General features: G+C 38.8%; 1 protein-coding gene across 1 annotated transcript; it reads right to left on the bottom strand.

Moving 5' to 3' along the window:
• Positions 1-70,890: 70,890 nt before the first annotated feature.
• On the bottom strand, positions 70,891-104,413 carry LOC128660187 (protein Wnt-11b). Its single transcript, XM_053713868.1, has 6 exons — positions 104,227-104,413; positions 76,080-76,110; positions 74,635-74,870; positions 73,182-73,459; positions 72,443-72,735; positions 70,891-71,511 (listed from the first exon to the last, which is right to left on the bottom strand). Exons 1-6 carry the CDS (start codon positions 104,411-104,413, stop codon positions 71,337-71,339), a joined length of 1,200 nt encoding a protein of 399 aa, XP_053569843.1. The 3' UTR covers positions 70,891-71,336.
• Positions 104,414-132,500: the final 28,087 nt, after the last annotated feature.

Genomic DNA, 132,500 nt, shown 5'->3' with positions numbered 1-132,500 from the left:
TCCCTTAGATCCACCCCCCAGTCATTCTCTTTGCCTACTCTAAGTACTAGGAAGGGTAGGGTAGGGAAGTGAAAGAGGTGATAAAATATTAGTTTTTAATTTCTTCAAGCAAGAGTTTTTTGTTTTAAATGGTACCCGTGTGTACTATTTACTCTCAGGCAGCAGATGGATGAAGACTTCTGCCTGGAGGATGATGATCTTAGCATTTGTAACTAATATCCAGTGCTGTTCCCACAGAGGCTGAGGAGTACAGGAAACTTCAGTGTGAGGAACGTTTTCATGCTATATAGCAGTGAGGTATGTTCAGTCATTTTTTCTGGAGAGACTGTGTATTTCAGAAATGCTGACAGTATCCCCATGAGGGTAAGGGTAAGCAGTAATCCTAAGAGCTATAGAAAGGCATTACTAAGCTTGCATAAGGGGCTAATTAAAAAATGGTTGACACTTTGTTTTGAATGTTTGTGGACAAACGTTTTTATGAACTGGGAGTGCTGTTAACGTTTTGTGGGCAATAACGTTTTTTGGACAAACTTTATTGAGGGTACACTTGGCTTATGTTTGGGTCTCAGAACCCACATGGCTAGTTTAAAATCGCTCTGGTGCGGTTCTTTGAGGCTGTAGAGACATCGAGTGAGATGGGCGGGGCCTATTTTCGCGCCTCTCGCAGCAAGCTCCAACTCCTGAGGGCCCTTGTAGATGTTTTGGGCCAAATAGAAGCTTTAACCCCATATTTACCATCCCTGAGGGCAGGTAGGGCCACAGCAGAGCTGGGGCAAGGTGCTGGGGGTGTTTTTTTTCCGGATTTAGGCCTTATTTCAATCCGGTTTGCACATTAAATGGTTAAATGTTAAATTTCCTTGTGGGGCAAACTTAACTACACATATTGAGTCTGCTATAAAAAAATTGAAAAATTTGGTGCATTTTAAAGCAGTTTTGCAGAACGTGTATGCTTTTTTTCTCTTAAAGGCGCAGTACCGTTTTTTAAGATTGTTATTTTCTTTCCCACTAAATAAAGTGTTTTCATGCTTGTTTGTAGTCATTACTAGCCTGTTCAACATGTCTGACATTGAGGAAGGTCACTGTTCAATATGTTTAGAAGCCATTGTGGAACCCCCACTTAGAATGTGTCCCTCATGCACTGAAAGGTCAATAAATTGCAAAGAACATATTTTAGCTACTAAAAGTATGTCACAGGATGATTCTCAGTCAGAAGGGAATCAGGTTATGCCATCTAATTCTCCCCAAGTGTCACAACCATTAACGCCCGCACAAGCAACGCCAAGTACTTCTAGTGCTAATTCTTTCACCCTGCAAGATATGGCCGCAGTTATGAATACTACCCTCACTGAGGTTTTATCTATGCTGCCTGGGTTGCAAGGGAAGCGCAGTAGGTCTGGTGTGAGAACAAATGCTGAGCCCTCTGACGCTTTATTAGCCATATCCGATGTACCCTCACAATGTTCTGAGTTGGGGGTGAGGGATTTACTGTCTGAGGGAGAGATTTCTGATTCAGGAAAGATGTTCCCTCAGACAGACTCAGATATGACGGCTTTTAAATTTAAACTAGAACACCTCCGCTTATTGCTCAGGGAGCGTTTAGCGATTCTGGATGATTGTGACCCTATTGTAGTTCCAGAGAAATTGTGTAAAATGGACAGATTTCTAGAGGTTCCTGCCTACACTGATGTTTTTCCGGTCCCTAAGAGGATTTTGGACATTGTTACTAAGGAGTGGGATAGACCAGGTATTCCGTTCGCTCCCCCTCCTACTTTTAAGAAAAAAAATGTTTCCCATATCAGACACCATGCGGGACTCGTGGCAGACAGTCCCTAAGGTGGAGGGAGCTATTTCTACCCTGGCTAAGCGTACAACTATACCTATTGAGGGCCAGTTGTGCTTTCAAAGATCCTATGGATAAAAAATTAGAGGGTCTCCTAAAGAAAATATTTGTTCATCAGGGTTTTCTTCTCCAACCTAAAGCGTGCATTGTTCCTGTAACTACTGCAGCTGCTTTTTGGTTCGAGGCTCTGGAGGAGGCTCTTCAGGTTGAGACCCCATTAGATGATATTCTGGATAGAATTAGGGCTCTCAAGCTAGCTAATTCTTTCATTACAGATGCCGCTTTTCAACTGGCTAAATTAGCGGCAAAGAATTCAGGTTTTGCCATTTTAGCGCGTAGAGCGTTATGGCTTAAGTCCTGGTCTGCTGATGTGTTATCAAAATCTAAGCTTTTAGCCATCCCTTTCAAGGGTAAGACCCTATTCAGGCCTGAACTGAAAGAGATCATTTCAGACATCCACTGGAGGGAAAGGCCATGCCCTTCCTCAGGATAAGACAAATAAGATGAGGACTAAACAAAATAATTTCCGTTCCTTTCGAAACTTCAAAGGTGGTCCCTCTACCTCTTCCCCTGCTGCAAAGCAAGAGAGGAATTTTGCTCAATCCAAGTCAGTCTGGAGACCTAACCAGACTTGGAACAATGGTAAACAGGCCAAGAAGCCCGCTGCTGCCACCAAGACAGCATGAAGGGGTAGCCCCCGATCCGGGACCGGATCTAGTAGGGGGCAGACTTTCTCTCTTTGCTCAGGCTTGGGCAAGTGACGTTCAGGACTCCTGGGTTTTAGAAATCGTAACCCAGGGGTATCTTCTAGATTTCAAAGATTCTCCTCCAAGGGGGAGATTCCATCTTTCTCAATTGTCTGTAAACCAGACAAAAAGAGAGGCGTTCTTATGCTGTGTAGAAGACCTATATACCATGGGAGTAATCTGCCCAGTTCCGAAAACAGAACAGGGGCAGGGGTTCTACTCCAATCTGTTTGTGGCTCCCAAAAATGAGGGAACTTTCAGACCAATTTTAGATCTCAAGATCCTAAACAAATTCCTCAGAGTCCCATCCTTCAAGATGGAGACCATTCAGACTATTTTACCAATGATCCAGGAGGGTCAATATATGACCACCGTGGTCTTAAAGGATTCGTATCTACACATCCCTATCCACAAAGATCATCACCAGTTCCTCAGGTTCGCCTTTCTGGACAAGCATTACCAGTTTGTAGCTCTTCCCTTCGGGTGGGCCACAGCTCCCAGAATTTTCACAAAGGTGCAAGGGTCCCTTCTGGCAGTTCTAAGGCCACGGGGCATAGCAGTGGCACATTATCTGGACGATATCTTAATTCAGGCGTTGACTTACCAACTAGCCAAGTCTCACACGGACATCGTGTTGGCTTTTCTAAGATCTCATGGGTGGAAGGTGAACGTAAAAAAGAGTTCACTTCTCCCTCTCACAGGAGTTCCATTCCTGGGAACTCTGATAGATTCGGTGGACATGAAAAATTTTCTGACGGAGGTCAGGAAATCAAAGATTTTAACCACTTGCCGAGCTCTTCATTCCATTCCTCGGCCATCAGTGGCTCAGTGTATGGAGGTAATCGGACTAATGGTAGCGGCAATGGACATAGTTCCGTTTGCTCGCTTGCATCTCAGACCACTGCAACTATGCATGCTCGAACAGTGGAATGGGGATTATGCAGATTTATCTCCTCAGATAAATCTAGATCAAGAGACCAGAGACTCTCTTCTTTGGTGGTTGTCACAGGATCATCTGTCCCAGGGAATGTGTTTCTGCAGGCCAGCGTGGGTCATAGTGACGACGGACGCCAGCCTATTGGGCTGGCGTGCAGTCTGGAATTCCCTGAAAGCACAGGATTTGTGGACTCAGGAGGAGGCTCTCCTCCCAATAAATATTCTAGAACTAGTATATTAGGTTTTATAAAGATTGCGCTAATATAATGTTATATAGTTCTGCACTATGTGCAGAATTATATAACATTATTTTTGAGGTTTACTGTCCCTTTAAGCCAACGCTGGTATTATGAGTTGTCTGAATGGCTGCGTTAGCCTCAGAAAAGGGAGCGTTGAGCATAATTTAGCTCCACTTCAACCCTCAATACCAGCGTTGCTTACAGTACCGGTAAGCTGGAAAAACGTGCTCGTGCACGATATCCCCATAGGATACAATGGGGCTGAGCTGGCTGGAAAAAAACCTAACACCTGCAAAAAAGCAGCGTTCAGCTCCTAACGCAGCCCCATTGTTTCCCATGGGGAAACACTCTCTAAGTCTACACCTAACACCCTAACATGAACCCCGAGTCTAAACACCCCTAACCTTACACTTATTAACCCCTAATCTGCCGCCCCCGCTATCGCTGACACCTACATTATACTTAACCCCTAATCTGCCGCTCCGGACACCACCGCAACCTACATTATCCCTATGAACCCCTAATCTGCTGTCCCTAACATCGCCGACACCTATATTATATTTATTACAACCTAATCTGCCGCCCCCTATGTCGCCGCCACCTACCTACACTTATTAACCCCTAATCTTCTGACCGTACATCACCGCCACTATAATTAATGTATTAACCCCTAAACCGCCGCCCTCCCACCTCACAAACACTATAATAAATTGTATTAACCCCTAATCTGCCCTCCCTAACATCACTGCCACCTACCTACAATTATTAACCCCTAATCTCCTGCCCCCAACGTCGCCGCTACTGTAATAAAGTTATTAACCCCTAAACCTAAGTCTAACACTAACCCTAACACCCTCCTAACTTAAATATAATTTAAATTAAACTAACTAAATTTACTGTCATTAAATAAATTAATCCTATTTAAAACTAAATACTTACCTATAAAATAAACCCTAATATAGCTACAATATAACTAATAGTTACATTGTAGCTATTTTAGGATTTATATTTATTTTACAGGCAACTTTGTATTTATTTTAACTAGGTACAATAGCTATTAAATAGTTAACTATTTAATAGCTACCTAGTTAAAACAATTACAAAATTACCTGTAAAATAAATCCTAACCTAAGTTACAAATACACCTAACACTACACTATCAATAAATTAATTAAATAAATTACCTACAATTATCTAAACTAAAATACAATTAAATAAACTAAACTATAGTACAAAAACAAACACTAAATTACAAAAAATAAAAAAATATTACAAGAAGTTTAAACTAATTACACCTAATCTAAGCCCCCTAATAAAATAAAAAAGCCCCCCAAAATAATAAAATGCCCTACCCTATCCTAAATTACAAAGTAATCAGCTCTTTTACCAGCCCTTAAAAGGGCTTTTTGCGGGGCATTGCCCCAAAGTAATCCGCTCTTTTACCTATAAATAAAAATACAATACCCCCCCAACATTACAACCCACCACCCACATACCCCTACTCTAAAACCCACCCGATTCCCCCCCTTAAAAAAACCTAACACTACCCCCCTGAAGATCACCCTACCTTGAGCCGTGTTCACCCAGCCAGGCACCGATGGGCCAGAAGTGGACATCCGGAGCAGCAGAAGTCTTCATCCGATCGGGGGAGAAGAGGTCCTCCAAGCGGCAGATGTCTTCATCCAAGCGACATCTTCAATCTTCAATCAACCGGAGCGGAGCCATCTTGAATCCATCCTACGCGGAGCCATCCTCTTCGTACGATGTCCTAAGTCCGAATGAAGGTTCCTTTAAATGACGTCATCCAAGATGGCATCCCTCAAATTCTGATTGGCTGATAGGATTCTATCAGCCAATCGGAATTAAGGTAGGAAAAATCTGATTGGCTGATGCGAGGTCAATCCGATTGGCTGATTGGATCAGCCAATCGGATTGAACTTCAATCTGATTGGCTGATTGCATCAGCCAATAAGATTTTTCCTACCTTAATTCCGATTGGCTGATAGAATTAGGGGTTAAAAAAAATTATTATAGGGTTTGCGATGTGGGGGGGGCCTCTGTTTAGGGGTTCATAGGTAGTTTATGGGTGTTAGTGTACTTTATAGCACTGTAGTTAAGAGCTTTATGTTCCCGCGTTAGCCCATAAAACTCTTAACTACTGACTTTTTTTGGCGGTAGGAGTCTTGTCGGTAGAGGCTCTACCGCTCACTTCTTCCAAGACTCGTAATACCAGCGTTAGGCAAATCCCATAGAAAAGATAGGATACACAATTGACGTAAGGGGATCTGCGGTAGCCTCGAGTCGCGGAAAGAAAGTGAGCGGTAGACCCTTTCCTGCCTGACTCTAAATACCAGCGGGCGTTAAAAAGCAGCGTTAGGACCCCTTAACTCTGCTTTTTAACCCTAACCCAGAACTCTAAATCTAGGCGAGAGTGTTTGTGATAACCACTTTTTATGTTATAAAGATGTTCATATATACGTTTTTTTAAACGGCGAGTTGTACACCCTAAATAAAAAAGTTTATATGTACCTTTTACTAAATAAATAACATATTTTGACTCTCTATTAATGAAGTCGTTTGTATGGAAATCTTTGTTTCCTTTATTCTTAAAAGACAGGCATTTTTTAGAGCAAAAGGTACAGTAATGGCATTTTCCACAAAAAAAAATGGTAGTGTTCAAAAGTAAAATTTTCTAATAATGATAATTCTATTAGTGCTGAAATCCATAGAAATCTATATCAAAACTAAGAAATGATTGTGTTCGAGTACAACTCAATCAAATTAAGGACCAAGTCTCGCACAAATATCTGAAACACATTTGTATTAGGTATGTTATGAAAACCTCAGGATTTCAGAACATCATGGGTAAATACATTTCTGTGTCCTGTATTTCCTTGTTTGCTATTAACAAGGTTAGAACCCTGTGTAAAAAAAAAAAAAAAAAAGTAAACCAAATTATTTTTATTTTCTACATTTGATAAACCATATAAAAGGTGCAATGCAGTCTTCTCACTACAGTGATCTTTAAGGGCCACACTGTCAACAGAGAGTAATAGAAGACTGTTTCTTGTCAAGACACAGCCCTGGGGTTAATTAAAGGTAACTTTACATTATATTTAAAGAGGAGTGTCTTAATATATCATGTCTTAAAGACATTTATTTTTTTAAATAATATTTTATTGAGATTTTGAGCATTAACAAAATATAACATTTTTGTCCATCAGTGACAATAATAAATAAACATGGTATAGACAATCCAATTAGGACTATGAATATACAATAGAAAGTCATTACCAACTATCTTATAGACACAAGTGTAGTAATGTGTACAAATGTAAACTTTGAGTATACGTATCAGGAACCTCATTGTTTTAAAAGCCTTAGTATTATTATTATCAGGTATTTGTAGAGCGCCAACAGATTCCGCAGTGCTGTAAACATAGTCGGTGTGCAGGATAGCTTTTGTAGGGGTCAAGTGGGTAGAGGGCCCTGCCAAGAGTTTCACTGTTGCAGTCGGCTCTTATGAAGCGATCTGTAAACAGCTGGGCCCATAGGCTTACATTCTAAGGCATTCAAGGGGAAAGCAATGGAGTTAGAAAAGGTTAGTGTTGGTTGTATGCATCCCTGAATAGAAGAGTTTTTAGGGAGTGCTTGAAGCTGTTAAAACTAGAGGAGAGTCTTATGGAGCGAGGCAGGGAATTCCACAAGATGGGGGCCAGTCTGGAGAAGTCCTGTAAACGGGAATGTGAGGAAGTAACAAGAGAGGAGGAGATCCTGAGCTGATCGAAGGGGACGGGAGGGAGAGTATCTAGAGACAAGTTCTGAGATGTAGGGGGGAGCAATGCAGGTGAGAGCTTTATATGTCAGGGTGAGGATTTTATGTTTAATCCTAGAGGCAAGAGGAAGCCAGTGAAGGGATTGGCAGAGAGGTGCAGTAGATGAAGAGCGACGAGTAAGGAAGACTAGCCTGGCAGAGGCATTCATAATGGATTGTAAAGGAGCTATGCGGCAGCTAGGTAGACCAGAGAGGACGGAGTTGCAGTAGTCGAGGCGGGAAAGGATAAGAGTGGATTAAAATCTTGGTTGTATCTTGTGTAAGGAAATGTCTAATTTTAGCGATGTTTTTAAGGTGGAAGCGGCAGGCTTTAGCCAAGGACTGAATGTGAGGATTGAAGGAAAGATCTGAGTCAAGTGTGACCCCAAGACATCGGGCGTGCGGGGTAGGGGTAATGATGGAATATCAACAGTTATAGAAATTTTGGGGGTGGAGACATTGGAAGAAGGGGGAAAAATAAGGAGTTCAGTTTTGGCGAGATTTAGCTTAAGGTAGTGAGAGGACATCCAAGATGAGATGTGAGAAAGACAGTTAGTGACATGGGTTAGTAAGGAAGGAGGTAGGTCTGGTGCAGAGAGGTAGATTTGGGTGTCATCGGCATACAAATGGTATTGAAACCCATGGGACTTTATTAAGGAACCTAGTGACGACGTGTAGATTGAAAAGAGAACGGGACCAAGGACAGAGCCTTGAGGTACCCCAACAGAAAGTGGTAACGGGGCAGAGGATGCTCCGGAGAAAGCTACACTAAATGTACGGTTAGTCAGATAGGAAGAGAACCACTAGAGAGCTGTGTCACAGATGCCGAAGGATTGGAGGGTTTGGAGCAGAAGAGGGTGGTCATCAGTGTCAAAGGCTGCAGACAGGTCAAGGAGGATAAGTAGAGAGAAGTGGCTGTTGGATTTTGCTGTAAGTAGGTCATTGGTAACCTTGTCAATTGCTATCTTTGTAGAGTGATGGGAACGAAATCCAGATTGCAGTGGGTCAAGAAGAGAGTTTAGTGTAAGGAAATGGGATAGATGTGCGTAAACTAGCTTTTCGAGGAGCTTTGAGGCAAGAGGGAGTAGGGAAATAGGGCGGTAATTGGAAGGGGAGGGTGGATCGAGGGAAGGTTTTTTGAGGATAGGTGTGACCAGTGCATGTTTTAGAGATGAGGGAAATATACCAGTGCTGAAGGAGAGGTTGAAAATATGTGTGAGTATGGGGGTGAGGGTAGAAGAGAGGGAGGGGAGTAGCTGTGATGGGATGGGGTCGAGGGGACAGGTAGTGAGGTGGGAGGACAGTATAAGGGCAGAAACTGCATCCTCATTAACGGGCAAAAGAGCTGCATTTTTGGGTTTTGGGTGATCGTGAGCTTTTGAGGGGGTGGGAGACTGGAAGTATGTTGAGAGCTGATTTCACTTCTGATGGAGTCAATTTTGTTGTTGAAGTGGCTGGCAAAATCTTGAGCTGAGAAAGAGGTTGTGTTAGGAGGTGGGGGTGGGCGGAGAAGAGTGTTGAACATGGAGAACAGACGTTTAGGGTTAGAGGAAAGAGAAGAGATGAGATTAGAAAAATATTGTTGCTTATAAAGATTAAGGGCAGAATAGTAGGAGTTCAGGATGAACTTGTAGTGAATAAAGTCATCTGAACTCTGAGATTTCCTCCAATGTCGCTCAGCAGTACGGGAGCTTCTGCGTAGGTATCGTGTCAGAGGATTATGCCAGGGCTGAGGATGAGGGTGTGGTTTCTGAGCTAAGGTTGGAGGGGCCATAGTGTCAATGACCGATGTAAGGGTGGAATTATACTGTAAGATAGATTGGTCAGGGCAGGAAAAGGAGGTGATGGATGAGAGGAGAGGTTTAAGAGAGCTAGCGAGCTTATGCAGATCTAGTGACTTAGTGCTTCTGTGAAGTTTGGTGTGAGGGGTAGAGGGAGGGGGAGTTGTAGGTAGGGAAGTGATCTTGCAAGTTAGGAGATGATGGTCAGAGAGAGGAAAAGGGGAGTTTGTTAAATTTGAAAGAGTGCATTGATAGGTGAAAGTCAGATCAAGGGAATGACCCTTGTGACAGGCCGAAAGAGGAAGTCAGTTGAAGAAGTTGTTTTGCAGAGGAGGCAGTGGCATTGTCAAGAGGGATGTTAAAGTCGCCAAGAATGAGGGCAGGGGTGTCTGAGAAAAGGAAATAAGGAAGCCAGGCAGCAAAGTGATCTAAAAATTGAGTTGGGGAGCCAGGGGGACTGTATATGACTGCAACACGTATAGAGAGGGGAGAGAATAACCGAATCATGTGTGCTACAAATTAAGAAAATGTGAGTGAAGAGAAGGGCTGTATTTGTTGGAAGGTGCAACGAGAGAAAAGTAAAATACCAACACCACCTCCTTGTCTATTGCCAGACCTAGGAGTTTGGCTGAAATGGAGACCCCCATGTGACAGTGCAGAAGTGGATGCTGTGTCTGAAGCAGAGAGCCAGGTTTCTGTAAGAGCCAGAAGGTTAAGAGAGTGGGAGATAAAGAGATCATGGATAGAAGTGAGCTTGTTGCAAACAGAGCGAGAGTTCCAGAGTGCACAAGTGAAGGGGGAGGGGTTTTTAGATGTAAGAGGAATGTGATTAATAGATAGAGATTGATATAGGTCAGGGACACAGCAAGGATAGTAATATATAGGAGCAGAGCATGTCAGTTAAACAATTTAATGTAATTCGGTGTTAGAAGAGAAAACCAGAAAGCTATAGGGTAGTTGGGTCCTTTTCCACATAAGTTTGTATCGTAGGGGGGGTGTAGACCTCTGCACTAAAGGTGGTGTTTTATCTATTGAACAATTATATATCACCTAATCTGGATGTGTTGCATAACATAGTTCTATTCGTTTATAAGTAAGTATAGTACATAAATAGAATATAATCAGCACCCCTACTCATATACATACCACTTGCTGATATCTAGTCTCTAAAATGTACTCACTACATCATAAGTCTTAATGATAGGCTATCTGTCTCAAGTGTGAGAACAATAGAACTATAATAGCAGGCTTTTGTACGAGAGGGAATATAAGTAGGTAGGTATGGGGGTTGAAATATACTGTTATTGGTACACCAAGGTCTAAGAAGTAATACGATAAGGTGAATATAGTGTTGTGCTATAGTTAAAGTGTGTGTAGCTCCTCCTACTCCAGAAATACAGTAGTTCAGGTTTAAAATTATATGATCACATTGTATGTCTATAAAGGCGAACACCACTGAAAGATGTTAATAACCTTGAAATAGTCTATTGTGTGAGCCTGTAAATTTACTTATGTAACAACACACTTTAAACAGATATTATACTGTGAAAGGATGATAAATTAATGAAGCCATCTCCTTGGTTGAGAATTTGAGCTGCCAGTTTCGGGACATATGCATTCTCAAGTGAACAGGATCTACACACTTTACCCTCAGTGTTTTAGAACAAGGTATTTAGCAGAGTGGACTAATATTAATCAATACGGCATAGAGTAAAGACTTGGCAAAATAGAGACAAGGAAAAACTGAACTTCCAATTGTGATCTGAATATGAGTAACAGCTTAGGTATAGAAACAGCACTCTAATATGATAGGCTGCAGTAATTCAATGCTTTTAAAGCAATAGTCTTGGGAGGTGAAATAGTAGTGAGTCAACCTCCATGAAGAAATAAATAGTCTCCAGCTAGCCCACACCGCATTTGTCAGGGTTGCACCATTGCAGAGGTACCTGCATCGATTTGGAGAGGTGTTGCGGATCCACCGCTGTGCAGAGAGAGTCCTCTATCCTGGTTTCACATGTGACCCGATACAGTGGGGTTCTAAACGGTAGGGCTGAAACTTCAAGGCAAAGGACTATGAATTTTGCCATTTGCGTTCCTGACAGTTTTCTTGGCTTATGGGAGCAAAAAGCTGCTGACTTACTAGTAGATCCGATGAGAGCCTCTGACTGAGAATGTAAGCTACTCATCTCCTGTTCCGATGGGCCGGCCAAACCCCCGGAGCTCGGGTTAGTGAAGAGTAGCAGGGGCTCCCGATTTCCGGTGTACATGGTAGGCCATTGTCAGAGCGTTTCTCTGTAATTAGTGGATCTGTTGCGCTCCGAGGTTCTTGAGGCAGCTACGCTAGCTTCTCTGTATGAATTAAAGGAAAGTCTGTGTCATTCTTTCTTGCTTCTGGGGAACGTATACAGGATACTAGCTGGTTGAATCTGTCAGCCATAAGTTTTTTTAAATTTGTTAGGAGGGCTTTCACCACAACTAGGTCTTCTACCATATTCCTTTAACAGCAGTCCCCACACTCAAAACTGTGTGTATGAAGTAATATAAAAGGTACCCAGTTTTCTCTTCTGTGAGAATATTAACTGACTTCTACTGCAGATCCGCAGCTGTTCAATTCAGAGTGCCAGGGGGGGTGTTATGTGCTCTGTTGTAGGCCGCCGCCTAGATATATAACGGGCTATGTCTGATCCCAGATGTCCTATGTGATCGAAATGTCAGTAGTTAAGGCAATTAGATTTGGTGGTTGTGATGAAGCAGGATGATAGGAATTAACCAAGATAATCGGCAAGTTGCTAGGATTAGTTTGGGAGCTTCATAAAGCACAACCAGTCATGGCCGCTGGCTAGCCACGCCCCCCCCTTAAAGACATTTTATATGACAGACATGGAATTATTGTTGGCAGCCTCCCAACTGTTTTCTCTGTTGATCAAGTTTTCTTCTCAAGGTAATTGTCTTCCAAAATGGAGGATGGAAAGAAAATGTATTCAAAGTGAGTTGGTATTAAAATACTCTTTCCAAGAAATATTTTATTAAAAGAATAAAAAGAGAACATACAGCAACTTGTTTCTCAACACAAGTTGTTTCATCAAGCTGATCAATCTTTTACAAACAACCAACTTACTATTTAAAGCAAAAAAAAAAACACACCCTGAAATTAGTGCAATATTGAATAATGATGTAGTAGCACAGCTACAAAGCCTCATAGCCAATAAAATGCTCAAACCTCAGTTTTATTTCCCACCAAAAATGAGCAACCAATAAAAGAACTAATAGAAGTCTCTTGATATCTACATCATAATAAAACTGCTATATTTTGGTCATATGATAATCATATGACATTAGCAATATGTTATATCATGGCAAACGACAAAACACTATGGGCCAGACTACAAGTGGATCGCTATATATTGCTGGCGAGCAAGCGATATTAGCGCTCCGCTTTGTAATACCACCTCACGATAATGTGCGCTGGTATTACAAGTTAAAGCAATGTGAACACAAGCTCGCATTCGCATTGCTAGGAAGCATTGCGCTCACAAGAGCATGCTTCCATAGGCTCCTATGGGAGCCTTGTTTAGAACTTCAGCATCAGCAAACAGGGGAAGTCTAGCAGCGATGGCAGCAATCAAATATATATGTATATGCATATATACATATTTATTTGTGTTAATATGTGTATATACACATATTAACACATAAATATATATGTATATAAGCATATACATATAATATTTACATTGCGGTCTACAGGAACACACAGTTCCCATAGACCACAATGTAAAGGCACTTTTCAGTACCATTTTTTTTTCTAACACCCCACTCCCACCAACTTTAAAGCCCCAATTCTGCCTAGTGCAGTTGTTTTTAATTAAAAAAAATTATACATTTTTTAAAAATAAAAAATTACATTGCCCACTATTTTGAGGGCATTTGGGGCAATTTTTGGAGCACTAGCTCACAGTAACAATAACCAGCTATTTTTAATGGCTGGTTAATTATCGTGCTCCCGCAAATGTGCACATTTGCCCATTTGCAGGAGCGCAATAATTTTGCGCTCCACTTGTAGTCTAGCCCCATATATTTTATATACTTGACTTATTTACATATAATTTTCTTATTCTAATAAAAGAAAGGTAACCTTAAATGATAAGTTTACTTAAATAAAAAATTGTGTAATAAATTGTCATATTAATGTAAACAGTACTTGAATCATATTTTGAAATACTTCATATTGATGTGATAATATTAACATGAGCAGTGCATAAATAATTTTTCTGAATGTGACCCTATACTGTTACTTTCCATTTCTTTCCTAAGATATGGTGAGTCCATGGCTTGAGTAATTACTGTTGGGAATATCACTCCTGGCCAGCAGGAGGAGGCTAAGAGCACCACAGTTAAACTGCTAAGTATCACTCCCTTACCCACAACCCCCAGTCATTCTCTTTGTCTTCGGTTCATGGAGGAGGTGTTCATCCTGTTGTATGGGTTACACTGGGGCATGAAGCAGGCACTGTAGCACGTGTGAAACTAACATTTAAACTCAGTCATTCTCTTTGTCTTTGGTTCATGGAGGAGGTGAAGTTTAGGTGTCTGAAGAAAAATTTTGATTTCATCTAAAAGCAAGTTTTGGGGTATAGCTGTATTCCACATCATTCCTTGCAGTTGGGTAGTGGTGGCTTTAAAGAAGTTAGGAAAACTCAGTAAGTAGCTCTTTACAAGTTCCTAACAATTGCTGCCCTAGTTTAGAAAGCCAGAGTTGGCTACTCTGTTCTTTCTTTTTCAAAGGTCTCTGTGAAGAACTGTGTCTTCTCATATCTTGAAACTGTCTACATGCCGGACAGCGGAGCAGGTAAGTGCTTTATCTTCCAGTTGGGGAGACCATGCACTTAACAAATTAAAATACACTACTTTTTTATTGGGACATAGATAATCCTGGTGTATGGGTTACACTGGGGCATGAAGCAGGCACTGAAAGTAAGGCTGAATTTTCTATTTCAGCATCTTATTCATTTCCCCTTTACTTTAAAATAAAACGATGCAACATTTTAAACTGTCAGGTTTGAAAAAACGGTTATTTCTGGTTCTCGGTGTACCAGGAAGCTAGTTTTAGTGCCTCTCTGTGTCCCAGCAGTAATTTGAGCTTGGCAGTTGCGGGCACATGACCGGCTTTACTTCATAACGTTTCTGAGGAAAAGGGTTTTTTTTCTCTCCATTTTTAGGTGATCCGGTCCTAATTGGTAGCGGTAAGGCACCTCAGTAATTGAGGTGTGGGGTATTTTAGAAGTTTATTTGATGTTTATTAAATGTTTTTTTCTTAACTTTTCTCACATAATTTTAGCTAGGGATCGATCCTAATTTAGGATTAAATTTAAAGTTGAATTGTTTCCTTGGCTTATTTTAATTGAATATTAAAATATTTGAAACTTATCTGTACAAGTTTATTTACTGTTTCACAACATGTCTCATATGGAGTAAAAGCCTGCTCTCATGAATTCATGCTTATTATGTTTAGATGCACAAATTGCAGCTCCTATGCATTTTTGTTCTTTATGTGTCAAGAAAACCTTGCAAAATAAAGGTAACATTTTTTAGCCTAATGTCTTTCAGGATCATGCTGTTAAAATAATACCTCAGCTTTCTCCTGCTATGTCCCAAGCCTCAATGGCATCACATGCAGTCCCCTGCGGCTCCTCTCTATAACTGCTAGTGGAGTTTATTTAAAAGCAGAAATTGCTGCCCAGGTATCTTCGGCGGTATGTGCGGCATTAGCTGCCACTCCCAGATTACAGGGAAAACGCAAGAGGAAATCTAGAAATTCAGAAAGTAAGGTACCTGTCCTCAGTTCTACTTCCCAAGTTGCCCTTTCTCATAAGTCTGATGAGGAAGATACATTGGGTTTTTCTGAGGGTGAGATCTCAGATTCGGACAGTATAATTCCTTCTTCTGAGACTGAGGTGGTATCCTTCAGATTTGAGCTTGAATACCTTTGTGTATTGTTAAAGGAGGTTTTAGCTACTTTAGATGACTCCAATACCCCTGTCGTTGTCACTCCTAAGAAATCTAGTAAACAATAGTTTCTTTAAAAAACCTTCCACTTCGGAGGTTTTTCCTGTGCCGGACCGTCCTAGGGAGATTATCTCACAGGAATGGGAGAAACCAGGGGTGTCTTTTTCCCCGTCTCCCATTTTTAAGAAAATGTTTCCTGTCAAGGACTCCATTAAAGACCCTTGGTATACTGTACCCAACGTTGAAGGGGCCATTCCCACTCTGGCTAAGAGAACCACTATTCCTATTGAAAAGCTGCTCTTTTAAGGATCCGATGGACAAGAAGCTGGAGACTTAATTGAAAATGATTTATGTTCATCAAGGTCTCCAATGGCAACCTGCGGTGTGTATTGCCACCGTGACTAGTGCAGCATCTTATTGGTTCGACGCCTTGTCTGATTCTCTTCAAGTAGAGACTTCCTTGGATGAAATTCAAGATAGGATTAAACCTTTTAAGTTGGCCAATTCCTTTATTGCAGAGGCCATTTTACAGGTTGTTAGACTAGGAGCTAAAACTTCTAGTTTCGCTGTCCTAGCCTGCAGGTTGTTATGGTTGAAATCCTGGTCTGCGGATGTTTCCTCTAAAGTCAAGCTTCTGGCGATTCCTTGTTTGGACCCAGTTTGGCAGAAATTATCTCTGATATTACGGGTGGAAAAGAGTCCTTCTACCTCAAGATAAGAAAAATAGGCCTAAAGGACGTCAGAGTCATTTTCGTTCCTTTCGTAACTTCAGAGGAATGCCTTCCCCTTCTTATTCCAAGCAGTAACAATCCAGATCTTTTTGGAAACCCAATCAGTCTTGGAACAAGGGGAAACAATCGGGATCGGATCAGGTGGTGGGTAGACTTTCTCAGTTCTCTCAAGCCTGGATACAAGATGACCCAGATCCCTGGACTGTGGACATAGTATCCCAGGGTTACAAATTGGAATTCAAGACTTTTCCTCCCAGAGGCAGATTCCTTCTCTCAAGATTATCTGCAGACCAGATAAAGAGAGAGGCGTTCTTGAAATGTATACAACATCTTTTCTCCCTGGGAGTGATAGTTCCAGTTTCAGTGCAGGAACAGGGTCTCGGGTTCTACTCCAACCTATTTGTTTTCCCCAAAAAAGAGGGAACTTTCCATCCCATTCTAGACTTCAACTGTCTAAACAAGTTTCTCAAAGTTCCATCCTTCAAGATGGAGACTATACGCTCCATTCTTCCTTTAGTACAAGAGGGTCAGTTCATGACAACCATAGACCTAAAGGATGTGTATCTTTATGTTCCTATTCACAGGGAACATCACAGATTCCGGAGATTTGCCTTTCTGGACAAACATTTCCAGTTCGTGGTCCTTCCATTTGGTCTAGCCACAGCTCCCAGATTTTTTTCAAAGGTTCTGGGGGCTCTTTTGGAAGTGATCTGTTCTTGTGGAATTGCTGTGGCACCCTACCTGGATGACATATTGTTTCAGGCTCCATCTTTTCAACTAGCAAAATCTCACATAGAGATATTGTTGTTTTTTCTTCTTTCTCACGGATGGAATGTGAATCTGGAAAAAAAACTCCCTTTCCCCTGCTTCAAGAGTAGTGTTCTTAGGGACCATAATAGATTCTCTATTGATGAAGATTTTTCTGACAGAGGTCAGGAAAAACAAAATAATTTCCTCTTGCCTCTCTCTTCAGGCTTCTGCTCATTCTTCAGTGGCTTAATGTATGGAGGTAATCGGTCTGATGGAGCCTTCCATGGACATTATTCCTTTTGCTTGATTCCATTTGAGAGCTCTCCAGTTGTGCATGCTCAGACAATGGAATGGCGACCATGTGGATCTATCTCAGAGAATAGAGTTAGATCAGTCGTCAAGGGATTCTCTCCCGTGGTGGATTTCTTAGGAACATCTGTCTCAGGGCACATGCTTTCGGAGACCTTCCTGGGTGATCGTGACCATGGACGCCAGCCTGTCTGGAATTCGTTAAAAGCTCAGAGCCTTTGGACACGGGAGGAGTCTGATCTTCCTATCAACCTCTTGGAGTTGAGGGCGATTTACAATGCTCTATTGGCTTGGCCTCAGTTGTCCTCAGCCCAGTTTATCAGGTTCCAGTCAGACAAAATAACCTCTGTGGCTTACATCAATCACCAGGGATGAACTCAGAGTTCCTTAGCCATGAAGGAGGTTACTCAGAGTCTTCAGTAGGCTGAGACCCATAATTGCTGTCTGCCATCCACATTCCAGGAGTAGAAAACTGGGAAGCGGGTTTTCTGAGCAGACAGATTTTTCATCCCGGGGTGTGGGAACTCCATCCGTAGGTGTTTTCCAGCTTAGTCCTCAAATGGGGGGTGCCGGAGTTAGATCTGATGGTGTCCCGTCAGAACGCTAGCTTCCAGGGTACGGTTCAAGGTTAAGAGATCTGCAGGCCATTCTGATAGATGCTCTGGCGGTTCCTTGGGTTTTCAGGTTGGCATACCTGTTTCCTCCGTTTGCTTTCCTTCCACGAGTCATTGCTCGTATCAAACAGGAGAGGGCATCTGTGATTCTAAAAGCCCCTGCGTGGCCTCGCAGGATCTGGTTTGCAGACCTAGTGGAGATGTCATCTCTCCCACCTTGGAGACTACCTCTGAGGAAGGACCTGCTGATTCAGGGTCCCTTCCTTCATCCAAATCTCGTTTCTCTGAAGCTGACTGCTTGGAAATTGAACGCTTAATTTTGTCTAAGCGTGGTTTTTCTGAGTCGGTCATTGAGACCATGATTCAGGCTCGCAAGCCTGTTACTAGAAAGATTTACCTTAAGATATGGCATAAATATCTTTATTGGTGTGAATCCAAGGGGTACTCTTGGAGTAGAATAAGAATTCCTAGAATTGTATCTTTTCTTCAGGAAGGCCTGAAGAGGGGATTGTCGTTCAGTACCCTGAAGGATCAGATTTCTGCTTTAGCAGTTTTACTACATAAACGTTTGGCGGATGTGCCAGATGTGCAATCTTTTTGTCAGGCCTTGGTCAAAATCAGGCCTGTCTTCAAGTCTGTTGGTCCATTCTTGGAGCCTTAACCTTATTCTTAAATTTGTACAGCTGGCTCTGTTTGAGCCGTTGCATTCCATAGACATTAAGTTGTTATCTTGGAAGGATTTGTTTCTTGTTGCTATCTCTTCTGCTCGAAGAGTCTATGAACTCTCAGCTCTGCAGTGTGATTCCCCTTATCTTATTTTTCATGCCAATAAGGCGGTTCTTCGTACTAAGTTAGATTTCCTTCCTAAGGTTGTTTCTAATAGAAATATCAATTAGGAAATTGTTGTTCCCTCCCTGTGTCCTTATCCTTCTTCTTCCAAACAACGTTTGTTACGCAATTTGGATGTTGTACAGGCTCTTAAATTCTACTTACAGGCGACTAAGGATTTTTCGTCAGTCCTCTGCCCTCTTTGTCTGTTTCTCTGGGAAGCGTAAAGGCCAGAAAGCTACTGCTACTAATCTTTCTTTTTGGTTACAAAGTATAATTTGTTTGGCTTATGAGACTGCTGGACAGCATCCTCCTAAGAAAACTATGGCTCATTCCACAAGAGCTGGTACCTCTTCTTGGGCTTTCAAAAATGAAGCTTCTGTGGAACAAATTTGCAAGGCTGCAACTTGCTCTTCTCTACATACTTTTTTCAAAATTTTACAAATTTTATACTTTTGGGAGAAAGGTTCTTCAAGCGGTGTGGTGCCTTCTGTTTAGGACTGCCTGTCTTGTCCCTCCCTATTTATCCGTGTCCTCTAGCTTGGGTATTGGTTCCCAGCAGTAATTACTCAAGCCGTGGACTCACCATATCTTAGGAAAGAAAATCAAAATTTGTGCTTACCTGATAAATGTATTTATTTACGGATATGGTGAGTTTACGGCCCCACCCTTTACTTTAAGACAGTTGTTATTTTGACTATAACCTCAGGCACCTCTACACCTTGTGTTACTCCTTTTTCTCTGTTTCTCTTCGGTCGAATGACTGGGGGTAGTAAGGGAGTTATACTTAACAGTTTAACTGTGGTGCTCTTTGCCTCCTCCTGCTGGCCAGGAGTGATATTCCCAACAGTAATTACTCAAGTCGTGGGCTCACCATATAAGGAAATAAATAAATTTATCAGGTAAGCATACATTTTGTTTTTTAACATATTAAAACTATATAGTTGATTTAATAATTAGTGTGGGTAACATTAAAGGGGACTTTGTTTTTTTTTTGTTTTTTTTCTGGGTCTAGTCCAGGCTACAGAGGGTTTTCTTAAACCTTGAGCCCACTGAGCTAAGTCACAGACTCACCTGGAGTGGCCTGGCTGTAACGATAAAGGTTAGTTAACCCTCTACATCATTGTTTTTCAACCGCGGTCCTCAAGTACCACCAACAGGAGAGGTTTTCATTATACAGGTGAAACTCGAAAAATTAGAATATCGTGCAAAAGTTCATTTATTTCACTAATGCAACTTAAAAGGTGAAACTAATATATGAGATGGACTCATTACATGCAAAGCAAGATAGTTCAAGCTGTGATTTGTCATAATTGTGATGATTATGGCTTACAGCTCATGAAAACCCCAAATCCACAATCTCAGAAAATTAGAATATTACATGCAATCAATAAAACAAGGATTGTACATACCTGTAGAACAATATTGGACCTCTGAAAAGTATAAGCATGCATACTGTATGTACTCAGTACTTGGTTTGGGCCCCTTTTGCAGCAATTACTACCTCAGTGTGGCGTGGCATGGAAGCTATCAGCCTGTGGCACTGCTGAGGTGTTATGGAAGACCAGGATGTTTCAATAGCGGCCTTCAGCTCTTCTGTATTGTTCGGTCTCATGTCTCTCATCTTTCTCTTGGCAATACCCCATAGATTCTCTATGGGGTTCAGGTCAGGCGAGTTTGCTGGCCAATCAAGCACAGTAATCCCACGGTCATTGAACCAAGTTTTGGTGCTTTTGGCAGTGTGGGCAGGTGCCAAGTCCTGCTGGAAAATGAAGTCAGCATCCCCATAGAGTTCGTCTGCGGAAGGAAACATGAAGTGCTCCAAAATCTCCTGGTAGACGGCTGCATTGACCATGGACTTAATGAAGCACAGTGGACCAACACCAGCAGATGACATGGCTCCCCAAATCAAAACAGACTGTGGAAACTTCACACTGGACTTCAAGCATCTTGCAGTGTGTGCCTCTCCATTCTTCCTCCATACTCTGGGTCCTTGGTTTCCAAATGAGATGCAAAATTTGCTCTCATCAGAAAAGAGGACTTTGGACCACTGAGCAACAGACCAGGTCTGTTTTTATTTAGCCCAGGTAAGACGCTTCTGACATTGTTTGTTGTTCAGGAGTGGCTTGACAAGAGGAATACGACATTTGAAGCCTATATCCAGGATCCGTCTGTGTGTGGTGGCTCTTGTGAAAGTCCCCAACAATTTTGAATGGCCTTTTCCTGACAATCCTCTCCAGGCTGCGGTCATCCCTGCTGCTTGTGCACCTTTTTCTTCCACACTTTTCCCTTCCACATAACTTTCTATTAATGTGCTTTGAGGCACATTTGGGAACATCCAACTTCTTTTGCAATTACTTTTTGAGGCTTTCCCTCCTTATGGAGGGTGTCAATGATGGTTTTCTGCACAACTGTCAGATCAGCAATCTTTCCCATGATTGTGATTCCTACTGAACCAGACTGAGAGACCATTTAATGGTAGTGAAAGGCATATTTGTGCATGTAACGTCTTAAGGGTTATGCTGCCTGACTGAAATGTAAAGCTGTGCAGTGTGTGAGTTTGCAACAATTGTTGCAATATGTGGGGTGGGGACTCTTACCTGTTATAAAAGTGCATGGATGCTGGAACACTTCCTCTTTCTTGTCTGCAACTGCTGGAGAAAGGTTTTTTTCTGTTTTTGCTTGCAAGATGGTGCGGCCCAGGCGTCAGTCGGTTCCTCCAAAGCGGATGAGGGAATCTTCGCCAGTGACACGGCGAGTATCTGTGAGGGGGAGAGGTGGCAGTTTAGTTAGTGAGTTAGTAGGCCCTAGCCCTTCTCAGGGGGTGGGCCTCACCCCTTCCCGGGATTCTGGGGAGCCCTCGGGTGTGTCTTCCTCCCCTTCCCTTTTCCCGGGGTCCCAGGGGGAGGATCTGGAGGATTCGAGGTTGGTTTCAGGGGGTGGCGGAGGTGATGAGGGGGTGGATAGGTCTCCGGTTGGCTCGATCGGCCTCCCGGAGGTGTTTAGGGCCGGGCAGCTTGAGTCGGGCGGGGGGCCTAGTTCGGGGCGGGTAGGCCCGGATCGGGGGCGCGTGGCGCAGGGCCGTGGGCCAGTAAGCGGGCCAGTTTTTGGGCCTACAGGGACGCTAGTCGCCCGGGAACATGAGGGCCTAGTCATGCAGGGTGACTTCGAGCGGGGGGCCTTCGGGCCTACACCGCGTGGTTGCGCCTGGTGGCCCAGTGGTTTCCCCCCCTACCCCGGTGGCTTTAGGTGGCGGAGATTACGGCCTGCAGGGTGCCCCCTCTGTCAGTGGTGGCCCCGGTGGGTCTGCGGCCCCTCCTTGGGACGGGTACTTACCTAACTTACCTGTCCCAGAGGCCGTGGCCTTAATCCAGGCCCTTTCGGCGGGAGCGGGTCCGGGCGTCGCGGTGGGTGTGGAGCAGTCCGGCATCATCTACGGTGGTCCGGCGGGGGTTCCGGCGGTCGGCGGCGTGGTCCAGGCTCGAGCGGCGGGCAGGGCTTCTTCCCTCAGTAGAGGCCTTCGGTCGGTGGTAGGCGCGAGTGACGTCACTTCCGGTAGTCGCGCTAGTGACGTCACTTCCGTGCGCCGCGCGTGTTATGGCATTTCCGGTTTCGGGCGTGGCGGAGTACGGGCGACGTATGGAGGTGCGGGAGGTGAGTCGGGAGCCCGTGGATCCGGGAGGGGCAGCACCGGACAGGCTGCTGCGGTGAGCAGGCATGTGGGGTCAGGCACTTGGCAGTTGGAGACACTTGTGGGGGCGCATGGTAGGCATATGGGTGCTGGCATTAGCGGGCCCGAGCCACGGGCTGGGACTTCCATGGGCCTTGGGGTTTTTGGTACTAGGGGACCTGTTGGTGCGGGGCACTGGGGTGGGGAGGGCCGGGCAGCTATGGCAATGCTGGGTGTGAGTGGAAGTGGTGGGCCGGAGTTTGGCTCTGCTGTGGGCAGTAACCAGGTGTTTGGCGCGCCGCAAGTTGGGCATGAGCCTCTGGGGAGAGGACAACAGGATGTGATGGGGGAAATTTTCAGGCTGGCCTCGATATTGGCCCAAGGGGCGCACACGGGTTCTTCTGGGGTGGGGGGGCAGCAGCATACAGTTCAGGTCAGCGCTGGGGGGGTGGATCCTGGTCATGTGGGAGTTGTGGGCAGAGGGAGGGCAGGTGGACACGGGTCAGTGGTTGGAAACGCAGGGGCTGGTGGAACGGGGCAGTTGGGAGCCGGGGGCCAGGTGGGTGGCCAGCAAGGTAGTTCTGTAGTGGGTGGGGGTGGTGCCCGTTCCTTGATCCCTGGTGCTCCCGATTCTGTTTTGTTTCCGCAGGTTAGCAGGGATGCTGTGGTGGCAGTTTGCCAGGATTCTAGGCGAGAGGTGACTCAGAGGACCGGTCCAAACCAGGAGGCTCTTCCCCCGGCGGCGGCAGGAGCAGGTGAGATTGCATTGTGTGGGGTGCTGGGGGAGGGTGCGGGTGGGTCATCTAGTGACACTGGCTCTGAGAGTGACGACTCCTTAGGGCCAGTGTCTAAACCTCAAAAACGGGTATTGAAATATCTTCGCAGGTTGGTAGCTGGGCAACAGAGACAGGAGTCGAGGCTAGCTCTGGGTGGGGGAACACAGATGGGGGACTCAGTGTGTGTTGGTCAGCAGGTAGGGCCAGGGGCTGTGAGCTTGGCGGTGGCAGACAGGAAAGTGGCGCTGCAAGGAGATGCCTACCCCTGCAATGTGCACTCATTGCATTCTCACCTTAAAGCTAAGACGATCAAAAAAATTAGAGATGGCAAATATGTGCACATTTTCGATCTGTCGCTGGAGGCCCATAAGGCCAAGGAGAGGAGCGAGGACGGCTCATGTCCAATAAAGGTCAAGAGACCAGAGACAATGGACGAGTGGCGCACGTGTTTTAGAGTTTTGGCTTCCTGCCTGGTGGAGGCGAAGCCTGAGCTGCGGGTTGACGTGTTAAAATACATGGAAACTATCGAGTTTATCCATAAGACGTATAAGGAAGGGGTGTGGCGGTCTTATGACACGGATTATAGGCGTAAGATGGTGGGGAACCCTTTGCTGACTTTTGGCACCACGGATGTGCATTTATGGCAGCGTTTGGGTGCGGAGCGCTCTCCCTCCCCCCCTTCAGGTGCAAGGGCCGGGGGGAGTAGGCAGATGGGGGGAGTCAAAAGAAAAGGGCGGGAGTGTTGGAAGTTTAACGACGGGAAGTGTGACCGGGGAGCGAACTGCTCCTTTCGACACTCCTGCATATACTGCGGAGCTGGTCACCCAGGGACCAAATGTGCTAGACGGAAAGAGACGGGGGGCCGCGGAGCCGGCAGAGGGGCTGCTGGGGCGAAGGGCACCAACGCCGTTGAGGGTGGCCGCCCTTGAGCCATGGCTCAGGGCATACCCGGACAGGAGGGCGGGGGAGCTCCTCCTGGCCGGGCTGCGGGAGGGTTTCCCGCGTCAGAAGCGGAACCTCAAGTCAGCATATGACTACCCTGACGTAGTGAGGGATAAACTGGGCAAAGAACTGAGTTTAGGTCGCATGGTGGGCCCCTTTCGGGAGCCACCCATGGAGGGTTTGGTGGTTTCCCCACTGGGGGTTGTGCCGAAGAAGGAAGCGGGGAAATTCCGGTTGATTCAGCATTTATCATACCCGAAAGGTAATTCGGTCAATGATGCAATCAACCCGGAGGTTAGCTCAGTTTTTTATCAGTCGTTTGACTAAGCAATGGTTTTGGTGCAACAGGCTGGTGTTGGGGCACTCTTGGCAAAGCTTGACATTGAGTCGGCCTTCCGCTTGTTGCCTATTCATCCGGCATCCTTTCGGTTGATGGGGTGCTGGTTCGAGGGTGCTTACTATGTGGATCGTTGTCTCCCAATGGGTTGCTCGGTCTCATGCGCCTTTTTCGAGATGTTCAGCACATTCTTGCACTGGGCGGTGTTTTCAGAAGCGCGGGGTGGGCTTATAGCCCATTACTTGGACGATTTTCTGCTGATAGGCAGAGCTGGGTCGCTCGAGTGCGAGCGGCTCATGTCGGTGATGAGAACACTATTTGCGCATTTTGGGGTCCCATTGGCAGAGGACAAGACCCAGGGGCCATGCACTTGCCTGACGTTTCTGGGTATCGAGATCGATACTGTAGAAAGGCAGTGCAGGTTGCCAAACGATAAGGTGGTTCGAATGCTGGCCGCGGTTTCTTTGGCCGCGGCGGCTGACCGGCTCTCGATAAAGGAGTTGCAGTCTTTACTGGGTTTGCTCAATTTCGCGTGCAAAGTTATCCCGATGGGCAGAGTATTCAACAGGAGGTTGGAGGACCCTCTAAAAGGGGATAGCGGGAGCCGCAAGTCATGTGCGGTGTCTCCAGATATGAAGGAGGACTTGAGAATCTGGGAGTTGTTCCTGAAGGATTTCAATGGGGTCTTGTTATGGAGGCAAGTGAGGACATCTAGCCAGGCTCTGCATCTGTTCACGGATGCGGCGGGTGCAAAGGGTTATGAGGCTTACTTCAACGGCGCCTGGAGTGCCGGGGAGTGGCCTGTGGCCTGGATGGAGAGGGGATGGACCAGGAACCTTACCCTCCTGGAATTGTTCCCTATTGTCGTAGCCATTGAGTTATGTGGGCGACAATTAGCAAACCAGAATGTAATATTCTGGTGCGATAATCTGAGCGTCGTGTTTGCTATCAACAATCTTTCAGCCTCTTCCCCTATTGTGGTGCGTTACCTTCGTTGGGTGGTGCTGCGGTGCTTGCAGCACAACATTGACTTTACGGCGCGGCATGTGCCTGGGGTCGATAATGTATTGGCAGACGCGTTGTAGCGAGGCCAATGGGAGGCATTCAGAAAGCTGGCACCAAGGGCAGCAAAGGTTGGTACTCCTTGTCCTTCCTTTCTTTGGCAGGTGGCGGAAGGGGGGACGTGTTGACTTCAGTGGTTCAGGCGTCGCTGGCACTTGCTACCTGGAAGGCCTACGGCAAGTACTGGGCCGAATGGGAAGTTTTCCTCAAGGGTAAGGGCGTTCCGGTGGAATCCGGATCGCCAGCTTTGTTGCTTGAGTGGATGGTGTGTTTGAAGGAAAGTGGTTGTAGAAAAGGATCCATGCAAGGAAGGCTAGCTGCCTTATCCTTTTTTGCTAAATGGAGGGGGATCCAGGATGGGACGAATGCGTTTCTGGTTAGGCAGGTAATGAAAGGTTGGGGTAGGATAGAGGCTAAGTCGGCAGATCGGCGAGAGCCCATTACAATTCAGCGGCTGGGGGCCTTATTGGCAGCGCTGCCAGAAGTGTGCGCAGATGAGTATGAGGTTGCTTTGTTTAGGGCGGCATTTGCGGTTGCTTTCTTTGGGGCCCTGAGAGTAGGTGAGATAGTTAGTCCAACCAGGTCAGCGGTAGGTTGTGGTATCCAAGCGCAGCATGTCAGGTTTGACTTGCAAGCGCTATTGTTATTTATCCCTAGATCTAAGACGGATCAAGAAAGGAAAGGTGTATGGTTATCCATACAGCAGCAGGACTCTGTGGGGTGTTGCCCCGTCCGACTCGCTTCTGAGTTTTTGGCGAAAAGGCCAGGGAGTTCAAGGCAGTTTTTTATTCATGCGGATGGGTCTAACCTGTCCAGATTCCAGTTTCGAAGGGTGTTGGAGGAAGCAGCTAAGAGGGTCGGCTTGGACCCTGGGCTCATCGCTCCCCACTCCTTTCGCATTGGAGCGGCCACCAGCGCAGCTGCGGCTGGGGCGTCGGAGCGAGAAATTAAGAAATTGGGAAGGTGGTGTTCCAAACGGTATAGGACATACATTAGACCCCTTCAGAGTAAAGTGTAGATAGTTGAAAAAGGGGGGGGGGGGTATTAAAAAATGGACGGGGACTTAGTAATGGAAATTTTTGTTGATTTTAGGTGTAAGAGCCCCTCCGTGTAGAGCGTGGATAGTCGGCCACTCGTACGTTCACTGGGCGGCCATTCACGCTTTGAAGCGCCCGGGTGGCCAGCAGCTGGGATTTCGTCCAGATGCGGTTTCAATTAGATGGCTGGGAAAAAGGGGAATGTTGTGGAGTGATTTGCCAGGTCGCCTGGAGGAGGCCTTCCTTCGTTGGGGACGGCCTTCATTGATAGTGCTGCATCTGGGTGGAAATGATGTGGGGAGTTTGCCTGTGCTGGAGTTGGTGAACATCATTCAATCAGATGTACGTTGGTTGAAAGTGCGTTTCCCAGGGGTACGAGTGGCTTGGTCAAATGTGATTGCGCGCTTGCAGTGGCGGCATGTGAGAGTGCACCGTTCAGCCTACCGTATTCGGAAGAAGTTGAACAGAGATGTGGGGAGGTTGATCGTGGAGGAAGGTGGTTTTGTAATCAGGCATGATAACATCTTGGGGGACTGCAAGCGGCTGTACAGGCCGGACGGGGTTCATTTAACAGAAGAGGGGTTAGAGCTATTTTTGGCTAATCTAGCTGGCGCGTTGAGGCGGCATGTCAGTTAGCTATCCCTAGGTGTGGCGGCAAGAGCTCCATTATGGGAGGCAGGTGTGGTATCTCTTGTGGCGGGGTCCCGGCCGAATAATTTTTATGGTTTCCGCGAGGGTGTGGTCGAGCTAATGGGAGGGGCATGATGTTGCAAGTCGCAGCTTGTAACGCCTCTCCCCGCGGGCCTTCTGACCTAGAAACCCCTTGTGGATGATGCCAGCCTCTGAAGGGCAATGCTCGGCAGGAGCATTGCAACAACCAATCCGGGCCGGTGACCTCACTACGCTGGTTGTGTATATATATATATATATATATATATATATATATATATATATATATATATACTAAATTATGGATAGGCTTAGAATGCCGCCACCCGTAGATAAGCCTTAAGCTTCTCAAGTTAATAAGTTTAGAGTTTGGTTTTAATAAACGCGACCTTGCTTCACGGTCTTATACCTCCAAATATGTGTCTGTGTCTTTATTGGGTAAGGTGGGAATGAAGTCATGGCGATTTGACCCTTATGGTAGTGAAAGGCATATTTGTGCATGTAACGTCTTAAGGGTTATGCTGCCTGACTGAAATGTAAAGCTGTGCAGTGTGTGAGTTTGCAACAATTGTTGCAATATGTGGGGTGGGGACTCTTACCTGTTATAAAAGTGCATGGATGCTGGAACACTTCCTCTTTCTTGTCTGCAACTGCTGGAGAAAGGTTTTTTCCCCGCCCATCCCTCCCTTGTTGTTAACATGTTTGATATTTTGTTGCAGGAAAGGGGGGCGGCACTGAGGGAACAGCTGCCATTAGGGTGGTTTTGTTAGGACTTTGGCAGGGGCATGCCTACTCAGGCTAGCTGATCTTAAGTCCAAAGTGTTAATTTTTGGCTTCACATCATGGGCGTTTGTTGTGCTTCTTGCGTCTAAATGATGACCCTTAAGGGTATGGAGCAATTTGCTAGCATAAGAGTAGAAATTATCGGGTGGCGGGGTCCCGGCCGAATAATTTTTATGGTTTCCGCGAGGGTGTGGTCGAGCTAATGGGAGGGGCATGATGTTGCAAGTCGCAGCTTGTAACGCCTCTCCCCGCGGGCCTGCTGACCTAGAAACCCCTTGTGGATGATGCCAGCCTCTGAAGGGCAATGCTAAATTATGGATTAGAATATAGTTTAGCCTCAGATGCCGCCACCCGTAGATAAGCCTTAAGCTTCTCAAGTTAATAAGTTTAGAGTTTGCCTGGTTTGGTTTTAATAAACGCGACCTTGCTTCACGGTCTTATACCTCCAAATATGTGTCTGTGTCTTTATTGGGTAAGGTGGGAATTAAGTCATGGCGATTTGACCCTTAAGGCTCAGGAACCCTTTGCTGGTGTTATGGCTTAATTAGCTGATTAGAGTGGGACACTTTGAGCCTAGAATATTGCACCTTTTCACAATATTCTAATTTTCTGAGATTGTGGATTTGGGGTTTTCATGAGCTGTAAGCCATAATCATCACAATAATGACAAATCACGGCTTGAACTATCTTGCTTTGCATGTAATGAGTCCATCTCATATATTAGTTTCACCTTTTAAGTTGCATTAGTGAAATAAATGAACTTTTGCACAATATTCTAATTTTTCGAGTTTCACCTGTAACTGAACCAGTGCATCAGCTGATGGGTTAGAGCAGGTTAGTAACCATGGTGTTACTGATAAGCTTATTACTTCACCTATACACTGGTTCAGCTATAATGAAAACCTTGCCTGTTGGGGGTACTTGAGGACAGAGGTTGAGAAACACTGCTCTACATCATAAACTGACAGTTGCAAGGTTATTTAAACATTTCCGTCACAAGATGCTAAAGTTCAAAACACTCATGTATCCAAATGAGTAAAAATAAAGTAGTTTAAAACATATTAGTTAAGGCAGTGTTTTTCAACCAGTGTGCCGTGGCACACTAGTGTGCCGTGAGAGATCCTCGGGTGTGCCACGGCAGACTGACAACAGTGTGACATATTTTTTAAACTTTGCTTGTTTTTTACTCCCAGTGCAGGGGTAATTTGTAGGAGGCATGGCATAACAGCACAATACATACAGTATGTGTGTGTTTGTGTGTATGTGTATATATATATATGCTGTATTAGGCTACAATGTGTGATTTTTTTTAAATTTTGGGATGGTGGTGTGCCACAGGATTTTTTAATGTAAAAAAGTGTGCCACGGCAAAAAAAAAGGTTAAAAATCACTGAGTTAAGGTAACCCAATACTGATTCTGGTTTGTATAAGCCTATTTATTAAATAAAAGACTGTTTCTAACATAAGTTTTGTTAAATCATTTAAGAATGTCCACTTGGGGAAACTATATAATTATATGTATTGGATTGTCATTATTTGTTTTTCATTTCGAACCTCAATAACAAAACAAAATACGTATTATTTTAAAGTTAAAAGCCCAAAAAAACATTATACAGAAATCCATTACTGCAAATATAAAAATATAATCTAAATGCACTTCATAACAATAAGATAAATCAGCATACTAGTCAAATATGCTTTATAAACTCTTCACTTCAAAAAAGTATGAGACTTTTTATAGCTTTACCCCTTGTGCCTAATGGACGTAGGAACTACGCCACAGTGTACTTTGCTCAACATTGAGCCCTATTGATGTAGTAGCTACATCCAACCGTCTGCCTCATGCTGCGGTCTCGGCTGTCACTAGAAGTGATCATCTTCTGGATTTAACCAGCCGAAAGCCAAAACAGTGCTGAAACATATCAGCAGAAGATATGGAATATGAGTATATTGATGACCCAACAGAAGGAGGCAAAGGGCAGGTCCCTGTGACACCTGTGGAAGGCTTGTGACTAATTCCCACAAGGTAAAAAAATATCTCACTACCCATATTCCCATTACATCCCTCCATCAAATATAAGAAGAAGAAATGGATATACCTGAGCACTCAAGATAAGCTAATAGAAATTAATTCATAATGTGAGTAGATGTGTAGGACTGGGTTATTTATAAATAAAACATAACTTTTATTATTATTGAATAAAAAATATATATAGGTGATAAACATTCACTCCGTGTATTGTGTATTAAAATCAATTAAAAAGATGAATGCTGCAGTGCCAAACAATGGCCATACAAAGTATGTCAAGTGGGTAACTAACAATCTCAAGCACTATTGAGTGCTTAGTATTAGCAACAATGCCAATTCAATACAAAAAGGGAAGATACACTTCCACAAATTACGATGCTAAGTACAGAGCTCAGCCAATGTGAGCTTGAATTAACATCACACACTCTGTATATAGTTACACACTAGGATTGAACTATAAAGAAGTATACCTGAATTATGAATCAAGATAAGACCCAATAACAATTGAAAGGTGTGAGTGTATAAGCTATACCGCTAGCATGTATATGTTGCTATAGACAATTATTCCCACAAGAAGTGTGTGCGTGGAGGGTATATCTGGCAGGGGTGTACCACAATATGCTCACGGATTGCACATAAAACTAATCTAAAAAGAGGATTGACCTCGCACAAATTATCTAGCTAGTGCAATACTGGAGCGGTACTACACCTTGTCAGATTCCCATACTATATATCATATTGCTTAAGAAATACTGGTGACCTGAGTGAAGTCAGACACATTAGCCAAGTAAAGGGCTAATGAAATAAAGGGGATACTTCGTAATAAGTATATGACAATGCGTCTAAGTGTTTCCCAGATAAGCACACACACACACTATACTACTGTCAGCATTCAAATGGAGCGCCTGATGCGCATTTCGCCACCTCCGTGGCTTTCTCAAAGGCTAACCCGTCCTGCCTCCACTCAAGCGGTTAAATACCGCTCAGAGCCAATCACGGGTGAATAATCATACACACCCTTTAACGGCTGGCCAATCACTTGTCATCTACCCGATAGGGTAGAAGTCTGTCACATGACTTATGATGCTGATGTAGATGGGCGTGATTCATCACGCAACTAGACACCAGCTACAGCAAATAGTATTTAGAGATATAGATTATTCACATTCGTTTGTATGTATTAGTCACCATGTTACCATAGCAATCGGGCATTGTAACTTGGTTCCAATCACGCCATTAATGTTCTGTTAACCTATGTTGGGCAAAGAGGATACTAGCTCATAGATCAGAATAACACCACGGGTATTACGTTGCCTCTATTACTATGATAATAACGGATCTAGAATAATGACATGAGACAGTAATTTGCTTTGTGAGTTATGGTACCACATATAGAGTAGTTACGTTTGTTAGAGAAACTATTTATATACATTTATGCAATTTGTTTCTGATATTACTCCAAATCTTATTAACTAGAGTCTGTTACAACAATATCCAAAATAAAGAATTATATATTGAGTTAGCTATCAAATTTTAGGTGTAGTGAATAAGCCCAAGATAGCTCATGTTTAATCGCAACGCATCTCATATCCATGGACTTATAATGGTACAGCTACAAAATGCAAAGTTAAAACTAAATCAAAAGTATAATCATTTACAAAGCTGTACTAAATAGACTCAGGATATATGACATACATTAATAAAAGCTTTCTTATGTGAATCCTATATAATAGTAGTAGTAATGGTGTATATAGGGCCAACAATTCAGCCAACACCACTTCAATTCGAAGGTGTTGCATAGTGTTCGACCTTATTATGGAGCCTGAGATAAGGAAGTTCACACATATGTCTGCTACCATATGCAATTAATAGATATGTTATGTTTTCACTCAAATTATATATCCAAAGAATCTTTAGTGTTGTGTTCACATTTTATTATTAAAACAGAGTGGGATAGATATCGTGCAAAACGTATCACCAGCCTTAGTTCTAAAGCATAGTACTCTTATGGATATCATACTATACGCTCTATAGGAAGGAATTATAACCATCTTGTTCATTAATACCCACTGGAGCTAAAGTATTTAGCCAGAATATCCAGCGGCACTCTGCTTGTAGCAGCATATTTTCTACATTCCCTGCTCTGATCCCAGGTTTAATTACTTGTAATACTGATATCTTCAGTTCTGGTTTTGTACTATGATTTCTTAAGTAGTGTTTCGCTACTGGGGTTAGATTCTTGCCTTTCTCTTGGTCTTTAAGGCAGTTTTTGATACTACTGATATGCTCACCCAGTCGTATACGTAGCTCCCTAGTAGTAATTCCAATATATCTTTTGCCACATTTGCATAGCAGACAGTACACAACATTTTTGGTTTTGCAATTTGCAAATCCCAGCATCCGTTTTATGCTTCCTGTTCATGTCTTATATTCTCTTTCATTAGAGATGTATTGACAAAAACTGCATGTGCCACATGCATATGTTCCGCATATATATTTGTTCGTTTTCCTTTTTGTAAAGTGGCTTTTGACCAACAAGCTACCTATCGTTGGAGCTCTTCTCCAGCTTGTCTTTATCCTCTCACCTACATATGGTGATAAATCTTTATCAGATTTCAGAATTCCACTATGTCTATTCAAAATATTTGTGATTTTGTCATGATTGTTATTATAGGTAGTTACAAATCTGACTTCCTTTTCAGCAGTTTGTGTCACAAACGTATACGACTGGGTGAGCATATCAGTAGTATCAAAAACTGCCTTAAAGACCAAGAGAAAGGCAAGAATCTAACCCCAGTAGCGAAACACTACTTAAGAAATCATAGTACAAAACCAGAACTGAAGATATCAGTATTACAAGTAATTAAACCTGGGATCAGAGCAGGAAATGTAGAAAATATGTTGCTACAAGCAGAGTGCAGCTGGATATTCTGGCTAAATACTTTAGCCCCAGTGGGTATTAATGAACAAGATGGTTATAATTCCTTCCTATAGAGCGTATAGTATGATATCCATAAGAGTACTATGCTTTAGAACTAAGGCTGGTGATACGTTTTGCACGATATCTATCCCACTCTGTTTTAATAATAAAATGTGAACACAACACTAAAGATTCTTTGGATATATAATTTGAGTGAAAACATAACATATCTATTAATTGCATATGGTAGCAGACATATGTGTGAACTTCCTTATCTCAGGCTCCATAATAAGGTCGAACACTATGCAACACCTTCGAATTGAAGTGGTGTTGGCTGAATTGTTGGCCCTATATACACCATTACTACTACTATTATATAGGATTCACATAATAAAGCTTTTATTAATGTATGTCATATATCCTGAGTCTATTTAGTACAGCTTTGTAAATGATTATACTTTTGATTTAGTTTTAACTTTGCATTTTGTAGCTGTACCATTATAAGTCCATGGATATGAGATGCGTTGCGATTAAACATGAGCTATCTTGGGCTTATTCACTACACCTAAAATTTGATAGCTAACTCAATATATAATTCTTTATTTTGGATATTGTTGTAACAGACTCTAGTTAATAAGATTTGGAGTAATATCAGAAACAAATTGCATAAATGTATATAAATAGTTTCTCTAACAAACGTAACTACTCTATATGTGGTACCATAACTCACAAAGCAAATTACTGTCTCATGTCATTATTCTAGATCCGTTATTATCATAGTAATAGAGGCAACGTAATACCCGTGGTGTTATTCTGATCTATGAGCTAGTATCCTCTTTGCCCAACATAGGTTAACAGAACATTAATGGCGTGATTGGAACCAAGTTACAATGCCCGATTGCTATGGTAACATGGTGACTAATACATACAAACGAATGTGAATAATCTATATCTCTAAATACTATTTGCTGTAGCTGGTGTCTAGTTGCGTGATGAATCACGCCCATCTACATCAGCATCATAAGTCATGTGACAGACTTCTACCCTATCGGGTAGATGACAAGTGATTGGCCAGCCGTTAAAGGGTGTGTATGATTACTCACCCGTGATTGGCTCTGAGCGGTATTTAACCGCTCGAGTGGAGGCAGGACGGGTTAGCCTTTGAGAAAGCCACGGAGGTGGCGAAATGCGCATCAGGCGCTCCATTTGAATGCTGACAGTAGTATAGTGTGTGTGTGTGCTTATCTGGGAAACACTTAGACGCATTGTCATATACTTATTACGAAGTATCCCCTTTATTTCATTAGCCCTTTACTTGGCTAATGTGTCTGACTTCACTCAGGTCACCAGTATTTCTTAAGCAATATGATATATAGTATGGGAATCTGACAAGGTGTAGTACCGCTCCAGTATTGCACTAGCTAGATAATTTGTGCGAGGTCAATCCTCTTTTTAGATTAGTTTTATGTGCAATCCGTGAGCATATTGTGGTACACCCCTGCCAGATATACCCTCCACGCACACACTTCTTGTGGGAATAATTGTTTATAGCAACATATACATGCTAGCGGTATAGCTTATACACTCACACCTTTCAATTGTTATTGGGTCTTATCTTGATTCATAATTCAGGTATACTTCTTTATAGTTCAATCCTAGTGTGTAACTATATACAGAGTGTGTGATGTTAATTCAAGCTCACATTGGCTGAGCTCTGTACTTAGCATCGTAATTTGTGGAAGTGTATCTTCCCTTTTTGTATTGAATTGGCATTGTTGCTAATACTAAGCACTCAATAGTGCTTGAGATTGTTAGTTACCCACTTGACATACTTTGTATGGCCATTGTTTGGCACTGCAGCATTCATCTTTTTAATTGATTTTAATACACAATACACGGAGTGAATGTTTATCACCTATATATATTTTTTATTCAATAATAATAAAAGTTATGTTTTATTTATAAATAACCCAGTCCTACACATCTACTCACATTATGAATTAATTTCTATTAGCTTATCTTGAGTGCTCAGGTATATCCATTTCTTCTTCTTATATTTCTATGTTAATACAGGATATTGAGCACCCCCCTCCTTTACTACTTTGACGAAGGAAAGACGATTTTCCTCCCTATAGATAGGACTTAATTATGTTGGGGAACGTATAAGTACTACAAATACAGTAATATTCCTCTTCCTTAATTTCTTAAACTATCCCTCCATCAACACTGCATTCTGAGGTGAAATGGGCCTCAGCTCAGTCTGAGAACCCCTATCACTGAAGAATAACATGCACATCTTCATTAACATAGTAAAATAGTAAAATAGTAGATGAGGTTGAAAAAAGACAGAAGTCCATCGAGTTCAACCTATACAAATCTCAATATACTTACAAAAAAGCTCCAGCTGAGCTTAAATTCATCCCATTAAAAAAGGTGATCCATTTAACACAATTAATCATATCCCTGAATTATGTTTCTAGCCAGAAATGTATCTAAACCATTTACTACCTCCTTAGGTAATGAATTCCACAATTTGATTGCTCTTACAGTGAAAAAATACTTACTTTGCTGGAGATTAAATCTCCTTTCCTCTAGCCTTAAATTGTTACCTCTTGTCACAAACAATTTTCTTGGATTAAACAGAGCTTCTGCCATATCTTTATATAGGCCTTGAATATATTTATATAAAGTAATCATGTCACCTCTCAAGCGCCTTTTTTCTAGAGAAAACAGACCCAGTATGGCTAATCTCTCCTCATAGCTTAATTTCTCCATTCCACTTTATTAGTTTTGTGGCTCTTCTCTAAACTTTTTCTAAACTTTTTCTAAGTCTGCAATGTCTTTTTTTGAGATTGGTCCCCAGAACTGCACTCCATACTCAAGGTGAGGTCATACCAGGGATTTCTATAATGAAAGAATTATGCTTTCTTCTCTTTCATTAATGCCTCCTTTAATACATGCTATTATTGTATTAGCCTTAGAAGCCGCTGCCCTGCATTGTGCACCCATTTTTAGTTGAAATATTTTACTACTCCCAAATCCCTTTCCTCCTCTATTTTGCTAAATCTAGTCCCATTTAAATAATAGATTGCCTGCTTATTTTATTTTGAAAATGTAGATCCTTGCCTTTTACCAATATTAAATCTTATTTTCCATTTTACTGCCTATTCTTCCAATTTGTGTAGACCCTCTTGTAAAGCAAGTTCACCCTGCACTGCACTTATGACATTACACAACTTTGTATCATCTGCAAAAATATAGGGGCTTGATCATATATGCGGCGTCGGCTATTTTTAGATGGATATAGCGATCACATATACGACGCTGCATACAAATGCCTGTTTTTACTCCCATAAACTAACATAGGACCGGCGTCGCAAGTCGGTATCACATATTTAGCTCAAGGACTTACGCAACGAAAATGGAGAAATTTTACTCCATATTCACCTCGCCACACATAGGCAGACGCAGCAAGCCTTGCACTGAGTATATGAGCACCATAACTCCCTGGAAGTCTTAACAAACACCTAACACATGCTCGAGATCTACCTCTAAACCGCCATCTCCCCCAACGCAATAACTAATAAATGTATTAACCCCTAATCTGCCAACCCCCAAATCGCAAAGTATCTAATTACACTATTAACACATAATTCGCCCACCCCCACAACGCAATCTACCTATTTAACACTATTAACCCCTAATCCGCCAACCTCCCACAACACAATCTACCTATTAACACTATTAACCCCTAATCTGCCACCCCCCCACAATGCAATCTACCTAATTAACCTATTAACCTCTAAACCACTATTCCCCCACAATGCAAAGTATTAATCTAATCACTAAGCCCCCTAACCTAACACCCCCTAAATTAACCCCAATTAACTACAATTACATAAAATAGAAAAGACTACCTTTAAAAATTAATAAAAACTAAATTTACATAAAAAAACCCTAAGATTAAATAAAAATAAAAATCTAAGATTACAGAAAAAAATAAACGAAAGTATCCAAAATAAAAAATGTAAACCTAATCTAATACCCCTATAAAAACAAAAAAGCCACCCCAAAATAAAAACACCCCCTAATCTAACACTAAACTAACAATAGCCCTTAAAAGGGCCTTTTGTAGGGCATTGCCCTGAAGAAATAAGCTATTTTACATTAAAAAAAAATACAAATTAACCTCTAACAGTAACCCCACCCACCCATCCAACCCCTCCCCCAAATAAAAAAGACCTAACTCTAAAAAAATCTTATCTACCCATTGCCCCTAAAGGGGCATTTATATGGGCATTGCCCTTAAAAGGGCAATCAGCTCTTTTGCTGCCCATTAAAAAAATAAAAAAAGCCCTAATCTAAAAAAAACAACCTAATACTATCCCTAAAAAATTTTTACTCACCATTCCTGAAGTCCGGACATCCATCTTCTTCCAGGCGGAGCAAAGTTTTCATCCAGGCAACGAAGATCTTCTTCCACGGTGGGACCATCTTCCATATTCATCCCGGTGGTGTGGAGGCGGAGCAGAGCAGGAACAGTGGCCGCAGAAGACAACCGACGTGGATGGTCCTCGTCATGCGATCATCCGCTGCACACTGAAGATTGAATGCAAGGTACCAATTTTATATTGGAGTACCTTGCATTTCTATTGGCTGAAAATTTCAAATCAGTCAATAGGATGAGAGCTACTTAAATCTTATTGGCTGATTTGAACAATGTGTCGGGTTGATTTTTTGAGGCGGGTAAGACTTTTACGGGCGATTAAACTTTTTTTTTTCTTAGGCACCAATGACTGCCGTAAGTCACTGCCGACTCCAGAAACGTCTATTTCTGCACATTTCTGAATGTTGACAGTTTATCCCACTAACTGCAGTATATGATCTGCCGGCACCGTATATGTGATTCACCCGATGTGAATTTATGGTTGGCGTGGGTTTCAGCAGTTATACTGAAACTTACGCCGTATATGTAATCTCACCCTAGATTTTGCTATTTAATCCTTGCTCCAAGTCATTAACAAAAAACAAAAAAAAGAACAGGGCCCAGTACTGATCCCTGGGGGACTCCACTGATTACCTTTGTCCAATCTGAGTATGTAAGAATATATAACCAATCTGCCTCCACCTTGTCACTTTTGCATTTTGTCTCTTGTCAGCATTTCTAAGCTAACACTGAACTATTGTGTTTCTCAATATATATGCTTTTGTTATTCTCAACCTTAGTCTACTGACATTTGTTCTTGTGGAATAACCATGCCTGTTAGTATCAACATGGTCTTAATATATTTCTTGTTATTGTATACCAAGACCGAATGTCTACAGTCTTCTTGCCTTTTACATAAACAATTATTTGTCTCAAGTGTTGTTATTTTCCACTAAGTATATTGTAATAAGGTGGCGTGTATGAAGCCCCTCTGTGTCAATTGACAATGTATGTGATGTAAACTATATAACCGCATTGTGGGCGGTCAATAAACAGAACAGTTGTTATACTTCATTTGTGTGGACTGACAGTCAGTTCCCGAGATCTTGTATCAGGTGTGAAATTCGGCTCCAGCTGAGGTTAGAATACTTGTTGGTGATATGTTGTATCCAGCCTTGGTAAGTTCGCCTAACAGATCCGTTTACTACTACTCCATGCTCCCTGTCTTTTATCGTTATTTATCCATGAGCAAACATTTTCAGATATTCCCAGTCCCTTAAATTTGTACATTAATTTCTCATGTGGCACTGTATCAAATGTCTTTGCAAAATCCAAGTATATCACATCAACTGATTCCCATTGATCTATATTTTTACTTATTTCCTCGTAGGTGGCAGGGGTTTTAAAGTCCTCTTGGGGTTTGGGAATCTTTGCCTACTCTCACCACCTGTGTGAAAGAAAGCAGATCTTTGATGCAGACACCCTGTCTGCATCGGCTAGTGGTGGTGCCGTAGATGATGTGGTAGAGAAAGATGGAAGTGGTTTGGCGGCCCATCACCAGAGCAGGTGGGAGGAATAGGAAAGGGAGAAATTACATTCCGAATTTTTTTTTACTAGGGGGGATGGATACACTACAGTACGGAAAAGTTTATTATAAAAGGGAAGAGGAGGCCGCTACACTACAGAAACAATCAGCTAGATTACAAGTTTTGTCAGTAAAAACTTGCAGGGCTAGCGCTCCTTTTTTTTCCAGCGCTTACTTTAAACAACGCTGGTATTACAAGTTTTCTGAATGGCTGCGTTAGCCTCAGAAAAGTGAGCGTTGAGCAAAATTTAGCTCCACATCTCACTGTAATACCAGCGTTGCTTACGATAGCGGTAAGATGGCAAAACGTGCTCGTGCATGATTTCCCCATAGGAAACAATGGGGCTGAGCTGGCTGAAAAAAACCTAACACCTGGAAAAAAGCAGCGTTCAGCTCCTAACGCAGCCCCATTGTTTCCTATGGGGAAACACTTTCTAAGTCTACACCTAACACCCTAACATGAACCCCGAGTCTAAACACCCCTAATCTTACACTTATTAACCCCTAATCTGCCGCCCCCGACATCCTTGCCACCTGCATTATATTATTAACCCCTAATCTGCTGCCCCGGACATCGCCGCCACCTACATTATCCCTATGAACCCCTAATCTGCTGCCCCCAACATCGCCGACACCTATATTATATTTATTAACCCCTAATCTGCCGCCCCCAACGTCGCCGCCACCTACCTACACTTATTAACCCCTAATCTGCCGACCAGACATCGCCGCCACTATAATAAATGTATTAACCCCTAAACCGCCGCAATCCCGCCTCGCAAACACTATAATAAATTTTATTAACCCCTAATTTGACCACCCTAACATCGCCGCCACCTACCTACAATTATTAACCCCTAATCTGCAGCCCCCAATGTCGCCGCTACTATAATAGTTATTAATCCCTAAACCTAAGTCTAACCCTAACCCTAACACCCCCTAACTTAAATATAATTTAAATAAAACGAAATACAATTACTATAATTAAATACATTAATCCTATTTAAAACTAAATACTTACCTATAAAATAAACCCTAAGCTAGCTACAATATAACTAATAGTTACATTGTAGCTATTTTAGGATTTATATTTATTTTACAGGTAACTTTGTATTTATTTTAACTAGGTACAATAGTTATTAAATAGTTATTAACTATTTAATAACTACCTAGCGAAAATAAAGACAAAATTACCTGTAAAATAAAACCTAACCTAAGTTACAATTACACCTAACACTACTCTATAAATAAATAACCTAAATTAAATTAAACTAATTACAATTAAATTAAATAAACTAAATTACGAAGAAAAAAAAACACTAAATTACAGAAAATAAAAAAATAATTACAATTTTTTTAAACTAATTACACCTAATCTAATCCCCCTAATAAAATAAAAAAGCCCTCCAAAATAATAAAATTCCCTACCCTATACTAAATTACAAAAGTAATCAGCTCTTTTACCAGCCCTTAAAAGGGCTTTTTGCGGGGCATTGCCCCAAAGTAATCAGCTCTTTTACCAATAAAAATAAATACAAGAACCCCCCAACATTAAAACCCACCACCCACACACCCCTACTCTAAAACCCACCCAATCCCCCTTAAAAAAAACTAACACTAACCCCCTGACGATCACCCTACCTTGAGCCATGTTCACCCAACTGGGCCAAATTCTTCATCCAATTTAGGCGATGTGGTCCTTCATCCGGCAGAAGTCTTCATCCAAGCAGGGCAGAAGAGGTCCTCCATCCGGCAGAAGTCTTCATCCAAGCAGGGCAGAAGAGGTCCTCCATCCGGTAGAAGTCTTCATCCATCCGCGGCTCCATCTTCAAGACCTCCGACGCGGAACATCCTCCTCGGCCGACGGACTAACAACGAATGAAGGTTCCTTTAAATGACGTCATCCAAGATGACGTCCCTCGAATTCCGATTGGCTGATAGGATTCTGTCAGCCAATCGGAATTAAGGTAGGAAAAATCCGATTGGTTGATTTAATCAGCCAATCGGATTGAAGTTCAATCCGATTGGCTGATTGGATCAGCCAATAGAATTGACCTTGCATTCTATTGGCTGATCCAATCAGCCAATCGGATTGGCTGATTTGTAATTTAGTTTAGGATAGGGAATTTTATTATTTTGGGGGTCTTTTTTATTTTAATAGGGGCTTAGATTAGGTGTAATTAGATTAAAATTCTTGCAATATTTTTTTTATTTTTTGTAATTTAGTGTTTGTTTTTTTGTAATATAGTTTAGTTTATTTAATTGTATTTTATGTTAGATAATTGTAGTTAATTTATTTAATTAATTTATTGATAGTGTTGTGTTAGGTGTATTTGTAACTTAGGTTAGGATTTATTTTACAGGTAATTTTGTAATTATTTTAACTAGGTAGCTATTAAATAGTTATAGCTATTGTACCTAGTTAAAATAAATACAAAGTTGCCTGTAAAATAAATATAAATCCTAAAATAGCTACAATGTAACTATTAGTTATATTGTAGCTATATTAGGGTTTATTTTATAGGTAAGTATTTAGTTTAACTCGTAATCTAGGTGAATATTTTTATTAATTTCCAATTTACTTCCATTATCAAATTTTAAACAGTCTTTTTATATTCACACTTTTTGGGGAACAAGGTCCTACTGAGCATGTGCACAAGCACACAGTATACGTATACTAGTCTGTGATTGACTGATTTCTGTCACAAGTGGCCTGGAAAATGGGAGAAAAAATAAATTTGTCAGAAAAAAATCTACTGCTTATATGAAATTCAGAGTAGGGGGCCGATTCATCAATCTCCGAACGGAGCTTGTGGAAACAGGAGTTAAGAAGCAGGGGGACGAGTTAAGGAGCAGCGGTCTTAAGACCGCTGCTCTTTAACTCTTCCACCTGTTCTGAGGCTGCGGACATCAATCCGCCGATCGCATACGATCGGGTTGATTGACACCCCCTGCCGCAAATCTGCAGGGGGCGGCATTGCACAAGCAGTTCAACAGAACTGCTTGTACAATGATAAATGCCGATAGTGTATGTTCTCTATTTCTTTTTAAATGACGTGATAGCAAAAATGCTAAAAAAATTCCGATATTTTGGGTAGGTTTTTTTTCTCTGAAATTCCTGGTCCTTAAAGGGATATGAAACCCTTTTTTTTTTTTTAAATTTCCAGATTCAGATTTTTTTTTCTAATTTACCCCTATTATCAAGCAACCACTACACAGGTGCTGTACCAAAAATAGTTTGGCTCCTAAGCTTACATTCCTGCTTTTTCAAATAAAAATACCAAGAGAAAAAATAAAAAATAATAGTAGAAGTAAATTAGAAAGTTGTTTAAATTTGCAAGCTCTATCTGAATCATGAAAGAAAAACATTGGGTTTCATATCACTTTAAGGGGTTAATAGGCAGAAATTCAAGGCACATTTGATCGAAAAAATAAAATGCACTGCCACTACCAGACCTAAGAACAGTGGACTTTCTGCAAACATAAAAATATCTTCAAAATCATGTTCAATTTTCTTTTTTTTTTTTTTTAAGGCAGCAGAACTGAGAAAAGCCATGAGGGGTGAAGATTCTCTACACCGTTTGGACACTATATTTAAAACTAGAAAACCTACTGATGTCCATATATGAGAAACTACCTTCTAAACAAGATCTACTGTAGATGGGTCTATTGCACCATGCACCACGGGATGAGACAACACCCTCAGTGAAGACACCATAGCAATAGTGAATAATAAGGGTCCTAAATATAAAGAACAATATATCCCTTTAACTCAGAAAATGGCTAGTGAGGACCTGGCAGAATACACTAATAATCTCGGCACTCAAAGAAACATACCACATGATAAGGACAGATAATTGGAATCCAGCTTAAATGAAAATAGCAGGCTTACCTAGACAATGCAGTCCACCACCTGTGGGACATGGGGCCCTTGCATCTACTACAGCTCTGCTTGTCTTCTGCCCGAGGACACTATCTGCCCCCCATACTTCAGTTTCACTCTAACCAGGACTTTGAATGAACCCCCATGCAATGGTTATGGCTGGAAAGAGCCGGATCCAACTAAGGAGATTTTTAGTCTCTTGTTGTCACCATCAGGTGGACATTGGGTGAGAAATGCATATGAAGACACGATACTCACACCAGAAAATGTTCTCACAAACAAAACCTTGAACAGTGGTTCTCTTGTAAAGGGAAACATAGGAGTTGGATATCGCACATTACTTCTCGTTTGTCATGTTTTATGCTAGAAAGCATTTAGTAGCACAGTTTTAAAAGTTAATTAGCAGATGTTATTCTATTATTGTAGAACACAATGGACGCTCTGCAGTCGGCACCAAAGACACCTTTGCCAATATGTAATTGCTATTTATTTATCAGATTACTAGTTATTTTAAGCTGTTTAAAAGCAATTTAAGATAGATCACGTTTTATTGTATTGACCCTGATCACTTTTCCTGTTAATGTTCCTGTTTGTAGTTTCACATTGTATTAATTTGTAATACCTGCTTTATCCTTACTGCGGTGGATAGTACATTATAACAGTATATATCACAGTTTCATAATGTCCTCAAGTTATAAGGGGGATCTTATTTTTAAAGACCGCAGAGACAAGATAATCTTAGAATTTACAGTTATTCCCCAAGAAAAATTAGAATAGCAGGGCTAAACTAACATACACCCACATGAATCCCATTTATATATCTGTTACACCCTCTTAATGGCCCTTACATATTCCTCAGTAATTTGTTCCTGCATTGCGGCTAGCGGCCGAAGCTGCGAGCGGGAGCTTAGACCACTGCTTATTCAAAGAGCCAGAGTATACTCCTAATTTTGGACCTGTTTATAATTTTATAGAAACAAATAGGACTGGGGAATCTACCTCTGTATTTTATTATTTAAGTCCCATACAATATTCTATTTCTTATACTTGCCATTAATGTTAACCCTTGATTTTTAGCAGTTTACTTGAATATTCTGTTAATCTATTAGCAAAGCATTTCCACGCTACAACCACTAGGTGGCCATATTAGCATATCAGGTTAAGCAGAGGAACACACATACCAGAAACTCTCCTTAGTCCAGAGACAATATTTAGCACTTAGATTGATCACTTTTTGTCACAAGTTTGTGATTGTAGCTTGTTGTTTGCAGGTTATAAATGTAAAGCTCTGCTCCATATTAAAAAAATAAAATAAAAAAAATAAAAAGATTTAAGAGAGGAGGAAGTGTAGAAAGATAGAAAACAATTTTTCCTGGTCTGCTATGACCTCACTTTGATGTCAAAACTCTGCTTTCTCTCAGTTCAACAACTTCCTTTTTCTGTCCAGTTGTTGTCTTCCCCAAAACTCTAGTTGATGTTGCTAACTGCTATTCACTTATTTTTGTTAATTTATTACTGTATGTAGCATTATTTAATTTATGGTATAAAACAAAAACAATATTATAAAATTACTGCACAATTAGCTAAACATATGCAAAGGAGTGGGGGTTAGTGGGTGTGGGCAGCTTAGTGTGTGGGATCAAAAGCATCTAGTAACATTTTGGGCTAGCTAGTAGCTTAGGGCTTGAAATTTTGAACCCTGTATGTGTGTGTATATATATATATATACAGTGAGTGCAGAATTATTAGGCAAATGAGTATTTTGACCACATCATCCTCTTTATGCATGTTGTCTTACTCCAAGCTGTATAGGCTCGAAAGCCTACTACCAATTAAGCATATTAGGTGATGTACATCTATGTAATGAGAAGGGGTGTGGTCTAATGACATCAACACCCTATATCAGGTGTGCATAATTATTAGGCAACTTCCTTTCCTTTGGCAAAATGGGTCAAAAGAAGGACTTGACAGGCTCAGAAAAGTCAAAAATAGTGAGATATCTTGCAGAGGGATGCAGCACTCTTAAAATTGCAAAGCTTCTGAAGCGTGATCATCGAACAATCAAGCGTTTCATTCAAAATAGTCAACAGGGTCGCAAGAAGCGTGTGGAAAAACCAAGGCGCAAAATAACTGCCCATGAACTGAGAAAAGTCAAGCGTGCAGCTGCCAAGATGCCACTTGCCACCAGTTTGGCCATATTTCAGAGCTGCAACATCACTGGAGAGCCCAAAAGCACAAGGTGTGCAATACTCAGAGACATGGCCAAGGTAAGAAAGGCTGAAATACGACCACCACTGAACAAGACACACAAGCTGAAACGTCAAGACTGGGCCAAGAAATATCTCAAGACTGATTTTTCTAAGGTTTTATGGACTGATGAAATGAGAGTGAGTCTTGATGGGCCAGATGGATGGGCCCGTGGCTGGATTGGTAAAGGGCAGAGAGCTCCAGTCCGACTCAGATGCCAGCAAGGTGGAGGTGGAGCACTGGTTTGGGCTGGTATCATCAAAGATGAGCTTGTGGGGCCTTTTCGGGTTGAGGATGGAGTCAAGCTCAACTCCCAGTCCTACTGCCAGTTTCTGGAAGACACCTTCTTCAAGCAGTGGTACAGGAAGAAGTCTGCATCCTTCAAGAAAAACATGATTTTCATGCAGGACAATGCTCCATCACACGCGTCCAAGTACTCCACAGCGTGGCTGGCAAGAAAGGGTATAAAAGAAGAAAATCTAATGACATGGCCTCCTTGTTCACCTGATCTGAACCCCATTGAGAACCTGTGGTCCATCATCAAATGTGAGATTTACAAGGAGGGAAAACAGTACACCTCTCTGAACAGTGTCTGGGAGGCTGTGGTTGCTGCTGCACGCAATGTTGATGGTGAACAGATCAAAACACTGACAGAATCCATGGATGGCAGGCTTTTGAGTGTCCTTGCAAAGAAAGGTGGCTATATTGGTCACTGATTTGTTTTTGTTTTGTTTTTGAATGTCAGAAATGTATATTTGTGAATGTTGAGATGTTATATTGGTTTCACTGGTAAAAATAAATAATTGAAATGGGTATATATTTGTTTTTTGTTAAGTTGCCTAATAATTATGCACAGTAATAGTCACCTGCACACACAGATATCCCCCTAAAATAGCTAAAACTAAAAACAAACTAAAAACTACTTCCAAAACTATTCAGCTTTGATATTAATGAGTTTTTTGGGTTCATTGAGAACATGGTTGTTGTTCAATAATAAAATTAATCCTCAAAAATACAACTTGCCTAATAATTCTGCACTCCCTGTATATATATATATATATATATATATATATATATATATATATATATATATATATATATATTTATATATAGGTATAGCTATATACAGAGATATATAGGAATATCTATTTAGAAATACATAGAACATATTCTGCTTTGTGCAGAACAATGGAATGTGAAATATTACAGTAAATGCAAAGTCTAGCACTTTATTAAATATGAATAATGCATAAATATGCTGTTTTCATCTACTTGACAGAAAAGGGCTCCAACGCACTTATATATGTATGTGTACATATGTATTTGTGTATATATGTCTGTAAATACATATAAACACATATAAATACATATGTAGGTATATATATATATATATACTGTATATATATACAGTATATGTATATATATATATATATGTATCTCTATGTTAAAGCCTTTTTTCTGCCTAAAATGTCATATCTTTGAGCCTTTATAACTTTTCTGTGCAATGTTTTTTAAGAATAATTTTTGATTAGATTGTGTTATTATGAGTGTAACTGTATTGCGTAATTTATTTATGTGTTTTGTGACACTTTTTAGTTTCACAAAACAGTTAAATAGAGCTCTAAGGTCATGGTACTCATTCTAGCATAAATCGCGTTTGAGCTCACGCGTTCGCATTTACTTTCAACTTTTTATTTGAGCTTAATTTTACTTGCGTGCAAACAAACAAACGTGAAAACCCAATATCGATTGTGTACAAAAAATAGCGCTCCAATCTTGCCCTATATGTTTTATGGGGGATAAAAGCTTGGAAAATCCTTGTCAAATTAGAGGGGGAAGTGACCTCTTATTTAAAAGTAGAGGGGAAGATAAGGATTATCTAATAACCTGTGTGTCCAGTGGAGCTCCCAGATATCTATTTCTATTAAATAAAGGTCTAAAAGGAATTCTCTCAGTGTATCTTAACTTACAGATGTGACTGAAAGTATTGGTACCCTTCTACATTTTTAAGGAAAACGCACAATTTTCTCTGAACTAAGTACAAATTGACAAAAGTATTTGGTATCCACCATTCTTTATTTCAAATGTAATTGAACAGAAACTTAACTTTTGATTTATGACTTCATATTTTATTTTAAACAGTGAAACAAATGAGAATGGCATGGACAAAAATATTGGTACTCTTAACCTAATATTTCGTAGCACAGCCTTTGGTGACAATAACTGCAATCAAGCATTTTCATTAGCTCTGAAAAAGATTTCAACACTTTTCGACTGGGATTTTGGAGCACTATTCTTGAGTAAATTGTTCCAGTTCTCTCAGGTCTAATTGGTGCCTTTGACCAACTGTGAATTTCAATTATTTTCACAGATGTTTGATGGGATTCAGGTTCTGGACTCATAGAAGGCCACTTCGGAATGGTCCAATGTTCTCTTCTGCTTTTTAAAGGTATGTTAAGGGTCATTATTCTGCAGGAGGAGACACAACTTTTTTACACTGGGCAGTACTTTTCACTCCAGAATGTCTTGATATTCATCTAATTTAGTTGTGTCCTGCACAGATTCTATGCACCCAGTGCCAGAGGCAGCAAAACAACCCCAAAACATCACTGAGGGATGGTGTTAATTTCTTTGAACGCTTCTTTTTTCCTTCTGTAAACATGGAGTTGTTATGATTTGCCAAAATGTTCTACTTTAATTTCATCTGTCTAAAGGACATGGCTTGTCAACATTCATTTTCAAACTCCAGTCAGGCTTTTTTGTGTTTCTCTCCTAAAATGCAAGGGTTACAATTCTTTAAAATGCAAAGGTACCAATACTTTTGGCCATGTCTGTGTAGTGTAAGTATCTCCTACAAAAAAAAGTAAATATTTTATAAGTAGCCTTAAAGGGACAGTCAAGTCAAAATTAATCTTTCATGATTCAGATAGGGCATGCAATTTTAAACAACTTTCCAGTTTACTTTTATCATCAAATTTGCTTTGTTCTCTTGGTATTCTTTCTTAAAAGCTAACACTAGGTAGGCTCATAAACTGATTTAGGCCATTGAGCCTCTTATCTCAGTGCATTTCTACAGTTTCACACAGTTATACAGTTCTATTTCATGTCTGCCATATAGATAACATTCTGCTCACTCCCGTAGAGTTATTTTTGAATCAGCACTGATTGGGTAAAATTAATGTCTGTCAAAATAACTGAGATAAGGGGCAGTCTGCAGAGGCTTACATACAAGTTAATTACAGAGGTAAAAAGTGTATTAATATAACAGTGTTGGTTATGCAAAACTGGGGAATGGATAATAAATAGATTGTCTACCTTTTTAATCAATAAAACATTTCAAGTAGACTGTGCCTTTAAATTAGGAGCACAGATTGTTACACTTACATACTTCCCAATTGTAGACTTTTTTATTTGTTCACTGTAACTTGTCTTCCTTTCAGACTTTATTCCATATAAATATATATACCTGGAATCTAAGCTTGGACACATACCTTTTTAAATTATATTTGGCCTGTTTTTTTACTCAAGTAGTTGTAATCTTACTGTGAATTATATTAAATAATGTTTTTATTCTGCTATTTCTTAAAGAATATAAGACTGTTACATTTACATTTACATTTATTCTACCTTACTTTAACTGTTTAGCTTCCTTTTCCTAGGTGCAGCATAGTTTTCCTTTGTCTCTCCCAGTCCTGCAGCAGCCCCATATATTTCCTCTAGAGGGAGGTAATGCCAGATGAAAGGAAAGAACATTAGGGAACCCACAACATTTTCTAGGTTAGGATTGTTGTTAGTGTTGTAGGATATTTGTTTTATACAATTTGAAGTCTGACTTTTTCATTGTGCTTTATGGCAAGTTCAAAAACAGACCAGCTGAGTTTAGGTAGGTGCTTGTTGTGCAGTCTGGGGCTGCAGTTTGTTTGCTGCTACTGACTAGGTAGTAACTGAAGTGTAGGCCCATGCGGATGGTGCTTTCTTACTCCATAAAAAAGAGAGTACTCTTTAACAATTTAGTCGCAACAAAGGCAGGCCTTGATTTGGGGGGGATAGCTCGGCAGATCAATATTGTGACTAGGCCTGCTGCGACCCAATTGCCATTATGTTGTTAGACTTGTCAAATGGTCTTTTGTTATCATATGAATGTTGTTTTTGCAGAAAACAGGTCCAAAAGATTAAAATGAAGATGAATATGGGCATTTGCATGTATCCATGGCTGTTGGAGGGTTCTTTATCCCTCATGTTAATATAAAGGTAGGGGTCACAGAACTGTTTAAGCTGGACAGTGTGCACCTGTCTAGTATTTGCATTCAGTAATTTGTTTTATAAATGAATGCTGAATATGGTCTCAGGTAGTGGCATTTGGCTCTTTTCGAAGAAGGATTTATTCTTTTGAAAGTGTAAGACACAAAGATCTGGATTTACACAGATCTTTGTGTGTTGCACTTTCACACTAATATCCTGCTTTTTTCGCTACCTGTGACCATATTCAGTATTGGCACGGATATCTGCCTTTAAAATACTGCTGCCCACAAGTTTTTTTGTGTGGCCTCAGTAGGGCTTATCCTATAATATAAAAGGCCAAGTGTGTATGTCCGAAGCTGTCATGCGCAGTAGAGACTGCGCAAGGACAAACGCACCTGGCCTTCTACAGACTGGCATCTGTACCGGGTGTGAGGGGGGGGCGGGCGGGCGGGTCGTGAGAGAACTCAAAAGAGAGGGGATAGAGAGAGAGCAAAAGAGAGTGAGAGAAACAGCAAAAGAGAGAGGGAGAGAGCAAAAGAGAGGGGAAGAGAGAGCGCAAAAGAGAGGGAGGGGGAGAGAGAGCAAAAGAGAGAGGGGAGAGAGAGAACAAAAGAGGGGAGAGAGAGCAAAAGAGAGGGGAGAGAGAGCAAAAGAGAGGGGAGATAAAGCAAAAGAGAGGGAGAGAGACAGCAAAAGAAAGGGGGAGAAAGGGGAAAAGAGAGGGTAGAGAGAGCAAAAGAGAGGGGGGAGAGAGCGCATGCAAAAGAGAGGGGGGAAAGAGAGGGGGAAGAGAGAGCCAAAGAAAGGGGGGGAGAGAGAGAGCAAAAGAGATGGGGGAGAGCAAAAGAGAGGGGGAGAGAGAGTGCAAAAGAGGGGGGAAGAGAGCAAAAGAGGGGAAGAGAGAGCATAAGAGAGGCGGGAGAGAGAGCAAAAGAGGGGGGATAGAGAGAGCAAAAGAGAGGGGGAGAGAGCAAAAGAGGAGGGATAGAGAGAGCAAAAGAGGGGGGATAGAGAGAGCAAAAGAGAGGGAGAGACAGCAAAAGAGAGGAGGAGAGAGAGCAAAAGAGAGGGGGGGAGATAGAGCAAAAGAGAGTGGGAGAGATAGAGCAAAAGAGAGTGGGAGAGATAGAGCAAAAGAGAGTGGGAAAGTGAGCAAAAGAGAGGGGGGAGAGCGTAAAAAGAGAGGGGGAGAGCACAAAAGAGAGGGGAAGAGAGAGCGCAAAAGAGAGGGAGGAAAAGAGAGGGGGCGAGAGAGAGCAAAAGAGAGTGGGGCGAGAGAGCAAAAGAGAGGGGGGGAGAGAGAACAAAATAGAGCGGAGAGAGAACAAAAGAGAGGGGGGAGAGAGCACAAAAGAGAGGGAAGAGAGAGCAAAAGAGAGGGGAGAGAGAGCGAGCAAAAGAGAGGGGAGATAGAGAGAGCAAAAGAGAGGGGGAGAAAGGGGAGAGAGAGAGCAAAAGAGAGGGGAGAGAGCAAAAGAGAGGGGAGAGCGCAAAAGAGGGCAGAGAGTGTGCAAAAGAGAGCAAAAAAGAGGGGAGAGAGAGTGCAAAAGAGAGGGGGAGAGGGATTGCAAAAGAGAGGGGGAAAGAGAGCACAAAAGAGGGAGGAAAAGAGAGGGGGAGAGAGAGAGCAAAAGAGAGGGGGGAGAGAGAGCAAAATAGAGAGAGGGGGAGAGAGAGCAAAAGAGAGGGGAGATAGAGAGAGAGCAAGGGGTGGAACCGCTGTACTGAAAAAAATGGCCCGTGTACACGTGCTTTAGGACTAGTAATAAAATAAAAGGCATATCTATTCATACAAAACGTAAAGTTGAGCCGTATACACAGTTACATTAAATTCAGTAATAGTAACTAGTAAAATATTTAATCTTGAAGTGTTATCTTTAGCATAAGTGTGTGTATAATCATTCAGTCCCAACCTGTATTCTGGGACTTGTCTTCATTTATTGTACCCTTGAATAGCACTGTGGAATCTGTGTTGGCTCATTATACATAAAATTAATAACAATAATAATAATGTTAATAATATAACTGTTGACTGTTATCAAACTTGCCATTAGTGATTTTTGGATACCTCTGCTTTGGAGCTTAGAGACACTTCACTCGAGTTTGTATTGTGAGATTTTTATTTGGTTTGCCTCTTTGTGTAGAAACAGAGTTCTGATTGGTTTCATAGGGAGGACCTGACAAAAGTCAAAATAAGAGTGATACAGGTGTCAAAAATCTTGAGTACAAAGCTTTGAATGGACTTTCTTTCTTGAACTCAGCTTATGATTGTTTCAAAAGTAAATTTATCAGAAGGAAATATAAAAGCTGATTAACTGAAGCCAAGTGACTCAAATGAAATACTAGGGTAGTTAAGGCTGGTATAGGACCTAGTATTGGAGAACTTGTATTGTTAAATCTGATCTACAACAAAAGAGATCTTCCATGGCCCTGTCTGAATAATGCACCTGTTAAATCAAGTTTAAGGGGTTTTATGTAGTATTAAAGGGATACTGTACCCACATTTTTTCTTTCATGATTCAGATTGAGCATAACATTTTAAGCAACTTTCTAATTTACTCCTATTATCAAATTTTCTTCATTCTCCTGGTATCTTTATTTAACCCCTTAATGACCGGTCCATTTTTCAATTTTCTTACCCTTAATGACAATGGCTATTTTTACATTTCTGCAGTGTTTGTGTTTAGCTGTAATTTCCCTCTTACTCATTTACTGTACCCACACATATTATATACCGTTTTTCTCGCCATTAAATGGACTTTCTAAAGATACCATTATTTTCATCATGTCTTCTAATTTACTAAAAAAAAAATAATAAAATATGAGGAAAAAATGGAAAAAACCACACTTTTTCTAACTTTGACCCCCAAAATATGTTACACATCTACAATCACCAAAAAACACCCATGCTAAATAGTTTCTAAATTTTGTCCTGAGTTTAGAAATACCCAATGTTTACACGTTCTTTGCTTTTTTTGCAATTTATGGGGCAATAAATACAAGTAGCACTTCGCTATTTCCAAACCACTTTTTTTCAAAATTAGCGCTAATTACATTGGAACCCTGATATCTGTCAGGAATACCTGAATATCCCATGACATGTATATATTTTTTTTTAGAAGACAACCCAAAGTATTGATCTAGGCCCATTTTGGTATATTTCATGCCACCATTTCACCGCCAAATGCGATAAAAAAAAAAAAAAAGTTCACTTTTTCACAAAATTTGTCACAAACTTTAGGTTTCCCACTGAAATTATTTACAAACAGCTTCTGCAATTATGGCACAAATGGTTGTAAATGCTTCTCTGGGATCCCCTTTTTTCAGAAATAGCAGACTTATATGGCTTTGGGGTTGCTTTTTGGTAATTAGAAGGCCGCTAAATGCCGCTGTGCACCACACGTGTTTTATGCCCAGGAGTGAAGGGGTTAATTAGGGAGCTTGTAGGGAGCTTGTAGGGTTAATTTTAGCTTTAGTGTAGTGTAGTAGACAACCCCAAGTATTGATCTAGGCCCATTTTGGTATATTTTATGCCACCATTTCACCGCCAAATGCGAGCAAATAAAAAAAAAAACTTTACATTTTTCACAATTTTAGGTTTCTCACTGAAATTATTTACAAACAGCTTGTGCAATTATGACAGAAATTGTTGTAAAAGCTTCTCTGGGATCCCCTTTGTTCAGAAATAGCAGACTTATATGGCTTTGGCGTTGCTTTTTGGTAATTAGAAGGCCGCTAAATGCTGCTGCGCACCACACGTTAATTATGCCCAGCAGTGAAGGGGTTAAATTAGGTAGCTTGTAGGGAGCTTGCAGGGTTAATTTTAGAGATCAGCCTCCCACCTGACACATCCCACCCCCTGATCCCTCCCAAACAGCTCTCTTCCCTCCCCCACCCCACAATTGTTCCCGCCATCTTAAGTACTGGCAGAAAGTCTGCCAGTACTAAATAAAAGAGGTTTTTTTTTTTTTTTTTAAATAAAAATAATAAAGTATTTTAGCTGTGATGGACCCCTGCCTTAGCCCCAACCTCCCTGATCCCCCCTCCAGCTCTCTAACCCTCTCCCCTACCTAATTACCGCCATCTTGGGTACTGGCAGCTGTCTGCCAGTACCCAGTTTGGCCCCAAAAACCCCCCAAAAAGTATTTTTATTTTATTTTTTACTTAAAAAACTATTTCTGTAGTGTAGCAGCCCCCCACAATACCCCAACCCCCACCCCCTCCCAGATCCTTTTATATTTTTTTTAAAAAAATTCCCTTTTTTTTCCCCTTTCTGACCTCATTCATTGGTGTCAATGTGGCTAATGGGTGCACGTGCACTCGCGCATCGTGCACGCGCACGCGCACCCTCACACCCGGCACTATCGCTACCACACCCGGCACTATCACTACCGGTGCAGAGAGGGCCACAGAGTGGCTCTCTCTGCATCGGAGGCTTGTAAAGTGGCATTGCAGGATGCCTCCATATCGAGGCATCACTGCAATACCCTCAGAGCTGCTGGAAGCATTGGTGATCGCTTCCAGCACTCTGTTAGACAACTGACGTACCAGGTACGTCCATTGTCATTAACTGCTTGTTAATGCATGACGTACCTGGTACGTCAGTTGTCATTAAGGGGTTAAAATGCAAGAATGTAAGTTTAGATGCCGGCCCATTTTTGGTGAACAACCTGGGTTGTCCTTGCTGATTGGTTGATAAATTCATCCACGAATAAAAAAATTGCTTTCCAGAGTACTGAACTAAAAAAAAGCATAGATGCCTTCTTTTTCAAATAAAGATAGCAAGAGAACAAAGAAAAATTGATAATAGGAGTAAATTAGAAAGTTGCTTAAAATTGCATGCTCTTCAGTGTCCCTTTAAGCTTGCTCTGGGGACAAAAGAAAAAAAAAGGGGGGACATTGATGAATAATGTGATATTACTGATATTGCTGATATAATAATAAGTAAACTAAATAATGGTGGCATAAAGATAATAATTTATTAAGTTGAATTATCTACCATATGCAAAATATATATTGTTGAGAGGTTTAAGTGAATAAGCGGTGTTTTGTACGCCTGATATAAAAAGCTACTGTGTTTCCAATTTGGACTTAAATAGACTCACAGTACATGCCTCATTAATGAATAATGTGATAGTAATGACATATTAATACGTGAATTAAAAAAGGGCGGCCTATAGACCAAGATAACAATTTATTACGTTGAATTATCTAACATCTGTAAACTGTACATTGCTGAGAGATTTTAGTGATTAAGCTGTATTTTGTACTCCTGATATAAAAAGCTACTGTGTTCCCAATCTGTATGAGGAGATAAAAGGTGTATCACACTTAATGGTCAGCTGATAAATAGCAGTAAAAAAAAAGAGGGGAGATTTTATATTTTAGTAAGGTGTATAGCAAGAAGATAATATAAAGTCTATTAATATAAAAAAGTAATAATTCCTTACCTCGGTGGCTATGGTGTAATTAACATTTAGCACATTTATTTTTTATATGTATGTCTAGGCAGATAGGTGCATAGACACTAAATATATCTCACACACATTTCTCACACGTCACATGCAGGTTATCCATCAAGTGTGGATAATATATTTAAAACATTTTCTTTATTCACTATTTAAGGTTATTAGCTGAGTGTATTTTTAATTGAGGTTCACATTGTTCTGCATAGTGAAAGCAAAACAATATTGGTGACAGGTTTTTCGCATGTTTTAAAGGGCAGCGGACATATAGAGTCCGAATACACTAATCACCCAAGTACACTTTTTTCTTAGGCAATGGAAAAATATATCACAAATGTAAAGACAAGATCACCAGCTATGCCACTGAGAAGGGATAAAAAAAACAAAGTAGCACAGGAGGTCTCCCCTGAAATCTCAAATGAAACTAATCAGACCCCTGAGACACAAAATATTATTGACCAACTGGCAGAGTTAATAATGCCACAGTTTGAGGCAATTAAGGGAGAGTTAATGAGCCTCACGGTAGAAGTAAGACAATTTTCTAAACGTTTATCTGAAGTTGAAACGCGAGTCTCAGACCTAGAAGATGGTTTTAATGTACAAGATATAGCAATGAAAAAGTCCCTAGACACAGTAAAACTGTTACAAAGCAAGGTTGATGATCTAGAAGACAGGTCACGATGCAATAATATTTGAATAGTGGGTCTACCAGAAACTACTGATTACAAAGATTTAGTAACTTTTGCATCTACTACCTTACCGAATTTATTAGGTATGTCAACACAAGCAGGGAAACTATAGGTAGAAAGGGCACATAGAACAGGTTCCAACTCCAGATATCAAGATGGTAAGAATAGACCAAGAATGATCATGGTGAAATATTTAAATTTTCAAGAGAAAATCGAGCTAGTTAGAGCATACAGGAAAAGTAGTCCACTTATGATAGGATCCAGTCAAATATTTATATTTCAGGACTACTCTATTGAAACTGCAACTAAAGAAGGAACATGGCCCCCTTCTGTACTGCTCTTATCAAGAATAACTATAAAGCCAGTTTAAGATACCCAGCTAGAATCATTGTAGAACATACAGAGGGTAACATCACATTAAACAATTGTGAAGAGGCTAAAGTATTCATGAGAGAAAAGAATATCCCCATAAAATACGACAATGTAAAAGCAGGGAGGGATAGAAGAGAACTATGATAATAGATAATAGATGGTGCGAGTAAGAAGTATTGCAGGATAGTTATAAATCCTTACTTTATACAGGAAGTTATCAAACAAGAAAGGATAAACCCATGGACAAACAGAAAGGGACCATCAGATATAGTTCAAATCCAATTTGTAATAACAGTCTATAGGTTAGGTTTAAGATGGTATTTGAAGAAGTACATGGCTGGTAATGTACTAAGTATTGTTGTGTTTTTTTTGTGTACTAAAGACCAGAGGGAGACCAAACCTCTGTTCCACAGATTTTATCAATGTAGTAAAAGTAATTGTTATTTTTATATATTTTGTATTGATATGTTTATTTCTCTTCTTCTCCCCTCTTCCTCCCTCTCGCCATTTTTTCCTCCCCTCATACCCTATCACTACACCTAAGTGAGTGCTGCAAAAAGTTAGTATCATGTTTTTTTGGGGGGGGGTGACTTCCCAAATTAAAAGAACAAACATACTCAAACTCTTAAAAAAAACAAAAACCAGACATTATATTTTTGCAAGAATTACACTTAAAAGTAAGGGAAATAGATAAACTTAGAGTAAACTGGATAAAAGAAATTATAGCAACACTGTGTGATAAATGAAGTCGGGGGGTAGCCATATTATTTAATAAAAGTTTAGAGTATGAGATAACAGAACAAGAATTGGACCCAGCAGGCAGATATATTTTGTTGCAGGTACAGATAGCAAAGACCAAATGGTCATTTTGTAATGTTTATGGACCTAATAAATTAAATAAGGAATTTTGGAACAAACTAGAAAAAAAATTATTGCCATTCCGGGGACAAAATTTAGTAATTACGGGGGATTTTAATATGACGATGGACCCGGCTGTAGATAGAGCACGGCAAATCCATAGACAAGTGTATACACAAGAAGCAAACACCTAGATTACAAGTCTTGTGTTAGCCTTAAAAAGCAGCATTGAGAGGTCCCAACGCTGCTTTTTAACGCCCGCTAGTATTACGAGTCTGGCAGGTACAGGTGTACCGCTCACTTTTATTCTGCGACTCGAGCTTACCGCAAATCCCCTTACGTAAATTACGTATCCTATCTTTTCAATGGGACTTGCAGAATGCCGGTATTACGAGTTTTGGAAGAAGTGAGCGGTAGACCCTCTCCTGTCAAGACTGGTACTGCATATAAAAGTCAGTAGTTAAGAGTTTTATGGGCTCACTCCGTAACATAAAACTCTTAACTAAAGTGCTACAAAGTACACTAACACCCATAAACTACCTATTAACCCCTAAACCGAGGCCCCCCCACATCGCAAACACTATAATAAAAATTTTAACACCTAATCTGCCGAACCGGAGATCGCCGCCACTGTAATAAATGTATTAACCCATAAACCGCCGTACTCCCGCCTCGCAAACACTAGTTAAATATTATTAACCCCTAATCTGCCGTCCCTAACATCGCCAACACCTACCTACATTTATTAACCCCTAATCTGCCGCCCCAACGTCTCCGCTACTATATTAACCCCTAAACCTAAGTCTAACCCTAAGTCTAAACCCCCTTAACTTAAATATAATTTAAATAAAACTAAATAAAATTACTACAATTAAATAAATGATTCCTATTTAAAACTAAATACTTACCTATAAAATAAACCCTAAGCTAGCTACAATATAACTAATAGTTACATTGTAACCAGCTTAGGGTTTATTTTTATTTTACAGGCAACTTTGTATTTATTTTAACTAGGTACAATAGTTATTAAATAGTTATTAACTATTTAATAACTACCTAGCTAAAATAAATACAAAAGTACCTGTAAAATAAATCCTAACCTAAATTACAATTACACCTAACACTACACTATAATTAAATTAATTTACTAAATTACCTACAATTGGACTTCCGGTGGGCGGCTCTAGAAGATGGCTGCAAGCTTTTGTTGCTCTGAAGAACTCTTCTTTTAATCTAAACTATATTGCCATCATTCTATGCCATCTGCATCCCCCTTGACAGGAAAGCTGTCCGGGAACCTCAGGCAGATAGAAATATATCACTCTTTTCTTCCACGGAAGTCATTTGACTAAAATAGAACCCACGAGGGACTTTGTATATATTATTTGCAGGACCGTTGTTTCACAGTGTAGCTGAGATTGGAATAGAAACCCTCCCCGCTGAAGCAACACTCCTATACAAGGACATTTGGATTTCATTGCGAGACCTCTTTCTACCAGCTTTGAGTAAGCTGGAATCTACCATGCAACAACTGCTGGCCGACGCTCGGGTGGAGAATTCCGCAGGGCCAACGTCAAGATGGTGCCAACTCCCTTGCGGTGATCGTTACTCATCTCCTGAGACACATCAAACAGGGCTGCAGGAGAGATCGCAGGGGCAACAGATATTGTGGCAGCTACGAGACTCAGCCTAGCACAATCACGGCCCCATGATAAAAATCAGAGAGGAACCTATTAAAGCCACTGAAGTGGCGATATTGACTATCAGTGCTGCTGTTCTTGCACCGCAATGCAGCCCTGACACCTACTTGTCCCCTGGCCAGTCGAGACCTCTGCCAGACTTAAAGAGGGGCTTACAGATGCTTTCAGTGCCTTCTCTGGTGCGTACCCCAGTTCTGGCCACTGAGTCTGGATCGGGATGGGTGAGGAAAGCCACAGACATTACATTCAGCTCGGTGAGGAAGGCAAGCGATCCCTACTGCTCACAAAACTTATATGCCAGCGCGATTGGAGACCTGCATGGCCATTCTAAAAACCACTCTGCTTATGTAATGGCGGACTTAATTTATGAAACGGACTTGAATGTAAACAAGCAGCTAGATTATTACCATCCCTGTGGGATTCATCACGGGTGGAGACAGGGTAAGACCTGGCTAGTGACAGGGGTCGGCTGAGCGGCTCAAGTAAGGAAGCATCTCTGGATACCCCCCTCAGAGATATACATGTTTATCTGCTTTAATTTCCGGACATACTCTACTTTACTTGTCTGGCATTTGTTCCGTTATTGTCTGTTAATGTTTTGATGTTTATGACTGATAACTTGTGCAGGAGTTGGATTCCCCAGCTGAAATAACTCACCCCTGATATCGCTGGGAATTAGAAAATCCTTGGAATATGATTGCAAAGCTAGGGGTACAGTCTGATGGACAGCTGGAGCAGTGTAATAGCGGGCTAGTGTATTGCTCTTGCGACCTGTTATTCTCATTCCCGCACTAGTATGTTGTTTGATTTCTCTTGCTTTTATTTTTATTTTTACAGGGGCACATTTCAAAGTTTGAGCTATTGTGCATTCGCCTGCCATATGCTTACAAATTCTATCTCCTATGCATAACGGTGCTTTGACAGGGCAATGGTATAGTATTTATGTTTTCCTTTTTATTGTCAATAATTGAGCATGAGGTCCCCCCTCCCTTCAGCTACGGTAAAGCTAGGCAAGACTAACTAACAAAATCCACTTTAGAAAGTTTGCTGTTTTGTGCCCTTATTATTTTACTGGCTTTATTGTTTTACATTTACACTGTTCTATCCCACTAATGCCTAATATACTGTAATACTTGAGTCTCTTTTTGATCCTGTGATAAGTGCAGAACCTTGACAAACATTTTTTAATAGCTTCTATGGCAATGGAATATTACTCACCTGACTATTATGCTTGAGGGCTCACCCCAGTTGCACCAGCCTTTTTACTATTGACGATACCAAGCGCAGGCTAAGACGTCACCACTCCACTTTGAGTATATCTATATATTCAAGTTTACTAAAAGATTTCTTATTCACTCAGTGCCTATACAATATCTATACAGTACAGTTCCTAGTCCTAACAAAATTGGCTATAAATATACAGGATTCTGTGTGTTTCAGGCTGACGGAAACCAGCGTAATATTAATACTATCATTCTGCACGGCACTGAAACTCTAATTATGAGGATATATTATTCACTTGCTTCATAGGGTGTTATATGCACCCATGCTCTTAGTGGGAGAAGGTGGGGGATTTTGTTTTGTTTTATTTTAGTTTAGTTGGTTGTTGTGTTAGTTTAGTTTAGTTTGGTTATGTTATAAAATAAAAAACCCCAACGTTGTATGCAATTACCCCGCAAAAGGTAATCACTGAATCTGTAACTGAGAATTGAAGACTCTGCATCAGCATAACTTGCATATTGTTAACATTGGTCTATTTGGGTCTCACCCACCCTTTTGCACATTATACAATACTTCGCCCTGCGTGGCGTTAAGATATGAAATCTATATGATTGTATGCATTGTTGGATATAAATAAAAAAAATTTAAAAAAATTACCTACAATTAACTACAATTAAATTAAATAAACTAAAGTACGGAACCCCCCCCCCCCCCCACACACACACTAAATTACAGAAAAAAATAAAATAATTACAAGTCTTTTAAACTAATTACACCTAATCTAATCCCCCTAATAAAATAAAAAAAGCCCCCCAAAATAATAAAAATCCCTAACCTATACTAAATTACAAATAGCCCTTAAAAGGGCCTTTTGCAGGGCATTGCCCCAAAGTAATCAGCTCTTTTACCTGTAAAAAAAATACAATACCCCCCAACATTAAAACCCACCACCCACACACCCAACCCTACTCTGAAACCCACCAAATCCCCCCTTAATAAAACCTAACACTAACCCCTTGAAGATCACCCTACTGTGAGACGTCTTCACCCAGCCGGGCACAAGTGGTCCTCCAGAGGGGCAGAAGTCTTCATCTAATCCGGGCAGAAGAGGACCTCCAGACAGCCAGAAGTCTTCATCCAGACGGCTTCTTCTATCTTCATCCATCCGGAGCGGGTCCATCTTGAAGCCAGCCGACGCGGAGCATCCATCCAGACCGACGACTACACAACGAATGACGGTTCCTTTAAATGACGTCATCCAAGATGGCGTCCCTTGAATTCCGATTGGCTGATAGGATTCTATCAGCCAATCGGAATTAAGATAGAAAAAATCCTATTGGCTGATCCAGGGGGTGTCTGCGATGCCGGGGGTGGCAGATCAGGGGCTAATAAGTGTAAGATTAGGGGTGTTTAGACTCGGGGTTCATGTTAGGGTGTTAGATGTAGACATAACTTTTTTTTCCCCATAGGAACCAATGGGGCTGCGTTAGAAGCTGAACGCTGCTTTTTTGCAGGTGTTAGGTTTTTTTTTCAGTCAATTCTGACCCATTGATTCCTATGGGGAAATCATGCACGAGCACGTTTTGGCAGCTCACCGCTACCGTAAGCAACGCTGGTATTGAGGTGAGATGTGGAGCTAAATTTTGCTCTACGCTCACCTTTTTGCGGCTAATGCCGGGTTTAAAAAAACCCGTAATATCAGCGTTGTCTTAAGTGAGCGGGGAAAAAAAATGCTTGTTAGCAACACACCCCTGTTACCGCAAAACTCGTAATCTTGGTGAAAGTTTTTTAGAAATTTTGCTAAGATACTACAGGTGAAAGACATCTGGAGACTACAACATCCAGATGAGCAAAATTTCTTATGTGAATCCAGAGCTTATAAAAAAATTTTTAAAATTGATCTGTTTCTAGTAATTAAAGTACTATTGAAGCAAGATATGGACTCCCGAATTAATGAGATCTTACTTTCAGATCATGCGATCATCTCCCTCCAAATTCGGGCAAGGAATGAAATACCTAAAAATAACTTTTGGTTTCCAAAATATATGGGTAATAATATGCAAATTTTTAACTGGATGATCAATGAGTGGAAAGATTTTTTTAAAGAATAAGGTCGCGCATAATGAGAAACCTGAGATCTTATGGGAGACAATGAAAGCGGTAATGAGAGGTGAGATAGTGGCATATATGTGTAAATTAAAAAAGACAAATCTGGCGAGAGAATTACAACTAGCGAGTCAACTAAAAAACGCTTATAATCGATATAAAAATAATCCCCAAGATAACTCCTTGGAAAAATATATGCAAGCAAAGAGTGAAAGAGAAATTTTCTGAAAAGGAAATGGGCTTGGGATGGTCTTAAAGACAGGGCATTTTTTCAAGGACACCAAGGGATATCTGCTAAGTTCCTTTCAAACCTGGTCAAATTTAAAAAAAATAATAATAAAAATGTAATTGCTAGTATAAGAGAAGGAGAGAAGAAGCATAGTCAAGCTTCAGAAATTAGACAAGCTTTTTTCAGGTACTATCAAATTCTTTATACTGCGGAGCAGATAGAGGTTAGAGAGAAGGAGAGATTTTGGCAAAAAGTTAAAGTTCCTAAGATCTCGGCGGAAGCAATGCAAACCATAAATCAAGAAATTACTGAGATAGAAGTCCTGGGGTTAATTAAAAAGATAAAAATGAATAAAGCTGCGGGCCCCGATGGTCTCCCCTCAGAATTTTACTAAATTATTAAACAAGAGGTGGCGGGTACACTTGTTAAACTTTTTAATGAATACTATGTCAAGAGTAGTATGTAATCAAAATATTTCACTGATTCTACAGTTACACTAATCCATAAGAAAGGTAAAGATAGGGAGGAACTAGGATCTTATAGGCCTATCTCACTCCTAAATGTTAATTACAAAATCCTGACGGCAATTATTGCAGAAAGATTAAAAAAAGTACTAGGAGAAATCATACATACAGACCAGGCAGGATTTATGCCAGGAAAAAATGTTGTGAGAAATATTAGAAGGGTTCTGGTAACCCTAGATTATTATCATAGCAGAGAACAGCGAAATATAAATCAAAAAAAGAGTGACATGGCATTATTAGGAATAGATGCGGAGAAAGCATTTGACGTTATTAATTGGGACCATCTATTCACGGCACTATCTATGTTCAGTATTAATAGTAATCTATTTAATATGATTAAACTCATATATAGTAAACCTAGATCACAGTTGTTGATAAATTCTGAACTTTCTCAATACATCACCCTACAGAAGGGAACGAGGCAAGGTTGTCCGTTGTCACCCCTCATGTTTAACATTTCATTGGAACCTCTGGCAATCCACCTGAGACAAGAATTAGAAGGTATTAAAATGGATTATATGCAGATGATATAATCCTGTATTTATATAATACGGCAAAAAGAATCCCAAAATGCTTAGAAATTATAAAGCACTACAGCAAGTTTGCAGAATATAAAATGAATATGAAAAAGTCAGAAATATTATGGATCCATAAAAATCATAATAGCTTCCTTAGGCATGGTTTTAAAGAAAGACAGTTTATAAAATATTTAGGTCTTAATATAAGTAAAAACCCTACTGAATGGTACTCTCTCAACTATAAAGAGATAATTGTCGGGCTGCCGGAGGATCTTGCAAAATGGAAAGGATACAACCTGTCATTAACAGCAAAAACCATGATAATTAAAACAATTATTTTCCCCAAGATACTGTTTGTGCTACAAAATCTTCCTTTGTTTGTAACCAAAGCAGATCTGCATAAATATAATAAAGCTATATCACAATTTTTGTGGAATAATAAGAAACCCCGAATTGCATATGATAAATTAATACAAAGTAGGAGAGAAGGGGGTTTTGCACTTCCATGTCTCAAATATTATAACTGGGTAATGATGGCAAAATTTGCAATAGATTGGTTAATGGAAGGAGAATATGTAACATATTATAATTTAGAATCAGAAATAATTGCTCCATTTAACCTCAAGGCAGTTCTACATTTAGACCGAAAGAAAATTCCTAGTAATATTAATGAGATGGTAAACTATACTAATATTATTATGGCTTGGAAAAAATATTGTACTATAATTAAATGTCAATTTCAAGTATCACAATATTGCCCAATAGTGGGAATGGTAGATTTTATACCAGGGATATATGATCAGGTATTTAAAGAGTGGAAAAAGAAGGGCCTAATCTACTTTGCACAGATTAAACACGAAGGACTACAAGATATACATTCTTATACTGAGATAGCGGAGAATTTTCAGTTACCAAGGAAAAATTTCTATGCATATTTTCAGATCAGGAGCAACGTTAATCAGCAATGTCACATATATGGAAAGGACTGGAATTTACAGGGAATAGAACCAGGTCTTGCATTATATAGAGGTGGGGTAAGATCAATATCAGTATGGTATAATGTATTAATGGCCAATCTGGGGGCTAATCATCTAGATAAAATTAAAGAATATCTGAATAAGTTTTTCCCACAGATTCAGCAACAGAATATACAAATGTGTCTATGTAATATGGAAGCAGCTTCAGGTGTTTGTAGCTGGAAGGAATCCCAAATGAAACTAGTAAACAATTTTTATCTAACTCCTGACAGAATAAATAGATGGGCAAATCCAGCACAGCATCTTAAATGTCCCAAATGTAGGGCAGAAAAGGCTAATATTATACATTGTTTATGGGGGTGCCCAAAAATTAACCAGTTTTGGCGGAAAGTGAATTATTGGCTCAACAGATTTATAAAGGCTAACATTTCTTTGCGACAAGTAAATGTTTTTCTGCTGTTTGAAGAGAAAGGAGATTAACAGCTGATAAATTTGACTATTATGGCTGCACGTAATATAATATTTAGAAACTGGAAAGCCACAGAGGCTCCTAGATTAAGTGAATTGATAAATACTATTAAAACACAGGTGACCATTCAATTGCTTGAGGTCAAACCTTATACAGAGAAACGATTAATGGATTTTTTTTCCAAGTGGATAAATATAATTAAGGAATGGCCCCAAGCAGCTCAGATTCAATTTATCTACCCTATACGAAATATCCCAGAATTTATACTCCTAATACTAAAAATGTTTTGCCTCAACAGTGGGGAGTAGGGGGCAACCCTAATAGGAGGAGGAGAAGAGATGGGAGGAGAAGGGTGGTTTTACAGGATTTTTTTTTTGTTTGTTTTGTTTATTTGTTGTTTGTGTACCTTGTTTAATATTGACTTGTTGTCTTTTCAAATGGAAATGGCATCCATGCAGGGATAGGGTAGAACGTATAAGATAGCTACTTATTAATTAGTATAATTGTGCCCCTTCCTTATTCATTTTTCTTATGTAAAGGGGACATAGGAATATGGCTGGTGTTAAGGGTTTTTTGTGATTTTTTCTTATAAAACTTGATGTACAAATAACCCCCAAATATGTATATAATGTGTTATTATGCTATTTCCGTTTTTTTCTTCTGTATCCTGATTTGGATTATTTCAAAAAAATAATAAAAATAAGGCTTATTGAATGGACTTTCTAGTAGGTTGGCTATGTACATGTGATAGAAGAGAAAAATGTTTTTATGATGATAACATTTTCCTGTGAGCCTCTTTGGAGCCTCTGATTTTTACCACCCATATATTCACAACCCATTGTAAAGAGACTTTAAGCAGCCAGTCAGGATGCTTGTCCCAGGACAAGCTAGGGAGTGTGCATCTGTCAATTGCAGACACAGTCATGTATTTTCCTATTCAGTTTAAGTAAGTTCTATGAAATCACAGCAAAGGCAAAACATTACCTCAGCACTGCGGTTGCTGTGTTCCTTATTCAGAGAGGAATTGCCTGGTATTTCCTGACCGTAATAGGCTGGATCAGACTGATATACTACAGGAAAGTTCTACTCTGTAAAAAACATTACTGGGCTAAAAAGAAGCTGCACCCAGGTGGTAAATCCCCATAAAATAGGCTAACAATGGTATTGAGCTGGTTGTTCGTTCCTGTGAGTTCGCTTCTCTCTGTATGTATTTAGTCTGCTAATGCTGATTGGCTATTTTTCTTTGGGGGGGTTCAACTTGCAGCTGAAGTATAACTGTTTACACAACACTTACTGATGTGAGCTGAATACATTTTGAGGTCAAATATCTTCCTTTTTTAACATAGAGATGTTTAGGTGATATTGTCTTGTCAGCTTTTTACAGTTATGCTACATCACTTTCAAGTGATTTAGCATATGAGTAGTATGTCCCTTTAAACAGTTAATGGGACAGTCTACTCCAAAATTGTTTTTGTTTAAAAATATAGATAATCCCTTTATTACCCATTCCCTAGTTTTGCATAATCAACACAGTTATATTCATATACTTGTAACCTCTGTGATTACTTTGTATCTAAGCCTCTTTTGACAGCCCCCTTATCACATGGCTATTTACTTGCATTTTAGCCAATTAGTGCTGTGTTATGCACAACTCCACTGGAGAGAGCACAATTTTATCTCTATGGCCCACATAAACTATCAGTCTCCTGTTGTGAAAAGCTAATAAAAAGCATGTGAAAAGAGGCTGTCTGTAGTGGCTTAGAAACAAGCAGACATTTAGAGGTTTAAATGTTACAAAGTATATTAATATTACTGTGTTGGTTGTGCAAAGTTGGGGAATGGGTAGTAAAGGAATTATCTATCTTTTTAAACAATAACAGTTTTGGGTATTGATTGTCCATTAAGTAGTTTTATTTTTATAATTTTATTATTTTTATGAGTAGTTATATGGGATGGTTTGGAATGAATTTGGTTTAACAATCTATAAAGTCTGTACTAGTACTTTCTTACATGTCCTATATACAGTATCAAGGTCCCACCCTAGCTGACGTCTAAGCAAGATTTAGCTTACTATGTATAAATCCAACTTATATTTGTATATTTAATTAATCTGTTTCATGGGGATTTTGAAACCATCATGTTTGCTTAGAGCACAATTTTCTACACAGTATTTATAGGTCTGAACAATTATATGAGGTGGGTAAAGACTAGTGTAAAATTCAAACATAAAAATATATATATATTTATAATGCGTCCTTTTATATTTGCAGCCCATTCTATTGTAACTTGTAGTTTTACATTCAGTACAGGAAATGTTGCTTGAATAAGGTGTGGCTGTATTGGCTTGAGTGGCATTACTGTGAGTAACAAAACTATACGTCCCACCCACAGAGCGTGCATTGTGTGTATAGGCATTGTACACAAAAATACAAGACTTGTGCAAAAATAAAGAGATAAGATACTGAAAAGGTATTTTAAAAAGGGTACACACTCAATTTAAATTACAACTCTTGATCTAGATCTTTATTAACACGGGAATCTGTATATGTTATAGCAGCATCTATTGTCTTAAAAGTATTGTCATTTTTATCCTAAAAAAACCATACAGCACATCTAGTTCAATTGAATAATGTTGATGCCAAAACAAATCAGTGCACTGAAAAAGCAATTAAAAGGGCCTCTGTTGTAGTATCACAAATATAAGCATATGAATTCTGGCAATCTACAAAGTAGAACTTCCTCCATGTTGTGTGTAGTCTGGATCTAATCAATTGTAAATTAGTTGGTATGTGAACAGGTTACTCCAATTGTGGATTCAGTCTGCAGTTTATCCAAATTACAATACAACGCGTGCATTATACTATATATGTCTATGTCTGTATGTTGATATCCATATCTGTCTATCTTCCTAAACCTTAAAGTGCCCCAACAAAGGATACACTCTTAGTATTTAATAGTTTTAGTCCAGTAATAAGTCCTAAAAGTGCAGAAATTGTGTTCTTTGTTGGGGACACTTTGTGGTTATTGTTTTTTTTATCCAAAAGCTGGGCATTTTATCTTATGAGTGCTACCTGCCTTGGATATATTTAATTCCTCACACCAATTCTCAAAGGAGAGTATATACAACATAACAAAAAATCTTGTACCCTCAATAGTTCAAAACAATTTTTTTTTTTTTTAATTAGGGAAATTTCAGCACAAGTATTCCCGTCCTCAGGAATCACTAGACTTGCGCAACAGCGAAAGATTAGTTTCTAATGTATTATTCATAACGCCTTTTCTTAAATATGTGTTTTTCAGAATATTTGTTTGCTGCACTTTTCAGTATTTGTTTTATTTAAAAAGAAATGAATACTGAATATTAATTAACATTTACCAACTATTTCCATTAAAACAAATGCAAATTTGCTACAAGTGGCAGAGTGTCACCTGCAGGACTTTTTTTTCCTTTACCAAGCTGGGGAATTGTGCTAATCAGACACACTTCTTCAGAGTCCAGGCCACGCTATTAGGAGGATTAGTGCGGCAGATATCAGAGTCATGCGTAGCACAGCCCTAGACTAATTTAAATTATGAATATATACTAATAGATATTTGTAGTATATATATGTGTTATTCTTTAAAGGGACATTGTACACAAAATTTTTCTTTCATGATTCAGATTGAGCATTAAATTTTAAGCAACTTTCTAATTTACTCCTATTATCAAATTTTCTTCATTCTCTTGGTATCTTTATTTAAAATGCAAGAATGTAAGTTTAGATGCCGGCCCATTTTTGGTGAACAATCTGGGTTGTCCTTGCTGATTGGTGGATAAATGCATCCACCAATAAAAAATTGCTGTCCAGAGTACTGAACCCAAAAAAAGCATAGATGCCTTCTTTTTCAAATAAAGATAGCAAGAGAACAAAGAAAAATTGATAATAGGAGTAAATTAGAAAGTTGCTTAAAATTGCATGCTCTTTCTGAATTACAAAACAAAATTTGTGGGTTCTGTGTCCCTTTAAAATTAGTTAGTGCCTTTGTTCAGATATTAGTTTTCTTGAAATGAAACAAATATTCAATATTTTTTTCACATTCTTAACAAAATTAATGCACACCTCTAGCAATCACTAATAAAAATAAGCATTTTTTTTTTTTTTAAATCGGAGGAAAACAATTGACTTTTCCCTATCTCTAATATTGAGTGAACTTATAAAACTTATTTACCCTGACTTGTACACTTAGTGATATTTTTCTACCCATGTATGTATGTGTAGATAGATAGATAGAAAATAACTCATTGTGTACTTCAGTACCAAATCTAGACAGGCCAGAAAGCTTGTTTTTCCCACAGAAAACCTCTGGAATACATTGTTTCCAATGCAACAAAGGATTCTGGGTAAGATATGCAAATTAAGTTCACGACGCACCTTTTTACTTTTCAGTAGATTCCCTTAACGCCAAAGCATCATTGTGCACACAGATTATAAGTTTAGCTTATAATAAGTAAAAAGGTGTGTCATTGTGAACTTAATTTGCATAGCTTACCTAGAATCCTTTGCTGCATTGGAAACAATGTATTCCAGGGGTTTTCTGTGGGAAAAAACAAGCTTTCTGGCCTGTCTAGATTAGTTAATGAATTACACAATGAGTTATTTTCTCTATAGTCTGCATAGTGGAAGATTTTAAACTCACCTTTTACCTCCCCCCTACCCCTAATTTTAAATCCATTCCCAATGTCATGCTTTTCCAGAGGTTTCCATAAGATTATTTTGGGCACTTTTTCTATCTAAAAGATATCACATATTTGTTTAGTAGTTCTCAAATCTGTGAATTTGTGTCTGCAGAAATAACATTCCTCTTCTTCACACCAAAATGTTATAAAATAAGCATACAGAGTTGAGAAATAGACCTTAAAAGGGACATAATCATGAAAGAAAAACATTTTGTGTTTCAGATAGAGCATACCATTTTCAGATTTACTTCTATTATCAAATTTGCTTCATTATTTTGTTATCCTTTGCTGAAGAAGAGCAATGCACTGCTGGGGCCTAGCTCAACACATTGGGTGAGATCGTGATAAGCAGCTACCTCACAGTAGTGCATTGCTTGTGAATGTATTCTTTTCAACAATGGATACCAATTGAACAAAGTAGATAAGAGAAATAAATTGAAAAATTGTTAAATTATATGTTCTTTCTAAATCACAAAAGTAAATATATGTACACAGAATCAACCCTTATTAAGTTTCAAGAAGCTCACTGAATAGAAGATTGTTTGGAGTAGAATATATCTGCACAAGGACCTAAGTGTGAGGAGGGAGGGGCAAGCATTAAAAATAAAATGTTATTGTTTTAGTTAAATAAAACCATTTACATTCTTATTATTAATTGAATTATTATTTTTCTTTCACTAAATAAAACTAAATTGTTATTATTAAGATAATCATTTTTCTCCTAACAAAGCATAGCTAAAAAGTTGATCAAATAACAATGATTAACCTATTAAACTAGAGATGACGATTTAAAAAAAAAAAAAGAAAGAAAGGGGTCGGGGGGAAATATCGGTTTTACCGACTAGTGATTTAAATCATTTTGATTTAAATCAAATCCACCCTGATATATGAATCAACTATCATTCAAAAGACATAGTAAAATAAAAAGTATTGAATTGTGGAGGACACCCTTTCTAACGGACAATTCGAATTCTATGGATGGCTTACAAAGACATTTTCATTTGAACCTATAAACTAAGGTTTATGTGAAAAATCTTACAAGGATTGAGTGTCTGTATTCATACAGAATTTACACTACATTTGAAAAGTCAGAATACAAAATATTTCCCCGTAAGGAGCAGTTAAAGGTTACAGACAACAGAACAAATTATAGCGGCGTACTTTCTCTTCTTTTACGTTAGTGTCAGTCTTATTGACTAGGACTAGCCGATTAATGACTCCTCTGTGCAGTAGCTTTAAGAACATTTTAAAACACCAAGACCTTTAGATTCCTGAGCATGGACCCCCAGTGAGTACAGCTTGAGGTTATAGAGCAACCATAAATCATTGCCAGCAGATGGGGGGTCTAATTCCAGTCACATTATTGTTGTGCTGCAGTTTGCAAGTATTTGTGAGATATTCCTGGACTGGCCTCTGAACACGAACAGTGGGAGGAAATATCTGACTGGATTTTTTTACCATCCTACACAGCATTATAGCTGCTATAAAGGTAGCCTAGGAATGGGACCAAATAAATATGTGAAGTATTTTGGGCAGTAAAAGTTAGGAATTTGGAGGATTAGAAAGCCCATTTTTATATTCAGAGATGCAAACAAAAGTGTTGTACAAAATACTAAACTGCAGCAGCTGCCCCCTGCAAGAAGCACCTGCCAAACTCACCCAACCCCATATCCCATCTGTCAGACACTGACCCCCACAGGTGCAAGAAAACTATCAATAAGTGACTGATGCAAAAGCAGACATTGTGACATAGTGCAGGCTTGATTTAGATCTCTATAAGCCATCAAAACCCAGTGTACATTTAAACCAGTGGTTTGGGGTGGTGTTAGTGAAAACACATGGCTGCCTCAGCAAAATAGGTTTATTTAAAAAAATATATTATTATTACATTTAAAAAAACAAAGTGTACAATACAACTACCTGTCCTGCAGTCTAAAATTCAGATTAAATAGATATCTATATTATATTTATGTACATTGTATAGACAGTTATGTTTTCTCCCAATGGAAAATAATTTTCATCGATATTCCTTTGCTCTGAAGTTTCAGCATCTTGTGTTGGTGTAGAAGTAAAAGGATGCTTATCACATGCTCGATATCATGCTACAGCGATTCATGAAAACTTAAGGGATCAACCACTTTCAGTCAAGGGGTAGGGCAGACCAGCTGCTTATGTTGCCCCTGCCATTTACTACAGAATTTATAGTAACCATTTATGCAAAATTCTGTGATCTCCCACAATGGGAAAAAAAAAAAAAATGAGGAGTCCGTGTTTCAACATACGTATCCATTACTTGCAAACGTATCGTTCAACTGTCCGCTCACATTTCTTGCACATGACATAACAGCACCAGTGGTATTTGCACTGGCAACGCTCGACAATTGTTTCAGTGTAAGCGTTGTAGCCCCGGCCACAGCACATCAAGTTACAACTGTCACTGCCCACTGAAGTCTTGTTGCAATGCCTAAAAAAAGAAAGGCGGTGAATGGATTAGCACTGGGAAAAATACATCAATACAAGAGAAAAGGTTAGGGAACTATTGTCTGTGTTTGTAGAGATGGTTTTCTAGTGGAGTAGGACTAAAGTGAGTGTGAAGACATTTAGAATCCCTATCATAACTTAATATAAAAAGGACCCAGATCCTAAAGCTGTTATTTAAAAGTACACCAAATGAAAAGACATCAGCACGTCTCCATTAAAGGGATATTAAACAGTATGAGATTTTAATATAAAGTGTTTAATTATGTGTAAATAATAAAAAAACACAACACAACTTTGCAATACACTTTCATTAGTTTGTCCCCTTTTCCTGTAATTTAACTCTGAAAATTGTTGGCTTTCTAAATAACACTACATTTCTATAAAGTAATAATCTAGCACGTATTTACTGTATAAAAAGGACATTAAACCCATAATTTATCTTTCATAATTCAGAAAGAGTGTTTAATTTTAAATAACTTTGCAGTTTAGTTCTATTATCTAATTTGCTTTGTTCTCTTGTTATTCTTTGTTGAAAGCATACCTAGGTTTTGAAGAAAAAGCAATGCACATTACATGCCTCGTTGTTGACTTGCCTGATGTGTTCAGCTAGCTCCCAGTAGTAAATTGCTATTTTTTAACAAAAGATACCAGAAGAATAAAGCAAATTGAAAAGTTTTTTGTATTGTATCAAACATTTGGGTTTTTATGTCCTTTTAATAGACACCCTCACTCGCATGACTTTCTACATTTTAAAAACACCATTTAAAAATAGTTCGAATCAAAATATTTCTAATATTTTGAGATTCATGAAAGGAGTAGTGTGTATATATATATAATATATATATATATATATATATATATATATATATATATATATATGTGTGTGTGTATATTAAGAAGTCAGATTTGTTTACCTGTCTTGTGTTCCATAGGAGCCCAATGCTGGATTCTTGGTGCAGTAGTCAGGAGAACTAATGAGATACACCAACTCAGACTCCCTTACTGGTCTTATGTCCAGTTCCTTGTGGACCAGCTGTTTGCGGATTCCCATTTGTCTGTGAATAACTCTAGTGGCTCCCAAATATTTAGACTTCAGTTCATTAGCAACATGAGATAAATCCTGAAGTCCCTTCCAGCAGGTCTTTACAGAACAGGACCCAGATACTCCATGACACTTGCATTTTGTTTCCAGAGAATCCATGAGAACCTGAAAGAGAGACATCTTTCAATATTTGCACTACCCACAAGAACTGGTTACATAATGGAAAACACCTTGTGTGTAGTATCTATAAAGTCTAATTTTCAATGCTTTTGTAAACTGGTGGGAACATAAAATACCCGGAGTCCATAGACTTTAGTTGAGATACTTCTAACCATCAGTTGACAACAGCAATGGAAACTAGACCATAGATGGCAACCCACCGAGAGAGCCATCTTCCCTTCTACAGTTATATTAGTATTCTACAGGCCGTAGTATTACAGAATACACTGGCATTTTATATTTATCCATTTGTTGTTTGTAATATGCCCTTATTTTAGCGACGCTCCAATGGAAAAGAAAAAACATTTAAGTAATTGGAGAAGGACCAATAAATCGAAATGCCATAAATAAATATGGATCTGTTGCAGTTGGGTTACTTTGTTTTCTCTTACCTGTCTGCCAACGGCATTGTTGTGGAGATTCATCAGTTTGGTGGCCTGTGTGCCTGACTTGCTAGATTTCATAGGTGCATCAACAAAAGCAGATCCCATATGAAGGCCATAATGTAGGTTATCTCCACAACCTCCCCACCGGAAACTGGGTGCGGGCACTTCAGCTGGGGTGGCACCACAGGAGCAAGTTGGCAGCTCCCCTGAAGCACAGGAGCGGGCAATCGAATGACTGAGTGCTGCAGAGGCCAAGGCATAAACTAAGGAAGATTCTCGAGTACCTGAAAGAATAGTAAATATTAACCAGTTATTACAGAAGATACTGTAAGGGACAAAATAACTTCAAAACCTTTGTATGTTGGAATGAAATATTAATGTAAATTAAAAAGGAACCGTAAACATCTCTTACTGACAACATTTTTTTCTGCCGTTTTTCATTAGATTAACATACCAGCAGAGTCTAAAATGTTTTAGAATAGTTTAACACCATGTTTGCTGCAATTGCTTTTTGGTGGTCAAACAACACCCACCATTTTTCTTATTTGGAGGAGCCAATATGGATTTGAGTCTGGAGATGGCAGGGCTCTACACACAAATGCTTATCTATGTTTGTATACCAAATCCCAATTTGAAAGTAAGATTTTATTACTTAGCTCACCTCCCTCCCTCTGGGAAGTCATTTCTTCTGCTGGCTATGTTTACACAGATATAGATATATATCCATCCTATACTTAAGTATAGAAACTTTTATCAGTATAAATAGGAATATACCACAGGCAGATTGAGCTATTTGAATTGCTGATATAAAAAAGGTAAAGGAGCTATTTGTAAACAATGTAATACACTACAGCAAGTAAAATGGAAACTGCCCCTTTAAATTTATGGGGAAGAGGGGCAAAATAACAAAAAGTGTATTTAAAAGTTATTTTACAATCTCAAAGTGTTTAGGGACAGTAAAGTAAAACTTAAACTTTAATGATTTGGATAGAACTTGCAATTTTAAACAACTTTTCAATTTACTTCTGTTATAAAGTTTACTTAGTTCTCATGGTATCCTTTGTTAAAGAGTTATTCTAAGTGAGCTCAGAAACGTGCACTTGTCCTTAGCCATCAGGCAAGTGTTTGCAAAAATGCTTACAACAATGTTATATATAATTACAAAGTCTGCTGATATAAAGTGTCTGTAGCATTCTATGGCAGCAGTGTTTGCAATTATGTATAACATTGCTATAAATATTGTTGCAAACACTGATGATAGATGATTAAAGACACATGCACGCTCCTGAGCTCACCTATGGTTACTCTTAAAGGATACAAAGTGAACTAAGCAACATTGGTAATAGAAGTAAATTGGAAAGCTGTTTAAAATGCCATGCTCTATCCAATCCATATAAGTTTAATTTTGACTTTACTGTATCTTTATTAATAATAATAAATGCCCAATGCCAATAATTACCTTTTTGTAGATCTGGGGTAAAATTTGGAGCATGCTCAATGGACGAACAGTTCCAGCGCATATCTGAGAAAGTCAGCTGACAGGTCAGCTTAGTCTGTTTGGCTGCATTAAGGACACTTTGCATGAGCTCAAGGTTCCGCTTGCAAAGCTGGAACTGATCAGGGACAAGACCATCCAAGAGATGACAATGTTCAGTCTCATTCCATGCTACAGAGCTTCCATTTACAGTCAGACCACTGTGAGAGGAAAAAGGGAAAAAAAAGTCAAAGACAGGAAAGTCTAAAAAGTTAAATATGGAAAAATGAATAGTAAACTGTGTATTGCATGTACTGGACAGGCCATTAGACACACTGTGCCACTGCCAGATCCATCAGTGCAGAAGGTTTTACATTATGGAAGGTAATTAAATTGGTATAAAATATACTTGGATAAAGCACACTAGTGTTTTTTCAAAAATTGGAAAAGAAAACCCTTAGAAGTTCTTCTAAATTAACTAATAAGTTGTTTTGGTGACATCAGCAAATTTAAGAGTATAACAACATATCATTAGTAACACTGCATTTTATATACAGGGGATCAGTGGCAACCATCTGTCTGCAGGTCAGCTGGTTACATCTACCCATGAGCAAGTGTCCTGGATCAGAGTTTTATATGTAAATATATATCAAGTCTGGGGATCAGAGACACTTTCTCACCAGTTCAACTTTGGATCTCTCTTTATCAGCATTTAGGACAATGGTAAATATTTTAAACTAAAACACCACAATGTAAAACAAGAATTGGCTCCCTAGAATAAACATAAAATGTCATCATGCCAGATCAATATATCCCATTATTATAATATAATAATCTCATATCCGGTAAGCCAACCACATAAATAAAGAATTGATAAGATTTGACTTGGGAGTCCCTCTCCATGATTGGTGAATTAAGGCATCCTTGAAAATATAAAACAAAAATCAGAGGGGGTGCAGAAATTATTTCTCAGTTGATCCAAAACTGATAAATTGATAGTTGTCGATAGGGCAGCTTTGATGCTGGTAGGGGCATAATCCAAAATTCCAAACGTATTGTTTTTCTAATCATTAGCTTAACTGTTATCATTCCAAAATAAAAATGTTTGTGTATTGACAACAATTATTAACCTCTTGCTGTCAAGGACAGTAGTACAAATTTTGCAAGAGTTGTGCCACTGTGAGATATATAGACTGCACGTCTATATATCTCACAGTGGCAACAACTCTTGCAAAATTGTGATGGGCTGGCACACTGGGCAAGTCGATTCAACGTCAATATACAATATAATAATAACACACACGTAGCACAATAGATTTCACTGCAAAGAGACAGAAACAAGATCTTCAATAGTATCAGAGCATGCACCTCGTATAGGTAGTGAATACCCAGCCCCATTAAATCATCTAAAGTGATCATAAAATACTCACAGCCACTGGATGCCGCCACAGAATCCGGAAGCTGCACAACAAAAGTAGGGTGATCCAGATAAAGTTTGAAAGCCATTTGGTGGTAGATGAGAGGATGAACCGTGTGAGAGTTTGGGGGTCGTGAGATGTGGGGTTCTTGTGAGGGGTCTCCTCTCTTCTAGGGTAATGTGATTCCTAAACGTGGATTGTGTCCTATAACTTCGCTGTTTCTGGTGGGTTTCAGTGCATATAGATGAGTGGACTATGCAGCCAGTGCCTGTGCTACTCCTGTTTCCAAGGGGCTTCCTTTACTCTGATGTACTCTGGCTCCCTCTGGCATTTAAATGCCTGGTGACGTCACCAGCCCACCCACCCCTGCAGCCGGATCTTCTCAATTCAGGTGCGATCAGAATATTTACACGAGGGTGTGAGATCAGCCACCTCCTGCTACATGGGGGTCGTTTGAAAGTCTCCCCCCAGGAACAGGTACCGAAGCACCACACATATCCACCAAGCATCTTAGTAAGGATTTCTCATAATATTCTAAGCAATCTGTTTAGGAAAAAAGCCTGCAGGGCAGCATTCTACGCTTGGCTAATATCAAGACAAGCGAAAGTTTCAAAGAGACATACCCGATACTTAGATAAAGACTTGCGGCTAAAGGGATTTAATAACTCTTAATTAGCCATAAATCGGATTATAACAGCTTGCCAGAGGAGGCATGACATTAATGAGGGGTAAATAAATTCCACTACAACACATTTTCTATCACTGAAACTAATAATGATCAACACCTCTTTCTTTCTCATGTCCAACTACAGTAGTATCTATCTATCATCAATCAACCCTGGTCATATAGGAAGGGGTACATATTAAGTTTTGTGTTTTGTTTTTTTTAACTATATCTTAACATTTGTCTTTTTCTTGAATAATACAGATAATTCTATTTAGTTTCCCAGAAAGTGATGGTATTTATTACACTAATACAGCATCATCTCTTCTATCTGACAAGTAGCAGGTCCCACATTAGCATTATCCTTTATTCTCCTATAAGGTGCTATATCTACCCTGTTCCACTTCCCTGCAGGCTTTGAAATGAGATCTCAGCTACTTGAGAATTGTTCCAATGTAAATAAGTGTTACTCTACATAGACAATTGTGACTCTTCCTAAAAAACTACAAGCATGTCACAGGGTGTCCAGAACATCCTGCTTTGTATAATAATTATGGGGACTTACTACTGTAATCAAGGATTTTTTCTTAAGGATATTTGTGTCAAGTAAAAGCAACATTGTGCTAAAATATAATAATAAGTGCTTCATTTGTTCAAAAATTGTATTTTCCTCTTTTTTTCAAGTGGGAGTTTCCCCTATCAGCCAATTAAAATGATATCTAGATATTACTTGTTTAATTATTTTAACTATGTAAAGCATTTCCCCCTTAACCCTTACAGTTCCATTCAGTAACTAAATGAGTTGTTTAACTGCTATTTCATATAGACAATAAAAAATAAGTAATGCCCCTTTAACTGCATGTTTTTCTGATTAATATGTTAAAAATATTTTCATACCATACTGTATTTCACTTTTCTGTATGATACTATGATGAATACAGTTTATGTTTCACTCTGTTTCACTGTTTGTTTGCCATGGACATTTTCCTTACCATTTTGTTAATTGTATGTTTTGCCTGAATCAGTAACATTTCATTTTCACTTCCTTGTTCCTTTAAATATTCACACAGAGTTTAGAACACTGGGATTGTTAATATGGCAACAATGTACATGTATCTTATAGTAAAAAAGCATCCCAAGGGAGGAATGTGTCTTGTCTGATTACACTGATCCTGCACTGTTCTTTATGTCCACTGCACTTTTCCAAGACAGTAGTTGTCACTTTTTTTTTTAAACTTCATATATATTTTTTGGTTACTATTAGTTTGGGATGTCATTTTCAGTTATTTTTTTCTGCCTATGTAAACTATGATGCTTTGCAAAACACACTTGCATACATACATACACACACATACACACACATACATACATACTCTACACACACACACACACACACACACAGTCACACATACACACTCACACTCACACACAGGATTATATGTTTACCACTGTTGTTCCCTCTGCCCCTTTCCTCACATATTTCTTTATCGCAGTGATCAGCACTGGACCTGCTCAACAAAGGGGCCCTACACACACACACATTTGGGCCCTAGTGCCACGGCACCTGCTGCATCAATGGTAGTTCCGCCCCTGTCAGTGATGTATATTGCTGTCCCACATGCTCTATATGTGGAATAGTATACACATGCGTAGGTACCAGATGCAATCTTTTCCCTGAGCCCTGGAAAGCGCATGACCTTTATTTTTAATGGGCTGTGCGGAAAAAAAAGTTCAGGCAAGCGGACATGCAGTATAATTCTTTCTTTTTTAAAATACAGGTTGCTGTGCTGCATATTTCTGTGTGTCCTTAGAACTGATTATATATGTGTTTGTGGTAATTACAGCTGTTAAAACACCCCTGTAAAAGGAGAAGTGTGATGTAAACTCATTTATTTGCCTGTTTTTCTTGTAACTTACCTATGAAAATTGTGCTTTTGTTACCCAGGAGGCTGGAGTATGTATAATATAGTGCTGCTTGCATTGTTTTCTCTGTCATTTTGGCCAGCTTAAAATGGACCTTTCACTTAAAAATGTATAGCATGTAGCAGGGTCATGTAAACTACAATGCGCAGGATGCATTTAAACTTCTCAGTGAGATTGAAAAATAAGCTCAAGCACAAATAATGAATGTGTATTACATTTATGAAAGGGGCATGAAACCCAAAATCTCTTATTATTTATGTGATGTTTAAACAACTTTCTTATATATTTCTATTATCAAATGTTCTTCATTCTCTTGGTATCTGTTGTTGAGGAGCAGCAATGCACTTCTGGGAGATAGCTGAAAACATCTGGGAACCAAATGACAAGTGGTATTTATATGTAACCACAAATCAGCAGCTAACTCCCAGTAATGTATTGCTGTTCCTGAGCCTACCTAGGTATTCTTATCAAATAAGGATAGCAAGAGAACTAAGCAAATTAGTAGAAAGTTGTTTAAAAAATCACATTCTCTATCTGAACCATGGAAGAACATTTTTGGGTTCCATATCCCTTTAAGCATGAGGGTTTTGGTCATTTTTGGGACTGACAAGTAAAGCATAAAAGGGGAAAAAATAAAAATTGAGCAAGCAATTAAAAAAAAAAAACACCTTTCCAATTTACTTCTATTTTCAGATTGTGCACAGTGTTTTACATGCACACTTTCTGAGTGCACCGCTTCTACTGAGCTTGTGCAGCAGTTCATTGTCTATAATATATGTGACTGTGATTCGCCTGCTGGCTGTCACATGGTAATAGGAGGTAGGGAAATTAAAGGGATACTAACCCCCAATTTTTTTCTTTCATGATTCAGATAGAGCATACCATTTAAAGCAACTTTCTAATTTACTCCTATTATCAATTTTTCTTTGTTCTCTTGTTATCTTGATTTGAAAAAGCAGTAATGAAAGGTTAGGAGCCGGCCCATTTTTAGTTCAGCATCTGGGTAGCGCTTGCTAATTGGTTTGCTACATTTAGCCACAAATCAGCAAGTGCTACCCAGGTGCTGAACTAAAAATGGGCTGGCTCTAAAGCTTACAGTACTGCTTTTTCAAAATCAAGATAGCATGAGAACAAAGAAAAATTTATAATAGGAGTAAATTAGAAAGTTGCTTAAAATCTCATGCTCTATCTGAATCAGAACAGAAAAAAATGGGTTTAGTATCCCTTTAAGGACATATTTAAATTTGTCAGGAATAAATCTACTGCTCATTTGAAATTCAGAGTAAATTCTATTTCATTGTCTTTTTCATTATGCATTTGATGATTAAGGAACTCTACCTGTATTTAATAATACTGTAGACTTTATTTAAAGGCAACAAACACAAAGTATTTCATCCTCCAAATTGGCAAAAAAAGACATTTATTGGTTACATTGGGTCCAAAGAAAACTGATATTGTTTCTGCCCTCTGCTAGGCCCTTAATCATGTATGTTTGATTTATACACAGGTTTGTGCCATTTATACCTTCACTTGTTACCATGGAGCATTTGTAGCACTATTATTTAAAGGGACAGTGTACTGTAATCCCCCCCCCCCCCCCCTCAATGTTTTTAAAATTACTTGTTATACCAGCTGCAGTGTTTATTGTGTATGAGAAATTGCACCTTTAGCTATGTTGTTCTATGTGAAATAACTGTCTCTGCTAATTAAAACCACAACTCAATGAAAGGGGCTGAGCTCAATGGGAGAGCAGACCTCAGTAGCTCATATTTTTATGCATCCCAACAAATCCTCCATGTCTTATCTCTCTCTACACAATAAGAACAATACTTTTAGAGAGAACAATGGAAAATTAAAAATTTAAGTACCTTTCTCTCCAACCCACTACTGGGCGCGTAGTTTTTTTTCCCCCTCTTAACATTCTTGTTTAAATTTGCTTTTTTTTTTAATCAATACTTAAATGGACACTGAACCCAAATTTTTTTCTTCCGTGATTCAGATAGAGCATGCAATTTTAAGCAACTTTCTAATTTACTCCTATCATCAAATATTATTCATTCTCTTGGTATCTTTATTTGAAAAGCAAGAATGTAAGTTTAGATGCCGGCCCATTTTGGTGAACAACCTGGGTTGTTCTTGCTGATTGGTGGATAAATTCACCCACCAATAAACAAGTGTTGTCCTGGAACTGAACCAAAAAAATAGCTTAGATGCCTTCTTTTTCAAATAAAGATAGCTAGAGAACGAAGAAAATTGATAATAGGAGTAAATCAGAATGTTGCTTAAAATGACATGCTCTATCTGAATTCACAAAAGAAAAAAATTTGGGTTCAGTGTCCCTTTAAGTAATTACATTTTCAGTATAAGTGGAATTACAGCAAGATAAAGTAGGCTTATTCAAATGACAACATCAAGGTAAAGAGCTATCTATAAAAATGTAATACGTTGCAGCAGGTAAAATGGATAATTGGGAACACATTAAAGGAGAAAAAAAAATATAGTACACTGTCCCTTTAGTATAGTTTCTTCATCATATTTAAGTATCGAGTATCTACAGGAATTAGTCTGGTGTCCAGGGGGGTGGGGTGGTAAAAATATCCCTCTGTGATATTAGTGGAGACAAATACATACAATATGTAATCGGTTCCTAACTATGTAACAAGTATCTAGAAAAGTTCTAGAGGGTAAAATAATCATTAATTAAAGAAGAGAATTCTAATGGTTATAATGAGAGGATGTGTTTGATGTATCTGTGACAGAGTGGCACAGTATCTCTGTCCACTTCATTTTATTGCTATAAACTTGCGTGAGGATTAAATATAAACCATGTACCATCTTGAGGGCTATGTTAACTATCATTTTAAAAACAACCCCTTCTCTTTAAATTAAGTGGTTTCATGTAGGTATGAATTCATTTTTGGCTGAGCTAGAAACCCTAGTGTAGCATCAGTTGAAATATATTTGCCTTTTTCACAGTGACAATGGGATATGAGGACATATGACTTTTCAATTAAAAGACAGGATACATTCTATTCCTCCCTGGTCTCACCACTTCATAGTCACTTGTGCTACAATTCATCAAGTACACTGCTTGAATGTATAACTAGATTCTTCTCAATCTTTTCTCCATATTAAAGGGACCATAACCAGGGAAAAATCTTTACACTTTGAAACATGCCCTCTGTAGTACTTTTAAACAATGTTATTAATTTGAGGTTAAAAACTTTTTTTTTTTTTAGATATAAAGAGAAATGAAGTGTTGCGCATGCTCTATGTATCTGTCGCGCCGCAGGTGTGTGAGCTTAGGTGGGAGGTGAGATTATGTCATCATGTGGCCACATAATTCTTTGGAGAACACGCCCTGATATAGTGCACTTAGAGGGTGTGAGAACGGATGATAGATGCCTAATGGTTCTGAGATTGCACTGCAAGTTAAATAATTAATATAATACTATATATATATATATATTTATTGCATGATATAATTATTAAATTAACAACAAATCTCTGCTGTTACATTTGTCAAAGTTTACTGACCCCTTAAAATAATTTTTTCCTTTCTTTGCTACAACCCGAGTTCAGACCTTGTTATCTGACTGCTGCAATCTGTTACTCTCATTTCTTCTGGCTTCTCAATTCTCTGCAAACTATTCAAAGTGTCACTGCTTAATCCATCTCCTCTCTTTCAAGTTCCTCCCTTCTCTAGTTCCCCCTAAACTGACATCCCAGCCTCACATAAAACTGCAAAATGTCACTTCTTTAGGGCTGCTCATGTTTACATCTTACATTTCACTATATCTTCTCTCCTCTCTGTTCTACTCTACATGACAATTACAGCCCTGTCACAGGCTCTTGTCCTGCTTATCTGGGATTTATTTCCTTTGGCTACCTGTCAAACTCTTCATCTAACAACCTTTATAATTATGACAATAAATATAATCAATGCCCTGCAAACTCTACCAATTTTTCTCTTAAAGTCCCAGTAAAGTCAAAATTTAACTTTCATGATTCGGCTAGAGAATGCAATTTTAAATGACTTTACAATTTACTTCTGTTATCCAAATGTGCTTTGTTTTTTGGTATCTTTTATTGAAGAGTAAAACTAGGTGGCTTATAAGAGCTTAGGGGTGTGCAGTGTCGTTAGTACTCTATGACAGCAGTGTTTTGCTACATTATTTGTAGCTTTTTTATACAATGTTGCAAAACACTGCTGCCATATAATACTAAAGACACGTGCACACCCATGAGCTCTTATGAGCCTACCTAGTTTTACTCTTCAATAAAAGATACAAAAAGAACAAAGCAAATTTAAAACAAGTAAATTGTAAAGTTATTTAAAATGGCATTCTCTATCTGAATCATGAAAGTTTAATTTTGACTTTATTGTTCCTCTAAATTTGTTTGTTTTCTCCATGACAAATAGATTGTAAGCTCTTTGGGGAAGGGTCTCTGTAACCATTGTAGTCTGTTTGTCTTTACTTTAGAATACTATTTATATATAATGTAACCACTTATGTGATATGTACTTGGACAGGGCTGTACAAACAGAATTGTGCATAGACCTATGCATTGTTCAATGGCCTTATCTCTCTGTGGCTCCATATACTAATTTGTGACACAATGTGTTAGATTAGTGTAGAATTGGGAATCTAACTATGTGATAACACAAGACTAGATCATTTTTTGACCACCACAGAAACAAATTACTGTATCTCTAGTTTGCATACTAAGCCACACAGAAACGTGTCTAAAGAGTAATCTAGTTTAAAAATAAATGCTAAGGACAATGCAAATCCATGTTTAAGTCAGTTTAACATTGACACCCAAAAATAATAGTTGTTTTATTTTTTACCTTAAAAAAATCAACCGATTTGTCTGATAAGAAATAGGAAATGTTGGAGAATTAAAAGCTTTTATCTTCTGAAAAAAACGTGTTTTTTTTTTTGTGTGTTCTTGGTTGTTTCTTTGTGAATCTGAATAAATTGTGACCAGAGAGGTCGGGGGGATGCAGGATTCCGTTTTCTTTCATTGTCATGGAAACTTTATATAAGAAAATGTATTCCGTTTCTAATTTCATGTATTATATAGGTATAAATCTACCACACTCTCTCTTTCTCTGGGCTCAGTGTTATTTTAATTAGCAACATTGCACCTTATCTCCATGTATGGAGGATGAACACAGTGATTGGTTTTAAAGGGAGAGTCAACACCAAAATAGTTATTACTATTTACTACCCATTCCCCAGCTTTGCACAACCAACATTATTATATTAATATACTTTAGAACATTTTAAACTTCTAAATGTCTGCCTGTTTCTGAACCTCTACAGCCAACCTCTTATCACATGCTTTTTTATTTGCCTTTCACAAAAGGAGACTGCTCGTTCATGTGGGCCATATAGATAAACTTGTGCTCACACCCGTGGGTTGTGCACAACACTGCACTGATTGGCTAAAATGCAAGTCAATAGATAATAAATAAATAGTCATGTGATCAAGGGGCTGTCAGAAGAGGCTTAGATACAAGGTAATTAAAGAGGTAAAAAGTATATTAAAATAACTGTCGGCTGTGCAAAACTGGGGAATGGGTAATAAAGGGATTATCTATCTTTTTAAACAATAACAATTTTGTAGTTGACTCCCCTTTAATTATTTTCTTTAAAAGGATGCGTGTGTGTGTGTGTGTATGTATATATATATATAATTCAAAGAAGGATGTCCTGGCTTTAGTGTTTCCATAAAACGTAAAGGCTGCTATTTATGCACTCTTAGTGCATACATGCTTTTATTGTGGAGTGTTCAATAAATTTCTGTTTTATGGAAACACTGAAGCCAGGACATCCTTCTTTAAATTTCATGTATTTACAGCGTTTAGGACGAAAGCGCTGTGTTGTGGCAAGGGCAACCGTAATTACGATGTGTGACGTCATCCCACGCTCCATAGTGCCGTGAAAACAGGAAGTGGGTAAGGCAGAGCGCATCGCTCAAATCGGTGTGGTATATATATATTTTCAAAAGCACAACATATTTTTTGAACTGCTGCAAAAAATTGCCTGCAAATACATCAAGAGACAACTATTCTTTTTAAATAATATTGGAACTTAGTCACACAATATGGCCATATTTTGCTTAGCCAGTCACTATATCTATATATATATATATATATATATATATATATATATATATATATATTATATATATATATATATATATATATATATATATAAATATATATATATTATATATATAAATATATATATATATTGTTTTGTAGTCCATTATCATACAAATTTTATCTTGTTGCTGAGACCGATAAGGGACTTCAAGGAGCTTGTGACCTGAATCATGCAATCACTATGTATCCTGTATCTTAATGATTATGAAGTCTGCAAGATCCATTCAGGCTCTGTGTTTTTTTTTTTGGTTATGGTATTAATCCATTCCTAACTTGAGATTCATTTATTTTATTTAAATCACTGAATTTTTTTTTAATTTTTTTTTTTTTCCTTGAAAATCCTAGTTGATAAAAAATAAACATTGTGAAGAAACTCAAATAGAAATAAGAAAAACTTTCCTGCAATAACCCCCAAATTATGCAGAATAGAAAAGGCAATACATGTGGATTAAGGAAATCTTATCTTTTGTACTCCTTGTCTGCAGCACAACGTGAATGCTGCTGCCTTTAAAGATACAACGTCTGGTCTCAATACACAGTCCCATTGTTATGAAAAACAAGGAGCCAATGTGCACTGTACACAGTAGCATGAGCCTATTTGCATTGCACATGTAGCTGTAGGTCTGTGGGGAAGTGAGATATTTCACTCTTACATTACTGCTTGAAAGCCTGAAAGCAGAATTGTTTACAAATGATTTTTATTTATGTGCTGCTTCACTTTAAATACAATATCTATGTAAATAAATGAACACAACAGTTTAATTTTATGTCATTTTTATTTAAATCTATAGGTCTATAGCCACTTTTGAAAAGCATTTTTTATTTAATTGATGTTAAAATGCAGGTGTTACATTAATTGAGTGACAATTTGTTCTATTATTGGTCATAAAGATCTGTAATTATGATAAATATTCTTTAAAAAAAACTTGTTAATAAAGATTTATACACACAAAAAACGTACAACATAATGAATCCTATTTTAATCTAGTAAGGAATTCTTAGATTTTGAAGTATTCAAAAAACACAATGACCCACTTACCATAGGGTTTCAAATACATTTATGGCACTATAACACCTCATGTACATTGTAAGGTGACAGGTCTGAAAGTTTCTACTTTACAGGTGGATAGAGAGTTGTTGCCTCCTCTGTACACACCTGTTTAAGATCCCCAGTAGACACTTTATGTAATCAATACTACATACATCATTTCTGATATATTTTTAGAGCTCATTTTGCTTAGCTGGACTTCTAACTCCAGAGCTGCATTGTAGAATTTTGGAGAACACTTGATGTGTGGGGAAGATTTATCAATAATGTGTATTAATGTACCATAAAAGGGCATTAATATTCAAATATTAATAAAAATGTTTATAATGCTATATTAAAAAAGCAAAAAAAAATGACAAATTCAAGTTGTAAAACATTCAATGTAACATGGTTAAAATAGTGCCCCATGTATGGCTTCTAATTTTTTTTTTATTATTAAATTGGTATTTTCACTAGGTGGGTAGACACCAAATATTTTGAAGTATTTTTATGATCATTTTTTTAATTATTACTTTTTAAAGGTAGTTTTTCAGATTTTGTTTATATAAGACTGACTTTTTTTTATTGTAATCATTTTGTATGCAATACTTTTATTTTGAGAATAAATATATATTATTTATAATATAAACAATCAATATTTAAAAAATACTCATAACACTAAACTAAGGCACTGTGATTAAAATATATTTAATTTTAAGGCACATTCCTTTTCAGTGTAATGAAACGAAAAAAGGGCAAGTTATTTAAAGACTCCATCATTAGAAAGCCTAAATATAAGTTAAATTATATTGTCATATGAGCCAAGTTGGTGATCAATATCTGTTTTTTATTTTAAGTCATTGAGTAAAAGGATGGTTTAGCTGCAATTAAACTGAATCTATTTATTTTTATGCTTGCACAAAATGGATTCATTTGTTGCCTACCTAGTTATTTGTTTTATATTTCACTGTATACTGTTATATAGTTCACTTAAAAACTGCCCCCCCCATACCAAAGAGGGTGCTTGTAGAGTAAATTTAAATCTTGACTTTGGAACTCTAGCTCTTTTGTGGCATTTTCCTCTACGCTTCCTGATGTTGCTCTAAATGAACCTGTCTTAGGTTTTATTGTTATGGAAACTAATTCAAGATTTGCTGATGTTGTACCCTCCATCCTTTGAACTTGCACCCTACTGCTCACCACACTTTTGCCAGGCAGGCTAGTCTGTGCTTGACTAAAAGCTACATCGTTTTACTGTACTCTCACTCTTCATTACTGACACTAACTCATTCTGAACTCACTCTGTCTTCATACATAGTATAGATATAGAGGAAAGAAGAAAATATCAACTTCAAAAAAAACAACAACAAAATCCTGGTAACATAAATAAAAAGGACAAATAAAATGTTACAACCTCTGTATAGAGCACTGCATATCTAAACAAGGCACTGCTTAGCAAATTCAGGGAGGCTGGAACTAATGAATTTTAGGGTTGCTACAGTGTTATTCTAATATTGCAATCCCCAGATCCCCTTAAACTACCACTTACGGATTGAGAAAGCTCAGAATTTATATATGACCTATGGTACTAAATTAACTGTAGTGAAGATCTCTTTAAGAAGGTAAGAATATAAGCCATATTTTAATATTATTATTTTGTAGAGTAGCTCCTTAGGAATCATACAGTGATCACTGTGACATGCAGGGGGGCAACTACCATTGGTGCAGCGGTACCAGGGCCCAAATGCTGGGGGGGGGGGGGGGCCATAGTAGCCAGTCTATACATAGGTTTGTTACTATATAGTCATTACCTGTATAGATGTTCATCATCATTATACAGTGCAGTATATTCATCAGTGTATAGATACTCACATCCTTATACATTCCAGTGTGTTTACTGTTAGTGTCTTTATACAGCACAGTATATACATTCTCATAATCCATCATATTTATACAGAGCAGTGTATTCATCAGGGTAAAATAGAAACTCACTGCCAGATAGTATTATATATATATATATATATATATATATATATATATATATATATATATATATATATATATATATATATATATATATATATATACATACATACATACATACATACATACATACATACATACATACATACATACATACATACATACATACATACATACATACACACTCACTCAAAATCATTATATGGAGAAGAATGTCAATTATTACTATTGCATATTACTGAGTTGCCCTTGGGGGGAAACATTTTTTTTGGACCAGGGAGCCCTGTTGAGTATGTCTGCTACTGGCTACACGGTATACTAGTGAGTTGCGCATACTGAGTGGATAAGCGTTGCTCATACTGAGTGGATAAGCTGTATTTGTTGTTAGTAGTAGCAGTTCTAATTATACTAGATGGTTTCGCTAGATAATTAAGAACAAAGGAAAACAAAGACAGACTGTCTCATCAGCTGCTTCTGAGGGTATAAGCATAAGTGTTTGCAGTGTATGACAGAGGTGTATTATTGTGAAATGAAATCTGTATATATGAGCCATACCTAATTATTGATAACAATTTCCCTCAGAGTGTCATAATTGCGTTTGGCACTAAGAGTAGATTGTTGCCAAAAAGAATAGCCACATACTTTGGTTTCACTACTGACAGTGACAGAACTAAGGGACACAAAAGCCTATCTGTTTGCCTCTCTTTTAAAGAGACAGTCTACACAAGAAGTTTTATTGTTTTAAAAGATAGATAATCCCTTTATTACCCATTCCTCAGTTTTGCATAACCAACACAGTTATAGTAATACACTTTTTACCTCTGTGATTACCTTGTATCTAAGCATCTTCTGACAGCCCCCTGATCACATGACTTTTTAAGTTATTATCTATTGACTTGCATTTTAGCTATTTAGTTCAGTGTCTGCCACAAGCCAGTGGCGTGATCACAATGTTATCTATATGGCTTACATGAACCAGCACTCCCCTGTTGTGAAAAACTAATAAAAAAGCATGTGATAAGAGGCTGTCTATAGTGGCTTAGAAATAGGCAGACATTTAGAGGTTTCAATGTTATAAAGTATATTAATATCACAATGTTGGTTGTGCAAAGCTGGGGGATGGGTTGCAAAGGCATTATCTATCTTTTTAAACAATAACAATTTTAGTGTTGACTGTGCCTTTAAGCTTGTAAGGCATGTTCTTGAGCCTGTTTTGTTTAACATGTTCATTACTGATATTGGAAGTGGGCTTCAGGGGAAGGTTTGCTTGTTTGCTGATGATACAACAAATTGTAACAAAGTTGATGTTCCAGGAGGGGTTAATCAAATGAACAGTGATATTATGAAACTGGAGGACTGGGGAAATAAATGAATTCTGACATTGGATATTACCAAGAGCAAAATTGTGCATATTGGGACCAAAAACCCAAAGCCAATTATAGTCTCAATGGTACATTCATGACTGTAATTAAAGAGGAACGGGATCTGGGAATTATTATTTCAGATGATTTTAAAATTTGCTACACAATGCAGCAGTGCAGCCAGTAAGGCCAGTGGAATATTGTGTACAGTTCTGGAGACCACATCTTCAAAAATATATAAATAATCTAAAAACTGTCCAAAGGAGGGCTACTAAAATGGTACACAGTCTAAAATAAACGTACAAAGAAAGACTCTATGACCTAAATATCTATAGTTTAAAGGAGAAGAGGGAAGAAAGAGGTGACATGATAGAAACCTTTAAATATATGAAGGGACATAATAAAGTAGAAGCTGAAAGCATTTTCCACAACAAAACAAATGCAATAACAAGGAGTCATAATCTTAAAGGGACAGTCTACTCCAAAATGTTTATTGTTTAAAAAGATAGATACATTTATTACCCATTCCCACAGTTTTGCTTAACCAACATGGTTATATTAATACACTTTTTACCTCTGTGATTACCTTGTATCTAAGCCTTTTCTGACAGCCCCCTGATCACATGACTTTTTATGTATTATCTATTGACTTGCATTTTATCCAATTAGTGCAGTGTCTGCCAAAAACCACGGGCATTAGCACAATGATATCTATATGGCTCACATGAACTAGTACTCCCCTGTTGTGAAAAGCTAATAAAAAAGCATGTGATAAGAGACTGTCTTTAGTGGCTTAGAAACAGGCAGAAATTTAGAGGTTTAAAGGTTATAAAGTATATTAATAAAACAATGTTGGTGGCAGATTAAGGAATAATGTGAGGAAGCATTGTTTTACAGAAAGGTGGGGGTTGCATTAATGGAATAAACTTCCAATTAAGGTGATTAACACAAAGACTGTTAAAGGAATTAAACAATGCCTGGGACTGCTGACCTGTAAATTCGGGCTACTAGTTAGCCAGTAAGCAATCAGTCCTTAAAGGGACAGTATACACCAATTTTCATATAACTGCATGTAATAGACACTACTATAAAGAATAAAATGCACAGATACTGATATAAAAATCCAGTAAAAAAATGTTTAAAAACTTACTTAGAAGCTCTCAGTTTAGCCCTGTTGAAAAGGTAGCTGGATAAGCAACCACAGCACCGAGACCGCCCTCCTCGCCGCCACAGACGACATCCTCGCCCTACTCGACCGAGGAGAGACCGCCGCCCTCATTCTCCTAGACCTCTCAGCAGCATTCGACACTGTCTCCCACCTCACCCTCTGCAACCGACTACACAATGCCGGCATATGTGACAAAGCCCTGGAATGGATCGCCTCCTTCCTCACCGGCAGAACCCAGAAAGTTAGACTCCCACCCTTCACCTCCAAGCCCACAGAAATCAGCTGCGGTGTACCAAGGCTCTTCGCTGAGCCCCACCCTATTCAACATCTACATGGCCCCTCTCTCCGCCATCGCCCGACGACACAACCTCAACATCGTCTCCTATGCCGACGACACCCAGCTAATCATCTCACTCACCAGTGACCCCACCACCGCCAAGAGAAATGTTCACGAAGGGCTGACAGCAGTCGCCACCTGGATGAGCTACAACTGCCTAAAGCTGAACGCAGACAAGACCAAAGTCGTCCTCCTCCGTCCCACCACATCCGCTTGGAAAAACTCCTGGTGGCCCACAACCCTCGGACACCCTCCAACCCCCACCGACCATTCACGAAATCTAGGCATCATCCTGGACTCATCACTCTCCTTGGACTGGCAAATCAACGCCGTCTCTTCTGCATGCTTCCACACACTTCACCTGCTGCAAAAGATCTTCAAATGGATCCCAACTGAGACCAGGAAGACTGTCACTCACGCCCTCGTCAGCAGCCGACTGGACTATGGTAACGCACTCTACGCCGGCACCACCATCAAGCTCCAAAAGAGACTACAGCGCATCCAGAACTCCTCGGCCAGACTAATCCTTGACATCCCTCGTCAATGCCACATCACCAAACACCTGCGGGACCTGCACTGGCTTCCCATCAATAAAAGAATAACCTTCAAGCTTCTCACCCACGCATTCAAGGCCCTCCACAACATCGGTCCCGAATACTTGAACCACCGCGTTACCTTCTACACCCCTGCCAGACAACATCGATCGGCCAACCAAGCCCTCGCTGTCATCCCCCGCATCAGGAAAACCACAGCGGGAGGCAGATCCTTCTCTCACCTGGCAGCCAAGACTTGGAACACCCTCCCCCTGCACCTCAGACAAGCTACCGCCCTAACTAAGTTCAGAAAGGACCTCAAGACCTGGCTCTTCGACTGAACTGCAACCCTCAGCGCCTTGAGACCCTTACGGGTGAATAGCCGCGCTTTACAAGAACCCAATAGATAGATAGATAGACTCCAAGTGGGAAATAAGACACCCCCCTCCCTCTTCTTTTGCATATGAAAAGACCCTTTACACAAACAGGAGCAAGCTGGAGTAGGTATCTTTAGGTATTCTCCTAAAACTTTGGGGCTACGTTAGGAGTCTGAAAATCGGAGCAATGTTATTTAAAATTAAGCTAAACTATACAGTTTAAAAAAAAATCTTTATGGGCTATATAAATGGATCATCTACAAAACATTTATGCAAAGAAAAAATGAGTGTATAATGTCCCTCTAAGGACCAACAACTATTTAAACATATGTTTAGATAGTGTTCTTTCATATATGCATGCTATATTTTTTTTGGGGTTTACTTTCTCTTTAAGCACATTTCTATTTTGCCATTTTTTTTTTATTTTTTTTTTTTATACACTAAGTTGTGAATTGTCTCACTAGTAAAGTGTTTTGTGCCCTATTCCTTACTCAGTACATAACTCTTCACCTCCTCCCACATTCCTCACTATCTCCTTATCCTGATACAAACACACAGAAGGGTTTATTAGAGTATATCTCCCCCGGTGAGCTCATAAATGATAATCCTGAGTGTAGCAGCTGGACAAAAATCAAGTGGTTGTCAAGCATATCTCACCAATTTATTGAGTAGTGTCCTTACACTTTGGTGCTTTAACTATCCTTAAAATGTATTTGATTAATGCACTGCACATTTAAAGGGACACTCAAGTCAAAATAAACTTTTATGATTCAGATACAGCAGCTGTATTTTACTTCATTATCAAGTTTTGCAGTCTTTTTATATTCACACTTTCTGGGCAAGAAGATCCTACTGAGCATGTGCACAAGCTCACATAGTATATATATATGCATACCAGGGCTGGAAAATGAGAGAAAAATACATTTGTCAGAAAAAAATCTAGTCTATTTACTATGGACTTGTTAATTATGCAATTCTACTGCATTGAGTGGTACTTTAAAGGGACACTGTACCCAAAATGTTTCTTTCGTGATTCAGACAGAGCATGAAATTTTAAGCAACTTTCTAATTTACTTCTATTATCAAATTTTCTTCATTCTCTTGGTATCTTTATTTGAAATGCAAGAATGTAAGTTTAGATGCCGGCCCATTTTTGGTGAACAACCTGGGTTGTCCTTGCTGATTGGTGGATAAATCCATCCACCAATAAAAAAGTGCTGTCCAGAGTACTGAAACCAAAAAAAAGCTTGGATGCCTTCTTTTTCAAATAATGATAGCAAGAGAACGAAGAAAAATTGATAATAGGAGTAAATTAGAAAGTTGCTTAAAATTGCATGCTCTTTCTGAATTACAAAAGAAAAAATTTGGGTACAGTGTCCCTTTAAGTGAGTATTACAAACAAGTGCTTTAGAAAATATTTAGTAAACAGTTTTGATCGAGAACAGATATAAAAAAATTAACATAAAGGCATAAGAGAAAATAATCACACACTGCCATGTTTCAATTTGTTATTTATTCATGAAGGGATCATATATTTAATCACATAACAGCATTTCTATCTATATTCTATGTGTGTGTGTGTGTATGTGTATATGTATGTATGTATATATATATATATATATATATATATATATATATATATATATATATATATATATATATATATATATATAATGTGGGTAAAGTCAGATATTGGGTAATCCTAGGATTACCTGGGTAAAACGGACATTACACATTGGCTGTGGGTAAAGCCTGGTGTATATTCATAAATACCCTCATAGTGCGGAGTAACCGCATCAAACATATATAGCATGCACTGTATTACCCCCATCTTCACCATCTTTTTTGCCTCCGTCGGGGGGGGGGGGTTCAAGGTGGGCAAAGATTCACTTATGGTGGATGACAGAAGATCGGCAGGCACCTTCCTTAACCCCCCCCCCCCCCCAGGCAGAGGAAAAATAAATAGTGTCAATGGGGGAATTACAGTACATTGGGCTTTACCCACAGCCAATTGGGTAATGTCAGTTTTAGGATTACTCAGATTTCATATGTTACCCGTAACATATACACACATACATATCCGTATTTAAACATCCATATGTATGTATCTCTATGTTAAAGCCATTTGCCTGACTTTTTTTACCTGAGATCTCATATCTTTGAGCCTTTATAACTTTTGTGTGCAATATTTTTCTTAATTTTTATTACATAGTGTTATTATGAGTGTGACTATACTTATGTATTTTTAATGTGTTTTGTGCAACTTTTTAGTTTCACAAAACCGTTAACCAGAGTTCTGAAGTTGCGGTTATCATTCTAGCATAAATCGTGATTTGTGCTCAAGCGATCGTGTTTACTTTCAAATCGTAATATGATCGATAAGCCAGACGAGCGCAAACACAATAAACCCCTTATCACTCACGCGCAAATGCTTGCGCTCCATTCTTAGGGTCCAAATTATCAAGCTCTGAATGGAGCTTGATGTCCCTGTTTCCGTGCGAGCCTTTAGGGTCGCCGGAAACAGTAGTTTTTCTAAAGACCGCTGCTCCATAACTTGTCCGCTGCCTCAGAGGCTGTGGTCTTCAATCCGCCCAATCCTATATGATCGGGCTGATTGATTCCCCCTGCTCCCCGATTGGCTGCGAATCTGCAGGGGACAGCATTGCACAAGCAGTTTACCAGAACTGCTTGTGCAATGATAAATGCCGACAGCATATTCTGTCGGCATTTATCGATGTGCGGCGGACATTATACATTACATCATATCATGTCCGTCCGCACTTTAGTAAATCGGCACTTTAATCTGGTCAAACATGTTTTTCATCTATAGTAACTAAACATGATTCAGCACTACAGAATCTGGTGAGTACTTTACACATTTATTATTATTATTATTATTATTATTATTATTAATATTATATTTGTACATATAGATCTTTTAATTGCTTATGATGAAGCTTTTAAACCATATCTCTCTTCACTGCTACACCTATGGATAAATATAAAACTATTTAGCTTACAAGTTCAATAACTGATGTTGCTATCTGCTAGTCTTTGCACTTTATAGTTAAAGGGATATGAAACTCAATTTTTTTCCCCTCATGATTCAGATAGAGCATGCAATTTATAGCAACTCCCATTTTTCCTTCGTTCTCTTGGTATCTTTATTTAAAAAGCAGTAATGTAAGCTTAGGTGCTGTCTGGCTCCTAAGCTTACATTCCTGCCTTTTCAAATAAAGATACCAAGTGAACAAAGAAAAGTTTGATAATAGGAGTAAAAATGCTTATAATTGCATGCTCTATCTGAATCATGAAAGAAAAAAATGTGTGTTTCATATCCCTTTAATTTCTAAAACAGTCCTGTGGTGCACAATGAGATTCACCAATACCTATGTGCTAATTACTGTATATATGTAATTTACTGCATGCCTTTCACCACTGAGATATGCCTTTGTTCTTGGTGGCTGTGATCAAAGCAAAAAAATAATAATTCAGAAGCCAGAGGAAAATATTTAGATGTTAAACAGTTTCCATCTGGTCATTTCAGCTACCTATCCCCCTTTATGTGGGGTTATAAGATTAGCCTAATTAAGGCAATATAAGATGGTTAATGAATTAGGAGTCACTAATAGCTTTGATAAGTGAATGTGGGATGTTCTTTCTCTGGAGCTTATTAGTAGTACCTCTCCTGTAAATGGTGTGATAAAGTAACTTAATATTCAGAGATTCCACATGTCAGGAGTTTGTTTCATAAGAATACACACACAGTAGCAATGCACTCTGACAGTGAGTTATAGCTCTGAAAATTGTTACAAATAAATACATATGTTTAAAATCATTATTCAAAATAAACTGAACAAATAATCATACCAGCAACGTGAAACCTCAAAATATAGAGAATCAATGTTGTATATACAGTCATACAGTTGCTTGGTTTATGGAAAACATGGTTTTGAATGGTAGGATGTTTGTCTTTAAGCAGACTGGAAGAAGAGATAGTTACAGCATTTGGTCAAATGATTATAAGCCCAGGACCATGTCAATGTATTCCCCCCCCCCCCCCCTTGGGTCCCTTACCTACAAAAACATGTGAGCTTCCAACTAAATAAACTGAGATACAAAGAAGGGCTATATATCTATATACACACACACCATACATAATTACAAAATCTAATATATAGATATAAATATAGATAGATACATGTATGGTGGAGATAAAGCATTTGATTAAAACCCCCCATTACATAATAGTAATTATTGTACATAAAATTAACAAATCTAGCCAAGTATCCCCACTTTATTTTCCCCCGGAAGTACTGTGTATATATTACCAATGCACCAGGGAACTCTGGGCAACATATGCAAATTACAATCTCTTACGTTTTTTGCTTCCAAATAAAAAACTTGAAACAGCCGTCAAGAAGTGGCGTCTCATGCTTTGCTTAAAACAGTACTTGGAAGCAGCAAGTGTGATTCTATACCATAATTCTATGTCGTATGCATGTATATATGTGTGTGTGTGTGTGTGTGTGTGTGTGTATATATATATATATATATATACGCACACGCTCTCAGCTAAGATTAAAAGTAAAAATGGAAGGGTTAGTTACCGCATTTGGCCAAATGGGACAAGCCAAAAACCTGGGACCCTAAAACAGCCACACAATGCAAGCTCTCAATCCAACAAACTGGGTACAAGTTAAGGGTGCACAGGCTTATGTAATCACCCCGGACATATACAAAACACAGAAGGGAACTGCAATCTTAGACCGGACCAGGTACACATCCCATGACCCTGCAACATGCTCAGCCCCAGGGAGAGCCATCCCCAGGGAGAGGAGGTAGTCATCCTCCCTCCACTTACACAGAACCCCTTCCTGTGAGAGGAGACAGTCGGTCTCTCTCCCCAGTGGCAGAGCCAGGAGAGGAGACAGTCGGTCTCTCTCCCCAGTGGCAGAGCCAGGAGAGGAGACAGTCGGTCTCTCTCCCCAGTGGCAGAGCCAGGAGAGGAGACACTCGGTCTCTCTCCCCAGTGGCAGAGCCAGGAGAGGAGACAGTCGGTCTCTCTCCCCATAAGCAGAACCCCTTGCAGGGAGAGACGGATGTTGATAACTCTCCCCAGCAGCAGAACCCCTTCCCGGGAGAGGAGACAGTCGGTCTCTCTCCCCAGCGGCAGATCCATCCCTCGGGAGCGGAGGTAGTTGTCCTCCCTCCCCTTACACAGAACCCCTTGCAGGGAGAGACGGGTATCGATATCTCTCTCCAGCGGCAGAATCCTTTTCTGGGAGAGGAGACAGTTGGTCTCTCTCCCCAGCCGCAGAACCCCGTACAGGGAGCAGAGACAGCCGGTCTCCCTCCCCAGTGGCAGCACAGTTTCTCTGGTAGCAGAGGTAGTCTGCCTCCCTCGCCAGCAGCAGATCCACTTCCCAGGAGGAGAGACAGCCCGTCTCTCTCCCCAGTAGCTGGGCATGATCTCTACCCTTTGTACGCCCAGGAGGATTTCTCACCGGGGGAAGGCGTTGCATTGGGCAAGGAAAATAAAAGCTTATGCAGTTGGTGCCACATGTTTGGGCACCCGAGCTTTGCCTGCCCCACCAAGGAGCAACCTCACCCTCCGGTCTGGGGTGGGAATACAGCTGGGAAACTGGCACTGGCTTTGTTTGTGGGTGGGTCAGCTGGTACCCAACAGAGTGTCACAGAGGGAGGCAGAATGGCCATGGAACTTAAAGACACTGGAACTTGTTGGAGAGCAACTGTTTGGGAGCCGGCCTTGGCAAACTTGTTTGGTACTTTGCATCGTGTGACTATCCCTGTGCCCAGGGCGCAGGGGATAAATGCCAGCAGAAACCCCCCAGGGTGCCTCAAGCATCGGACAGCCCCAAGTAGACCCGTGTGGATCTAGCCGAACTGTAGGGGGGAGTTGTCATGGATACCGGGCTGCAAGGGCTAAACCCCTACACCCTACAACCTCACCCCTGTTGTTTCTCAGTGGTTTTGGGCTCCTCAGAGCAACCACAATCTCTGGAAGCTTTTTGTTGGCATGTTTTTGTGTTCTAAACTTGTTAAGAGAAAAGCTGGTCTTTAAGCGGGAAAACCCTCCTAGGCTGGCCGGGCTCCTGGAACTCCCAGTTGGCCGCCTCACAACGGACACCCGCCTAACCCCTCTCAGGCTGGCCGGGCTCCTGGAACTCCCGGTCGGCCACAGGACAGCAGGATACCCGCTAAATTTACCCCTGGTCGCTCCAGCAGCCCTTTGCCGCAGAGCTTCGCTCTTTTGGGGATTAGTAGCCCCTAGAGAGGACAAGAGCTGTGGGAATTATCGGAGGGGAGCTCTTTTAAGAACCAGGGTTTTAGACACCCCTAACCCCATAACTTCAATGGACTGTAACTCCGGTCCCCAGTAACGAATCATGCTATTTTTAATGACACACTGGAAGTGCCACCGCTCCACCGGGATCACCCCGAAACTGCCACGCCTAGGTACTGGGATTCTGTGGGACTGTGGCTGCTATGGAGGTGCCGGTCAGTCTGGAGGGGCGAGAATGGCGGGAAAATTGTGGGATTGTCCAGGGTCTTATCAAGATGAGCTGTGTGTATAAAAGGAGTGTATGTTTTACAATAAAGAGAGTTCCTGTTTCACCTGAATGCTAGAATGTCTAGTTATTTGGGTGGGCTCCTGCTAAAATCACTTTCCTGGGCTACATAGCAGCCTTTTCCAGGCAGAGGAAGGACCCTCTGGCAGAGCTACCTAGTCTGGGTAGCCAGAGTCTGCCACAGGGTGGGACCCTGAGTACTGGTGCTGTCGGGAATCAGGGGTGGCTACAGGCTGTGGTCACTTGCCAGCTACATAGCTGCAGTCGGCAGGGAGGAAGCAGGACCCGTTTGGCAGAGCTACCCAGTCGGGGTAGCCGGAGTATCCGTCACACTCTGTGTGTTGTATTAATTTGTTTTGTAATTTTACCTATGGTTCTTGCACCCAGACCTGTCTGGGGTTAACTGCCTATGACTCTGGGGACAGCACAGTTCCTGTGAGTGCCAGTGAGAACCCAGGGTTGAGCATGTTGCAGGGTCATAGGATGTGTACCCGGTCCGGTCTGATAGTGCAGTTCCTTTCCGTGTTTTAAAATCACTTTCCTGTGAATATTTTGAAATAAATTCATGTTTACAAACTTTGTTATAATTTTGAAAACCTCATATAAAGACATCAATAACTTTATATATATATATATATATATATATATATATATATATATATATATATATATATAATATTCATTATAAAATCAATTAATGGCATAAATACATAAGATATAGATATTCTACTTTATCTGTGTTGTATGAATCATCTGTACAATTTATGTCTCAATGAATACTTCTGTGTACTTAGTATATCTATCAGGCCTCCTTTATCTTCCACAAAACTGTATTTAGCTCATGTCCGTAATAAATCCTGGATTTTGTTGCATGAAACAATCTTCAATCAAATTTTTTAAATGACAGCCAAAATAATTAACTTGGTTAAAAATGACAAAATGAAAGATATAAATAATCAAAATAATCCATTGGATTTTCCTTAGATATAAAATGAAATCTTGAATAACTGGTTAAACATAACAGGATATCACCTATTGTAATTGACTTTTCATCAAATAAGTAAATAACTAAAAAATAGCCAGGGGTTTGGCTATGGATGTGGAGACCAAATTACCCTATTTGTTCAGAATATTGCATAAGAAAAATGGAATCCATATAACCTTTAGAATCAAGATGGAAGGATAATCTAAAATAAATAAATAGATTAAAGCTTAAAAAAAGAAAAGAAAAATGTTTGGAATAGTAATACTCTACATTTGGAAACAAAAATATTTTGATTTAGGATAATATTTCATGTGATATGGAACCCAACGTATCATCTGTTTATTAAGGTTCAACCTATATAGAAACATGTTGAAAATGCATATTGTTATGTTGGTTTCAAATCTAGCAGCCAAAATAACCTATTTATTTATAATAATAGGACAGGAGATAAGACATCAAAATAGATTTCTAAATTCAGATTAGCTGGAAAAGATTGCAAGAAGCCAAAATTTATTGTTTTGATTAAGTATGCAGTCATGACAGTGTTACATAAAATTGGGTTCCCGTTAATGGCTTGCTATACCAGCAGCAAAATATAATATGTATGAGATATTGTTCCTTTAGATGTATTGTTGTATATGAAATAGCTGGTTTTGTTATTTTACACTGCAATCAATTAAAATGGGCTCAGCTTGCAGGGAGTTCAGGTTTCCTTATTGTACCTCTTACTATACACCCAAATGCTTCTTTCTTTCCTCTGTCTGTATATCAAAGCCCAATACTTAAAGGGATAGTAAAGTCCAAATTAAACTTTCATGATTCAGATAGGGCATGTCATTGTAAACAACTTTCTAATTTACTTTTATCGTCAAATTTGCTTTGTACTCTTGGTATTCTTATATTCTTAGTTGAAAGCTAAACCTAGGTAGGCTCATATGCTAATTTCTAAGCCCTTGAAGGCCACCTCTTAGTTAAATGATTTTGACAGTTTTCACAGCTAGAGGGTGTTAGTTCATGTGTTTCATATAAATAACACTGTGCTCATGCACGTGGAGTTATTTAAGAGTCTCCACTTATTGCCTGAATTGCAAGTCTGGTCTAGTAGCGGGAGCGAGCTACATTTATTTTAATGGCGCGACCGGGCACACTGTGACTAGACAGTGTTGCTGCGATGCGCTGTGTAAAAACCAGACCCGCTCTGTAGAGCAAGGTGCAGTGTTCTGGTATATAGGTAGGGGCGACACTAAGAATTTCTAAGTCATTTACTGTTTTTTTATATATAATTTTTATGTTAAATTTGATTTCACATAAAATATATATATATTCTTTTTTTTATGGTTATTAAAAACACATGAAAAGGGAGAACATTTTACAGTACATTGTTCCTTTTAAGCTAAAGATTTTTTTCCAGTTAACATTATTTTCTATGACATATGTTTGTGATGTGTAACTTAGTTTATATTTGGTGAATGGTACTGCATGTAACATCTGGATTTGCATGTGTCTCATTATGATGCTTTGGGGTTTGCTCTTCACGCACAACAGTCATTCCTATCATTTCTTTTATTATTCTTCACCTCATTGAAATCACTGTCTGATTCAGCATTTGCACAGCAGGCTGCTTTTTTATTTTTTTTAAAAAAAAACTTTCTCTTTGTCAACAGCAGATCACAGCATCCACCCCACTCACCTTATTCCAGTGCATGAGTATTTACCCTGAGGTATCACTTTGAGTCATTTCCTTGCCAGAGGGTTTAAAACCAACAGGACTCAGTTAAGAAAATCATGTCCTGTGGTGGTCATACTCAAGGGATTGTCAGTAATTATAGACCAATCCCTCCCATCAGTAAAGCTTTTGGTTGTGCTGAAGAGAATTAGTTTGCCTGTTGGTATTTTCTTGACTTTTAATTGAAAGAGGAAAAGTGCTTCATATATGAAATACAAACATTACAGCAGAATAATAAAAATGCTCTAATTAAAAAAAGCATTTTCTTATCAAACAAATTATGATTTCTAACTGTTAGAACTTGCTCACAGATGCTCTTCCATGTCATTCCTAGAAACACAGCAAGTGAATGATTTAGGAGCGGCAATGCATTATGTCCGGGAGCACAACTTTAAGGGACATGAAACCCACATTTTTTTCTTTCATGATTCAGAGAGAGCATGTGATTTTAAACAGCGTTCTTATTTACTTCTATTAATTCATTTGTTTTGTTGTCTTAGTATCTGTTGTTGAAAAGGATATCTAGGTAGGCTTTGGAGCTGCTCATTGGTGGCTGCATATATATATACCTCATGTTATTGGCTCACCCAATGCGTTAATTAGCTCCCAGTAGTGAATTGGTGCATTTTTCAACAAAGAATATTAAGAGAATAAAGCAGAATAGAAGTAAATTGAAAAGTTGTTTAAAATTGTATGCTCTATCTTAATCAAGAAAGAGAAACATTTCGGGTTTCATGTCCCATTAACTATATATTTAATCCCTTTGCAGAGTAAAAATTCCTAGACTTAAACAACCAGTTATTTAATATTTTATTTTTGCTTTAAATGCATTCAGGGTACCTATATAGCTAGCTTAAATATCAGACGGGATGTCCAAAGATAATGATACCAGGACACCAACCAGTTGACTTCAATCAATATGCATCACCTGACAGCCATTTCATCAGTAACCAGTAATTGATAACAATCAATCTTGATCATTATCAATCAGGATTTATTGAGCCTGTCAATCAATGCAAGACACCGCCCATCATTACTAATGAGGAGTGTGATGTTTTTTGAGATTTACTTTGGAGAGAAAAGCAGAGTCTCCCATTACTAATCCTTGTGATAATCAGGACATCATGCAATATATAATTATGCAAAACATGCTCATGTGCACAGGCCCATATCCCTCTTCAATATATTAGTCTAAACGATAATTTTACTTTCCAGTTTAATTCTAGAGAAATTCTGGGGATATTTCTAATCTCTGTCATGATAAACATTTTTTTAAGCTAATTGGAAGCTTTAAGGAGTAAATAGTTCTTCCTTCCATTGATTATTGTAGCATGGGTATATGTTTGTAGTTTTTGTTATCAAAGTCTGATATTCAGATGTTTCTTCTCTAATAAAATACCGAAGAGAGAAAAACAAAAACGTCAGCCCTTCGCGGCACACAGCTATTGTTAATTGCTGAATTAATTATTGTGCAACAGCAACAAGCTAAAATCTGGATTTGCACACACACACACACACACACACTATATATATATATATATATATATATATATATATATATATATATATATATATATATATATAGTAACACACAACCAGCAGCTTTTTCTAAATTTAGCCAGCAAGCTGCTCCTAAGCATTACATTCCTGATTTTCAAATAAAGATACCAAGAAGAAAATTTGATAATAGGAGTAAATTAGAAATTGCTTAAAATTGCATACTCTATCTGAATCGTGAAAGAAAAATGTGAGTTCAAATCCATTTTATGTATATGATGATTATATTATAGGTCCAAGCATCTGTTCAGTACTTATTACTCCCCAAAAAGGGATATAGTTGTCCCCAGTAAAAATTCTAGGATGTGGTAAACTTTGCAGTATGCTGCTTTGTTGCTCCAATACCCAAATTATTGTTTCTAATAGCAAAACCTACATCTACCAGGTACAGGCATTTTGTATATAACCAAACAAAATAATTTTAAATTAAGAATGTTATCCATAAGTTGCAGTAAAACCAAATGCTGTTGCACTCAGTGGCTAGATAATGACTAAACCATATAAAATGCGCTACAGTCAGAAAATGTTAGTTGACATTCACATATACACTTCAATAACAAATTGCCAATGCTGCATCAAAATATTGAAATACTCATCACCCAAAGCAGCAGTGTCTTTCTATTATATTTAGCACATAATTATTCTTTTGCTTGATCATCTTCAAGAAAAGACCTAAGTCAAGGCATTTTGTATACCTGATTTTGACAATCCTATTCTATAATACCTCAACATGTTGCCTCATTGCTGGGACAACATTTCCCTAGATATTTAAGATCAGACTATGCTTTTTATGACATGATACACCTTTCATATGTCAAAGGTTTGGCTTCCAGATTACATTTTTTCACTTTTTTATTTTATTTTTTTTATGGTCCATTGACCTATTTTGGATCCCGAAGATTATAAAGTGAACTCAGTCTACCATAGAATTGTTATTGTTTTAAAAGATAGATTATCCCTTTATTACCCATTCCCCAGTTTTGCATAACCAACACAGTTATATTAATATACTTTTTTACCTCTGTGATTACCTTGTATCTAGGAACCTTCTTCCAGCCCCCTGATCACATGACTGTGACTGTTTATTATCTATTGTCTTGCATTTACCATTGTGTTGTGCTAGATCTTAAATAACTCCCTGTGTCTGAACTCTGTGTTATCTATATGGCCCACGTGTACTTTCTATCTCTTTGTGTTGAAAAGAGATTTAAAAAGCCTGTGATAAGAGGCAGCCCCCAAAGGCTTAGAAATTAGCATATGAGCCTACCTATGTTTAGTTTAAACTAAGAATACCAAGAGAAAAAAGCAAATTTGATGATAAACGTAAATTGGAAAGTTGATTCAAATTAAAATTCCTATCTGAATAATGAAAGTTTAGTTTATACTAGACTGTCCCTTTAACTCACATAAGAAGGTTGGGATTGGAAAATGTAATTCAGTTAAATTGTCCTGGGCCAGAAGAATAGTTTTGAGAGCCAGTAGAAGTTGGGCATTATGCATCTTCAAATTCCATCTGTAATATTTCTTATCAGTGCTGGACACAGTGTAAGGTATTGCAAGTTATTCGTAACAAAGACATTTTGAGTTCTGCAATATCCATTTGTATCATCTATGTATCTTATTTCAGCACATCTGCAACCCATTTCTTCCTTTTTCATAGTCTAAAGAGTGTCATCCTAGCTCACTGACACTACATTTTAACTATATTTTATTTGGCACCCAGTCATTATTAGAGTTTTATCACTGTTACATAATATTTGGATGTTCTTATCTTTCATGAAATCTGTTTGTTCTGCACTGGGGTTTGTATTTATTTCTGGCACCTTGTCCACAGAGCTTTGCTGCCTTGCCTCAGTGTATTCATCTGCACTGGTTGGTTTCTGTTTGAAGAGTATCTGAGACACTTTCAGACTTTTGCTTGACACTGCATAATCCATGCTGCAAGGTGTGTGTGTGTGGGTTGGGGGGGGGGGGGGATATACAACTAGAAAAAAGTCATTTCATTAGTAAATTATCATCTTTTTAGAATAAGAATTTCAGATTTAAAAAAATATATAATTTTTCAGACCCCAAAAGTTTATTTTTTTCTTCTGATATTAAAATAATAACAACACTTGTCATGGCTGTTACAACAGTTAACTGTTTGCACATTTAATTATATCACTGTATGTGTATGTATATGTATGTGTGTAATACATTTTTTGAGAACTCATTTTTGGATATATACAAATGTAATTTTTAAATGCACTGATATGCATTTAGATTACTATATTTATGTGCATCAGCATTCTTTAACAAATTGTATTGCTTGTTTATTATTTTTAAAAGAAAACATATGTAAGGTTAAAATTCCTTCTGTACTGATAATGGTAAAATATTTACATTTTCCCAAGAAACTACTAATCAAAGTGGCCCACAATAGAATTGTCACCAGACTACCCAAATTGACAGCTGCCTTTGTTAGGTGTAATAAACGCGTCAAGAAGAAGACTAAGCTGGGTTATTATTTTGAAATCGGTGCCTTTCTTAATATTTCACAACTTCAATAGGGAGAAAGCAGAACAAAAAACACCCAAATAAATTAACAATTAAAAAAACCTGTGAATATTTGGTCTAGACTCATTGAGTCCTCTGGATTTTTACTTTTTTTAAAAAGCTTTTATAACAGTATGGTTGCACAAAAGGGCAGGTATAGTTTAAAGTTTTGTTTTGTTTTGTTTTTGTGATATTTTAAATGAAATCTTCTTTTTTCAAACACATAGCTGATAATAAATAATAATAATAGCTGAATTAATGTGTGTATGTGTGTGTATGTGCGTGTATGTGTGTGTGTATATATATATATATATATATATATATATATATATATATATATATATATATGTATGTATGTATGTATGTGTGTATGTATGTGTACAAATGTGTGTGTATGTGCGTGTATGTATATATATATATATATGTATATATATATATATATATATATATATATATATATATATATATATAATGTGTGTATGGATGTATGTGTACAAATGTGTGTGTATGTGCGTGTATGTGTGTGTGTGTATGTATATGTATATATATATATGTATATATATATATATATATATATATATATATATATATATATATATATAATGTGTGTATGGATATATATATACATACAGTATATTATTATTATATTTATTTATTTGTATAACGCTGCCAAATTCCATAGCGCTGGGTACAGTGGTAGGAATATACAATGACAAGGATTTGTGATAAAATACAAAACATAACAAAACTAAGTAAATCTCTAGTACAGGAGGAAGAGGGCCCTGCTCCGGAGAGCTCACAGTCTACAGGTTTAGGGTGCAGAGACATAAGGTTGGGGTAGCTTGTCACATCAGTTGTAGTTGCAGCCATGAGTCAGGCAGTTCATGTATTAGTTTGGTTAGGATGAGAGATGGAGGAGAGATGGTAAGCCTCTCTGAATAGGGGGGTTTTCAGGGAGTGTCTGAAGCTATACAAGGTTGGAGACAGTCTTAAGGAGCGTCTTATACAGTCTTATTTTATACATACTGTGTGTGTGTGTGTATATATATATATATATATATATATATATATATATATATATATATATATATATATATATATATATATATATATATATATATATAGAGAGAGAGAGAGAGAGACACTCTCTGGTCTTTTCAAGTGTACTTTTATTAGAACAAGCGTGACGTTTCGGGGATTCCTCAGACAAGCAAACACAAATTTCCGAACTCTATTTAAACAGTAGGCCCCTCCCCTGGTGAGTTGATATTGCGCCAAAACCATCATGGAAATAATCCAAAATATACAACATATCAGTAAATGCATTTCATATTAAATACAAAACAAACTCTTATAAAGTGCATGTTTATGAGATCTAATACAAATATGAATACCCAAAGTTCCTATATTATTCTTACATCCTGGTGTCATTAGTGAGTCTGTCAAATAGAAGTTTATGCACTCTTATTGACACTTATTTTGCATAGTATTTGTATAGTCTATGAATGCATGCTTATATAATATAGTATATTATTGATATAGGTAGTGTACTGATACAGGTGTTCTTGGCACTTTACATCACTTTATATTTAATCACATTCAGATCCGATCACATTCATATTTGTATTAGATCTCATAAATGTGCACTTTATAAGAGTTTTTGTATTTAATATGATATGCATTTACTGATATGTTGTTTATTTTGGATTATTGCCATGACTACGGTTTTTGGCGCAATTTCACCTCATCAGGGGAGGGGCCTACTGTTTAAATAGACTCCTGAAATTTGTGTTTGCTTGTCTGAGGAAGGAGAGTGTGTCCCCCGAAACGTCACGCTTGTTTTAATAAAAGTACACTTGAAAAGACAAGAGAGTGCCTCCTGCTATCCTTTATACTGAACCGTTGGCACCCTGGCAGTTGACTTTAAAGTTAGAGGGCTCTTTTCTGGAAAATAAATATATATATATATATATATATATATATATATATATATATATATATATATATATATAATAAACATAAGATAGCACACTCCAACTCGCCAATGTCCCAAGACCAGGGTGCATAAATCATCAAATACAAAGCTATAAATATGCACTCGCTGTATTTAAAACACAGAACTCTTTATTAAAGTTGTGACGTTTGGGGGCGTTCACTCCTTCCTCATACTTTGTCTGAGGAAGGGGTGAACGCCCCGAAACGTCACAACTTTAATAAAGACTGCTGTGTTTTAAATCCAGCGAGTGCATATTTATAGCTTTGTGTGTGTGTGTGTGTGTATATATATATATATATATATATATATATATATATATATATATATATATATATATATATATATATATATATATATATATATATATATATAAATAAACAAAGGTAGATGCACTCTCAGGTCTTCCACGATTTACTTTATTGTAACGTTTTCGGGGTTCACAACCCCTTCATCAGCATAAAACAACAAGCCAAACTCAAACAATTTATAGTGCTTTAACAAACCACTCACCAAACAGGTGTTGCTCCAAAGTGCGCCAAACATCGAGTGTGGAACGCATCTTGCGTTCCACTGTGCTAAAGCCTACCGGAAGTGCTATGATCTCACTTCCGGTATCGCGGCTACATGGTATTAAAGTGTAAATATTACAATTCCACATCTACTTAATCAACTAAGTGTGTATTGAACAAAAAGTGACACAAACTAAGGACTACTTAAAAAATTAGTTAGAATATTACGTTAAGTGGCCAAAATGCTATTAACGATCAGCTATTCTAGTGCTATTGTGTACACAAATCACCATAGTTACTGTAGGCATGGTGATAATAAACAGGCATTGATTGTGTCACCATACTATGATCTGTTACAACGTGCAGCCCACTGACAACTCATATTGTGACACAATGTGATAATCATACTTAATCACAATGAAGTGTTGTTTAAAAATAACATTATATGTGTGCAAGGATATATACAAAGATTAATGCATAAACAAAAATTGGTTTTTTTTTGCTGTACTTGTTATCAAATGATGTAATGTTAAGTGACTTTTAAATAACTTATGAATAACTTTTAAAGTAAATTTGGCACTTTTCCTGATTGTGTGTCTACAATCTCCCCTTGTTGGGACTATAATTACACAATTAGTCCCAACAAGGGGAGATTGTGTATATATATATATATATATATCTATGTGTGTGTGTATATGTATATACACACACACACGCACGCACACACACACCGGCCACTTTATTAGGTACACCTGTTCAATTGCTTTGTAACGCAATCGCAGAAACTCAATGCATTTTAGCATCTAGACATGGTGAAGACGACTTGCTGAAGTTCAAACCGAGCATCAGAATGGGGAAGATAGGGGATTTAAGTGACTTTGAACGTGGCATGGCTGTTGGTGCCAGACGGGCTGGTCTGAGTATTTCAAAAACTGCTGATCTACTGGGATTTTCACGCACAACCATCTCTAGGGTTTACAGAGAATGGTCAGAAAAAGAAAATATCCGGTGACTGGCAGTTGTGTGGACGAAAATGCCTTGTTGATGTAAGAGGAGAATGGGCAGACTGGTTCGAGATGATAGAAAGGCAACAGTAACTCAAATATGAAAAAAGAGTCCATAAAGCCTTAGATGGGAAATGATGTAAAACATCAAACTTTATTTGTGCATAAAATAAAAGCACACAGGAGATGATTTAAATTCCATTTGACAAACCAGAAAAACGTCTGACCGGTTTCAGTGTTACAACACCGTAATCGTAGACATGTTGTAACACCGAAACTGGTCAGACGTTTTTCTGGTTTGTCAAATGGAATTTTACCATCTCCTGTGTGATTTTATTTTATGCACAAATAAAGTTTGATGTTATACTTTATTTTCCATCTAAGGCTTTATGAACTCTTTTTTTCATTGTTGTTACTAAGCGGTTTTTGGGGAACCGCTCCTTAAAAAAGCCTTAAATGTGCCTACTAGTTCATTTTCGTGCAGCTGAGTTTTCTTTGGGAGCCGGGGAATCCAGTGACATCAGCACTCTGCTCTTGCTTTGTGCACATTGTTTGGCTCTGTCACAGTCACGTGATTGGATCGAGCTGGATGGTTGCTACGAGGGGCTAATGTGGTATGTTGCTTTCATAGCACTCGTTCAAGTTATTGCCTTCCCTAATCCGGACCCGAGGACACTAAAGCACCAAAAACAAGAATGGGTGAGTGAAACTCCCTATTGTTTCAGGATTGCTCTATTTTACCCGGATTGTGTACTGACACGCTAATACCAGTGGAACTGGCAGTCAGTCATAGGCAATCAGGTAACTTAAGAGGGCTTATGCATACATGTTGGGGCGTAATGGATGTTGCAAACCTGTTGGCAATCCAATGCATTTTTCATTTTTTTTTATTTTTTTTTATTTTGCCCAAAAAAAACAAGAACAATTGGCAATAGGTGTTCCAACACAAAAGCAGGTACAGTAACAATGTACATCCACAAGAAAAAAAATGAAAAATGATATCACAAAACAGAATACAATCTCGCTTAAAAGTTAATAGACACCTTCAGCGGATAAGAATGTACACCTAACTACTCAAAAAAGACAATTCTGACATGGCATATTTTCTTAATACATAAAAACCCTTACCAAGACAATAATTTCCAGTATTTTCCAATAATGCTATGTTCTCCAGATCCTATCCGACACACACACAGGAAAAAGAAAAAAAAAGAAGAGGGGGAAGAGAAAAAAAAAAAAAAAAAAAAAAAAACCTCCAACCCCCCCTCCCCTACTAGTTTTCACCACATTGTTTCAGGCAAACACCCACTCGCCTCTTAAATTAGCTTCCAATAAATAGAGAGAGTTCTTAAACGGCTGCAGGACCAATTTTTGAGTTTCCTGATCTAAAGATTGGATAAAAATCCCCCATTTATTTAAGAAGGACCTTATATTATTCTCTATCTGTGCCTGTACTGAGGCTTGTTCTAGAAACATTTGATATGTTATCCCATTTTTAAATTCAGAAAATTTAGGTTCTTTATTAGAGTGCCAATGTTTTAATACAAGTTTCCTACCAAGCAATATCATTGTGTTTATTAATAAATGGCTAGGGCCTGCTTCTTCCTAGGTTACTAGGAAAAAAACTGCATGTTTACTTACTTGAAAGTATTGATTTAAGATTTTGGTGACCCAAAATGAGATTTTCCCCCAGAATCTTTGAATTACTGGGCAGAACCAGAAGAGATGGGTCATATCTGCTGCATAGTATTTGCATTTGCTGCAAACTGTCTTCTCATGTTTTTTATCCCACCGGGCCTGCCAGCTGGGTGTATAGTAACATTGATACAAAATCTTTAACTGTTGTTCTTTAAAATATTCTCCTTTCATCGCCTTTGCTACCCTATCTCCAGAGTTCTTAATTATGACTGATTCCTGTGAGTTTTCACCTACTAGATCCCATTTAAGTTCCAAATATCTTTTATTGCTTTGTTCTTGAGAGGTGAGTAGGGCATAATATGAGTGCGCAATAGAAAATTTTCTTACCTGAAACAGACTAATTATTTGCCTTAGTATATCATTGTCCCATTCTATTGCCTTTATTTTCCTACACTGATCAGCATAGTGACGTATTTGTAAATAAGAAAAGAAAAGGCGATTTGGCATATTATATTCAGATTTACATTCATTAAAAGTTTTAATTGAGCTATCTTCTTTTTTGAGTAACTGTGAGATATAATTAATCCCTAGTTCTGACCAGGCATTGAATCTAGCTGAGTCATAGCCTTCCTCGAATTCCGGATTACCTTTAATTGTTAAAAAAGCTGATCCTCTATGGCTTATCCCAATTCTAGAGCAAAATTGACGCCAAGCCCGTATTGGTTGGTCTATGATTAACATCCCCCTTATTTCTATGGGAATTAGTTTTGAAGGCATGTGTGTTAATGCTTTAAGGGCATAAGGTGCTACTAGGGCTCCTTCAATTTCAAGCAAGGAGAAATGTCCTTTGTCAGAAAACCAGTCCCAAACAAATTTTAAATTGGAGGCTATATTATACAGCTCAAAATCGGGAAGAGCCATACCAGCAGCCTCTTTCCTGGCACACAAACGTTTCAGCGCTATCCTAGGCTTTTTTTTGCACCAAATAAATTGTGTTATTAATTTATTGATTAACTGACAGTCTTTCCTCAATAAGAGAGGGAGGGCCTGAAAGATATATAAAAATTTGGGAAGAGAAATCATTTTTATTAAGTGTATTCGACCCATAAGAGATAGGGGCAGGTTCTTCCATCTTTCTAAATCTGCCTGGAGAGATGCAATAGCTGGTGCAAAATTTAAATTGTACCATCTCTTGGAGTTAGATGCAAATTTTATCCCTAAATATGTAATATAATCTTTGGTCACTTTAAAGGGAGTTTCTGGAGAACTTTTTAGTTTGATAAGCCACATAAGTTCCGATTTTTCTTTATTGATTGCAAAGCCGGAAAAGGCCTGGAAAGCTTCTAAGGCTTCCACAATTATAGGCAAATTATATTTAAGGTTTTGAGCAAAAATCAGGAGATCATCGGCATATATAGCTTGAGTTATTCTATGACCTTCGATGTTGATCCCTAACAATTCTTGTCTAAACAAAATTGCCAGAGGCTCTAACGCCAGATTGAAAAGCAACGGGGATAACGGACAGCCTTGTCTCGTTCCTCGATGAAGCGTGAATTGTTCTGAAGTTAAGGAGTTAACACTTAGAATCGCCCCTGGATTAGAGTATAATAAGGCAATAATTTGAGAGAATTTACCCTGGATACCGAAATTATTAATGGTTGTGAACATATGATCCCAGAGTAGCGTATCAAACGCTTTTTGTGTATCAATCGAGATAATCACAGCATCTTCTGTAAGTTTTTCTCCCCTTTCTTTTTTTAGTTCACAATAATTGATTGCTGTCTCTAGTTTCCTAAGGTTTTTAATAAGTGTCCTTCCTTTAATAAACCCAGTTTGGTCAGGATGGACCAGTTCACTAATCACTTTTTGAAGTCTATCTGCTAATATGTGGGTTAGGATTTTATAATCCACATTTAGCAGAGAGATGGGTCTATAAGACTCCATTAATTCTCTATTTTTACCTTGTTTGTAGATTAAAATTATTCTAGATTCTAAAAAATATTTAGAAGGTGTTTGATTTTTCTGTAAGAAACCATTGAAAAGCTCACATAGAGTAGGGGTAATCGTGTCTGCAAGAATTTTATATAATTCGCCTGGGAGATCGTCCGGGCCTGGCGCTTTGTTTAACTTCAATTTCACAATAGAGTTTTTAATCTCCTCTTCCTTAATAGGAGAATTGAGGAGATCCAGGTCCTCTTTGGCTATTTGAGGTAATTTAATCCTCTCCCAAAAGAGATCTCTTTTTATTTTATCTATGGGTTGATCCTGATATAGTTGTTTAAAGTAATGCGCAAATTCCTCTAAGATATCATGAGGGAGAGTACAGGTTTTATGTTTAGTTTTAATTACTGATATAGTACTATTTGTTTTCCTTGTACTAACCAATCTGGCCAAAAATTTCCCTATCTTATTACCGAATTGCATGTAATTACTGTTTCTTTTCAGCTCATGCTGTATTTCTTTTGATATATGCCAGTTATCTCTTTGTTTTTTGACTTCCAGGTAATTTCGCCAGTTATCTTGACTATTATCTGCAACATATTTTTGAAATTTATTAATAATTTGCTTAGAGAGTTGAATCCAGTAAGCATCATTTTTCCTTTTTACTTTTATCTTATAAGCCAAAATTTCTCCCCTTATTACTGCTTTAAAAGCTTGCCATAAAGATTCTATATTCAGTACTGATCCTCTGTTCTCGTTATAGTAAGAATTCCATTTCTCTAGCAAAAAACTTCGAAATTTTAAGTTATTATAAAAATATGTTGGAAAGTATAATCTGTGGTTTCCTAATTTAGGATTCATAATTGACATACAAATGATAATAGGAGCGTGATCTGAAATTCTGATAGGCATAATTTCAACTTTTTTTACTAGAGAAAACAATTTGTCACTGATCAAGAACATATCAATTCGTGATAGAGATTTATACACTTTAGATAGACACGTAAATTCTTTACTGTCTGGATAGACATTTCTCCAGATATCTAGTAAGCCTAAATTGAAGCAGAATTTTTTAAAAATTTTAGTATCCTTACTGTCTGATATGACCTCTTTCCCCTTCCGATTTCTATCTAGAGTACTGGATGCTACCAGATTCAGATCTCCCCCTAAAATTATATTTTGATTATATTCCAGTAATTTATTTTGTAGGGGTTCCCAAAACTCAGTTTTTTTTATATTCGGACCATATACATTGCATAACACGAATCTTTTTGAGCCTAGTTCTACCTCCAGTATAATATATCTCCCTTGTTGATCAATTTCTTGTTTCAGAATTTTATATTTTAAAGATTTCCTAAAAATTATAGCTACCCCTCTTTTTCTCTGAATTCCTGCAGAATAGATAACTTCTCCCACCCATCCCCATTTAAGTTTTTGACTTTCTAACTCATTTAGATGAGTCTCTTGTAAGAAACCAATATCAATTTTAAGTTTATTAAAGTGTTGTAAAACTGCTTTTCTTTTGACCGGGGAGGTAAACCCTCCTACATTCCAAGATCCTAAATTACAGATTCCGTCATATCTTATACTTCTTCCCTGCTTCTGAGAAGAGACATAAGAGAACTAAGAGGGGGGTGGGGGTGGGGAGGGAGAAGCAGGAGAGAAATAGAGAAAAGAAGAAAAAAAAAAAAAAAGGGAAAGTCCCATACACACATACACCTGACCTTCCTAAATTGACCCTTACTTATAATAATTGTATTCTTGCTTAACAACATCCCTTCACCTAGAGAAATTCTTTTTCCTTTCTCTTGTTCCTCCTTTTGCTCGGCATGTATACCCATATTGCAGAGCTTATAGCCCCCATCTGGTCAGTTTACCTTTGCTCTATTCTCAAGAAGTCCTCTAAGTCCTGAGGATTTTCAAAAATCCTGAAACCTTCTTTAGTCTGTATACTGATTCTGGCTGGATATAGTACCCTAACTACCCTTCCTTCCTGGATCAAACGTGAGCAGATGGGGGCACAAAGCTTCCTCTTACTTAATGTTTCAAATGCAAAATCTTGAAAAATTAATATTTTCTTATTTTGAAAAATAACTATTTTTTGTGCCCTGTAAGCTTGCAAAATCTTGACCTTTTCTTGAAAATTCAGATATTTAATAATGATTGGTCTAGGTCTACTCTTATCATCCTCCTGATCTCTTAACCTGCCTAACCTATGGGCTCTTTCTACTGTGAAGGTACATGTTGGCTCAGTGATATTTAATAGGGAGGGCAATTGAGTTGAGGCAAAGTGAATTAACTCTCGTTCAGATACTGTTTCAGAGACTCCAATTACTCTTACATTGTTCCTCCTAGATCTGTTTTCTAGATCCTCAACTTTATCACTTAAATATTTAACTTGTTTCTGAATATATGCTAAGTCTTTATCTTTCTCTATGTCTCTGTCTTCCAGATCTGATATCCGCTGTTCTGCTAGGCCAATTCTGGTAACCATTTGCTTAATCTCCTGTGATACTGAGTCTATACTTATTTGAATCGCCTCAAATTTAGGGAGAAACAATTCACTTATTTGTTTCAGCAGTTCAGAATGATTTACTGCTTCCACCACATTTTCTTGTGCTACCTCCTGACTGTTTTCAGTGCTGCGCCTAATTAGCTTTTTTTCCTGCTGCCTTCTACTCGCCATGGTTGTTTTATTATTGACTGAAGGAAGAAGGAATTTATCCATAAAGAATGATTGTAGAAGACTTTAAGCTTTCTATTTAACCCTATTTAACCCTATTTAGTCCTAAGGGAGACCTTGCCTTAAATATGTAGTTAAAATTGGCTTAAGACTTCTACATTAGTGGTGACCTAGTGCTGTTGATCTTATCATTACAACCTGCACAACCATGCTAGTGACAGAATATACTTAATGAAAATTATCCAGAAACGCAAAGGTATAAAAAACACTACAAGAAAAAAAGGAGAAAAAAGAGAAGGAAAAAATGAAAAAAAAAAAGTCAATCAGATACTCAAGTGAGTTCACTTCCATATCTTGCAAAAATGTTCCTGTCTGTTGCTTCTACCCGGATTCCCCCTCTGGATTGGCGAGAGATGAAAAGCTATGTCCCCTTGTTCTTTAGGTATGCTGTCCACAGGAGTGTAGGAAATTTTTTGTTTCTTCTTTTTTTTTTTTTTTTTTATTCCATACTCCGATATCCAAGCTGTGCAGGAGAGAAAAAAAAGACAGAGGCCGCCTCATGTGTGTATCTGTCACTTCCCCTTTTATCCCATCATAGAAAAATACACAGGATACTCGCATTCTGGTAAGGCACTCTCTCGTGCCATTAGTTACAGGCTGGACCTTCAACAGCAGCCCAGCTCGCTGTTTCCCTTGGCTGTCTTTACAGATGACTTGCAGCAGGCATGGAGTGTACGGCCGTATAGACGTGAAATGAAACATAAAATACAGAATACATGTGTAAAACTGTTTAAAGTGCACCTGAGAACACAGATTAGTCTTTCACAGAATACTCACAAAGGTTGCGGCACCAAGATGTGCCTAGTAAGGCAGGCTAGGCCTTTTTAAGCAGCCCAGCTTGCTGTTTCCACGTTTGTCTAAGTTGTAGAAGTAGAAGTGTAGCGGCATCAAAAATGCCAAGTTAGACAGTCTGAACCTTTTGCAGCAACCCAACACGTTTTTTTAGCACCGTCTCCTATTCATATTATCAGCGGGGGGGATAGGATAAGACCACCCTTGGACATCCAGGCCACCTTGCAGTTAGATTTCCAGGTAAAGGAGTCCTTTAATATAGCATTAAATATATGTGCAGAGGGCCATGGCATACTAAACTTACATCACCCTGTTATCCACAGACCTATTAATAATAGGGGGATTCAACACTGCTAACTATTGCAGTGAGGATGCGGCACGCCTCTAAGAAAAAAAAAAAAATTAGAGCCAGATCCTGGAAGGCTTCGCGAGGGGGAGTAAACAGCTACAGGGTGATATATGCATTGTTCCTAACAACAAATTTAAACTTTACCTTGCGTTGTCCTCCCCCTTGCACGCCTCGCCTAAGGATCTGGGCTGGTACGCCTGAGTAGTTGGCCTTAAAGGTGGGACTGAGTCGACCGGCTGTGGATCCCGGTCCGTAGCCCACTTCCACCCCGCAGCCCAACTCGTAGCGGGCTCTGACTTGTGCGAGGACGCCTGTCCGGTGGAGTCTCGCTCAGCCCAACTTGGTGCGGATCCCAGTGCGCCACGTCACGTGTACGTCAGTGCGTGCCGCTGCCCCCCTCTCAAAAATCATCGGCAATCCAATGCATTAGTCTCACCCAGGGTGCTGGACATTACCATTATCTTCTCAGAGTGTGTTGAACTCATCTGAAAATATAATTACACTGTGACCGGCACTTACTGTCTACTTTGCCTTGTTCACCTTTTCTATAGTAACTCAAATAACCACACGTTACAACCAAGGTATGCAGAATACCATCTTTAAATGCACAACACATTGAACCTTGATGTAGATGGACTACAGCAGCAGACTACCACACCGGATGCCACTCCTGTCAGCTAAGAACAGGAAACCGAGGCTACAATTCACACAGTCTCACCAAAATTGGACAATAGAAGATTGGAAAAACATTGCCTGGTCTGATGAGTCTCGATTTCAGCTGCGAAATTCAGATGCTAGGGTCAGAATTTGGCGTAAACAACATGAAAGCATGGGTCCATCCTGCCTTGTATCAACGGTTCAGGCTGGTGATGGTGGTGGTGTAATGGTGTGGGGGATATTTTCTTGGCACACTTTGGGTTTAAACGCCACAGCCTACCTGAGTATTGTTGCTGACCATGTCCATCCCTTTATGACTACAGTGTACCCATCTTCTGATGGTTACTTCCAGCAGGATAATGCACCATGTCACAAAGCTCAAATCATCTCAAACTGGCTCTTGAACATGACAATGAGTTCTCTGTGCTACAATGGCCCCCACAGTCACCAGATCTCAATTCGATAGAGCACTTTTGGGATGTGGTGGAAAGGGAGATTTGCATTATGGATGTGCAGCCGACAAATCTGCAGCAACTGTGTAAATAAATATATAAAAATGAAAATATTTTTCTGCTATGTGAAGAAAATTGGAATGGAAAATATTTATAGCAACCTTCAGGTTAGCAATGTTGGTTTAATGCATGTCGGGTTAGCACGAGAGCAATAACTGTTGTTGTTTTTAACAAAACGCTTAATTAAAGTCTATGGGGAGAAGAAGTTAACATGGGCACAATGTCCAAAGCCCTAAAGTTAGTGCACATTGGGTTTCATTCATACGTAAACTTTTTACTTTTAATTTGTAATACAAACGCTAACCTGTCCGCGCTAAAATTTTCTTCTTGTGAAGTTTGTGCACTAGCAAGAAAATTATAAAAAATAGCACACCACTTGTAATCTAGCCATAAACGTTATTTATGCTTTTGGAGATATTTACTGAATAAATATTTAGTATTTCCACTGCCCAGAAAAAGAACGGATTAAACCTCAAATTAATTAAATAGAGCGTGCGCACTTCAGTGATTTTGTGGCTATTCTTCCTATCTTGTAACAAGAGCAAGGTGCAGCGTTACAGCAACATGTCACTCCATAGGGATACTATTGACATATAGATTTAGTTTGTTTATTATGGACCTTTTGAGTTATTACAATGTACAGTGGGTATTAAAAAAGAATCACCCCCTTTCAAGGGGGGTACTTCTTTTCAATACCCACTGTATACAATGGGAAACAATATAATTTTTAAATACATATACAGCCAAAACTATAGAACCTATTTTTATGGAACCTGTCCTTGACAAAGTCACATTCATAACATTGTTGCTTACACATGCATTGAATTAAAGGGACAATGTACTGTAAATAGTTTTTCCTTTAAATGTGTTTCCAAAAACTTGTTATACCAGCTGCAGAGTATAAAATGTATGAGAAAACACTTCTTTAGTTTTATTTTTGTATATTAAATAACTGTGTTCTTTGGAACCAGAGCCCATTAAAATGGTTTGAGCTTGCAGGGAAATTAGATATCCTCCTACCTCCCACTGGGGGTGTAATTTCTTGTGCTGACACAGATTTTCTTTAGCCCATACTTAAGTATAGGTAAGGATACAACTGGCAAAATCAACTATTTTGAATGTTGATATAAGGGTAAAAGAGCTACCTGTAAACAATAATTAATACACTCTAGCAGGTAAAACTGATCATTGAGAACAAATTAAAGAGAGGATACATTTGGGGTAAACTGTCCCTTTAAATATTAAAAAATAAATCCTTAGTTGCTACATGTGCAGAAGGAATTTTCAACATTAGATCACCATAGTTTTAAATGCTTATTACAGATAATTTAAATTAAAAACTGAGAGAGAAAGAGAATAACTTGGTTTAAAATTGTGGATAAAGAAATATGAGAATTAGCATTTCTAAATGGCACAAGCAAATTTCTAGGAAACATTTGTAGAAAATAATAATTTACACCTGTGTAAGGGTATATCGCAGTGGGACACATTATGTTTGGGTAGATTGTCTAGTAGGCTATTATTGTATTAATGATATTGGGGATTGTAGTTTTGTTTGAGCCATGTGGGATGAGTTTCTCCCGGCCTTGCAGTTGCTCAGAGGACATCAAAGCAGATGTTAGAAAAGGGATTTATGGGGGCATAGCAACAGATCCCTAGAATCTGCAAAAAAATTGAGAAACTGCAGGAAATGTTAAATTAAAGGGAAATACTTGTGATGTGTTGCTCTGTGGTTTTGGTTACATTTTGATTTGGTCTGACTCTGTGACATAGATATCTACAATACCAGCCTTGTTAATCAAGAATAAAATATAACTTGTTTTACTGAAGATGTGATTTTTATACATGCCAGGCTTCCATTTTGAGTATAGAACTTGTGGCATCACAGGTTTGCACATGCAGACACAGTGCCTGAAAAGGGCAGATTTGACTTTTGTTTTTATAGATATCTTAATAGAGTCACAGTTCATGTAATCAGTTTGGATGAGTAAGAGAATACTTGATCACTTATAGGTCATATTGAATATTGCTTAGAGCTTTATAGATTCAGGCGCTATAAAAACAATGTGACTCCTCAATCTCCTTTAGTTTTAATGTCTTCATGTATTTATTCATTGTATGCTGAGCTAAACACGAGACAGTAGTACAGACAAGAATCTTATCTTAGAGACTGATATTGACAATAGAGTATTTTGTGACAAATGGATTTATCAAGTCACAGTTATTAGTGTTTATTCTGATAGTGTTTTATAGATGAATACCACACCAATTAAAGGGCCACTCAATGCAGCACATAATACAAAGACAATGTAATAGCACTTACTCTGAATTTCAAATAAACAGTAGATATATTTTTTTCTGACAAATTTATTTGTTCTCCCAGTTTCCACCCCCTGTATCATGTGACAGACATCAGCCAATCACAGACTAATGTTCATATGCCCTGTGAACTTGTGCACATTCTCTGTAGGATCTTGTTAGTCAGAAAGAGTAAATATATTAACACACTGAAAAATGTGATAATGGAAGTAAATTGAAAAGTATCTTAAACTGCATGCTCTACCTGAATCATAAAAGTTTATTTTGACTTGAGTGTCCCTTTAAGCACTGCTTACAAAATTGAGAGAACACTTGTAGCGCAAAAATATTAGAGCTATTGGGGCCTATCTATCAAGCTCCTGCAGGCTCACCAGAAACAGCAGTTATGAAGCAGCGGTTACAAAGATCGCTGCTCGATAACCCTGTCTGCCTGCTCTGAGCAGGCGGACAGACATCGCCGGAATTCAACCCGATCGAGTACGATTGGGTTGATTGACATCTCCCTACTGGCGGCCACCAGTCTGCAGGGGGCAGCGTTGCACCATCAGCTCTTGTGAGCTGCTGGTGCAATGCTGAATACGGAGAGCGTATTGCTCTCTGCATTCAGCGAGGTCTTGCGGACCTGATCTGCACTGTCGGATCAGGTCCGCAAGACCTTTGTTAAATAAAGGCCATTGTGTGTTAAAATTGCTCGAGCTCAATCAATAGCGCTTCTATTTTGTGCTCATATCCAAAGTCATATTTTATCGCTCAAGCAATAGTGAATCTATCTATCTACATTGCAATGTCTTAATTGTCTGGGACTAGTGAAAATTTCCAGCCCTGGCTATACTCTATCTAAATTGAATATTTAAGGTGGAATTGATTTTGAGTCAATGCCTTTCTGTTGTTGCTATAAAAACTAAAAAGTACTTGTATGCTCTTCTAAATCATAGCCATTACATGGGACCTAATATTTTAGAATCATCATCAGTGTCTTCATCTCACTGTGGTCCTGCTGAGATCCTTCAGGGGATCAGCAGGAGAGTGGCCGTCAGCAGATTCCCACAGCAGAGTTGATAATCTCTCATTTATAGCTCACATCAACCCTTGGTAGCTATTTGTTCTTACAAGAAGTGGTGAAATCCACTTTAAATTAACAGGTCAACAGAACAATGTGAATCCAATTGTTTGCCAGCACAATATCACAACTCCAGCAGGGACAATTTCTCTTGGCATGTTGTGCGTGCTTATTTCTGACTCCCCAGCTGTAATAGGCTTAAGATCCACATTGTGGTTATTCTCCTGGTTAATTAGATTGACAAGGGAGTTGTAACAGAGAAACTGAGCTAGAAAGGAATTTGTGCAAGAAAATGCTTATTGTTTTCTTCTACTGTTGAGTAAAGATCATTGCAAGGCTAGAAGAATGTGCACAGAGCAGCTGGGGCAGACATTATCAACACATCATGATAGGTTACTAACAGCGACCCCCAGACTTCAGGGGACCCTTGTATTCTATAGGTTATAGTCCTAGATTGTGAGAAATTGTGACATTCACTTTCCCCGTGCATTGTGAGGGTAACAACCTTTCACAGCACCTTTTTCACTTTTGCTTTGTTCAGCTTGAACTTTCACCCTCAGTTTGTCTACATATTTATTATCCATTATTCTATATAAATGTAATAATTTAGTATAGAAATTGCCTTTGTAATTTTCTTCTGTTAGATCACCCTAGTGTTAACTCTAGGCTCCCAATGATTAGATTTCCTTTAGCTAGAAATATATTCCAACAGCTTATAAATATCCCCGACATTTGAAGATAACAGATTATTTCTGATGGGGAAAAAAAATCGGCGTTTCAACTATGTACGTATGTATACTTAGAGACATAAAAGCCAAACATTTTCTTTCATAATTCAGAAAGAGCATACAGTTTTAACAACTTTCCAATTTATTTTATTATCACATTAGCTTCATTCTCTTGCTACCCTTTGTTGAAGAAGCAGCAATGCCCTACAGAGAGCTAGCTGAACACATCAGGTCAGCAAGGAGCCATATATGTGTAGCCACCAATCGTCAGCTAGATATTAGCCGTGCATTGTTGCTCATGAGCTTACCTAGGTATGCTTTTCAACAAATTATACCAAGAGAAGCACATTAGATAATGGAAGTAAATTGTAAAGTTGTTCAAAATTGTATGTTGTGTTTGAATAATGAAAGAAACATTTTGGGTTTAATGTAGGGTTGCACCGATACCATTTTTTTAAGACCGAGTACAAGTACCGATACTTGTTTTCAAATACTCGCCGATACTAATTACCGATACTTTTTTTTTTTTTTTTAATGTCATGTGACAGTTAACCAAGCACAATACAGACTAATTATTTAAGATTCCTTCTTTATAATTATGAAGGATTGTAACTTAAAAGACATTATGAAATAATAAAACAGTTTTATTTGTCATAAAGTTCACAGAACATGTTTATAAATAAAAATATTACAATAAAATATATTAATAATAACAACAAATAACAAATATAAAATCACAACCAACCAAAAGTGCAATACAGTAAAAAATAGAAAATAGTAAAAATAGAACAGTGCACTGTTAAATCATGGGGAACAACACTATGGGCTAAATTACATTTGACTGGTAAGTTTTACCAATGCTATGCTAAAGTCTATGGAGTTGGAAATGTGAACAAAGCATTGATAAAGCTTACCAATCAAATGTAATCTAAATCTAGTCCTATAATTGCAGGATGAGTGTTCATTGGAATTAACTTAATTTTTGCCATGAGTACTCTTCCTGTAAATATATAAGCTAACCTATGGATGTTCCTCAGAGTACAGTATGTTTTGAACATCATTGTGCAAGATGAGAACTAGCAGTAAAAAAGGCAATTTAGCAATTAGAATAATTTTTCAAAAGTTAGAGGCAAGTTCTTTTTAAGGAACAGAACAGAAGCCTCTCTGCATGTTCAGCTATAAGTCTGTTTTGCTATCAGTAAGGAGGTTTGACTCTAAGTTGAACAGTCTTTCACTTTCCACACTACTGCATGGGGCAGAAAGATATTTTTGGACCATTTTAACCAGAGCTGGAAATCTCAGTTTATTAACTGACCAGTACTTCAGGGGTTTGTCTGAACGAGGTACAGTGATCTCTCCTACAATAATACAAATAAAAGCAATTTGTATTGGCAGAACAATAGTAAACAATTTTTAGTTTAGTCTCCACTCCGCTTAAAATGAAATGGGAACATGCAGTTTGAAAAAACGCCACAAGATAGCATATGGGTAGGAAGTGGAGGTATCGGTATAAGTATCGGTGCATTTGCACGAGTACAAGTACTCATGCAAATACTTGGTATCGGTGCAAACCTAGTTTAATGTCCCTTTTAAAGGAACATAACAGTCAAAATATTAAACTTTCATGATTCAGAAAGAGCATATAATTAAATCAACTTTCCAGTTTGCTTCTCTTATCAAATTTACTCTTTCCTTGCATATCCTTTATTACAAAGCATACCTGCATGTGCTGAGCACTGTGACAACAGTGTTGGTAACAATGTAATACATTGTTGTGCAAGAGAGGCCAGCAGTGTTTGCAATTAAATTTGTAGCAATGTTATGAATTTTGGCAAACACTACTGTCATATAGTGCTCACGATACATGCACGCTCATGAACACCTACCTAGGTATACTCTTCAACAAAGGATTCCAGGGAAACAAATTAGATGTGATAAATGAATCTAATTAGAAAGCTGTTTAAATTCTTCTTTCTACCTCATGCACTATATATGTTACTATAGAATTTGCCTTTCTAAAGTTTTTGGGGGGACCTCAAAGTTCTGGTGAGAATTCTAAGATATCAGCTGATAGCTTTAGATCATCGGACCCTATGTCTTTTTAAAAGGCAATTGAAACCCATGTCTGAAATGTGCTCCAGTGCATTGCAAATATGGAAAGAAGCACTATAGCTCTTATATTGAAAGCTCCTCTGAGCGCAGGGCCCTTATCGTCCTGACTTAGTTGGTTTTGTTTAATCTATTTTATGTTTCTTTCTTTTTAGAGTGGATCAGCATCATTATGTAACCCTACTCGTGCCCCCTGCACTAAGGTGATGATGAGGATAATAATTTTATCCAGGGGGCTCGACCCAGTTAATCCTTCTGTCCCAGTCTGCCTTCCCTGTTTTGTTTTATTCATTGTACCCTCTGTATATGGCTGCAGCATCTGTTGGTGCATTACACATACAGATAGTACTTATGATACTTTAGATGTAGCACTGCTAGAATGATTATTTGTCTTACAAGTTTTCCATCCATTTAATTTTTGCTCAGTTCTACATAAGCACCGTATGGCTTACTCACTGCCTGCAGTGGGCTCCATATGGGAACAAAGACCATATTACAGTTATATTCCAGCATGAGCGCATACATGCATTTTATGTTCCTTTATGTGTGCTAGTCATCCTGTGCAGGAAAAAGGACAATATTTTGGTTGAAGTGAATATAAGCAGCAAGTCATCCTATAAAATACTTCTCCCTCTCCCCCAGCTTCATTTTCTTTTAAAAACTCAGCAAAAGAAATAGAATCAGCAGTCAGTGACATTGTAGCATGATATTGTGTGTTTAATGAGTAACCTAAGGGACAGACTGCAAGAAGAATCCTCACATTCCTGCATGCCCCCTGCCACTTCCCCAGTCACCCTTTTTATTGCATCATCCTCCCCCTGTCCGTCAAGTTCCTGCAAGTCCTGGGTCCCATGTAACCAATATCTAAAGCATGTGTTACTATTCCTTGTAAAACCTTATACTGGGGATTTCACTTACTACTGGGCCATATATCCTCATTTATTTTATCTGCTATTGCAATGTTGGCCCTTAGGATTTACTATTAAAATGATGCCTTTTCACTAAATATTTTCTGTTGTTAAAAATACAGCTGTTAAAAACTAAACATTTAATCATTTTGTGTTTTGCTTAGCAACAGGGTTGGACAAAGGAAGCCTTAAAGGGATATAACAGTAAAAAAATAAAGTGCTCCATATCTCTAGAACAGTATATTTTAACAAATAGACTGGATTTCCTCATTTATGGCCAGATTACAAGTGGAGCGCTATTTAACGCTCCTGCTCAAGCGCTAACTCTGCTAGAAGTAAGCTTTTTGAAAGCGTCGGGTAGCACTCGTATTACAAGTTGAAAGTAAACCGTTTTTGCATGAACACTAACCTGGTGCACGTGCAAAAAGCTGAAGTTAGGATATCATGCACCCATAGAAGTAAAAACAAAACACCCTACTCACGCGCAAACCCAATATTTCATGTTCCCATGTTCTTCACATAGCAGAATATGTTCTATTTATTTATAAATATATATATATATATATATATATATATATATATATATATATATATATATATATATATATATATATATATATATATATATTTTTTTTTTTTTTGCAGAAATATATATTTATACCTACATATATAGATGATTATATATAGATGTATGTGTGTATGTATATATATATATATGTGAATTTCTATTTATAAATACACAGAACATATTCTGCTATGTGCAGGACATTTGAATGTATGTATTTATTTACAGTAAATACACAGTATAACGCTTTATTAAATATGAATACTACTACTTAAAGGGACAGTTTACTCAAAAAATTTCTCCCCTTTAATTTGTTCCCAATGATTCACTTTACCTGCTGGAGTGTATTAAATTGTTTACAAGTAGCTCCTTTCCCCTTATATTGGCATTTGAAATAGTTGATTTAGCATGTGGTATCCCCACCTATTCTGAAAGTTTGTGGCCACAGGTCCCAGCTATAGATAAGCTTTGAAAACACAGCCAGCGGAAGAAATTACACTTCCAGTGGGTTATAGAAGAGATAAGGTAATAAAATGTTGATTTTCCATTGTTCTCTCCAAGTACTGGTGATTGTTTTATGGACAGATATATGATAAAGAAGCATGTATATGTACACAATGTGATACAGTAATGAGATCTGAATATACCTACAAGCTCAACCCATTTTATTAGGTTGTGGCTTCAAAACACAAAATCAGAGCTGTAATACAGACAAAAAAACATAAAAAGCTATTTTTTCATACATTTTTTTTTCTCTGCAGTTGGTAAAAAAGCAATTGTAAACCCATTAAGCGAAAAACTATTTTTCAGTATACTGTCCCTTTAACTGCAAAGGGCCCCAATGAGTGTGTGTGTGTGTGTGTATATAACATAATTTATGCTTACCTGATAAATTTATTTCTCTTGTGGTGTATCCAGTCCACGGATCATCCATTACTTGTGGGATATTCTCCTTCCCAACAGGAAGTTGCAAGAGGATCACCCACAGCAGAGCTGCTATATAGCTCCTCCCCTAACTGCCATAGCCAGTCATTCGACCGAAACTAGCAGAGAAAGGGGAAACCATAGGAAATAAATTTATCAGGTTAGCATAAATTATGTTTTCTCTTGTTAGGTGTATCCAGTCCACGGATCATCCATTACTTGTGGGATACCAAAGCTAAAGTACACGGATGAAGAGAGGGACAAGGCAGGTACTTAAACGGAAGGGACCACTGCCTGTAGAACCTTTCTCCCAAAAATAGCCTCCGAAGAAGCAAAAGTATCAAATTTGTAAAATTTTGAAAAGGTATGAAGCGAAGACCAAGTCGCCGCTTTGCAAATCTGTTCAACAGAAGCCTCATTTTTAAAGGCCCAGGTGGAAGCCACAGCTCTAGTAGAATGAGCTGTAATCCTTTCAGGGGGCTGCTGTCCAGCAGTCTCATAAGCTAAGCGTATTACGCTCCGAAGCCAAAAAGAAAGAGAGGTTGCCGAAGCCTTTTGACCTCTCCTCTGTCCAGAGTAAACAACAAACAGGGAAGATGTTTGATGAAAATCTTTAGTCGCTTGTAAGTAAAACTTTAAAGCACGGACTACGTCCAAATTATGTAAAAGACTTTCCTTCTTTGAAGAAGGATTAGGACACAATGATGGAACAACAATCTCTTGATTGATATTCTTGTTGGAAACTACCTTAGGTAAAAACCCAGGTTTTGTACGCAGAACTACTTTATCTGTATGGAAAATCAGATAAGGAGAATCACATTGTAAAGCTGATAACTCAGAGACTCTACGAGCCGAGGAAATAGCCATCAAAAACAGAACTTTCCAAGATAAAAGTTTGATATCAATGGAATGAAGGGGTTAAAACGGAACTCTTTGAAGAACCTTAAGAACCAAGTTTAAGCTCCATGGAGGAGCAACAGGTTTAAACACAGGCTTAATTCTAACCAAAGCCTGACAAAATGCCTGGACGTCTGGAACCTCTGCCAGACGCTTGTGCAAAAGGATAGACAGAGCAGAAATCTGTCCCTTTAAAGAACTAGCTGATAATCCTTTATCCAAACCCTCTTGGAGAAAGGACAATATCCTAGGAATCCTAACCTTACTCCATAAGTAATTCTTGGATTCACACCAATGAAGATATTTGCGCCATATCTTATGGTAGATTTTCCTGGTTACAGGCTTTCGTGCCTGTATTAAGGTATCAATGACTGACTCGAAGCCACGCCTTGATAAAATCAAGCGTTCAATCTCCAGGCAGTCAGTCTCAGAGAAATTAGATTTGGATGATTGAAAGGACCTTGAAGTAGAAGGTCTTGTCTCAGAGGCAGAGGCCAAGGTGGAAAGGATGACATGTCCCCCAGGTCTGCATACCAGGTCCTGCGTGGCCATTCAGGCACGATCAAGATCACAGATGCTCTCTCCTGTTTGATTTTGGCAATCAGTCGAGGGAGCAGAGGAAACGGTGGAAACACATAAGCCAGGTTGAAGAACCACGGTGCTGCTAGAGCATCTATCAGCGTCACTTCTGGGTCCCTGGACCTGGATCCGTAACAAGGAAGCTTGGCGTTCTGGCGAGATGCCATGAGATCCAATTCTGGTGTGCCCCAACGATAAACCAATTGAGCAAACACCCCTGGATGGAGTTCCCACTCCCCCGGATGAAAAGTCTGACGACTTAGAAAATCCGCCTCCCAGTTCTCTACACCTGGGATATGGATCGCTGATAGATGGCAAGAGTGAGTCTCTGCCCAGCGAATTATCTTGGAGACTTCTAACATCGCTAGGAAGCTCCTGGTCCCCCCTTGATGGTTGATGTAAGCCACAGTCGTGATGTTGTCCGACTGAAATCTGATGAACCTCAGGGTTGCTAACTGAGGCCAAGCTAGAAGAGCATTGAATATTGCTCTTAACTCCAGAATATTTATTGGGAGGAGTTTCTCCTCCTGAGTCCACGATCCCTGAGCCTTCAGGGAATTCCAGACTGCACCCCAACCTAGAAGGCTGGCATCTGTTGTTACAATTGTCCAATCTGGCCTGCGAAAGGTCATACCTTTTGGACAGATGGACCCGAGATAGCCACCAGAGAAGAGAATCTCTGGTCTCTTGATCCAGATTTAGCAGAGGGGACAAATCTGTGTAATCCCCATTCCACTGACTGAGCATGCATAATTGCAGTGGTCTGAGATGTAGGCGCGCAAATGGCACTATGTCCATCGCCGCTACCATTAAGCCGATCACGTGCATGCACTGAGCAACCGAAGGGCGCGGAATGTAGTGAAGAACACGGCAGGAATTTAGAAGCTTTGATAACCTGGACTCCGTCAGGTTAATTTTCATTTCTACAGAATCTATCAGAGTTCCTAGGAAGGAAACCCTTGTGAGGGGTTATAGAGAACTCTTTCCCTCGTTCACTTTCCACCCATGCGACCTCAGAAATGCCAACACTATGTCCGTATGAGATTTGGCAATTTGGAAGTTTGACGCCTGTATCAGGATGTCGTCTAGATAAGGGGCCACTGCTATGCCCCGTGGTCTTAGGACCACCAGAAGAGACCCCAGAACCTTTGTAAAAATTATTGGGGCTGTAGCTAACCCGAAGGGAAGAGCCACAAACTGGTAATGCCTGTCTAGAAAGGCAAACCTTAGGAACCGATGATCATCTTTGTGAATCGGTATGTGAAGGTAAGCATCCTTCAAATCCACTGTGGTCATGTACTGAACCTCCTGGATCATAGGTAGGATTGTCCGAATAGTTTCCATTTTGAACGATGGAACTCTGAGGAATTTGTTTAAGATCTTTAGATCCAAAATTGGTCTGAAGGTTCCCTCTTTTTTGGGAACCACAAACAGATTTGAATAAAATCCCTGTCCTTGTTCCATCTGTGGAACTGGATGGATCACTCCCATTATTAGGAGGTCTTGCACACAGCGTAAGAATGCCTCTTTCTTTATCTGGTTTACAGATAATCTCAAAAGGTGAAATCTCCCTTGTGGGGGGGGGGAAGCTTTGAAGTCCAGAAGATATCCCTGAGATATGATCTCCAACGCCCAGGGATCCTGAACATCTCTTGCCCACGCCTGGGCGAAGAGAGAAAGTCTGCCCCCTACTAGATCCGTTTGCCGGATAGGGGGCCGTTCCTTCATGCTGTCTTAGAGGCAGCAGCAGGCTTTCTGGCCTGCTTGCCTTTGCTCCAGGCCTGGTAAGATTTCCAGGCCGGCTTGGATTGCGCAAAAGTTCCCTCTTGTTTTGTAGCAGAGGAAGTTGATGCTGCACCTGCCTTGAAGTTTCGAAAGGCACGAAAATTAGACTGTTTGGCCCTTGATTTGGCCCTGTCCTGAGGAAGGGTATGACCCTTACCTCCAGTAATGTCAGCAATAATTTCCCTCAAACCAGGCCCGAATAGGGTCTGCCCCTTGAAGGGAATGTTAAGTAATTTAGACTTTGAAGTCACGTCAGCTGACCAAGATTTAAGCCATAGCGCCCTACGCGCCTGGATGGCGAATCCAGAATTCTTAGCCGTTAGTTTAGTCAAATGAACAATGGCATCAGAAACAAAAGAATTAGCTAGCTTAAGTGTTCTAAGCTTGTCAAGTATTTCAGTCAATGGAGTAGCTGTCTGAAAGGCCTCTTCCAGAGACTCAAACCAGAACGCCGCAGCAGCAGTGACAGGAGCAATGCATGCAAGGGGCTGCAGGATAAAACCTTGTTGAATAAACATTTTCTTAAGGTAACCTTCTAATTTTTTATCCATTGGATCTGAAAAAGCACAACTGTCCTCGACAGGGATAGTGGTACGCTTTGCTAAAGTAGAAACGGCTCCCTCCACCTTAGGGACCGTCTGCCATAAGTCCCGTGTGGTGGCGTCTATTGGAAACATTTTTCTAAAAATAGGAGGGGGGGAAAACGGCACACCGGGTCTGTCCCACTCCTTAGTAATAATTTCTGTAAACCTTTTAGGTATTGGAAAAACGTCAGTACACACCGGCACCGCGTAGTATTTATCCAGTCTACACAATTTCTCTGGCACTGCAATTGTGTCACAGTCATTCAGAGCAGCTAAAACCTCTCCAAGCAACACCTGGAGGTTCTCAAGCTTAAATTTAAAAGTAGACATATCTGAATCAGGTTTCCCCGAGTCAGAGACGTCACCCACAGACTGAAGCTCTTCCTCAGCTTCTGCATATTGTGACGCAGTATCAGACATGGGCCTTAAAACATCTGCGCGCTCTGTATTACGTCTAACCCCAGAGCTATTGCGCTTTCCTCTAAATTCAGGCAATCTGGCTAATACCGCTGACAGGGTATTATCCATGATTGCCACCATGTCCTGCAAAGTAATCGCTATGGGCGTCTTTGATGTACTTGGCGCCATTTTAGCGTGAGACCCTTGAGCGGGAGTCAAAGGGTCCGACACGTGGGGAGAGTTAGTCGGCATAACTTCCCCCTCGTCAGAATCCTCTGGTGATAATTCTTTTAAAGATAACAGCTGATCTTTATTGTTTAAAGTGAAATCAATACATTTAGTACACATTCTCCTATGGGGTTCCACCATGGCTTTTAAACATAATGAACAAGGAGTTTCCTCTGTCAGACATGTTTATACAGACTAGCAATGAGACTAGCAAGCTTGGAAAACACTTTAAATCAAGTTAACAAGCAATATAAAAAAACGTTACTGTACCTTTAAGAGAAACAAATTTTGCCAAAATTTGAAATAACAGTGAAAAAAGGCAGTTAAACTAACGAAATTTTTACAGTGTATGTAACAAGTTAGCAGAGCATTGCACCCACTTGCAAATGGATGATTAACCCCTTAATACAAAAAAACAGATTAACAAAACGAAAAATGTTTTTTAAACAGTCATAACAACTGCCACAGCTCCTACTTTTGAATCCTTTTGAGCCCTTCAGAGATGTCCTATAGCATGCAGGGGACTGCTGAGGGAAGCTGAATGTCACAGTTTGTAATTTTAACTGCACCAACTGTAACTTTTATACTATAACAGTGGAAAGCCTCAGGAAACTGTTTCTAGGCAAAAATAAAGCCAGCCATGTGGAAAAAACTAGGCCCCAATAAGTTTTATCACCAAAGCATATATAAAAATGATTAAACATGCCAGCAAACGTTTTATATTGCACATTAATCAGAGTATATACCTCTGATAGCAAGCCTGATACTAGTCGCTATTAAATCACTGTATTTAGGCTTTAACTTACATTAATCCGGTATCAGCAGCATTTTCTAGCAAATTCCATCCCTAGAAAAACTTAACTGCACATACCTTATTGCAGGATACCCTGCACGCCATTCTCCCTCTGAAGTTACCTCACTCCTCAGACATATGTGAGAACAGCAGTGGATCTTAGTTACTTCTGCTAAGATCATAGAAAAACGCAGGCAGATTCTTCTTCTAATTGCTGCCTGAGATAAAATAGCACAACTCCGGTACCATTTAAAAACAATAAACTTTTGATTGAAGAAAAAACTAACTATATTTTACCACTTTCCTCTTACTACCTCCAGCTATGTTGAGAGCTTGCAAGAGAATGACTGGCTATGGCAGTTAGGGGAGGAGCTATATAGCAGCTCTGCTGTGGGTGATCATCTTGCAACTTCCTGTTGGGAAGGAGAATATCCCACAAGTAATGGATGATCCGTGGACTGGATACACCTAACAAGATATATATAGATATATATATATATATATATATATATATATATATATATATATATATATATATATATATATATATATATATATATATATATATATATATATATAGTTGCCACTCTTCAGAGGAGAGTCAAAGAGAACAAAAACTTGCAATTGGCCACCTTAAATACCTTTTCTCATGATTGGATGCACCTTTCTATGAAGTTCAAGGCTTAATGGGCTCCCCAAACCAATTGTGTGTTCCAATTAATTAGTGCTAGGTAGTTATATGTATTCAAATCAACAAAATGACCTGTCTAATTTCGTTTTGATGCATATTGCACATTTTCTGCAAACCTCATTTCACTACTGAAATATTACTGTGTCCTTCAGTTATTTGATAGATCAAAATGAAATTGCTGATCCAAACACCCAATTATTTATAAATGAAAATCATGGAAATTGTCAGAGGTGCCTACACTTTTGCATACAACTATATATAATATATATAATCTCACAAAAATGAGTACACCTCTCACATTTTTGTAAATATTTTATTATACCTTTTCATGTGACAACACTGAAGAAATGACACTTTGCAACAGAATTATTGCTCTACATATGGTGTTGCTCACCGTGCTGCAGCTCAGTTTCAGGGTCTTGGCAATCTTCTTATAGCCTAGGTCATCTTTATCTAGAGCAACAATTCTTTTTTACAGATCCTCAGAGTTCTTTGCCATGAGGTGCCATGTTGAACTTCCAGTGACCAGTGTGAGAGCGCTAACACCAAATTTAACACACCTGCTCCCCATTCACACCTGAGACCCTGTAACACTAACGAGTCACCTGACACCGGGGAGGGAAAATGGCTAATTGGGCCCAATTTGTACATTTCCACTTAGGGGTGTACTCACTTTTGTTGCCAACGGTTTAGACATTAATGGCTGTGTGTTGAGTTATTTTGAGGGGACAGCTAATTCACACTGTACACTCACTACTTTACATTGTAGCAAAGTGTCA

The sequence above is a fragment of the Bombina bombina genome, chromosome 1 (genome assembly GCF_027579735.1).
Source record: "Bombina bombina isolate aBomBom1 chromosome 1, aBomBom1.pri, whole genome shotgun sequence".
In the NCBI taxonomy this organism is placed as follows: Eukaryota; Metazoa; Chordata; class Amphibia; order Anura; family Bombinatoridae; genus Bombina; species Bombina bombina.
This window is presented reverse-complemented; position numbering and strand designations above follow the sequence as displayed.

Bases quoted from the DNA above. Each gene is read 5' to 3' on its own strand.
- LOC128660187 (XM_053713868.1), bottom strand. From the start codon at position 104,413: ATGGATTATGCAGTGTCAAGCAAAAGTCTGAAAGTGTCTCAGATACTC. The intron at 76,111-104,226 runs GTAACAGTGATA...TTTGTTGTGCAG, and splicing joins TAAGAACATCCAAATATTAT to CTTCCGGATTCTGTGGCGGC. The intron at 72,736-73,181 runs GTAAGAGAAAAC...TCTCTCTTTCAG, and splicing joins ACAATGCCGTTGGCAGACAG to GTTCTCATGGATTCTCTGGA.